Genomic DNA, 144,179 nt, shown 5'->3' with positions numbered 1-144,179 from the left:
TTTTTTGCGTTTGTTGCTGCCTTGTACTTCTGGTGGCTGTGGCGAAGGGAAACTGCCCGTGCAGCCGGTCCCACGTCTCGCCGCCGTCGTCAATGGGAGGGACTACGTCTTTTCTCATTCGTTGCTGGCAGTCGTACCGTGGAGATCGCGCCTCCACTGACCCTGGTTCCGGCATCATCCTGGCTTCGTCGTCTGGACGACACTTTTGAGGTTTTTGATGATAGCTTCCAACACGGGTTTTTGGAGGTCGAGCATCCTCCGATCGAGCGTCCCCCGCAGATGGCCGTCGTCCCTTATTCTGTTTTTCCGACCTCGCACCATGTCTTGAACGAGACTTACGTGATCGAAAACGCAGAAGACCTCGACGGTCCTCTGGGCGATCCGAAACTGAACTACTTTTTCGCTCCGTTTACCAAAGAAGACGTCTTCAACAGCACTTTTTCGGTCGATGGAGCGAATGGTACTTCACATGGTGAACCTCGGGGGGACGGCGAGAATTCTATATGCGATTGTACCGCGTGCATTTTCCGAGGCTGGCCCGACGAGCGAGAATCTTCTGAGTCGGATTCCGGAGAAACTAGTTGGACGGAGGAGAGTGAGAGTGACTCCTCCGGCTCAGACGATCCTTGCCTCGGCATAAGATTGGCACCGGTAGGTCGTCGGATTGGTGATCGCGGTGACTTCAACCCGTCTTGGCTCAAACCCACCAAGACCAGCATAATGCGCGAAGCTCTTGCTCAAAAGAGGAAGAAACAGGAAAACGCGCGATCGGTCAAAAGTGGGAAGCGAGGTTCCTGGCGGTAATGAAGTCACATCGGCGAACCTCCGACAAAACGCACGTGAAAGCGCATTGTCTACGACTGGAACGGATACTGGACGGGTCTTTTCCTATTGACTAATTGAAGTTCGAAATGCAGAAAAAAAAATACAAAAAAACCATAAAATGAAAAAAAACAAAAAATATTTTTGTTCTTTTTTTCCCCTCCTTTCATTCTCTCGGGTGTACTGGAGTGTTTGGATATGCTTTAGGGGCCAGGTTGTTGGCCCCACCTTCCTCCTCAATATGTCTAAGCCTTGTCGTGGCGAGGGGGCTTGCGTGTGCCAATGACGAAGTCAGCCGAACCGGCGGCAGCAATACGCTGCCAGCAGGGTCACCCTTGCCGGATGGGTGGCTTTGAGAGGCACCAGACGAACTAGACTTGATCAACACTTTGTATTCCCTTTGAAACTAGGAGTTCTTCCTGGGGGAATATTTTCTTCTCTTTTCTTTTTTTTTTTTTTTTTTTTTTTTTGAAACGAAACCACATCTCTGCAGTCTCAATCGTTAGACAAGGCAGAGATATCAAAATTACTTTCTTCAAATGAGAAGTGGAACTCAAACCATTTTCACCAGTGCGAAAGGATCGAAATCCGCCTCTGTTGAAAATCATTTCAGTGCCTCTCTTCTCCTCATTCGAAAAAGCATTCTAATTCCTCTTTTTCCTTCAATGAACGGATCTCCAGGGTTTTTTTTTTAGTCAGCGAAAGAAACAAAAAAAAATAAATAAATAAAATACTTCAGCATGATCATCCGAACACCTTTCTGGATTTCAGGAGCCCTTGACAAACAAAGTTTTCCACATCCACCACCAGACGTGAAGTAATAGCAATTCCAATTTGGAATCTCGTAATGTTGTTTCAGAACATTATTTTTTTTAGCAGATGCGACGAGTTAAAGAAAATAAAGCGCTTTATAAAACGTACAGCGCCATCTGGTGCTGACCGTGAACAGCTCAATCGTTTTTACGTTCAGACGCTTTTTTTTCGGAACGCTACGCATCAACGAATTGCGTATTCACCGAGCGAAGTTAGTTGGTACGAAAAACTTGAAATTTCGGTTCGTAAGACGACGGTGTCTGACGATCGGCATGTGAAGAAGGTATCGCACACTGTCTTGGGACTCTGTTTATTTCATATAGGGAGTGTGGCATGAGCCACGTCCTCGATTTGTTGCGGTCGGTAGTACGGCTAGAGCGCCGAGAAAGTCACGATGACAATTACGGATTTCTCGTAGAAACAAACTCTGTGGAAAGTTCGCTACAACAAAGTCGAGTGGGATTTTTTTTTCCCCCCTCCGTCCTTAAAAAAAAATTTTTTGGATCTCTATAATTCGCCGAATTTCGACGAAATTTTTCCAGGTATTTCCCTCGATATTCCACGAATTATTTGGAAACTTCGGCGAAATTTTTCCAGGTATTTCCCTCGATATTCCACGAATTATTTGGAAACTTCGAGGCGACGAAAGTATATAAAGGTTGCCCGAACCGTTTCTCGTCCTCGGATACGTTCCGGCTATTATAATTGGTGTATCTACGTTCCCTCTGTGCACTCGTATCAATGATGTCTGTGGTTGGTTTTTTTGCGTTTGTTGCTGCCTTGTACTTCTGGTGGCTGTGGCGAAGGGAAACTGCCCGTGCAGCCGGTCCCACGTCTCGCCGCCGTCGTCAATGGGAGGGACTACGTCTTTTCTCATTCGTTGCTGGCAGTCGTACCGTGGAGATCGCGCCTCCACTGACCCTGGTTCCGGCATCATCCTGGCTTCGTCGTCTGGACGACACTTTTGAGGTTTTTGATGATAGCTTCCAACACGGGTTTTTGGAGGTCGAGCATCCTCCGATCGAGCGTCCCCCGCAGATGGCCGTCGTCCCTTATTCTGTTTTTCCGACCTCGCACCATGTCTTGAACGAGACTTACGTGATCGAAAACGCAGAAGACCTCGACGGTCCTCTGGGCGATCCGAAACTGAACTACTTTTTCGCTCCGTTTACCAAAGAAGACGTCTTCAACAGCACTTTTTCGGTCGATGGAGCGAATGGTACTTCACATGGTGAACCTCGGGGGGACGGCGAGAATTCTATATGCGATTGTACCGCGTGCATTTTCCGAGGCTGGCCCGACGAGCGAGAATCTTCTGAGTCGGATTCCGGAGAAACTAGTTGGACGGAGGAGAGTGAGAGTGACTCCTCCGGCTCAGACGATCCTTGCCTCGGCATAAGATTGGCACCGGTAGGTCGTCGGATTGGTGATCGCGGTGACTTCAACCCGTCTTGGCTCAAACCCACCAAGACCAGCATAATGCGCGAAGCTCTTGCTCAAAAGAGGAAGAAACAGGAAAACGCGCGATCGGTCAAAAGTGGGAAGCGAGGTTCCTGGCGGTAATGAAGTCACATCGGCGAACCTCCGACAAAACGCACGTGAAAGCGCATTGTCTACGACTGGAACGGATACTGGACGGGTCTTTTCCTATTGACTAATTGAAGTTCGAAATGCAGAAAAAAAAATACAAAAAAACCATAAAATGAAAAAAAACAAAAAATATTTTTGTTCTTTTTTTCCCCTCCTTTCATTCTCTCGGGTGTACTGGAGTGTTTGGATATGCTTTAGGGGCCAGGTTGTTGGCCCCACCTTCCTCCTCAATATGTCTAAGCCTTGTCGTGGCGAGGGGGCTTGCGTGTGCCAATGACGAAGTCAGCCGAACCGGCGGCAGCAATACGCTGCCAGCAGGGTCACCCTTGCCGGATGGGTGGCTTTGAGAGGCACCAGACGAACTAGACTTGATCAACACTTTGTATTCCCTTTGAAACTAGGAGTTCTTCCTGGGGGAATATTTTCTTCTCTTTTCTTTTTTTTTTTTTTTTTTTTTTTTGAAACGAAACCACATCTCTGCAGTCTCAATCGTTAGACAAGGCAGAGATATCAAAATTACTTTCTTCAAATGAGAAGTGGAACTCAAACCATTTTCACCAGTGCGAAAGGATCGAAATCCGCCTCTGTTGAAAATCATTTCAGTGCCTCTCTTCTCCTCATTCGAAAAAGCATTCTAATTCCTCTTTTTCCTTCAATGAACGGATCTCCAGGGTTTTTTTTTTAGTCAGCGAAAGAAACAAAAAAAAATAAATAAATAAAATACTTCAGCATGATCATCCGAACACCTTTCTGGATTTCAGGAGCCCTTGACAAACAAAGTTTTCCACATCCACCACCAGACGTGAAGTAATAGCAATTCCAATTTGGAATCTCGTAATGTTGTTTCAGAACATTATTTTTTTTAGCAGATGCGACGAGTTAAAGAAAATAAAGCGCTTTATAAAACGTACAGCGCCATCTGGTGCTGACCGTGAACAGCTCAATCGTTTTTACGTTCAGACGCTTTTTTTTCGGAACGCTACGCATCAACGAATTGCGTATTCACCGAGCGAAGTTAGTTGGTACGAAAAACTTGAAATTTCGGTTCGTAAGACGACGGTGTCTGACGATCGGCATGTGAAGAAGGTATCGCACACTGTCTTGGGACTCTGTTTATTTCATATAGGGAGTGTGGCATGAGCCACGTCCTCGATTTGTTGCGGTCGGTAGTACGGCTAGAGCGCCGAGAAAGTCACGATGACAATTACGGATTTCTCGTAGAAACAAACTCTGTGGAAAGTTCGCTACAACAAAGTCGAGTGGGATTTTTTTTTCCCCCCTCCGTCCTTAAAAAAAAATTTTTTGGATCTCTACAATTCGCCGAATTTCGACGAAATTTTTCCAGGTATTTCCCTCGATATTCCACGAATTATTTGGAAACTTCGGCGAAATTTTTCCAGGTATTTCCCTCGATATTCCACGAATTATTTGGAAACTTCGAGGCGACGAAAGTATATAAAGGTTGCCCGAACCGTTTCTCGTCCTCGGATACGTTCCGGCTATTATAATTGGTGTATCTACGTTCCCTCTGTGCACTCGTATTAATGATGTCTGTGGTTGGTTTTTTTGCGTTTGTTGCTGCCTTGTACTTCTGGTGGCTGTGGCGAAGGGAAACTGCCCGTGCAGCCGGTCCCACGTCTCGCCGCCGTCGTCAATGGGAGGGACTACGTCTTTTCTCATTCGTTGCTGGCAGTCGTACCGTGGAGATCGCGCCTCCACTGACCCTGGTTCCGGCATCATCCTGGCTTCGTCGTCTGGACGACACTTTTGAGGTTTTTGATGATAGCTTCCAACACGGGTTTTTGGAGGTCGAGCATCCTCCGATCGAGCGTCCCCCGCAGATGGCCGTCGTCCCTTATTCTGTTTTTCCGACCTCGCACCATGTCTTGAACGAGACTTACGTGATCGAAAACGCAGAAGACCTCGACGGTCCTCTGGGCGATCCGAAACTGAACTACTTTTTCGCTCCGTTTACCAAAGAAGACGTCTTCAACAGCACTTTTTCGGTCGATGGAGCGAATGGTACTTCACATGGTGAACCTCGGGGGGACGGCGAGAATTCTATATGCGATTGTACCGCGTGCATTTTCCGAGGCTGGCCCGACGAGCGAGAATCTTCTGAGTCGGATTCCGGAGAAACTAGTTGGACGGAGGAGAGTGAGAGTGACTCCTCCGGCTCAGACGATCCTTGCCTCGGCATAAGATTGGCACCGGTAGGTCGTCGGATTGGTGATCGCGGTGACTTCAACCCGTCTTGGCTCAAACCCACCAAGACCAGCATAATGCGCGAAGCTCTTGCTCAAAAGAGGAAGAAACAGGAAAACGCGCGATCGGTCAAAAGTGGGAAGCGAGGTTCCTGGCGGTAATGAAGTCACATCGGTGAACCTCCGACAAAACGCACGTGAAAGCGCATTGTCTACGACTGGAACGGATACTGGACGGGTCTTTTCCTATTGACTAATTGAAGTTCGAAATGCAGAAAAAAAAATACAAAAAAACCATAAAATGAAAAAAAACAAAAAATATTTTTGTTCTTTTTTTCCCCTCCTTTCATTCTCTCGGGTGTACTGGAGTGTTTGGATATGCTTTAGGGGCCAGGTTGTTGGCCCCACCTTCCTCCTCAATATGTCTAAGCCTTGTCGTGGCGAGGGGGCTTGCGTGTGCCAATGACGAAGTCAGCCGAACCGGCGGCAGCAATACGCTGCCAGCAGGGTCACCCTTGCCGGATGGGTGGCTTTGAGAGGCACCAGACGAACTAGACTTGATCAACACTTTGTATTCCCTTTGAAACTAGGAGTTCTTCCTGGGGGAATATTTTCTTCTCTTTTCTTTTTTTTTTTTTTTTTTTTTTTTGAAACGAAACCACATCTCTGCAGTCTCAATCGTTAGACAAGGCAGAGATATCAAAATTACTTTCTTCAAATGAGAAGTGGAACTCAAACCATTTTCACCAGTGCGAAAGGATCGAAATCCGCCTCTGTTGAAAATCATTTCAGTGCCTCTCTTCTCCTCATTCGAAAAAGCATTCTAATTCCTCTTTTTCCTTCAATGAACGGATCTCCAGGGTTTTTTTTTTAGTCAGCGAAAGAAACAAAAAAAAAATAAATAAATAAAATACTTCAGCATGATCATCCGAACACCTTTCTGGATTTCAGGAGCCCTTGACAAACAAAGTTTTCCACATCCACCACCAGACGTGAAGTAATAGGAATTCCAATTTGGAATCTCGTAATGTTGTTTCAGAACATTATTTTTTTTAGCAGATGCGACGAGTTAAAGAAAATAAAGCGCTTTATAAAACGTACAGCGCCATCTGGTGCTGACCGTGAACAGCTCAATCGTTTTTACGTTCAGACGCTTTTTTTTCGGAACGCTACGCATCAACGAATTGCGTATTCACCGAGCGAAGTTAGTTGGTACGAAAAACTTGAAATTTCGGTTCGTAAGACGACGGTGTCTGACGATCGGCATGTGAAGAAGGTATCGCACACTGTCTTGGGACTCTGTTTATTTCATATAGGGAGTGTGGCATGAGCCACGTCCTCGATTTGTTGCGGTCGGTAGTACGGCTAGAGCGCCGAGAAAGTCACGATGACAATTACGGATTTCTCGTAGAAACAAACTCTGTGGAAAGTTCGCTACAACAAAGTCGAGTGGGATTTTTTTTTCCCCCCTCCGTCCTTAAAAAAAAATTTTTTGGATCTCTACAATTCGCCGAATTTCGACGAAATTTTTCCAGGTATTTCCCTCGATATTCCACGAATTATTTGGAAACTTCGGCGAAATTTTTCCAGGTATTTCCCTCGATATTCCACGAATTATTTGGAAACTTCGAGGCGACGAAAGTATATAAAGGTTGCCCGAACCGTTTCTCGTCCTCGGATACGTTCCGGCTATTATAATTGGTGTATCTACGTTCCCTCTGTGCACTCGTATTAATGATGTCTGTGGTTGGTTTTTTTGCGTTTGTTGCTGCCTTGTACTTCTGGTGGCTGTGGCGAAGGGAAACTGCCCGTGCAGCCGGTCCCACGTCTCGCCGCCGTCGTCAATGGGAGGGACTACGTCTTTTCTCATTCGTTGCTGGCAGTCGTACCGTGGAGATCGCGCCTCCACTGACCCTGGTTCCGGCATCATCCTGGCTTCGTCGTCTGGACGACACTTTTGAGGTTTTTGATGATAGCTTCCAACACGGGTTTTTGGAGGTCGAGCATCCTCCGATCGAGCGTCCCCCGCAGATGGCCGTCGTCCCTTATTCTGTTTTTCCGACCTCGCACCATGTCTTGAACGAGACTTACGTGATCGAAAACGCAGAAGACCTCGACGGTCCTCTGGGCGATCCGAAACTGAACTACTTTTTCGCTCCGTTTACCAAAGAAGACGTCTTCAACAGCACTTTTTCGGTCGATGGAGCGAATGGTACTTCACATGGTGAACCTCGGGGGGACGGCGAGAATTCTATATGCGATTGTACCGCGTGCATTTTCCGAGGCTGGCCCGACGAGCGAGAATCTTCTGAGTCGGATTCCGGAGAAACTAGTTGGACGGAGGAGAGTGAGAGTGACTCCTCCGGCTCAGACGATCCTTGCCTCGGCATAAGATTGGCACCGGTAGGTCGTCGGATTGGTGATCGCGGTGACTTCAACCCGTCTTGGCTCAAACCCACCAAGACCAGCATAATGCGCGAAGCTCTTGCTCAAAAGAGGAAGAAACAGGAAAACGCGCGATCGGTCAAAAGTGGGAAGCGAGGTTCCTGGCGGTAATGAAGTCACATCGGCGAACCTCCGACAAAACGCACGTGAAAGCGCATTGTCTACGACTGGAACGGATACTGGACGGGTCTTTTCCTATTGACTAATTGAAGTTCGAAATGCAGAAAAAAAAATACAAAAAAACCATAAAATGAAAAAAAACAAAAAATATTTTTGTTCTTTTTTTCCCCTCCTTTCATTCTCTCGGGTGTACTGGAGTGTTTGGATATGCTTTAGGGGCCAGGTTGTTGGCCCCACCTTCCTCCTCAATATGTCTAAGCCTTGTCGTGGCGAGGGGGCTTGCGTGTGCCAATGACGAAGTCAGCCGAACCGGCGGCAGCAATACGCTGCCAGCAGGGTCACCCTTGCCGGATGGGTGGCTTTGAGAGGCACCAGACGAACTAGACTTGATCAACACTTTGTATTCCCTTTGAAACTAGGAGTTCTTCCTGGGGGAATATTTTCTTCTCTTTTCTTTTTTTTTTTTTTTTTTTTTTTTGAAACGAAACCACATCTCTGCAGTCTCAATCGTTAGACAAGGCAGAGATATCAAAATTACTTTCTTCAAATGAGAAGTGGAACTCAAACCATTTTCACCAGTGCGAAAGGATCGAAATCCGCCTCTGTTGAAAATCATTTCAGTGCCTCTCTTCTCCTCATTCGAAAAAGCATTCTAATTCCTCTTTTTCCTTCAATGAACGGATCTCCAGGGTTTTTTTTTTAGTCAGCGAAAGAAACAAAAAAAAATAAATAAATAAAATACTTCAGCATGATCATCCGAACACCTTTCTGGATTTCAGGAGCCCTTGACAAACAAAGTTTTCCACATCCACCACCAGACGTGAAGTAATAGCAATTCCAATTTGGAATCTCGTAATGTTGTTTCAGAACATTATTTTTTTTAGCAGATGCGACGAGTTAAAGAAAATAAAGCGCTTTATAAAACGTACAGCGCCATCTGGTGCTGACCGTGAACAGCTCAATCGTTTTTACGTTCAGACGCTTTTTTTTCGGAACGCTACGCATCAACGAATTGCGTATTCACCGAGCGAAGTTAGTTGGTACGAAAAACTTGAAATTTCGGTTCGTAAGACGACGGTGTCTGACGATCGGCATGTGAAGAAGGTATCGCACACTGTCTTGGGACTCTGTTTATTTCATATAGGGAGTGTGGCATGAGCCACGTCCTCGATTTGTTGCGGTCGGTAGTACGGCTAGAGCGCCGAGAAAGTCACGATGACAATTACGGATTTCTCGTAGAAACAAACTCTGTGGAAAGTTCGCTACAACAAAGTCGAGTGGGATTTTTTTTTCCCCCCTCCGTCCTTAAAAAAAAATTTTTTGGATCTCTACAATTCGCCGAATTTCGACGAAATTTTTCCAGGTATTTCCCTCGATATTCCACGAATTATTTGGAAACTTCGGCGAAATTTTTCCAGGTATTTCCCTCGATATTCCACGAATTATTTGGAAACTTCGAGGCGACGAAAGTATATAAAGGTTGCCCGAACCGTTTCTCGTCCTCGGATACGTTCCGGCTATTATAATTGGTGTATCTACGTTCCCTCTGTGCACTCGTATTAATGATGTCTGTGGTTGGTTTTTTTGCGTTTGTTGCTGCCTTGTACTTCTGGTGGCTGTGGCGAAGGGAAACTGCCCGTGCAGCCGGTCCCACGTCTCGCCGCCGTCGTCAATGGGAGGGACTACGTCTTTTCTCATTCGTTGCTGGCAGTCGTACCGTGGAGATCGCGCCTCCACTGACCCTGGTTCCGGCATCATCCTGGCTTCGTCGTCTGGACGACACTTTTGAGGTTTTTGATGATAGCTTCCAACACGGGTTTTTGGAGGTCGAGCATCCTCCGATCGAGCGTCCCCCGCAGATGGCCGTCGTCCCTTATTCTGTTTTTCCGACCTCGCACCATGTCTTGAACGAGACTTACGTGATCGAAAACGCAGAAGACCTCGACGGTCCTCTGGGCGATCCGAAACTGAACTACTTTTTCGCTCCGTTTACCAAAGAAGACGTCTTCAACAGCACTTTTTCGGTCGATGGAGCGAATGGTACTTCACATGGTGAACCTCGGGGGGACGGCGAGAATTCTATATGCGATTGTACCGCGTGCATTTTCCGAGGCTGGCCCGACGAGCGAGAATCTTCTGAGTCGGATTCCGGAGAAACTAGTTGGACGGAGGAGAGTGAGAGTGACTCCTCCGGCTCAGACGATCCTTGCCTCGGCATAAGATTGGCACCGGTAGGTCGTCGGATTGGTGATCGCGGTGACTTCAACCCGTCTTGGCTCAAACCCACCAAGACCAGCATAATGCGCGAAGCTCTTGCTCAAAAGAGGAAGAAACAGGAAAACGCGCGATCGGTCAAAAGTGGGAAGCGAGGTTCCTGGCGGTAATGAAGTCACATCGGCGAACCTCCGACAAAACGCACGTGAAAGCGCATTGTCTACGACTGGAACGGATACTGGACGGGTCTTTTCCTATTGACTAATTGAAGTTCGAAATGCAGAAAAAAAAATACAAAAAAACCATAAAATGAAAAAAAACAAAAAATATTTTTGTTCTTTTTTTCCCCTCCTTTCATTCTCTCGGGTGTACTGGAGTGTTTGGATATGCTTTAGGGGCCAGGTTGTTGGCCCCACCTTCCTCCTCAATATGTCTAAGCCTTGTCGTGGCGAGGGGGCTTGCGTGTGCCAATGACGAAGTCAGCCGAACCGGCGGCAGCAATACGCTGCCAGCAGGGTCACCCTTGCCGGATGGGTGGCTTTGAGAGGCACCAGACGAACTAGACTTGATCAACACTTTGTATTCCCTTTGAAACTAGGAGTTCTTCCTGGGGGAATATTTTCTTCTCTTTTCTTTTTTTTTTTTTTTTTTTTTTTTGAAACGAAACCACATCTCTGCAGTCTCAATCGTTAGACAAGGCAGAGATATCAAAATTACTTTCTTCAAATGAGAAGTGGAACTCAAACCATTTTCACCAGTGCGAAAGGATCGAAATCCGCCTCTGTTGAAAATCATTTCAGTGCCTCTCTTCTCCTCATTCGAAAAAGCATTCTAATTCCTCTTTTTCCTTCAATGAACGGATCTCCAGGGTTTTTTTTTTAGTCAGCGAAAGAAACAAAAAAAAATAAATAAATAAAATACTTCAGCATGATCATCCGAACACCTTTCTGGATTTCAGGAGCCCTTGACAAACAAAGTTTTCCACATCCACCACCAGACGTGAAGTAATAGCAATTCCAATTTGGAATCTCGTAATGTTGTTTCAGAACATTATTTTTTTTAGCAGATGCGACGAGTTAAAGAAAATAAAGCGCTTTATAAAACGTACAGCGCCATCTGGTGCTGACCGTGAACAGCTCAATCGTTTTTACGTTCAGACGCTTTTTTTTCGGAACGCTACGCATCAACGAATTGCGTATTCACCGAGCGAAGTTAGTTGGTACGAAAAACTTGAAATTTCGGTTCGTAAGACGACGGTGTCTGACGATCGGCATGTGAAGAAGGTATCGCACACTGTCTTGGGACTCTGTTTATTTCATATAGGGAGTGTGGCATGAGCCACGTCCTCGATTTGTTGCGGTCGGTAGTACGGCTAGAGCGCCGAGAAAGTCACGATGACAATTACGGATTTCTCGTAGAAACAAACTCTGTGGAAAGTTCGCTACAACAAAGTCGAGTGGGATTTTTTTTTCCCCCCTCCGTCCTTAAAAAAAAATTTTTTGGATCTCTACAATTCGCCGAATTTCGACGAAATTTTTCCAGGTATTTCCCTCGATATTCCACGAATTATTTGGAAACTTCGGCGAAATTTTTCCAGGTATTTCCCTCGATATTCCACGAATTATTTGGAAACTTCGAGGCGACGAAAGTATATAAAGGTTGCCCGAACCGTTTCTCGTCCTCGGATACGTTCCGGCTATTATAATTGGTGTATCTACGTTCCCTCTGTGCACTCGTATTAATGATGTCTGTGGTTGGTTTTTTTGCGTTTGTTGCTGCCTTGTACTTCTGGTGGCTGTGGCGAAGGGAAACTGCCCGTGCAGCCGGTCCCACGTCTCGCCGCCGTCGTCAATGGGAGGGACTACGTCTTTTCTCATTCGTTGCTGGCAGTCGTACCGTGGAGATCGCGCCTCCACTGACCCTGGTTCCGGCATCATCCTGGCTTCGTCGTCTGGACGACACTTTTGAGGTTTTTGATGATAGCTTCCAACACGGGTTTTTGGAGGTCGAGCATCCTCCGATCGAGCGTCCCCCGCAGATGGCCGTCGTCCCTTATTCTGTTTTTCCGACCTCGCACCATGTCTTGAACGAGACTTACGTGATCGAAAACGCAGAAGACCTCGACGGTCCTCTGGGCGATCCGAAACTGAACTACTTTTTCGCTCCGTTTACCAAAGAAGACGTCTTCAACAGCACTTTTTCGGTCGATGGAGCGAATGGTACTTCACATGGTGAACCTCGGGGGGACGGCGAGAATTCTATATGCGATTGTACCGCGTGCATTTTCCGAGGCTGGCCCGACGAGCGAGAATCTTCTGAGTCGGATTCCGGAGAAACTAGTTGGACGGAGGAGAGTGAGAGTGACTCCTCCGGCTCAGACGATCCTTGCCTCGGCATAAGATTGGCACCGGTAGGTCGTCGGATTGGTGATCGCGGTGACTTCAACCCGTCTTGGCTCAAACCCACCAAGACCAGCATAATGCGCGAAGCTCTTGCTCAAAAGAGGAAGAAACAGGAAAACGCGCGATCGGTCAAAAGTGGGAAGCGAGGTTCCTGGCGGTAATGAAGTCACATCGGCGAACCTCCGACAAAACGCACGTGAAAGCGCATTGTCTACGACTGGAACGGATACTGGACGGGTCTTTTCCTATTGACTAATTGAAGTTCGAAATGCAGAAAAAAAAATACAAAAAAACCATAAAATGAAAAAAAACAAAAAATATTTTTGTTCTTTTTTTCCCCTCCTTTCATTCTCTCGGGTGTACTGGAGTGTTTGGATATGCTTTAGGGGCCAGGTTGTTGGCCCCACCTTCCTCCTCAATATGTCTAAGCCTTGTCGTGGCGAGGGGGCTTGCGTGTGCCAATGACGAAGTCAGCCGAACCGGCGGCAGCAATACGCTGCCAGCAGGGTCACCCTTGCCGGATGGGTGGCTTTGAGAGGCACCAGACGAACTAGACTTGATCAACACTTTGTATTCCCTTTGAAACTAGGAGTTCTTCCTGGGGGAATATTTTCTTCTCTTTTCTTTTTTTTTTTTTTTTTTTTTTTGAAACGAAACCACATCTCTGCAGTCTCAATCGTTAGACAAGGCAGAGATATCAAAATTACTTTCTTCAAATGAGAAGTGGAACTCAAACCATTTTCACCAGTGCGAAAGGATCGAAATCCGCCTCTGTTGAAAATCATTTCAGTGCCTCTCTTCTCCTCATTCGAAAAAGCATTCTAATTCCTCTTTTTCCTTCAATGAACGGATCTCCAGGGTTTTTTTTTTTTTGTCAGCGAAAGAAACAAAAAAAAATAAATAAATAAAATACTTCAGCATGATCATCCGAACACCTTTCTGGATTTCAGGAGCCCTTGACAAACAAAGTTTTCCACATCCACCACCAGACGTGAAGTAATAGCAATTCCAATTTGGAATCTCGTAATGTTGTTTCAGAACATTATTTTTTTTAGCAGATGCGACGAGTTAAAGAAAATAAAGCGCTTTATAAAACGTACAGCGCCATCTGGTGCTGACCGTGAACAGCTCAATCGTTTTTACGTTCAGACGCTTTTTTTTCGGAACGCTACGCATCAACGAATTGCGTATTCACCGAGCGAAGTTAGTTGGTACGAAAAACTTGAAATTTCGGTTCGTAAGACGACGGTGTCTGACGATCGGCATGTGAAGAAGGTATCGCACACTGTCTTGGGACTCTGTTTATTTCATATAGGGAGTGTGGCATGAGCCACGTCCTCGATTTGTTGCGGTCGGTAGTACGGCTAGAGCGCCGAGAAAGTCACGATGACAATTACGGATTTCTCGTAGAAACAAACTCTGTGGAAAGTTCGCTACAACAAAGTCGAGTGGGATTTTTTTTCCCCCCTCCGTCCTTAAAAAAAAATTTTTTGGATCTCTACAATTCGCCGAATTTCGACGAAATTTTTCCAGGTATTTCCCTCGATATTCCACGAATTATTTGGAAACTTCGGCGAAATTTTTCCAGGTATTTCCCTCGATATTCCACGAATTATTTGGAAACTTCGAGGCGACGAAAGTATATAAAGGTTGCCCGAACCGTTTCTCGTCCTCGGATACGTTCCGGCTATTATAATTGGTGTATCTACGTTCCCTCTGTGCACTCGTATTAATGATGTCTGTGGTTGGTTTTTTTGCGTTTGTTGCTGCCTTGTACTTCTGGTGGCTGTGGCGAAGGGAAACTGCCCGTGCAGCCGGTCCCACGTCTCGCCGCCGTCGTCAATGGGAGGGACTACGTCTTTTCTCATTCGTTGCTGGCAGTCGTACCGTGGAGATCGCGCCTCCACTGACCCTGGTTCCGGCATCATCCTGGCTTCGTCGTCTGGACGACACTTTTGAGGTTTTTGATGATAGCTTCCAACACGGGTTTTTGGAGGTCGAGCATCCTCCGATCGAGCGTCCCCCGCAGATGGCCGTCGTCCCTTATTCTGTTTTTCCGACCTCGCACCATGTCTTGAACGAGACTTACGTGATCGAAAACGCAGAAGACCTCGACGGTCCTCTGGGCGATCCGAAACTGAACTACTTTTTCGCTCCGTTTACCAAAGAAGACGTCTTCAACAGCACTTTTTCGGTCGATGGAGCGAATGGTACTTCACATGGTGAACCTCGGGGGGACGGCGAGAATTCTATATGCGATTGTACCGCGTGCATTTTCCGAGGCTGGCCCGACGAGCGAGAATCTTCTGAGTCGGATTCCGGAGAAACTAGTTGGACGGAGGAGAGTGAGAGTGACTCCTCCGGCTCAGACGATCCTTGCCTCGGCATAAGATTGGCACCGGTAGGTCGTCGGATTGGTGATCGCGGTGACTTCAACCCGTCTTGGCTCAAACCCACCAAGACCAGCATAATGCGCGAAGCTCTTGCTCAAAAGAGGAAGAAACAGGAAAACGCGCGATCGGTCAAAAGTGGGAAGCGAGGTTCCTGGCGGTAATGAAGTCACATCGGCGAACCTCCGACAAAACGCACGTGAAAGCGCATTGTCTACGACTGGAACGGATACTGGACGGGTCTTTTCCTATTGACTAATTGAAGTTCGAAATGCAGAAAAAAAAATACAAAAAAACCATAAAATGAAAAAAAACAAAAAATATTTTTGTTCTTTTTTTCCCCTCCTTTCATTCTCTCGGGTGTACTGGAGTGTTTGGATATGCTTTAGGGGCCAGGTTGTTGGCCCCACCTTCCTCCTCAATATGTCTAAGCCTTGTCGTGGCGAGGGGGCTTGCGTGTGCCAATGACGAAGTCAGCCGAACCGGCGGCAGCAATACGCTGCCAGCAGGGTCACCCTTGCCGGATGGGTGGCTTTGAGAGGCACCAGACGAACTAGACTTGATCAACACTTTGTATTCCCTTTGAAACTAGGAGTTCTTCCTGGGGGAATATTTTCTTCTCTTTTCTTTTTTTTTTTTTTTTTTTTTTTGAAACGAAACCACATCTCTGCAGTCTCAATCGTTAGACAAGGCAGAGATATCAAAATTACTTTCTTCAAATGAGAAGTGGAACTCAAACCATTTTCACCAGTGCGAAAGGATCGAAATCCGCCTCTGTTGAAAATCATTTCAGTGCCTCTCTTCTCCTCATTCGAAAAAGCATTCTAATTCCTCTTTTTCCTTCAATGAACGGATCTCCAGGGTTTTTTTTTTAGTCAGCGAAAGAAACAAAAAAAAATAAATAAATAAAATACTTCAGCATGATCATCCGAACACCTTTCTGGATTTCAGGAGCCCTTGACAAACAAAGTTTTCCACATCCACCACCAGACGTGAAGTAATAGCAATTCCAATTTGGAATCTCGTAATGTTGTTTCAGAACATTATTTTTTTTAGCAGATGCGACGAGTTAAAGAAAATAAAGCGCTTTATAAAACGTACAGCGCCATCTGGTGCTGACCGTGAACAGCTCAATCGTTTTTACGTTCAGACGCTTTTTTTTCGGAACGCTACGCATCAACGAATTGCGTATTCACCGAGCGAAGTTAGTTGGTACGAAAAACTTGAAATTTCGGTTCGTAAGACGACGGTGTCTGACGATCGGCATGTGAAGAAGGTATCGCACACTGTCTTGGGACTCTGTTTATTTCATATAGGGAGTGTGGCATGAGCCACGTCCTCGATTTGTTGCGGTCGGTAGTACGGCTAGAGCGCCGAGAAAGTCACGATGACAATTACGGATTTCTCGTAGAAACAAACTCTGTGGAAAGTTCGCTACAACAAAGTCGAGTGGGATTTTTTTTCCCCCCTCCGTCCTTAAAAAAAAATTTTTTGGATCTCTACAATTCGCCGAATTTCGACGAAATTTTTCCAGGTATTTCCCTCGATATTCCACGAATTATTTGGAAACTTCGGCGAAATTTTTCCAGGTATTTCCCTCGATATTCCACGAATTATTTGGAAACTTCGAGGCGACGAAAGTATATAAAGGTTGCCCGAACCGTTTCTCGTCCTCGGATACGTTCCGGCTATTATAATTGGTGTATCTACGTTCCCTCTGTGCACTCGTATTAATGATGTCTGTGGTTGGTTTTTTTGCGTTTGTTGCTGCCTTGTACTTCTGGTGGCTGTGGCGAAGGGAAACTGCCCGTGCAGCCGGTCCCACGTCTCGCCGCCGTCGTCAATGGGAGGGACTACGTCTTTTCTCATTCGTTGCTGGCAGTCGTACCGTGGAGATCGCGCCTCCACTGACCCTGGTTCCGGCATCATCCTGGCTTCGTCGTCTGGACGACACTTTTGAGGTTTTTGATGATAGCTTCCAACACGGGTTTTTGGAGGTCGAGCATCCTCCGATCGAGCGTCCCCCGCAGATGGCCGTCGTCCCTTATTCTGTTTTTCCGACCTCGCACCATGTCTTGAACGAGACTTACGTGATCGAAAACGCAGAAGACCTCGACGGTCCTCTGGGCGATCCGAAACTGAACTACTTTTTCGCTCCGTTTACCAAAGAAGACGTCTTCAACAGCACTTTTTCGGTCGATGGAGCGAATGGTACTTCACATGGTGAACCTCGGGGGGACGGCGAGAATTCTATATGCGATTGTACCGCGTGCATTTTCCGAGGCTGGCCCGACGAGCGAGAATCTTCTGAGTCGGATTCCGGAGAAACTAGTTGGACGGAGGAGAGTGAGAGTGACTCCTCCGGCTCAGACGATCCTTGCCTCGGCATAAGATTGGCACCGGTAGGTCGTCGGATTGGTGATCGCGGTGACTTCAACCCGTCTTGGCTCAAACCCACCAAGACCAGCATAATGCGCGAAGCTCTTGCTCAAAAGAGGAAGAAACAGGAAAACGCGCGATCGGTCAAAAGTGGGAAGCGAGGTTCCTGGCGGTAATGAAGTCACATCGGCGAACCTCCGACAAAACGCACGTGAAAGCGCATTGTCTACGACTGGAACGGATACTGGACGGGTCTTTTCCTATTGACTAATTGAAGTTCGAAATGCAGAAAAAAAAATACAAAAAAACCATAAAATGAAAAAAATCAAAAAATATTTTTGTTCTTTTTTTCCCCTCCTTTCATTCTCTCGGGTGTACTGGAGTGTTTGGATATGCTTTAGGGGCCAGGTTGTTGGCCCCACCTTCCTCCTCAATATGTCTAAGCCTTGTCGTGGCGAGGGGGCTTGCGTGTGCCAATGACGAAGTCAGCCGAACCGGCGGCAGCAATACGCTGCCAGCAGGGTCACCCTTGCCGGATGGGTGGCTTTGAGAGGCACCAGACGAACTAGACTTGATCAACACTTTGTATTCCCTTTGAAACTAGGAGTTCTTCCTGGGGGAATATTTTCTTCTCTTTTCTTTTTTTTTTTTTTTTTTTTTTTTGAAACGAAACCACATCTCTGCAGTCTCAATCGTTAGACAAGGCAGAGATATCAAAATTACTTTCTTCAAATGAGAAGTGGAACTCAAACCATTTTCACCAGTGCGAAAGGATCGAAATCCGCCTCTGTTGAAAATCATTTCAGTGCCTCTCTTCTCCTCATTCGAAAAAGCATTCTAATTCCTCTTTTTCCTTCAATGAACGGATCTCCAGGGTTTTTTTTTTAGTCAGCGAAAGAAACAAAAAAAAATAAATAAATAAAATACTTCAGCATGATCATCCGAACACCTTTCTGGATTTCAGGAGCCCTTGACAAACAAAGTTTTCCACATCCACCACCAGACGTGAAGTAATAGCAATTCCAATTTGGAATCTCGTAATGTTGTTTCAGAACATTATTTTTTTTAGCAGATGCGACGAGTTAAAGAAAATAAAGCGCTTTATAAAACGTACAGCGCCATCTGGTGCTGACCGTGAACAGCTCAATCGTTTTTACGTTCAGACGCTTTTTTTTCGGAACGCTACGCATCAACGAATTGCGTATTCACCGAGCGAAGTTAGTTGGTACGAAAAACTTGAAATTTCGGTTCGTAAGACGACGGTGTCTGACGATCGGCATGTGAAGAAGGTATCGCACACTGTCTTGGGACTCTGTTTATTTCATATAGGGAGTGTGGCATGAGCCACGTCCTCGATTTGTTGCGGTCGGTAGTACGGCTAGAGCGCCGAGAAAGTCACGATGACAATTACGGATTTCTCGTAGAAACAAACTCTGTGGAAAGTTCGCTACAACAAAGTCGAGTGGGATTTTTTTTTCCCCCCTCCGTCCTTAAAAAAAAATTTTTTGGATCTCTACAATTCGCCGAATTTCGACGAAATTTTTCCAGGTATTTCCCTCGATATTCCACGAATTATTTGGAAACTTCGGCGAAATTTTTCCAGGTATTTCCCTCGATATTCCACGAATTATTTGGAAACTTCGAGGCGACGAAAGTATATAAAGGTTGCCCGAACCGTTTCTCGTCCTCGGATACGTTCCGGCTATTATAATTGGTGTATCTACGTTCCCTCTGTGCACTCGTATTAATGATGTCTGTGGTTGGTTTTTTTGCGTTTGTTGCTGCCTTGTACTTCTGGTGGCTGTGGCGAAGGGAAACTGCCCGTGCAGCCGGTCCCACGTCTCGCCGCCGTCGTCAATGGGAGGGACTACGTCTTTTCTCATTCGTTGCTGGCAGTCGTACCGTGGAGATCGCGCCTCCACTGACCCTGGTTCCGGCATCATCCTGGCTTCGTCGTCTGGACGACACTTTTGAGGTTTTTGATGATAGCTTCCAACACGGGTTTTTGGAGGTCGAGCATCCTCCGATCGAGCGTCCCCCGCAGATGGCCGTCGTCCCTTATTCTGTTTTTCCGACCTCGCACCATGTCTTGAACGAGACTTACGTGATCGAAAACGCAGAAGACCTCGACGGTCCTCTGGGCGATCCGAAACTGAACTACTTTTTCGCTCCGTTTACCAAAGAAGACGTCTTCAACAGCACTTTTTCGGTCGATGGAGCGAATGGTACTTCACATGGTGAACCTCGGGGGGACGGCGAGAATTCTATATGCGATTGTACCGCGTGCATTTTCCGAGGCTGGCCCGACGAGCGAGAATCTTCTGAGTCGGATTCCGGAGAAACTAGTTGGACGGAGGAGAGTGAGAGTGACTCCTCCGGCTCAGACGATCCTTGCCTCGGCATAAGATTGGCACCGGTAGGTCGTCGGATTGGTGATCGCGGTGACTTCAACCCGTCTTGGCTCAAACCCACCAAGACCAGCATAATGCGCGAAGCTCTTGCTCAAAAGAGGAAGAAACAGGAAAACGCGCGATCGGTCAAAAGTGGGAAGCGAGGTTCCTGGCGGTAATGAAGTCACATCGGCGAACCTCCGACAAAACGCACGTGAAAGCGCATTGTCTACGACTGGAACGGATACTGGACGGGTCTTTTCCTATTGACTAATTGAAGTTCGAAATGCAGAAAAAAAAATACAAAAAAACCATAAAATGAAAAAAAACAAAAAATATTTTTGTTCTTTTTTTCCCCTCCTTTCATTCTCTCGGGTGTACTGGAGTGTTTGGATATGCTTTAGGGGCCAGGTTGTTGGCCCCACCTTCCTCCTCAATATGTCTAAGCCTTGTCGTGGCGAGGGGGCTTGCGTGTGCCAATGACGAAGTCAGCCGAACCGGCGGCAGCAATACGCTGCCAGCAGGGTCACCCTTGCCGGATGGGTGGCTTTGAGAGGCACCAGACGAACTAGACTTGATCAACACTTTGTATTCCCTTTGAAACTAGGAGTTCTTCCTGGGGGAATATTTTCTTCTCTTTTCTTTTTTTTTTTTTTTTTTTTTTTGAAACGAAACCACATCTCTGCAGTCTCAATCGTTAGACAAGGCAGAGATATCAAAATTACTTTCTTCAAATGAGAAGTGGAACTCAAACCATTTTCACCAGTGCGAAAGGATCGAAATCCGCCTCTGTTGAAAATCATTTCAGTGCCTCTCTTCTCCTCATTCGAAAAAGCATTCTAATTCCTCTTTTTCCTTCAATGAACGGATCTCCAGGGTTTTTTTTTTAGTCAGCGAAAGAAACAAAAAAAAAATAAATAAATAAAATACTTCAGCATGATCATCCGAACACCTTTCTGGATTTCAGGAGCCCTTGACAAACAAAGTTTTCCACATCCACCACCAGACGTGAAGTAATAGGAATTCCAATTTGGAATCTCGTAATGTTGTTTCAGAACATTATTTTTTTTAGCAGATGCGACGAGTTAAAGAAAATAAAGCGCTTTATAAAACGTACAGCGCCATCTGGTGCTGACCGTGAACAGCTCAATCGTTTTTACGTTCAGACGCTTTTTTTTCGGAACGCTACGCATCAACGAATTGCGTATTCACCGAGCGAAGTTAGTTGGTACGAAAAACTTGAAATTTCGGTTCGTAAGACGACGGTGTCTGACGATCGGCATGTGAAGAAGGTATCGCACACTGTCTTGGGACTCTGTTTATTTCATATAGGGAGTGTGGCATGAGCCACGTCCTCGATTTGTTGCGGTCGGTAGTACGGCTAGAGCGCCGAGAAAGTCACGATGACAATTACGGATTTCTCGTAGAAACAAACTCTGTGGAAAGTTCGCTACAACAAAGTCGAGTGGGATTTTTTTTTCCCCCCTCCGTCCTTAAAAAAAAATTTTTTGGATCTCTACAATTCGCCGAATTTCGACGAAATTTTTCCAGGTATTTCCCTCGATATTCCACGAATTATTTGGAAACTTCGGCGAAATTTTTCCAGGTATTTCCCTCGATATTCCACGAATTATTTGGAAACTTCGAGGCGACGAAAGTATATAAAGGTTGCCCGAACCGTTTCTCGTCCTCGGATACGTTCCGGCTATTATAATTGGTGTATCTACGTTCCCTCTGTGCACTCGTATTAATGATGTCTGTGGTTGGTTTTTTTGCGTTTGTTGCTGCCTTGTACTTCTGGTGGCTGTGGCGAAGGGAAACTGCCCGTGCAGCCGGTCCCACGTCTCGCCGCCGTCGTCAATGGGAGGGACTACGTCTTTTCTCATTCGTTGCTGGCAGTCGTACCGTGGAGATCGCGCCTCCACTGACCCTGGTTCCGGCATCATCCTGGCTTCGTCGTCTGGACGACACTTTTGAGGTTTTTGATGATAGCTTCCAGCACGGGTTTTTGGAGGTCGAGCATCCTCCGATCGAGCGTCCCCCGCAGATGGCCGTCGTCCCTTATTCTGTTTTTCCGACCTCGCACCATGTCTTGAACGAGACTTACGTGATCGAAAACGCAGAAGACCTCGACGGTCCTCTGGGCGATCCATCGCCATTAGGGTACATCACCTAAATCAACAACCGATGGTAATCTGCCCCTCCTTTTTTTTTCAAACCGAGCTCAACTCAGGTCTGTCACCATTTATAGGCGATTTACTACCCACGGAGTTGTGCCGGAAGTGTAACTGTGTGTGTACCTAACAGTCTGTGTTCGTATGCATTGTTGTGTTTGGTTTTTCACTACCGCCATCTATATTTCAGAATTGAAGTGAGTGATGTGTTATGCTTGAATTACATTTATACTGTTTTTAGGTCTGTTGCTCTCTGTGGCGAAACTTTTTAAAGGGGAGATCGGCTCGCATTCGCGTCTTGAAGTTGGGAACCACAGAAAACCAACTTTAGCCGACCACCACTATGGCGACGGTGGGGTTTGAATCCGGGTTCTCGTGATGCGAGTCCGTCACTATGACCACTCGACCACCATAGCGGCTATCTGTTTCTTCTACAAGCCGCCACGATACCGACTCGATATCCCCTTATTAAAAGCGATATTTAGAAGCAACGATAATAAGCCCATATTTGTAGCTGGCGATTTAAACTCTAAAAGCCAACTTTTCAATTGTATCACAACAAATCAGGATGGTAGGGTGCTCGCCAATTTTTGTCATTCAAATATGATTGATGTTCAGGCGTCGCAGTCATCTACACATTATTTCTACAATATTCAACATAGGTCAGACGTACTTGACTGGTTTGACAAAAGCCTATGCTCTCGGATCTGACCATAATCCGGTACTATTCGAGATTGATAGTGGTACCACGTATGAAATTCCATACACGCTTCGTACAGATTGGATCAACGTCCGTACAACACTTTAAAATGAATGAGATCAATAGTTTGACAAAAGAGAGCATTGATATAGCAGCAGAAAAAAAAATTACTGAGGCAATTCAAAATGCTGTAAATAATTCGACAAGGCGTATTAAGTCTTTTAAAAATTATGGGATCCCTGGGGAGTTGAAGTGTAAATTTAACTTCAAAAATCAACTCCGAAGATGAGTACAGCGTACGAGAGACCCCAATCTTCGTAACATGCTGAACCGTATGTCCAGAGAAATAAGAAACAGCCTCAAGGACTCTCAGAATATCACTCTCAGAAGTGGAATGATTTTCTTGACGAGGCTAATGTATCGGTTGGGTCTCTCTGGAAATTAGTTAGAATTTGTAAGCTTAGAGCCATCAACATTAACAGAATACATGGTACAAATGGTCTTGTGTACGCTGATGAAGAGATAGCGAAGTCATTCGCTAATTCTTATTATTCGAGATGAACAACATGCTTTTCGTAGTGGACATTCTTGTGTAACACAACTGGTCCGTGCTGTAGAATACATACAAGATCCTTTCATCCACAAGGATTATGTAGCATGTTTATATTCAGACGTACAGAAGGCCAGAAGGCCTTTGATAAGGTTAAGCACTCAACACTGATTGCCATTATGATACTTAAAAGGTTTCCCTTCCACTTAAAACATAGGGTTCACAGCTACCTTAGGGATAGGACATTTCAGGTTCGCATCAAAAACGCTCTCTTTACTCGACGCCCACTTAAGGCATCTATTTATCAAGGGTCAGTAATTGGCCCAATACTCTTCGATATTTTTATTAACGATTTTCCTGCTCCACAAAGAGGAATCTTAGCTTCATATACTGACGATTCGAAAATTCGTATGGCATCCAGGGACCTTCAACAAGCTCTGAGGAACTTGCAAGAAATGGTCCGAAGGGTCGAGATCTGGTGTCAGCTACATGCAGTGGTCTTAAACGAGAACAAATGCAACTTTATATGGTTTGCAAGAAGGCAACTCCCACCGAACACCAGTGCCACAGTGAGGCAGACCATATTACCACCCAAGTCTCAGACAAAATATCTTTGTGTTATTCTGGATAAAAAGCTCAATTTCAAAGTTCACATTCATGAGGCGAAAGTTCAAGCCGCTAAGGCTTCGAAACGGAGTCTGTTACACACGCTCTGCACTTAGCCTCAAAAACCAAACCATTATGTACAAGTCAGTCATTCGACCAATTATGTGCTATGCAGCACCATAGTTCTATAGCGAAACCCTCTCATATTCATCAAACAATTACAAGGGCAACAAAATAAAATACTTCGGCGTTATACCGGGGCACAATCGTATATCAGAAATCTTGGATTTGAACAATGAAATCATACATGACTATTTAGTCAAACTATGCAGAGGATATTTCGATAGGGCTGAAACATCAGAATATCATCACATAAGAGACATCTCGCCTTATCCTGCGGGAGAGATGTTGAGGTTTCTTACACCTAACAACACACATACTGTTCTTATATGGGTCAGTGAATTGGTTTAGTATTGTAAAATGTGTAGTTAAAAGTTTGTAAAAATTTAATAAAATGTGTAAATAGTTAGTAAAATGTGTAAATAGTTCTCCATAATTCCCTCTTCATTGATTGGAGGAATAGTGTTGCATATATACTGAACGCTGCTACCCATATTTATCACATTTAATCTTGTACCCACATGTAATCATATATATTGTATTTAATCACGCAATTCGTTAGAATGAACATATATATACTCTGTTGTAACCATTAGGTGCAGAATTCCACACTTTTTTTGTCAATTATTTGCTGAGATAATTGACAGTTAGATTTTGTAATTGCATATGAAACGCGTTCTTGAATTTTGATACTTCACCTCCTTTAGACATAGCTCTACAAATTCCAAATTTCTGTGATAAGTAAGCCACAACTTATCGAATTCATTTTTTCTAATATGATCTCAATTAATTTGACATTTACTGACTCTCTCTGAGTACAGCATAGCCTGTAATTTTTTTTTAAATTCTTTTATTGACACGCCTCTTATACATATACACTCACACACTCAACTATCACATACGAACAGTTTTTTAACTTCTTCATCCAGCTCGTACGGAGCAGCATCGAACAGGGAAGCTTATGGGAGTCTTAAAGAGTCGGTGCGCCCTGAAAAATGTATCTACATCAGTCAGTGTTGAAAGAAATTGTACAGAGTGACAAAATTCATAATTGGCTCATTTAACTACAAAGATTACGTCTGTGCAGCATGTCTTGACATAAGTAAGGCGTTCGACAAGACTAAATATGATACACTACTGGTCAAACTTATCGACATGGGCTTTCCGGAGCATTTTAGATTATTCTTCCATAGCTATCTTTCAGGAAGAACTTTTAAAATCAAAAATGGAAAAACATCTTTAAACGTACACCCAGGGAGAGACTCAGTTTACAAGGATCCTGTTTAAGCCTTCAGCTCTTCTTACTTTATATTAATGACATTCCTGCACCTATGGTAGGAATCATAGCTTGTTTTGCTGACGATGCCATCGTACTCACCAATCATAGGAAATATAATAAATGCCGTAAAAACCTTCCAGAATTCGTCGTGGCCATTGAGAATTGGTGTGGCATCAACGTCATTGAGCTGAACCACAGCAAGTGCCAATTTATTTAGTTCACAAGAAAAACGGACCCAGGAAACGCTTCCATCCATATCGGTGGAGCGGCCGCGGAACCAGCAAAAAAAGTAAAATACCTAGGCTGTCTTCTGGACCGGCCAATGACTTTTGATTCGCAGATTGACTATGTCAGGAACGCGGCCACCCAAACCCAAGGCATGCTCTCCAAAATGACATTTCCTCAAGCTCGTCTCTCCTTAAAGAATAAAGTCATACTATATAAATCTATACTTCGATCAATTATGACATATGCAGCTCCGGTCTGCGCAGTGGCGTATCCAGGCAGGGACGATCGACCCTCCCAAGAGCAAACATAATTCCGGTTACCTTTTTTTTTTTTTTTTTCGTTATTAATCTCTAATTTTTTCCCCCTCTCAAATATCCTTTCCATGAAATTTGTGAACCCTAGGATGTGTGACCTTGAGCTTTCTTCTTCTGGTGGTAATGTCTAAAGAGAATAGAAGAAGCAATAGCCGGAGGAAGGTCAGTTGTAACGACGATGCCCCGATTCGTCCTTTCCCGTTTCATCCTTAGGTCAAAATAGTTCAGTTTCATCCGAGGTGATAACGTGATTTTATCCGCTCTTATATCCCCTCTGTTATCAAGATTACACCTTAATGGGGGGTGGGATAACATGTCGAGTACCCGTTGTTCGTTGTAGCCATTGTATTTGATGTGTCCATTGGCTAAACATTGGCTAACTACCTAACCAAAGTGAAACAACAAATCGACACAGAGTAATTGTATTACATACAGTATACACAGTGGCTTAGATAGTGGCGAGATACATAGGTGAATCTTACATAACTCAGAAATAAGGTATTTAATTTCGAAAGTATGAATAACGCGGTGCGTAATTAAGGGGAACTATACAGTTTGCCGTGATTTGAATGTTATCTATAAACACATCAAAGTTTGCCGCCGACTGGGAAACTGTAAAATAGAAATTTGTGGAATGTTCTATTTCTCAAAGCTTCTGTCGGGGTTATAACCCTTCAACCGTCGAAGACGCGTTATAAAAATTCTTTCGAAAACGGGCAAGGACGTGTTGACGCGACCAAAAAATTCTCTCGAAAACGGACGGAAGACTGGTCAGACCAGTGCCTTCCCCTAGCTGCTTTGTCTGAGACTTGTCACCCATGCTGTTTGACGAGAGCTCCTCCCTGTTCATTCAGTAATGCTGACCTCATTGTAGGAAGCTCTTCACTGGCACATAATACAGCAAGCAGACGTGAATAAAGGACACTGTTCTCTATTATGTACTATAGTTATCTTGAATAGCGAAATCTCTCTGTGCGTGTGTGGGTGTGTTATTTGGGAATATGTTTATAACTCTGCGTTTGAGAAAACTCGTTTCTTGAAGAGCACTTTTTTATAATATTTCCAAAGAACTTAGCAACATCGTAATATAATTGATTGTACTCTTGTTAAATACAGTAATAATTCTGACAAGTTAAATTTTTTAAACTTTTAAAAATTCAACATTCTTTAGAAATTAATATCAAGATTTCTTTCTCTAAAATTAACATATCTTGAATAATTGTAATAATAATATTTATTGTAATACTTCTTTGATAATATTTCTTGAATGATTCTTGAGAGTTCGAGAATCATTCAAGAATTCAATAAATAGTTAATTCAGTCAGGGCTGCAGCCATAAACTCGGCCAGTCGACAACATCCATTTTGGCACACCTCTGGTCCATCACACCGTATTTGTTTCATCTTCCCCCCAGGTCCGTAATTAGAATTTTTTCCGGGGGTGCACTATGATGATCAATTAGCAAACAAAATGTTTTTTGCATTAAGTTGTGGGAATTTTTTTTTTTCTTTTTAATATTTTTAACCTTAAAAATTGTCTCGCTTTTCAACCCTCCGACTCCACCCGTTTTATCTTACCAGGTGAGTTGAAAATTATGACTTTTTCCAGAAAAATGGCTGATATCATAAAACCCTTGAGATTTAATTTTTGCACTAAATTTAATTTTTATCACTGCAAATTTTTCATCTTTATATACTGTAGCCTCCCAAAATTCAATGTAGTTTCATTACATATGGTGTTCTGAACGAATAAAACAACTTTTACTTGATGTTTACTTAATACATTGTACTATCTCACCATTAATCCCGAGATTATGTTTGAATATCAGAAATGTGCAACTTTCCATAGAAAATCACGCAAATCGTGGTAGCGTAAGTTGGGATATTACTGTATCATTGTAGAAATTACAATTGCATTATAATGTGTAATATTTTGATGAGGGTAGTAAATATAGGGGGGGGGAATGTTGCAGCTTGTTATAAAAAATATAATAATAGTAATGTATTCTCTCTCACGGAGGAAGTTCCCCGGTTGCCCCAGCCTAGTTAGCCAACCTGCACGATAAGTTATCTTAGCGTAAACCGCACCTTTATGATTTGTTATTAATTTGATATTTATTCTTTGTTAGTGCAGTCTTTTTTTGTGTGACGTAAGTTTGTACACGATAGGGTAATGGAGTTAAAAGAAATCCTTGAACAAAAGAAGTTTCTTAAAAACCATATTTTCGTAATTTTTCACGATTCACCGTAGTTTCATATTATGTGGTGGAAATCCATAGAAACTACGTAAATTCCATAGTAGTTGGCAAGCATACTTATAAGTAGGGCTAGGGCTCATGACCTAAAAACTGATAGAAAATGCTCTATAAAAAATTAATATGCCCCGAAAGACCGAAAATTTACCTTTGAAGTAAAAAATGATACAAAAAATTTACTTTTCTATTTAAAGTAACAATAATTTTAGCAAAATGATATGAGAATAAGGAATATTGAGATGCAATTAATTAATTTTATACACCACTGCATATAAAACGACGTTTTATGTGCAGTGCAGAAAGAAATTTGCGGATTCCAAGAATAATCCGGATAATTGGAATCCTTTTAAATTGGGGAAGGTTTTGTACAGCCGTATTTGTACGTGACTAGCCGTGTATTCAGAGAGAAAAAAAGAAAATGTCAGATAGGTGTGTACCTCTGTAGTAGATAAACCGTTTCACAGAAACCATTGAACACATTGTAAAAAACACCCCCTACAAGTACATACTGAATTCTTCTATTCCCTGACTTATCCAACAAGTCTATACAACATGTATTGAAAGTAAATGGAATTCTCTTATCAGTTGGTATGAGAACTGTGTGTTTGTTGTCAGCAGCGAAGAGTAAAAACATTCTTTCATTACTATTATAGACGTATTTTACAATATATTTTAATGTGCTACAAAAAAAAACTGAGTTAAAAATAACTTTATTCAGGTTTGGTGTGCTAGTTTTAAACCTTTTTGGGACCATGTCCCGCGTGTAATTAAAACAAATAAAATAAGTCAGGGTTCTAAACATGTGGTGTTTCACGGATCCTTTGTGCCAATAAAGTAAAGGTGACGATATAATATCGTGAATGATAAACAAAGGCCACCAGAACAGTATAAGGCCAATGGCGGTCTTAGGGCAGTGCGACCTATGCAATTGCGCAGGGCACCAAATAATAAGAGATGTCGAAACAAGTTGAAATATTTGATGTACATCAGAGTAAAAAATAACTTTTTTTTGGTATTTAAAAAAAATTACCGTTCAAAATAATGCATACATGTAAAATGACAGAGATGGGGAAAAAAAATTAAAAGGTTAATATATGCAGTTAATTTTTTAGAAAAAGAATCTATAAGCAGTACACCTATATACATGTTACTGCCAAAGCCCAAATCGCGTCCGATCTGAGACTGGGCCAGCCACTTCACGAATGGGCGAGAGTTTTGGCCAAAGTCCGTCGGAATTGTAGAAATGATTCCGGCATAGACCGACTATTTCACAAAGTCACAAAGTGGCTGGAGATCCCTTGCCAATTCTTGATGTGCTGATGTCAGGAACAGGAAATCGTTGAGATCGATATTCACAATTGATCTTGAACAATATTTGACAGTTAGTCTATGGAACATTTTGCCCAATTCATATAGTCGCTACGTAATTTTCGATTTGATTTTCAATTTAATTTTAAATATAATACATAGTATACTAATGTCTCTATATTGGTTTTTATTCCTATTTTGCCCGTCAGCAAAACTACAAATTAATTATTTCTCTCATTTATTTATTTGTCGCCGGTCCACAAATTATTTCTGTCAATTACTTTTTGTTCGCCCGAAAAATTTTCTTATTTATTTTTTGTCGGGCCACAAATTATATCTCCCATTTTTCTTTTAGCAAACACAGTATAAAACCGAACTGAGAAAAACGAGACGATGCTTATATTCTCACTAATAGGCATGTATTGTCCTCATTTACGAACGTACTTGCATAAGAAAAGAAACATCTTCTCCCCCTCTTTTTCTTCAAACTAATCACCAATACGTACTCATTTCTATGCTCGCGTTCCCCCCCTTCCCCTAAATACTTTCATCCGTATTGAACCAACACTCCCAAAAGAACCACCCCTCTTCTTTGGAGGTGTTGATTGAGCTCTTGATTCTTGAGTCCTGATAGCAGATAACTTTTGACAATGGCAAAGATAATCCGGCACTGTATTTTTTTTTTCAAGACGATCGATACACGCCTTAGCGTGAATTCTTCGCGTATCTAAACTTTGTACCAAAACTGGGTAAACGATAATCCCAGCATTGTTCTGTACTAAAGATATTTCGCTCCACAGGTGGAAACGTATAATAGTTTTCTTTGTTAATTTCGGAAATATGCGTGGAAGCATCAGATTCATTTTCCACCAAGTCCTTTCTATTCATTGAATATTAATTCAGTTGGCTCTCATACACCAAGATGTTTTGTGTGTGTGTTTCTTCTGGAACGTTTTCACCGAGTCACAATTTTTTTTTCGATAGCTAACGAATGAATGCCTGGGAGAACAATCCGTTGCCGGGCCAGATAAGCGAGATGACTACCTCTCGTGGGCACGACCTTCCCCAATCCCACACACACACAAACAATGGATACGCACTCATATAGCATTCTCCGAAGGTTCATCGCGACTCATAGCGGCATAGTGGCGAGCTCGAGATATTGATTTGTGTGCCTATTTATGCACTTTGAGGTGGTTCTTCAAAAAGTCAAAGTACAGTACCAACAAAATTATTGATGGGCAAACTACAGTCCACTTAGAGGTTTTGTACGGCCGCCACAAGTTTCAAAATAATAGTATAGAAATTTTCAGTTTCAGGGTTTTTGAAAAAAATCCATTGGGGAGGAGGAGTTGTTTCCTTTCTTGCATATGGAAAACATGTCTGTGAGAATTTGAACAGAAATTTATTTAAAAACGTTGCATGTACAAAATAATAGAACGCATATGCAAAATAAATATGCAGTAAAGTTATTAAAATAGACTTATCTGTTTTTTCACAGTTGTAAAGGATGAACCACTGTCTCTCATTTGCAACAAGACCGCGGGAGTCTTCAAAGTCTACAACACATTCCGCTACTTCATTTCTAAACATAAAAATTCCAATTATGGATCAATGTCCGAATATGTCCAGACCGTCAAATTTTTTTTCTTTTTGTTTGGTGACCCTCTCCTAAAACAGTGTACCCATCACTGTACTAAATTATTCTGGGGAGCCGCAGATGAACCATGAATTTTGGGCAAGGGTGCCGCAGGTGAAAAAAAAATTGAGAACCACTGTCATATCGAATGGGATATCTTTTGTTTCCCAGGCAAGGATTTACCAAGGCAAAACAGACTTGAGAGAGGAGGAAAAATGCTTTTAGCATTTTAAGAATAAAAAAGAAGCAGAAAACTTTCGAATTACTCAGAAATTAATTCATTTCAAATAATCATATTGTAACTATTGTTGAATAATATTCTTCTTTGCATTTAAATTTCTTCCCTAAGAAGGTAGCAGTGACGGAGAAGATGAGCGCTTTCTGTTCGGTGATCAACGGACAATAGCGTTTACAATACCGTTGAATTATTAATAGTAATGATTTAAATACAGCTTAAATACTAATACTTATACCATTTAACCAGATTTTCTATCTAAAGAGTTAATGGTCAGAAATTTGCACTTTTTTGAATAAAAAAACCTAATTTCTACAATTGGTGTCATTCAGCGATGATTTTCAACAGTAACCAACACTTACCATAGAAATCACTATCATAAAGCAGACTCACAGCTTTATGATTTTTTTTTTTTTTTGTCACTCGCAATTCCCTTGCCCCACTCATGGTTCATCGGTGGCTCCCCGGAATATTTTAGTAGGTAATGTGCATTCATAAAAGAATCACTTCGAAGCATTAATAGGCACACATATCGATACTTCCATCTTGTTGCGACGCACACTTTGAGAAGCACTGCTACAAAGGTCATTGCATATCATATATCATATTGATTTTTTTTTTGTTTCTGTTTATGGATTTGAATTTCTGCATACAAGTGAAAAATATATATATATTTCACTTTATTATCGAAAATAATGATTTGAGTGGGGAAAAAAAGAATCATCTGCTACATATTATGATCTTGATTTAAACTTCAGTAAAATGTATTGTAATTTATCTAGAATATAATCTTGTAAATATTTACTTCAATTGACGTTATTTTCGGTGAAGAACCACTTTAATATGTAAGCAGTCTCTAGGAAAATGGCCAGAAATAAAACGTTTTCGTATAAATATCGCAACCGACACACAGAAGCTTCGTATCAGCCTACTGAGATAGAAAAATTGAGTAAAACTCAATTATATGAAAAATCAACTTAACTTCTGGATGCATCCCCCCTATCTTGAAGCAGGGCCCCTAGACACGATCGCCTTAAGAGCATCGTGAGCCCTCAGGTAAAGTGATCTTTCTAGGGCCCTCTACGTGTTTACTTTCGAAAATTTTCGAGATCGATGGACTGCCGTGGAGGATGGTCATCGACACCGGAGCCAACGTGAGCATCGTCAGGACGGACCTAGCTCGGAAATTCCAACAACGACTTCTCTACGTACCACCATCGTTCTTGGCACTCTTCAGATCTTTCAACTCGCTAACGGCAGCAATGGAGGTGTTGACATCTTCTTTCACGGCTGCGCTCGTGGTCTCTATCTTGTTGATCACGACAGCGAATGATTTCTTTATCTCTTCGACGATGTCCATCTGGCCCACAAATTTTATCAACTGGTTCAGCTGTTCTCGCACCTCGTCCATGTCCATCATTCTTGTCTTCATGCAAGTCTTGAATTATCCCACTTCTGACACCAAATTGTTCCGGATAATTTTCTACAAGACTTCGGGATTGCAAAACAAGAATCGGTTCGACAGACAAACACAGATTTATTTACAGAACAGCAATTTACACGTATTTACAAGCTAATCAGAGAGCTAGCAACTTTCTCGTAAAGTTTAAACACGACTGACCGAATCTCCTTGTGTCTCCTGGAGCCTGTCTGAGCCTGCCATCTTGTGAGCGCCAGACTATTTATAACCCCGACAGAAGCTTCGAGAACATTCCACACATTTCTATTTTACAGTTTCCAAGTTGGCGGCGCTACCGTACGGAGGGGTTGAACCAATGTCTGGAGGGGCGGGACTTTCTGGAATGTTCTCACCAATAGCATCCCTATCCGATAAACCGAAACCGGCATCAACCGATTTCAATATTTCTGAGAGCCATCGAACAAATCGCGCCATCTATCGCCTACAGATCGTAACAATATCAACATCAGGGTTTCACAAATGGAAAAAAAATTTAGGCGCCAGAAAAATTTCTCTTCCGCACAGGGGTGCGTAATTAAGGGAAACATTTGAATGTTATCTATAAACACATCAAAGTTTGCCAAGCATAGTTGAATAGTTTTTGCCTCGAATTTTATTTCCAGTTACCTCAATTTGGTGTGATTTTATAAATCTCTGAACACGTAAAATATTCCAGCAGCTCTCAAAAACTGACACTAACAGAGAATCAACTCTATCTCGATAAATACGTCGTATTTTGTAAGAAAATGACACTAAAACATGTACTTTCTGAAATGGAAAAAAAAAATGAAAATAAATTGGCACAATGCACGGTTTCTCAAGCTTTCTGACAACAAGAGCCATTAAAACGTCTGCAACAATTGGATGGACCACTTGTTTCTCGTATTACGGGGCATTCTTGTACTTTTCGTTGTTCGGATATTTTTTTATCCATTTATCCCGTTTTTTTTAACAAAAAACTTATTTGAAGTTGTAGTGTTTACTAAAGAGTCATGAATACACGTATAGGAAAGTGTTTTCATAATGTAAAATAATATTGTGATAATTATTGCATGAATTATAAACAGGGGCGTCGGAAGTGTTTCGAACCTGTGGGTGCTCGTCTTGAGTTCCATATAGGAAATTTCGATTTCTGAATCAATTCTGTGGGTGCTCGGACCTGTTTTACAAATTTTCGTGGGTGCTCGAGCACCCACAGCACCCCCGGCTCCGACGCCACTGATTATAAATATTCATCTCACACTTATTAGATCCCATATCTTTGTTTCGTTCTATTTGCCAGGTTTAACGGTTAGGCCTTGATTTTTTTTTTTTTTTTTTGGAATTACAATTAGTGATTGTGTCTACTTCTGACAATGTTTTTTGTGACAATTTGCGATGTCCCGTATTTTACGGATTATTATTTAAGAGAGATCCCAGTTCACCGAATTTTATTTTTCTCAGTGTGAAAAGAATGTGGTCAGCAGATCGTTTAATATTTTTTCCGTGAAATTCCTTTTTGTTAACTGCGATTTGTAACAACCCTTTAATTTCACGCCCTTCAGCAATTTTAGCAGTAATTAGCAAATTGCACTTAAAGCAAAAAATTGAAATTTTTATCTAATACTGATATGAACACGGAACCATGGGCAGATCCAGAGCTCGCTGTTGGTAAGAGTGATTTTATCGCTCTGAATAGAGTGCCAATACGTCCCACAATTTGTCCCGTATTTTTCGGGGCTGTCCCGTTTTTCTTTCCCCCCCCCCCTCCGTCCCGACTTTTGAAAAAATGTCCCGTTTTTGCCGTTTTTTATTTGAAGTTTTCTTGAATTTGTTGTTTAATAAAAAATGTTAACGCATGTAATTTTCAACTGATTGATTGAATGCAATGTTATCATAAAGACGTTCTGAAAATTTTATGAATCATCGCATGTCGTTTGGGAGGGGGTTTGGGTGATATGATCACCCCGGCCCTTCCTCCCTAGATCCACGCCTGCACGGAAATATGAAGTTTTAATTGTGTTATGCAATGCTTATCGAAGTACGCGTTTGCAACTCATTTTCAACCATTTTTTACCAAAATAAGTAAAAGAAAGTTTTTGTTATTAAAAAAACAGTGACTATAATTGGATGCGAAAGAATTCAACTATGACATATATTTTTTCCCATCCTACAAATTTTTTCTGAATCAGTTTTGAATTATTGAATTTTCAAAAAATGGTTTTACTCTAATGGCGGTGTCAATGTGATAGTCACTAGTCGGTGTCACTACGATAGAAGTCGTTTCTACAGAGAGAGAGCAGCGTTTCTTAACATACATGTGATACGCGGGCAGATTTGGTAATTTAACTCTAACGGACCAAAAAATTACTGAATTGTTGTAATTGATAAAAGTACAGTAATACCCTTATGATTCAAAATAGAAAACTAGAACTTCGTTTTGCGGGTAAATATATCTATCTCAACGAGAAAAATACGGGGCATAATTGTAGCCAGAAACTGCAGTTTACGACGAATTTGCTAATTATTGCTGAAATTGAAGGACGGAAAAGTAGAGCTGCTACAAATCGTTGTAAAAAATTCATTTCAATAGATATGTTTTCAACAGAATTTATTTCATCAAGACTTGGGTGATCATATTTCATTCAGAAAAATACGGGAAATTGGGAGCTTAAATATGGTAGAATACGGAATATCAGCAATTTTCACCAAAAATGTAGTCATAAGACGGCAAAATCACCAGTTATTGATCATAAGGTATCACTTACGCTTTGGGGGGAGGGAATGAAGAATTTACTGGAAATCGCAATGTAGTTCACGGGGGAGAAAAACTTAGAACACAACATATAATCTGTGGTGTTTGGTCAGAACATGATAACTCCAAAATCACATTTTTGAGACATAAGCATTTTTATTGTCATTTAAGAATCAAAAATAAAGCATAGACACTAATACCAAATGAAAATAACATACATCAGCATGTTGTTTAGCCGTATGCACGTATTTGTGCATTTATCTCACTTCTAATTAGATATAATTAGCAAGACTTATTACTAAATCAAAAAGGCATTTTTTGCAGATATCATGTTCTGACCGAACATCACAGAAGATGATTATTCATACTCATGCGTAATTATCATAATACAATTTATAAGTGCCGAAAATTATCTTCATTCATAATTTCTGTAAAGATTGTCAATTGAAATATGTCTCGTTGAAAGAAAAAAATGGAGAACGACTGAAAATAAACAGGGATATCACTCAAAATACGGGACATTCCTGTATAATACTATGTATTTTACTTATGAATTTAAATGTCCTGTAAAAGGTTCAGAAACGTTGCTATTTCCAGGGTATTTCCAAAAGAGGTATTTCCAGGAGCTCTATCTACATATGTATATGAGTACTTGTTTCGTCAATCACTCCCCTTTGTCAGTGTGAAACCACGGGGTGTTTTATCTTGATTGATAGTAATCCCCTAATCACCATGGGAGAAGGGAGGGGGAAAGAAGAGATCGGATGAAACGGTATCGTGCCTGGTCAACACCCACTAGAAAACTCTCTGAAAATTCTCTAGTAGGTGTTGCCCGTGCCCCAAAGCCGCTTGAAAGGTTAACTTGAAAGGTTAATGCAGCTTTGCCGTGCCCTGACACGACCTCCTATATAACCTAGGTTATCTAGGTGGTCGTGGCCCCGAGCGGCCAAGATGGATATCGTCGTGCCCTGAGCGACCAAATCCTTCTCCATTCTTTACTTGGACAAATCCTTTCCTTTGTGATATCTTGGTGAATAGAGCAATCTTTCGATTAGATTTCATTTCTTCCTTTGTATTGAAACTTCCCTCATATCACCAATATAGGTGGAACTATAGGAATACAGTAGATACCGTTTATACGACCCTCTTTATCTCCTTTGGGATTTTCACATTTATACGACGCGTAGTGAGGTATTTTACCCGAAAACCTGACTAAAATTATTTTTACATTTTCAGTGCACTATTTTGAGCTGATATGTCGACTAATTTATCGTTAAAATACTGAAAGAAATAATTTTGCAGGATAAATTATAAAATATGAGAACATATGGAAATATATTTTGACATAAATTATATAATTCCCCCAATGATGAGGGAAATTCCTCAATAAAGAAGAAAAAATCTAATTTATGTAAATAATTGATGTATATATAAAATTGGTATAAAATGCTAATAATAAATTGGGGGAAGATATATAGTCATATCTAATTCATTTTTTATTTTAATAAAAAATAAATATTCATCTCTACACAAAATTATCCCTTAAAATTTTGGAGAGGGGTGAAATTATTCTTGAAAATTATTTTTTCCGATAACACTGGTCATAATTCCTCCCTGTAGATTTTCTTGTTAAAATTTTTCATTTATACGACAAATAACTTAAATTATGTCTACTCTGACTGCAATGCCAACATGGCTGGAGATACGGGGAGGGGGGGAAGGCGTGGAAATGTTTCAATTCCTTGAGCTACATTAATAATTTAGCGTAGTTTGATTCGTGAGGAAAAGTAAAAAATTACTAAAAATTCGGGTATGCTTTCGTGGACGCATCCGCAAATTTACATGTAAAAGAATCTATTTTAAGTCTTGATTATGTGCAAACATTATTCCTCATTGTTTGAATCCATCACTATTAACCGAGAAATTGCGTAACCAGTTCTCTGCTGAGTTTAAATTGCATTCGAGATAAAATTAAAAATTTTCACTTAAAATTCTGAATGCCACTGCTGGAGAAGTTCCACAATTTTAATAGATTGAAACATTGGAAAATCATATTTTATTATTGTCATAGATTTCAAGACAGTGCATTTATCAGTAAAAGACAGTGGATTGAAATCAATTCTTCAAGAAAAACTACGGGAAAATAGGCCCGTGATACACATGTTACAAATAGCACGAAAGCATGCCACTTTCATGCTACTTAGTAGCATGTGTATCACGAGATGAATATGCTTATATATAGTCGTAATTATCGTATTATATTTTATGAGTTAGGAAGATAGTTTTAATACTTGATTTCAATGAAGAATAAAAATTCAAGTTGGCTTGATTGAAAATCCAGAAAAACAAACGGGACATTTTTTTTCCCAAAATGTCGGGATGGTAAAAATTACGTTAAAATACGGGGATGTTCCGAGAAATACAGGAACCATAGTCATCCCACATATATCAGCATAATTGAAAAATAATTTTATTATAATAAGTGTAGAAGGCTACATGACAACCATAGAAATAGTATTAAAACTATAAATCGCTTTTTTCAACTTTACGCTAATTTATAGCATATTATCAGTAGGGTAACCACGTGTCCTTTATTTTACGGGACATTCTCTTACTTTCACGTAAATTCGACCGTTCCGAATTTCTTTATACAATTTTCCTATATATTTCCAACAATGCTAATTTGAATTTAAAATTTCTACTGAAATTGTGAATGAAGGTAATTTTCATAATTTATAAAATATTTAGATAATTATTAAAATCTCATCTCGTGTATTTTCCATACTAAACATTTTTTCGGTTAATTAGAGTACAATTCGCTGCGCTATTATCCCGTCATTGCTCAACTCTCGTTAATTTTTCAGAAATTTTAAAACAGTTGGTAGTTTTGCCAACATCTTCAGTGATGTCCCGTATTTTGTTTATGTTGTATTTTTAAGAAATGGTGAAAGGAATGAACTTGTTATAGTAGTTGATTCTTCCAATAAATGAATGCAGTTCCTAGATATTTTTAGGTTTGTGTAAGTCTTTCACTGCTGCAATATTAGAATCTGATTGTCGCACCCCATCTGCGTTGACTATGTACCCCAAGTAGGCTACTCAACTTCGGACTGGAACAATTTGCATTTTGGCTTGCTACAGCGAAGACCATTGCTTTCTAGACGATGGAAGAGTTCATCGAAAGCTTTGCAGTGTTCCTCGTCATTAGGAGCTGTGGCAATAATGTCATCCAGGTAATTAGTACAACCAGGAATACCAGCTATGAGCTGTTCAAGGAAGCACTGGAATATGGCTGGTGCACTAGCCACTACAAAGGAAGTCTTTGGCATTTGAACAATCCATAGGGTGTATTAACAACTAACAGTCTCTTTGAATCGTCATCCAACTCAAGTTGAAGATAGGCATCGGAAAGATCTATCTTGGAAAATCTTTGCCCATTTTTGAGTTTCTGCAATAATTCTTCAGGTCTTGGAATAGGGTACTGATTTACATCAATTTGAGAGTTCACTGCAACTTTGTAGTCACCGCAAATGCGAATAGAACCATTCGGTTTATTTACAACAACTATAGGAGCTGCCATTGACTTGAAGTACACGGCTTCCAAATGCCTGCAGAAGTGAGACGATCAATTTCTGCTTTGACAGCAATCTCCTGAGAAAATGGAATAGGACGTGCTTTACAGAACTTCGGTCGAGCATTTGGCTTCAGAAAAACACTAGTCTTGTAAGAATTACACTTTCCAAGTTCATCTCGAAATACATTTTCATGCCTCTGGAAAACTTGTGCAGACAATTTTTCATGAAGAGTAGTTGTTGCCAATGTAATCACTCGCTGAACAGAGTCATCAATGTGAAAATCAAACGCTTTGAACCAGGCTCGTCCAAAAATATTACATCCTTCTGCAGTATCCGTAACAAGAAGAGGAAGGTCCATGGTTTTACCCTTATATTTTACTGTGACCAGAATTTTTCCTTTTAGCGGAACTTCAACACAACCATATCCTTTCAGCTTTGTAGTAGATGGACTGCACGGTGGTGACCCAAGAGCTTTGTATCCACTGGTCCCAACTAAGGAACATGAAGCACCCGTATCTAATTGAAAACGCATCTCTTGGTTATTAACCATCAATGAAATGAGTAATTTGTTATCTGTACAGTCCACGCCAGCATTCACAGTTTCTGTAATCTGAAAAGAGATATTAGCGTGCTGATGTTTCTGATTTGGAGAATTTTTCTTTGCATTAGATTTTTTTCTTGAATAGCAAACGGCAGAAATATGGTCTACTTTTTTGCAAAAATTACAAGTGGCCTCACGAAATTTACACTCGGACCTCAGGTGTCTGCCACCACAGCCGTACCAGGTACATCACCATGTTTTTTCGAAGACTGAATTTCACTTCTCTTGGAATTCTTCGACCGCGACTTTGAGTATGAATTTTTCATTTGCAGAACTTCACACGGCGGAGGATTATTGAAAGTTGATGGACCATTAGGATTCTCTTTCAGAGTCCGCACGGTGCGCTGGGTAGCTTCAAAAGCTTCCGCAATTTTGAGGACATCTTCAAGACTGGGGTTCGTATGCTGGAGAGCCGCAGAGCGAACTTGGTCATGAGGAGTATGAAGAACTATGGCATCACGAATTAGAGAGTCCACGAAAGATTGGGAACATCCATCACGACTACATACAAATCTACAGTCCCTTGCAATTCCTCGTAAGTCAGTGACCCATTCCGCATACGTCTGGCCTGATTGCATATGACATCTGAGAAATTCACATCTAGCAGCAAGCACATGGGTTTTAGATTCGAAATAAGAAGTAAGTTTCTGTACAATGTCCGCATGCGAACGAGTTGCGACATCGGCTTCCGCGAACAGTTTCTGAAGTAATTCAAAAGTTTCAAGACCGACCCATGACAAGAAATATGCACGTTTCTGCTCGTCTTCGGTGACGCCGTGGGCTTCGAAATGTTGATTCAGGCAGCACAGGTACGTGCTTCAACGGTCGTGGATCCTATCGAAATGACGAAATGCAGAGACGCTTACCTTCGGTGATCTGGCTCGTCGTCCAAGAATTTGCTCCAGCAGTGCCTGCTGGTTTCGTTGCTGAGCTGCCAACAAATTTCCCATCCATTGCTGCTGTTGAAGTAGCACCTGATGAATATTCGCGGCACTGGGATAAGTTTTCGCCATCGTTCGGAAAGAATACCAACATTCAAACTCTCCTCGTCGCCATAACTGTTGTATTTTTAAGAAATGGTGGAGCCGAAAACGGATTTTTTTTTTATCAGCAAATTGTAGGAAAATAGCATACTTTAATGTGACAAAAAAACTATTACATAATATAATTAAATGTGGTTATACAGAGCGGATAAACATCGTGGCCCGGGAAGTAGAAAATGTAAACAACAGAAGAAGGACGGCATTGACCACAGTTTTTAGTTCGTAGTTGCTATAGTTTTCACAACAGTTTATAAAATTCAAATTTTCCATATTTTTCTAACGAAATATGATCACCCCATGCCATGATGAATGATATTTTTCTAATGAAATAATTTTTTTCTACAGTAATTTGTAGAAGCTCAAAATGTCATTTGATCATTTTTGTCGAACCACGATAATTTTCTGCACACGAGGGCTAATTAGACAAGGACCTACAATTTATTGCCGATTCTGAGAACGACAGATCTTTTTTTTTTCATACTCACCGAATAGTTGATGCACTAACCAATCGATGTGGGACTCTGCTGCAGCAATATTTTTCGGTGGTCATGTTGCCATTTCTGTTGTAGTATCCCCTGTGTCAGGAAAGTTTCTGACATGGACAAAACGGATATCGAACTCGCGACACCTCTAAACATTAGTTATAAACCGGTACTTCCCTGAAAACAGAACGTTTGGTCACCTTTTATGAATCTGTAACAAAACTGCTATTATGCACTAGATCATTTTCCCAACCTTTTTTTCGTCCCATCGCCCAATTCTTCAGAAAATCTTTTCACACTTGTTAAGTTTTCACAAAACTGTAACGACTGTTAATTGTAATGACTGATGACTGAGTTTTTCCTATGTTTTGTTATCGAATGGCCTGTAGCGAAAGTATTTGTGAAACACTGAACTAGTCATCTTCTCATCGAAATCGTCAAATATGATCATATTTTAAATATAAATGGATAATAAATTTTCGACCTACTTTTTTACTCATTTTCATCAAGTTTTTATACTATTGCAACTGTCTTTGGAGTCTAGTGAGAAAACAGCTTGTCAAATGATGCGATGGGCTGCATTTTAAACATTATGTTCTCCACAGGAACTTTTTGGTGTGCGAAAACCCTAAGTTATGAAAATAATATCTGAAGAAGTTAGCGGGCAACCCTTTCTGATCTCTTAGTACCCTAACGTGGCACGCGACACACTGTTGGAAAGAAACTGTCTTAATTGATATTACAGCCATACTTCGGTATAACGCCCCCCCCCCCCGGGGCAGAATAAAAATGACTTCATAAGCGGGGGGACATAATAACGAATGTTTTACAAATTGTACTAACAGGACCAAAAAAAAAACTGACGCTATAGGCAGGATGACGTTAAACGTGGTCAACGTTATACTGAAGTCTTACTGTATAATGTTACTCTCAAGATGGATGTTCAAGTTTTCGTCTCGATGAACTAAATTAGTTCATACGATTTGAACGGTATAAAAAAATATAAAAACGATTTTAAATAAATTAAAAAAAAGATTTTTTGCTTTCCATCACATACTCAACTAAATGTTACATAATCTCTGTAGTAGATGGATTATAGAAATAGAATAGCAATTCAATTATGATGCCACGACATGAGGGGATGGCCCCTTGTTGTGGAAGTGAACAATAGAAAAGGATTTGGTCGCACAGGACACGACGATATTTATCTTGGTCACACAGGGCACGATTTTTCCTTGGTCGCACAGAGCACGGTCGTAAAGGTCACGTAACCGATGAAACGGGACTATTTTGACCTAAGGATGAATCAATCACAGACCAGAGAAGTTGGCTTGTGTTGGCATGTGTAAACATGCAAATGATCAAAAGAGTGACCCATAAAGCAAGGGATCATTTTGGTGAGCTACCAAAAGAGTGACCAAGAGCGTGTACAAGTGACCAAGAGCGTGTACAAGTGACCAAAATAGTGTGCAGACACGTGAGTGATCAAAATAGTGTGCAAGCACGTGAGTGAGCAAAAGAGTGACAGACAGTGCGTGAGCATGGGCCCCAGGTGTACAGGGGTGTACTTGCAGGAGTGGGTTATAGCACAGGGTGGCGAATCCGAGGAAAGAGTAGTCAAGAAAATTAGACGGGATTATGGGTGAAAGGCGGCAAAACCATAAATGCGCCTCTGTATGTGTGAAGTTTAGGAGAAATTTCATTCTACAAATTTCGTCTATATACAACACTATAGTTAGACAAATATATGTGATAGACCTTAGGTTTTTTGGTTCATAACCTCGGTAATATATAGCAAAATATCATACCAAAATGACGTAATTATCTAATGAATAATTTTTTAAGAAATCGTGTTTCAAACACAAGTAAAATGTCAAAAATAGCATTCTTCGTAAAACGCGTTTGAAGCTTGCATTCACGGACTACTTTTATGTAAAAACGCAACACTAAGTGGACGTAACTTCAGTTCTGAGCGTCATATAAACAAAACAAAGCCTGTTTTGGAATCACAAAGAATGGGGCTTTCATAAAAAAATTTAAAAAAAGAAAGACCATATTTCTTTCCAAAATGACGTTTTCGACGTAGTTGGATACCCTCTTAAACAATAACTTTTTTTTTCAACAAGCGTTATTGCTTTTTTATTAAGCAAACAAGATGATCATATTAAAGATATTATTGTATATTCTGGTTGTATTACTATTTGTGTGATTATTGAAGCAGATGAAGTCCATTATTTATTTGGAGCAACGTATCAGAAACATTTTTTTGAAATAATGTTTTATTACTTTAAGGCACTTGATAAATACTTCTATAGCTATTCGAGGTTTGAATTTAATTTTTTACTAACCATTCTTCATTTGTGATGATAAATTTATAAATTTTGTACATGTAGTTCTGTCTCAGTGTCAATATGTGGCACTGAATTTTTTATGCTATCTATTGGAACATTTATTAATTTTCTTAATTTACTATAAAGATTGTCTAAATTGCGTGTGTTTTCATAATAGGCTCCTCCCCAGACACATATTCCATAATTTATATTTGATTGTTTGATTGAACACACGCATAGAAGATATCTTTTAAGAATCTAATTTGAACATCAGATAGAAAGCTCGAATCGAGTTCATAAAAGTTTGAATTATCCAAGTTTGAATTAACCAAGTTCTACATATTTGTACTTACCTAACCGTATTTATATCACATTTTACCGTAACATATTCACAGCTTTTTTTTTCAATTTCGTTGAAAGAGTTTCACGACTATATATTATTTATTTATTTCATAAGACGGTATTTTTTTATTTTACACTTTTTCTCGCATCTTTTCCTCATAATAACATGAACCAGCAAAAAAAAAGAATATCGGAGAGTTGTGCGCGCGCAATTACGTTGTCATTTATCCCAGGAACCGAGCACGTGCTTCACTCACAGTCAGTGCAAAAAGGAACGAGAGGAAGGAAGAACTGTTGGTTGTTATAGTATACAGTAAAAGGTCGTTGGTTCTGTTTTTTTCCCAAGTGCTCCAACTTAAGTTGACAATTGAATATTCCAGAACAAATCTTGTTTTCTCTTTTCAACTCTCCCGTTTGTATGCAACACCTGAAACATCATGACATGGTTCGTGACATTTCTTATTTTTCCTTTTGCAATCTAATTTAAATATTATCTCTTTACCATTGTATACAGAAACTTCTTTTCTTGAAAGATTATAATTTCAAGCAGGGCCGCTTTTACCAGACGCGAGGCCCGGTGCGAAATGAATAGCGGGACTTAGATATTTTCGGGGCTTCTTAGATCCGATTATATATGTATTGTGGGGTAAGGAACTCTCGGCATCCAAAGATTCATTGTTTCAGGATTAAGAAAAATTTAGAATTGAATTGATGAAAATTATATATTAATAATAGTTGATGAAAATTCAGAATTCGTCTGCAGAATTGATGAAAATTCAGAATTCGTCTGCAGAATTGATGAAAATTCAGAATTCGTCTGCAGAATTGATGAAAATTCAGAATTCGTTTGCAGAATTGATGAAAATTCTGAATTCGTTTGCAGAATTGATGAAAATTCAGAATTGATTTAGATTTAGAGAATTCCAGAATTGGTTTAGATTCAGAGAATTCCAGAATTGGTTTAGATTCAGAGAATTCCAGAATTGGTTTAGATTCAGAGAATTCCAGAATTGATTTAGATTCAGAGAATTCCAGAATTGATTTAGATTCAGAGAATTTCAGAATTGATTTAGATTCAGAGAATTCCAAGAATTGATAAATTTGAGCTAATTTTTTTCAGTAAAATAAGAAATGAATAATACATAAAAAATGAATGTAAAACACATTCGTTTCCCAATGAAAATTTAGTTGAAAATACTCGCTTTATACCGTATATGTATTTTATATTAATACATATTATGCACATAATAACCGGTAATTATGTTAAAAAACCGGATTTTTATCACACTTACCGAATATATGATTAGAAAGTTCTTTCTAATCATATATAATTTGTAGAGAAAATTTTAGATAGAAAATATCACACATTAGTTAAATTTATTATGAACTAAATTTGATTTAAAAAATTTGATTTTAATTAAATTTCATCGTGATGGTTATTAAATGTTAATAACATAAAAAAAATTTATTTCGAATTATATTCAATTTTTAAAAACTAATTTTCTGCTTGTTATTTGCTAAAATATTGAGAATTATTGATTATTATAAAATTAATATTGCGAAATTATTAATTGGTTGAAGTTACGAATATTGCGAAATTATTAATTGGTTGAAGCTACAAATACTGCGATATACAGTCAAACCTCGTTAATGAGTCACTCTTGAGAGAGCAAAAATATGACTTAGTAAGCGGAGTGACTCGTTAAACGGAGTAAGCCATAGCTTGCCAATTCCTGCCTGAGGACAATTGGGACTTCCAAAAAAGTGATCCGGTAGGCGGAGTGACGTGTTAACCGGGTGACGCACTAACGAGGTTTGACTGTATTTCCTATTACTGATCATTGTAAAATTTAATACAATTGGCGATAATTTCCACTGACAATAACAAAAATTGATATATGCAATCTTGAGTATACGGATAATTTTAAACAATGATGGGGATTCAAAATTGAGAATAATCTTCAAGTATTATAGTTTTATAATTCAAATATAAATTTTGTACTCGTAAGGCTGTGCCATAGATAGACACGGCCGCAAGTTTTGGCGTGAATACATTTTTTAGTGCCTTGAATCACGTGTTTGGGACTTTTCATCGGTTTTGTCTTTGGAATAGCTAACAAACGGTATATAGATACCAATATCTTCTATTTCCGTGGTGAACTGCTCGAGATATAGCGTAAAACAATTCGTTACGAATCAGGGCAGTGGGTCCAGTGCCTAGACGGGAAGAGATATTGAAATCGGAAGGACCACCAGTCGAGTGGTTATAGTGACGGACTCGCGATGCGAGGATCCGGGTTCGAACCCCACAGTGATGGTCGGCTGAAGTTGGTTTTCTGTGGTTCCCAACTTCAAGGCGCAAATGCGAGCCGATCTCCCCGTTAAAAAGTCTCGCCACAGAGAGCAACAGTCCTACAACGATAAATCATTCAATCATAACACTTCAATCATAGTTAGAAAAACTAGTGGCAGATGGCAGCACTACACATAACAAGCATTACAGAGAAACAACAAAACTTCACGTCAGGTTTCACTACACGTACACGCACATTCCTGCATGCACCGATTCGTTGGGGGGTTCCGCGGGGGGGGGGTGGTGTTGTTGTTGTAGTAGTACTAGGTAGGGCCTCCAAAAAATGGCTCGGGGATCTATGATGTTCTTAAGTCAGCCACCTCGTTGGGCAATTTGCCTGTTGTGGCGTTGTATTTGTATTTGGATATCACTGAATATCGTCTTTGCAATGTGCATATGCGAAACAATTGCTTTTGACTTGCGTTGAGTACTTTCTGAGATATGAGGAATGTGCTCCCAGTATCGAAAGATGATTCAAAAGACGTATTCACGTCAAAAAAAAGGAGAATTTTCAAACTCTTTTCTTTTGTCTTCAAAAATTTGTTTTTTTTAAACAAATATGTTGTGAAAAGCAAAGTCCGGCTTCTTGTAAAATTTTCCCGAACTAAATTTGCTTGCATAAAAATCATGATTTTTTTTTCAGCTCCAACTGTTTTATTATTATTACTAGCTATAATACCCGGCGCTGCCCGGGTTTTCTTCAATGAGGCTGTTTGGATCACGTGATATCTCTCTCTTTCTTTGAGGGACATGCAAACCGTGTCTAAGATAACCAATATGGCGACTTCCTGCGCGATTTCAAGAAATAAACAAATTTAGATTTAAAAAAACATAGAAACGAATATAATTTTTAGTATAATAATTTTAATATAATAATAATATAACAATAATAATAATATAATAAGGAACGCTAGGTATTTCGATTCCCCCTCCCTGAACTTTAAGTTATTTATCTGCCTGTTTAAGCTTTCAAAAATGCTTAATTGAAGCTGTGGAATTTCTTCGATGTACTTTACGGGCCCATAATTAATTTTAAAACATCCTAAACTATGAATTTATGCAGTTGAATATCAAAAGACAATACGGAGACATTAATTTTCATGCTTGAGAATATAAATAAAAAGTTGAAATCAATGTTATTGCATGAATGTCCAACTTCAAAGTCGGTCCAGCTAATTACTTCATATTTAATCTCCTGGGCTTCGTATAGCTCTAATCGAACTCAATATTTCAGAAATCTAGAATTCAATACAATTTTTAAAATTATTGATGTTACAGAAAACCCTACCAAATTTCCACATTTCTACAGTAAAATCGGCAATTTTAACACTGATTTCTATGAGGATCACCCTTTTCCTGACCCGCAAAGCGATGCTGATAATGATTATGACGTCTATTCAAAAAGCCTCATTACTGAGAGTATTGAAAATGTGGCCAACCATTATAAAGGCATAAACTATTGTAAATATACACGTACTAACAGGTTTAAAGAAGTGACAAACCGTTGTAAAGGCATACACACGTCTGATACGCATTGCTAGGGAGGTAAACAAAGTAAACGTTCGGAAAGTGATTGTTGAGGCCCAAAAACCATTGTTGCCCGACAGTTTTTTGCCCATTTGGGGCATTTGCCCTGCTCTGACGAAATTTTAAAGTAGCCTATCGTTCAAGTCGGGTCCCATTTGGTATATATGCAAAATTTGGCGACGATCGATCTAAAATTGTGGATTTGTATAGAGAACATACACACACACAGACAGAAAATCAATTTTATATATATAGATTTCCTCTTTTTTCCTTGTTATAATCATTCATTATTATTTCCTCCAAGAAATTCAAACTAAAAACAAGAAATGTTAACGTTAAATTAGATAGAAAACTCAAGAGGAGTTAGTTAGAGTTCGAATTATCCGAAATTCGAATTAACCAAGTTCTATAGTATTTCCTCTCTATCGACACTTTATATATTAACATCATGTTTATTACCCGTCAGTCATCGTAGATAACCTTCGAAAGTTGTCATGGCAAAGCGTAATTTAATCAGCTGATGATGATGATAGGGGTGTGTGCGCGCGTGTCGGTAAAATCGAAGAGAACAGAAACAGAGTTGTAGTAAATGGAAAGGTGAGGTGAAGTCACGTGGCCTGGACGTATGTCACGTGCGACAGCGCCCTCAGCACTTTTAGCAAAGCACGCACTTTTCGTCTTCGTCATAATAACACGAGGAAGGTGGCCGCCGTCGTAATCTGGCTGTAGTATGTGGGCCAATTTTTCACATTCGCGCGATAAGCAAAATGAAAAAAAAAAACAAATTATCTCTTTCAATCTATTCGGTAGCTTTTAACCCATTTTATTCTCGAATTTTTCCTATTGCAAAAACTGTTTCTTTTTTTCAATTTTTTCATGCACATACTGTGCATATTTTCTGTAATCTGTCGCTGTGTAATCATCGTGAGCTGATGCTGTTTGCGAACGAGAAAAACGAAACTATATAGATTTTTTCCGTGAAGTTTTAAAATTTCCCTTTGCTATGAATTTCAAAGCTTGCCATGGAGATGTCATTCAATGCTCATATTAACGATTATTCTATGATTATTATACTTTCGATTCCAAATACTGTACATTGTAATAAATCACTGACAGCCAAGTAACCCCTTAGCGATCAGGGACAAGGTATCTCGTCCGAACGCAAATGAAATAAATTCATTCCAGCACTCCCCCTTGAATTTCTTATTTTTCCTTTTGCAATCTAATTTAAATATTATCTCTTTACCATTGTATACAGAAACTTCTTTTCTTGAAAGATTATAATTTCAAGCAGGGCCGCCAGCAAATTCTTTTTACCTGTTTTCTGATTACCGTATAGCTTCACTGTAACCCTATGGACGGAAGTTGTTTTTTTTTTCTTCCCCGTTCTTTCTATACTCCTGTTTAGTGATTATCCCCTCCACATGCAATGTATTTTCCGCTATATAGTTATAGAGGGAAAGAGAGAGAGAGACAGAAAACAGATATCGGAGAGTAAGAAAGAAAGGTAGGGGTGAAGAGAAATATATATTACACTAATTTTCTTTTCCGCTTCGATTTCTAACATGCGAACAAGGAAACCATTTTTTTTTTAGTTTTATCGCCGGTACTTCAAATACAGATCATATAAATTTCTTTCCAAACTCCTGCATGTGAAGGGGTAAATCACAGTAGATTCCGCTCATAACCTCCCTGTTTGTGTATGTAGCTGTAGTATTTTATATTATGTTCCTTTTCTCTATCGCCACTAGATGGCACCGCTTACACAATTATTATCCATGTTATTTTTCCCGCCTTTTGTGGCAGATGTTCATTTGTATCGGCTCGAGTCAGTCGTACCTTTGCTTCATCTCATTAATAAACGTTTTTTTTTATTATAATTGAAACCTTTGCGTTCTCCGTATATAATGGCGCGTTCGTCGTTCGTATACACTTCCCATTTACACGTTTCCCGCTTTGTACTTCTTTTCGTGGTTTCCTAACTCTTACTAATTAATACTCATCGGGATTTCTCTTTTAACCCTTTAAACGGCATAGCAGGAATCACTAACCCCCACTTCACAGTGCCTATCTTTATTCAATGAAGTAGGCTTTCTTCCGATTTTCAACAGGTGCAAAGTAAGCAGAAGTCAGAAGAATGAGGCGTCAAAATATTGGTACGATTCATATTTTTTAGGAATAGAAAAATGCGATTTTTATCATCCTTTTAATTTTCCCAAATAACCAGTCAACATGTTTTAATTTGTTTTCCATCTCGCAACCCCGGTTTGGAACCACTGCTATTTATATAGAAGTTTCTGGCTCGCGAGTGGCAAATATACCGCGCCGGACTGTTCTAGAACACGGTATCTTAACCTTTTGTGTTCAGGGACCCTTTGTACCAATAACACGAAGGTCACGAACTCCCTTTATCAATAAGACGAAGGCCTCGGACCTCTTTTCCGAATAATAATTTGTCTATTTTTTGTGGAGGCAAGGAAGTTTTCCTCACAACACAAAACACGTGATTATATTCTGGGCTAAAAGTTGAGAATTTGTCCGTAAACACACACTTCTTCAAGTCACATGGCCGCCCGTACGCATGACCTTAATCTCGAATCTTTGATTAGAGTTGACCTTTTTTTTTATTCTCAGGCAATGACATTTTTCACCCTGCATAACCTACTATCAATGCCATTGACTGTAAGGTGAAAAATTGAAAGTGCCAGACGCATAGTTATCGGAGACATGCGAAAGTACGAAAACCATTTAGGATAGTGAAAGTGTTTTATGGTTCAAACCGCGGTATATAACCTACCTTTCGAGGTCATTACGGCAAGAAATCATCGTAGCTGAGAAAAAAAATTATGTATTTATATGCGGCCCAATGTGTTTCGTTAAAAATAAGATACAAACTGTAGCAATAATACTAAAACGGCGTTATCTGTTTGAAGGGGAAAAAGGTTCTTGCGAATTTTTGCCTAAGATCTCCACGTGCTCATCCACCATCTATGAAAGTTGATTTTGCCCGGGGAGGAAGGGGGCGCTCCGATGCTTTTAAAAAGGCCCTAAGGAAAGCCATGGCATTTATATTATTTGAAGAAAGGGTCCGTGAAATACCAAAAGGGTAAGAACTTCTGTGCTATTATAAGATGGATTTTTTTTTTTTTTTTTTTTTTTTTGAGGTATTGAAAGTCAAGCCACTGTCTGTGCAAATTATGATAGCGATAGCTCAACAAATAGCCTTAGTATTCATACATCCGTATGATGGCTTACGAAAATCGTTCAATACTTACGTTATTAAAAATTAACTTTATTTTTCCTCTGATATTTGCGCACTCTACTGGGCTTCTAAACGACACATGATTGTTACTAATCGTGATATTTTGCGTATCATCTCATATTATAGTTAACCTTGACGTATTTTCAGGAAATCACATTTTTTGTTTACCATCAAAATGAATGCAGCTGTATTTCTATTTCAAGAATTTTCCTTTCTTTCCCCCTCAAAAGTAGGAATTTTATTTTCTTACAGCAATACTGTTGCTTCACTCAAACGTCTTGAATGGGACAAAACAGTGTTCGAATACGCATCTAAATGCATGATTCACACATCAAAATTCAGTTTTATTCCAAATTTCATTGAGGAGTGAAAATGCTCCTTCACACACAAATTTTAGATCTTTTTCAACAGAGTTAGGGCCCTTTCACACGGAGCAGATGCGGATGCGGGTCCGGAAGAAGTTTTAACAATTGGTATACACGGAGCTTTTCAGACGATGCGGAATCGAATGCACATAGTGCCTTCGATTTTAAGGGGTGAACGAAAAACAACGATAGCACGGTAAGAGGTCATTCAAGTATTACGTCAGCATCGAGGGGGGGGGGGTTCCAATTTTCTGACTTTTGATGACAAGGGGGGAGGGGGGCTTTGGTTGATGCTTACGTCATCAACCACCCTTTATGAAGATATGAACTATTTATTCTTAATGGCATCTTATTCGGTGCGCTAAAAACGTAAGAAACCTTTCGATAGTTATTGGGCACCTGAACTAACATTCTCCCTATTGATAAGCCCCTTACAGAGCCACCATAGTGATCTCTAAATGTTTCACGGATCCTTCAAGTGCTCTGGAAATGTGTGTGGGCTGCTTAAGTGATCTAGAACTGTGCCAAGCATCACTCAAGTAATCCGTCATTATGCCACAGATCACTTAAGTAATCTGGGAATGTTCCGCGGGTAACTTGAACGATGTAGAACCGCACTGGGGGGCCGCTTAAGTGCTCTAAAACTGTACCACGTCACTCAATGGATCTCTAAATGTGCCACGGATCGTTTAAGTGTTCTGGAACTGCGTCGCGGGTTACTTAAGTGGTCTTCAGGGCCGTCATTTCAACTTTTTCCGGAGGGGGGGGGGCAAAGAGCATGTACTAAAGTTATGCATATATATATATATATATTTGTGTATATATATATATACATACATACACCATTTGTAGTGTATTTTCAAAAGCCGGGGGGGGGGGGGCAACGGCCCCCCTGCGCCCCCTAAATGACGGACCTGGTGGTCTTTAAATGTGAAAGCGATCTTTGAAGCCTACTTCAGTGATCTGAAAATGTGCTACGACCCACTTAAATGCTCTGGAATTGTGCCACGAGTCACTTAAGCAATTTGTAAATGTGCCGCTTAGCTCATTTTTACAGAATTAGGTTTGGGGGGGGGGGGGGAAAGCCACATCGGTTAACCTTCAGGACCACATTTGGTCCGCGGATCAAAGGTTTACCATGTATGGCTTAAAGGGTGGGTCGCAATGAATTTCTTAAAGATGCATTTTGATAAAATAAAAAAAAGAGAAATTTTGAGCTCTTACCCTTCAAATAGCATTGAAATTAACAGAAATTGATTATAATAACATATAAAGGTATTTTCTTTCGAAATTTTAAGTTTTTTTTTCAAATTTTAGCATTAAAAAATTTTTTTTTCGTTCGGGGGGGAGGGCGCACGAACCCACTATGTAAGTTTCTACCCCCCCCCCCCCCGCGTGAGTTTCTGATCCCACTAATATGCTTTAGGAGGTACGGGGCAGTGTCGACGAAATTTTGTTGACGGGGGGGGGGGGGGAGGGAGTCAAAAATGGCTAAAAATTTGCTGACGTAATACTTTAACGGCCCCAAATGACTTCAAGTGCTCGCCTAAAAAAGAAGCATCAAACAGAAGGACGAGATTTTTCTCGTCGTGCCTACGGTATCACAACGTGACTCAATACTGGGAAGAGCAACGTCGTACGTGACGACAAGTAAAGAATGAGAGAGAGAGAAAAACATCATACCAAGGCAAAAAAAGTTATTAGACGCTTTATAATCACATGCGTAAGGCAACGTGACTCCTGTGAAGAAAATGATAGAAAAGAAACGACAACAGGAAAAAAAGAGACAAAAATGCCAAGCGCAGCCGTTTTCATATACAAAAAAAAGTAGAACCCTACCGTGGCAGCCGTAATACCGATTACGAGGACTTGACATACGTTCTTCATCAGAGTGTGATCGCATCGATTTTCTTTTACGTCTGTCGTAAAAATTTCCACGCTGATTCCCTCTTTGTTCGTAAAAAGACAGCTTTTCCGGATTCTTTTCATCGCTTCTCTTGTGCATTGTATGGAGCAAATTCCGGATCCCCTGCTGGAATGGAGTACACTTTATGTCACTAGAACGCTGTTTCTCTGTTGTTCGTTATCTTTTTTTTTTTTTTTATCCATCGTAACACAACGTGTGCAAGTGTGAGTGAGACTGTATGTGTGTCTGTTTTTTTTAAGGAAGTGATATAGTGTGATACCACTTTCATGTTTTTATTATTCCAATTTAAAGCATGATAGAAACCTGAAATTTGCATTTCTACAAGATTTTGATTCTTGCGTTCGCATTTAAAAATAATCATTTTCGTGGGGTGATATGGCATGAGGGGGTTCAAAATGAATAATACTAATTCGAATTGATAAAAAGCGAGATTTAATGAGTCTATGACAATGGGATTTTTTTTTGTAGTTGATGACTCGGTGGTGCCATAGTCTATTTACAAGAGTCAGTAATGCAATCTTTCTATTTTGCCCCAGAACTGTCATGGACCCACAAAAAAGACAGCACATACATTATTTCTAGATTACTCTCTAAGAGTACTTTCTTACTAAACTTACTAAGGCCGGTATTACACTATAAAAGTTTGATAAAAGTCCTATTATAAAACTTGAAAAATGCAGCCAATAAGGTCAACGGTTACATTTTCTAGAATGTAACAAATAACCTTATTGGTTAGATTTTTCAAGTTTTATAAAAGGGATTTTATCAAACTTTTATAGTGTAATACCGGCCTTAGAGACATTCCAGCCTAACTCAGAAAATACTTATAGTATTCCATATTACCCGACACACCACTTTTGTGGCGCGCAAAATAGCGTTCCATCTAACCGGAGAGATTCGCCAGCTGTAAATTAGCACAGCACGCTGAAATGCATTTGTGGTGTACATTGTGCTTAGTTTCATATTATTGGACACCTTTCCAATGATTAATAAACACTTTGAAAACTTGCACAGAATTAATCTCTGGAAGTGGAAAAATAAATATTCTCTTATAGCAGTCTCGATGATGGTGGCAATCGCACGACAACTGACTCTATAACATAGTTTCCAAAACTTTTCTTTCCCCATCATCCCCTTTTTCAAAACTTTTTTCTTCTCCTCATTGCTTCCCAACTCAAGCCAACCCATAGTACCCTATATACCATAGTTTCACAACCTTTTTTGTCCCATCGCCCCCTTCTTCAGAAATTTTTTTCTCCCATCGCCCCCCAACGCAATATAACCCATAGCATCCTATGTTATACCCGTAGCCCCCCTGGAACATTGCATCGCCTCCAAGGGGGCGTTAACGCCCACGTTGGGAATCACTGCTATATACTAAACCCGAATCTTCTACCGTCCAAACAGACTCTTCCGTCTCCCTGATCCCCTTCAGGGACGGCGATATTTCGAGAAACACTGCTCTATACCATCACGAAGGCATTTTGAAGTAGTTTATCACTGTTCCACTTGGGGCCACACCTGAAAGCGGAGAAAACCCGGTATTACATATTGCCCGACTATTCCATAATACCCGCACATCCTAGATTCAGTCGACGCTCGTTATAACGACTCCACGTTATAGCGACCATTCTATTGCAACGACCGGTAAGATAAGTCCTAAATGTTTTAATAGAACGACTATCATATACTTTCGGTATGACGACCCTCCTAATATTACATACTTCATTTGGCGAATAAATAAAAGATCGAATTCGCAAAATCACGAGTGGCCATTTGGCCTGTTGATGGTCGAATCCGGCATTTCAAGCATGTGCAAAAATCCGGAAGTGAAATTTTTGTTAGCCAATCGCGAACAATGTTCAGTGACTTTCGGTACGGTTCCAGACGGGGTGGGGGGGGGGGGGTGACAGGGCGATCACCCTCGTCTGGAACCACGAATAAATATCCGTACCCCGAAAAGTTTACATGCAAATAACAACCTATTGTGGTAATACACAACCCTCGTGGAGTAAAGTAAACATAGTCCTTCCCTTAGTATCATGAAACCTATCAAAACACCACAGCGGAACAGAATGTGTTAAAAAAAAATACAAATAACAGTGTTTCTGATAATGACACCAGCAGGCAACAATTCGATTTCGAAAATGCTTTTGACTTGTGGGCAGCAAAATAATCTCGGTGAATTCTTGAGAATTAAAATATTTTTGTACTGAATAATTTACATTTTATGTTAAACAATTTTTATTTGTACATGATTTGCAGTTTGATTTATTTTTTCATCTTGAACAAACAAAGAGTGATGTTGTTACCCCCTCTGTTTCGGTTCTCTCTTTTGTGTGATACGTATCAAACTAAATTCCCCTATTTTTCAGCCCAGAATGATAGGCTCCAGATTCCTGTGAAATTCGGAGTCCATAGGGTCTAACTTTTTGAGTCATGCTGAATATGGAATCGATATAATCTGACTACTTGAGTCATGTCGAATTCGGAGTCGGCAGAATCTCATTTTTTCAGTCTTGTCAAACACTGAATCGATAGAATCAGACTTTTGAGTCATGCCGAGTTCAGATTGGATAGAATCTAAATTTATGAATGAAGGTGTGTGAAGGTGAATTATTCGGTGTCGACAGAATCTTACTTTTTGAATCATGTCAAATTCGGAGTCGAAAGAATCTAACTTTTCCAGTCGTGTCGAATCTGAAGTCGATGAAATCTCAACTTTTACAGTGATATCGAATTCAGAATCAGACATTTTAAGTCATGTCGAATTCGGATTCGATATAATCTCAACATTTTGAGTCATGTAGAATTAGATCCTATCAACTACAAACTTTTTGAGTCATGTTAAATCTCAACGATAGAATTGATTCTCCAATCGAATAGATTCTCTAATTGATAGAATCTGACTTTTTGGGTCATATCAGATTCGGAGTCGATAGGGTCCTAACCTTTCAAGTCATGTTGAATACGGAATTGATAGAATCCCTCTTTTTAGTCATGTCGAATCCGAAGTCGATGAATTCTCAACAACAGAGTGGTATCGAATTCGGGATAAGATTTTTTGAGTCATGTCGAATTTGGAGTTGATAAAATCGTAACTTTCATGTCATGTCAATTCAGAGTCAATGGAGTCTCAATGTTTTGGATCATGTCGAATTCGAAGTCGGCAGGGTATAACTTTCTGATCATGTCAAATTAGAAATAGCTAGAATCTAACGTTTTTAGTCATGACTGATTCGTAGCAGGTAGCATCTGACGTTTTGAGTCATGTCAAATTCACTCTGCCACGAGCTTAACTTTTTGGAAAACAGTGTAATATAACTACTAGTTCCCTCCCTATCCCAAGAATATATTTTTGTCTCTGTCATTCTCTCATTGCTTCTCCACATTCTAGAAGTTTGATAATATATTTGTTCGCAACCTACTGATTATAAAAGTAGGATTATTGTTATCATGAATGGTGCTGTTATTTGATTTTATTTTGTATAGTCTCTAATGTTCTTTTTTAATCAACTGCTTCTATGTGGATAAACATTGTCCTAAAAATAGTATTTTTTGTGTGTGTTTTGTATGTTTAGATTCTGTTATGGTAATAGATGACAGAAAGCATGGATAGTGCATGGTGAGTACAGATTTTCATCGTTCCCCCCATGAATCCTTATTTAACAATATATTTCAATGGTGCTATTCTTGTGGATCTCTAGATTATATTAAGTTATTGGGATTTTGGACATCGTTATTATTTCAGCATTTCTTCTTCTTTACTTGATCTTCAAGAATCGTATTGATACAGTTTTGTGAGTAGAATATAGGTACCAATACTGTACGAAGCAGGTAATTGTTTTGGGTCAATGGTCATACTTTCGTTTCTGGTCATTCTTTCGTCGGTCGATACTATTTGGTTTTTCTAAACAAACTTGAATTTTTTTTCTGGCATCTAATTTCTCTTGATTCACTCTGACATCTATTTCAAAGTCATAGGTAGTGCATAAGAGAGAAAAGCGTCTTGTTTGTTACAGGGATGAGGATAATCCACAATTGTGACGAAACATCGGGATGTAACGGGCTTACACTAAAAAAGTTTGATAAAAGATCTTTTAAAAAACTTAAAGAAAACAACCAAAAGGGTTTTGGCTACATTCGCTCGAATGTAACCGATATGCATATTTGTTGCATTTTCCTAGTTTTATAAAAGAACTTTCCTAAAACTTTTGTAATGTAATGACAGCCTTAGAATGGATTTATGCTTAGAGAGGCGGTCCCCTTGCTATGTTGAAGGGGAGGTTGAAGAGTGAAATTTGTGCCCCCCCCCCCTCTGTTTCGGCGACCGGGGCAACAAACCCTCCTACTCACCCTTAGTTGCGGCATGGTTTAGAGGGTCCACCATAACTAGTGAGAGTGTTTATTAAGCGAAAGTCGTTAAATCATTAAATTTTGCTTAAAATTATTCATTACACCGAGGGGCCCGTAAATTATTTTCGCTCCGGGACCAGGGTCTAGTAATTAAGAGTGGGCCTCTGTAACTCTTGCCAGACTGTGAATGTAGTGAAAAAGCTAAATATATACAGGGTGATCAGCGAATAAGTCCTTATTTAAAAATTAAATATCTCTACAACAAAGATCAATAGAATTATGCGGTAAACGGTACGTTCATTAATAAAACTAAGAATGTTGTCCAGAAATTGCAAAAATTTAGTTACAAAAACTATCAACAGATGGCGCTATAATCGGAATGATACCTATAAATAGCCTTTAAAACGTGCTTCGAAGTCTAAAGCGATCAGTACGACTGTTAGATAGTGAAAAGAGGCTAGCGTGTAGAAATTGAAATAATGTATTCCCTTGAACAACGTGTTTTTTTGGTACTGGAATATCACAGATTAGAACACAGTCCTACGGCAACAAGGCGCAGTTTTCAAAACCGATTCAATGTTCCAGTTGGACCCGATGCGAAAAACCATTCACATGCTCTTCGCCAAATTCGAACGGACTGGCAGCGTGGATGATGATCGAAAGGGAAATGTTGGGCTTAGGCAAACTGTAGTAACTCCTGAAAATGCAGCCAAAGTTTCTGGAATTGTTCAGCAAAATCCTAGGAAAAGCATCCGAAGAATTGCATCAGAGACTGGTTTGAAGTACACGAGCACGCAAAAAATATTGAGAAATAGCCTACGGATGTTTGCATACAAAATCCAAAGTCTTCAGTCCATACTCATGAAAGCTGTTCGACAAAGGGTTGACTTTGCGAACCAGATTCTCACAATGATCGACAACGAAGGATTTGATGTGGGCTGCATCTGGTTCACAGATGAAGCACATTTTCACTTGAATGGATTTGTACATAAACAAAACTGGAGATTTTGGGGTTCCGAAAATCCTCATTTGTGTGAAAAGAAACCACTGCATTCGCCTAAAGTTACTGCATGGGCTACGGTATGCGCCAGAGGCATTACTTCTTCGTGCGAGAAACGATTACTACTGAACGTTACGTTACAATTTTGGAACAATTTGTCAGCACACATCTAGCGTTGGAGGATCGACCAGGTATCGACTGGTTCATGCAAGATGGGGCTCGACCACATCGAACAGATGAAGTTTTTCGCTTTCTTCATGAATACTTTGGGAATAGAGTAATTGCGTTAGATTATCCGAAATTTACTGACACAGGAATAGATTGGCCTCCATATTCTCCCGATCTGACTCCTTGTGACGTATTTCTGTGGGGCGCATTGACAGACACTGTCTATCGAAACAATCCCGCTACTCTGGATGAGCTTGAATCGTTGATTGGTGTTGCATGTGATTCCATTTCCGTTGAGACATTGCAAGACGTGATGTCAAATTTCATTGTTCGTTTACGCCACCTCATTGTTACGGACGGTGAACATTTTGAAAAAAATGTGTTCTGATTGCAAAGACTGCTTGACTTTATTATTTTCTTTGTTTTAGACTCCTTTCAGAGAAAGAGTTTTCAGCGCAGAACGCCATCTGTCAACAGTTTTTGTTGAAATTTCTGTACAACATTCTTACAGTTTTGCTGACAAACGTACCGTTTACCGCATAATTCTATTGATCTTTGTTGTAGAGATATTTAATTTTGAAATAAGGGCTTATTCGCTGATCACCCTGTATATATATATATAAATGCAAATTAACTAATCAAGACCAAATCAGAAGCCTGAATAGTTAAGAGAGATAATAAGAGAGAATAATGAGCAGGTAATTGCAAAACCAGAATTTTTTTCTATTCCTGTTCAGGGTTAGCAGATTTCGAAACTTAGAGATGCGGACGCATGCGAATGCACATTTGACAACATCACTTACATGTCTTCCCAACAGATGGCGCCACTAGAAGAAACTAAGTAAAGACTTCTTTCCTAAATAAAACTTTGTTTTGTTTCCATTTGTTTCAAAAATCAACGACTTTTTATATATATCTACATTTTTCTTTTGGGAATGACTTTTACTGTAACGTATTTATCCAGGAATCTCGTATTCCGAGTGTTGTTCCATCCATTTCGTTTATTTCTGAATAGAAGAAGACCCCAAGAAGGTGACCCCAGTGGCATTTCAACGCATGGGCCTGCTCGGGTCACTTAGGTGCGTAGGAAGATTCAATATTAATGATATCTGGTGTTGTGATTTTGAAAGTATGAAAATTGGTAGCTGTTCGAGCACTCTCAATATTCTATAGCATGGGGGCAAACACCTCCAGAATTGATAGAAATCTAAATCCTCCACGTATAAAACTCAAGCCGAGCATCCACAGGTCTGAAACGCTTCCGAAGCCCCTGTTGTTGACCAGAGTCTTAAATGACCAACGTGACTCCCCCCCCTCCAAGGCAGTCGTGACCCACACTTTAGGAACCACCGTATTAGGGTAGTAGAGGTGTAGAAAGAAAACTCTGTTCAGACTAGTCGTATCCAAAATGCAGCAAAAAATTATTCGCCTCCGGCGGTAAAATTTCTACAACTGGCCTTGCCTGTCAGCCTGACCCTTCTGGGGGGGGGGGGTCCACAGAGCATTGGTTGTACCACAGGAGGTACATGGTGCATTGAAATTGACTATAGACGGTCCACGACGTCAAAAAAATGTTGGGAAACACTGATATAGATGATATGGTAAAGAAATAATTACGTATTACGTTACAGGTTCAAGACAATTGCACTTATAATCACTGTGGAAAATCGGTGTTCTGATGCCAATATGGCGACTTCCTGCCCGACTCATGAAACAAAAAAAATCTAGATTTAAAGAAAAGTAGAAATGAATATTTTCCCCTTTTTTAAGGGGTGCTAGGTATTTCGATTCCTTCCCCCCCCCCCCCCCCCCCCTCTTGAACTTCAAATTATCCACATCTGCCTGTTTCAGCTTCCAAAAATTTGTAGTTTAAAGCTGTGTAATTTCTTCAATGTACTTTAAGGGCCCATAATTAATTTTAAAACATCCTAAACGATATGAATTTATGCAGTTGAATATTAAAAGACAAAAAAGAGACATTAATTTTCATGCTAGAGAAGATATAAATAAAAAGTTGAAAATTAATGTTATTGCATGGATATCCAACTCAAAAGTAGGTCGGGCTTCTATTTAATTTTCTGGGCTTTGTATATATATATGTATATCTCTAAGTGAACTCAATATTTAAAAAATCGAGAATTCAATACAATTTTAAAAATTATCGATGTGGCGGAAAACCCCCACAAAATTTCCGCATTTCTACAATAAAATCGGCAATTTCAACACTGATTTCTGTATGGGATCATCCTTTGCCTGAACCTCAAAGTGATGCTGATGATGATTCTGACGTCTATTCAAAAAATCTCATTACAGGGAAGATTGAAAACGTGGCAAACCATTATATAAAGGCATTAACTATTATACATACCCACACTGGCAGCGTTGAAGAAGTGACAAACCATTGTAAACGCATATACACGCCTGAAACGCATTTCTAAGGAACCACGGTAACCAAAGTAAACGTTCCGAAAGTGATTGTTGAGGCCCAGGAACCATTGTTGCCCGACAGTTTTTCGCCCATTTCGGCCATTTGCCCTGCTCTGACGAACTTTTAAAGTTGCCTATCGTTCAAGTCGGGTGCCATTTGGTATATGTGCAAAATTTGGTGACGATCGATCTAAAATTGTAGATTTGTATAGAGAACATACACTCACAGACATACAGAAAATCAATTTTATATATATAGATAGCAACTAAAACTGCTGCTGGGAGAAAACAAAAATTCATGGGCTCCAAAAATAATAAAATAAAAAAAATTAGGCGTAAACAAAACATGTGAAAAAAAGTTTCAACATGTTATTGGCAAAAATCAACGGTTTGGAAAATGTAGAAAACTATCTCGTATTACGCAACTGACACTAAAAACTCTTTGGTCGCAAAGAAAGTTTTGGAAAAATTGACTCAAAAAAGAGAAGCTCCAACAAGTGCTTTTGTTTAACAAGTTCTATTTTGTATTCGCCAATATGCTCCTTCCCAATAATATTGTTGATGTTAAAAAAAATTATGGCATTCAATCAACGATCTCTTCTATAAACGAGGTGCTTCTATATAGAAGAATTCAACAAGAAAGAAGCACCTTGGCTCTTCTTTTTGGTGGTCCCATTTGTTTTTTAGAAACACCTAGAAATCCTTCGCGTAGCACAGTTTGGGAATCACTGGTTTCCAGAATTGCACGGGAACAACACAACCAGAACTTTTCTCCCCTCTGCTTCAAAAATTTTCCCATTCCTCCCACAGTCGGGGAAAAAAACAGCGTTAAATGTGGAAAAACAGTTTTACCCGCATTTTTAATGCTGTTTTTCCACAACTTTCCTCCGTTTTTAGAATTCGAATACCTCAGTCAACATTACACTTGAAGAAAGACGGAATTTTTCTTAGTTGGCATCAGGAAAGATAGAGCAATAACTTTCTAGTTGGGTTTTGAGGCACACGGGGACTCGTATAAAAATTATTTTTTTTTATTTCAATAACTATACATTCCCTTGAAACATGAATTTCATATCCAAGTACTACACGTTATTTGGAAATTTTTCCTAATTGGAAGTATACCTCTAGGATCAACGGTTCACCAGTAAAACGCCGTAAGCTCTGTTTGCTACGCATCGCTCTATTGTTTTTCGGATGTTCCAAGATGGTTTCGGTTCCATTCACCTCGGATTATCGAGCCAGACTGGCCTATGCATTGTGAATCGACCAATCTTAAGCAAAACCGGCTTGCGTTTGCGTAGAAGTAGAGCCTATTATATTGGAGGGGAAAAGAGCCCAGAGAGTGGAGCAGCACACGCGCCGCAGAAAATAAGTGCGCACTCCTCTGCTACCTTCCTATAGGGAAGGATTTCCCACCGCAGCACGTGCAGCCTCGTAGAAACACGTGCGTTCGGGGTATGTATAAAAAAAACATATTAATGTCATCGGTGTTAAATTCTTCATTTAATGCGATTGCTGTGAGAAACTATCCCGACGGGCATTCGAATGGGGGAGATCTTCATAGGCGCGGAGATACTGAGGAACATGGGTTGCCCCCCCCCATGGCCTCCATATCCTGGAGCAGGGCCCCTATGCAGAGCCGTCTCAAGAGGATCATGAGCCCCCGGGCCAAGTGATTTTTCGGAGGCCCTACCGGGCAGTCTCGGAAATTTCAACCAGATCTCATTTTCGTGAGGCCCCTTTTCTCTTGAGCCCCCCGAGCCGTGCCCGGGTGGGCCCATGCCTTAAGACGGCACTGCCCCTAGTCTGAGACCTTTAGCTAACCCCCAGACTAGACTTTCACGAGCACCGCTGTAGTGAATTTATAGCGTAAAAGAAACAAAAAAATTATGAGAATCGTCCCGGGCCCCAGGGTTATAGCCCCATCAGCCGCACCCCCCCCCCTGTAGGGACCATAACATCACAGATGTGTACGAGTGACCTATGTCACGGTAATTGTGATAAATTCGTCAATTACGCATAATCGCTAGTTGTTATGCATGATCACCGACCATTTTCGTAAATTTGATAAATTTTGCGAATTTAACACATTTACGAGCAGAGCCACTCTTGGGCCGGGATTACACTATAACAGTTGTATGAACGATTTTTCACTAAAATTGAAAAAAACCCCAGTAATCACATGCCAACCCCCCCCCCCCTTCCATCATGGAATATTTTGAGGGGCGCTTCATGATGAAGTTATAGCGTGAGAAAACAAAAAAAATAATGAGCACATCGTTCCTTTCCCCAAGCCGGGGGGGGGGGGGCTGTCAGCCCATCCTTGAAAGACCATGCCAATAAGACTATTGGTTAGAATGCAACCGATGAGCTCATATTAGTTGCACTTTTCAAGTTTTATCAAATTTTATAAAACTTGAAAAATGCAACCAATAAGCGCATCGGTTATATTCGAGCGAATGTAACCAATATACTTATTGGTTGCTTTTTTTTTCAAGTTTTGTAAAATATCTTTTATTAAACTTTTATAGTGTAATCCCGGCCTTAGGGGTGTGTGGTCGTAGCGCACAGGGTAAATTATAGGAGTCTTTCACCAATTCTGAAATTACTGTATTTCTCGCATTAATTCTGAATTTTCACCTATTCTGAAGTTTTTCTTCCGTTAATTCTGAATTTTCATCCCAATTTCCTGGAATTTTTTGCTTCTGTTGATTCTGAAATCATCAATTTTGGAATTTTTTCCTTCCTTTATAATTTTAAATTTTCATCGTTTGTCGAACTTTTTGGTGATTCCGTTAACCACTTTGCGATCAAGGGCGTAATATTGCGTCGAAACCCCAGTGGAATAAATTCAAACAAGTTCGATCAACCGATCTTTTTGTGAATCGCTTGTTAGCGAAGGGGTTAAAAGTGGTGCTCTTTTCTTATACGAGGGAAATTATTATTTTTCCTCAAAAAGAGGCTCACCGTATTTTTTACATTAATTTCTTTCATAAATCTAAAATTTCTGAATTTCCATCAAAGTAAAAATTCAAAACTTTCATTAATTCACATTTTATTGTGCGTTCGCATTTTTTGTACGCATATTTTTCGGTATATTACCTTATATTCTGTAATAACGTATTGATCTTTTGAAGATGATTTCTCTTCCTCACAAAATAAATGATATCGAGGCCCCGAAACATTTTTGGAGGTCCCGAAGTTTTTGAAGACGTCCCTGACATGCTATAATTTTTGCACCGAACGTCGCGTCTCTTTTAAGGGCGGCCCTGTGATAGAAGCAAACCCCAAGAAATGTTTCGACTCTGCCTCCCCCCCTCAAACTAGGGAGCATAGGCGGATACAGAGGGGAGGGGCGCGATGAATGACCCGTTTACAAAAAAAAAAAATTTATCATCGACATAGGTGTGGGAGGGTGAAAGTGCGCTCCCCGGGCCTGTTACTCGCATGTGCAAACGGGGCATGTGTCAGGGCCCACAATTTTCAGTGCCCTGAAATTGGCTGCCTTATTATTATGTCTTATAGTCTGTATATTACCCACACATCTGCCTATATAATGAACACAATAAGGTGCCCCAAAAATTCATATTTCTCCAGGGCCCGAACTTATGAGAAACTGAGGGTCTGTCCCCGTCCCCCAGTTCGAATAGCCTGTATCCGCTCATACTAGGTAGGGGCACCAGCCCTGTCAGCCTGTGCCATGGCAAATCACAATGGTGTGACTAAAAGGGATCCAGCCCGGGGGCCCGCCACAATACCTATAAATTAATTTTATTCATATATCCCTGTCTGTGTTTCTTCTCCCCACTATAAAGTTGACCTGAGTGATCACTATAGTGTTATATAGAAGCCGCTGTGGTGGTCGAGGTCATAGTCGAACCCGGTCATGGTGACCGGGTTCGAGCCCCACCGTCACCACAGTGGTGGTCGGCTGAAGTTGGTTTTCTGTGGTTCCCAACTTCAAGGCGCAAATGCGAGCCGATCTCCCCGTTAAAAAGTCTCGCCACAGAGAGCAACAGTCCTACAAACAGTACAAATATTCAGTCACTACACATCACTCACTTCACTTCTGAGATATAGATGGCAGCACTGAAAAGTCATACACAACACTAGATACGCACTCAGACTGTTAGGTACACACACACTTACACTTCCGGCACAACTCACTAGGTAGTAAATTGCCTATGGCGATAGACCTGAGTTGTGCTCGGTTTGAAAAAAAAAAAAGTGTTATATAGACAGACCCGTGAAAAGTCTGGCCGGTGCCCCGTAAAATATCCCAACCTTCGGGCATCGTCATTACTGGGGATGGGGTGATGGAGAGTTTGTTGCCACAGGCACTGGACAAGAGGAGGTGAAAATATGACCATTTAACGTCAACATTGCAAGGGGACACTGAAATGCTTGCTCGCCCCGGCGGCTGACCAAGCCTATAGTTTCAGTCCTGCTGCAGGATGTGGGGGCCATAGCCTGCGCATGTTCGGCCATCATGGTAATGATTTGACTTTTAAATTTCGGAAGATTCAAAAAATTATTGTTTCTTGCTTAAATAAATACAATACCATTTCCAATGATTACATCAAATTTTCTGAAATAAATATAACAACATTATCTACACAATATACAGATTTAAAAAAAAAATTAAAATATGACAATGCTCACCTAAACAGAAACCGTCATCATTTGGCTTGTTTCTGAATCAACAGTTTTGTTGTCCGAATTAATTTTATTACATTGTATTCACGCAATTGGTGACTTTTATTCAAAATTAATAATTAATTGTAACGAGAAATCACATTTAATTGGATTTGTTCTATTGATTGTGTTTTCTTTCCGCGTGCATCATAATTATAATTTTCAATTTCAACCAGAAATGTGATTTCATTTTGACCTTTCTACTTGTCGTCTGCCTCGTAATTTTGCAATTTTTAAACGGTCCCAGACGACATCTTACATCATAACTTTCAAGCGTCGTGATTGGCTGTCGCCTTTTAATCACAATAAAACGTCATAGGCAGTGAGTACCATTTCTGCTGTGTTTATACTTCCACCATTGGCCTCGACAATACTTGGTGACGAAACAATTCCTATTTCTATGTCTGTTGCGATAGATTTGTGTAGGTCTGTCCGTCTCTTGTCAACGCAATTAAAAACGAATACTGTGTTAATTTCAACATTATGATCTACGAAGTGCATTTCAAGGGTGAGTCTTTTCTTCTTCGCCTTTTAATGATAATTTGTTTAAATTCCTTGATCTTTTTTTTTGTGATGAAAGTTTCATCGTTATTATTATTACTTCTAACCTAAAATAATTTGTTACACGAGTTATATTGATTTCGATCCTATTACCCATTCGGCCGCACACACTGCGAATTCTCCACAAGGTGAATGAACTAATATCGAGCATTACAGAACTGTGCCTCAAGCTATTTAACTTTGCCAAGACCAATTTGAATAATTTTCAATTCTCGGAATAAATTTTTGATTAAAAAAAAAAATCTGTGCTGTAAAGTATTGTCACTTTCAAAAATTAATGAATTTTTTTTTACGTTATAAATTATAATTTACCACAAGTCTTGGGTGCTTGGCTGGAGTGTAATTTAGTTCATTGCTGGAAATTCCAAATATAGAGTGCTTTATGAACGTGAATTTGTATCAGGCCCATGGACAGAGGTGTATTTATAATAGTTGGAGTGGTGGGGGGCGCTTTGTGAGCCATAGTCCTGGGTGGCAAGTTCGGAGTGGTGAGAAATTTGGGGAATTACTGTTTAATCCTTAACTGGAGGTGTGAAAATTCTGTGTGTAACTGCCGTCGTGGTGCCATTTCGACCCCAACAGGTATTAATGCATTTTAAAAATCAAAAGAAATTTTCATAGAAGAAATGGGGTTTTTTTACACTACTTCATTCATCTATTTCACTAAATTATTTCTTTAATTTTTTCAAAAATGGTCATTTATTTAGACACATTGGAAAAAAAGGGGGATGCATGACTTTTGAAAAATTTTTAAATTATGTATTAAATATTTTGAACGCAACTTTTTTAAAAAAAATTTTCAACGTTCTAAAATTTGCTTTATAGGTCACTCTTTTGGTCATTTGCACATGCTGTAGGTCATTATTTTGGTCACTTACATGCTTGTAGACATGCTAGGTCATGGTGGTCTTTTGGTTTTTCTAAAAAAAATGGGGTTTTTTTTTTACCATTTGTGCTGTAAATTGATGGAGGGGAGAAGGGGGGAGCTGATAAAAATTAGCTTGGGCTATGAACTTTATTTCAAACACAATTGTCAGATAAGCCTTTTTATTCTGAATTTTCTTGAAATCTATTCTTATTTATTACCTTGCTGGTCTTGTGAGTTTAGTCCAGATACAGTGATATCTCTGTTAATGTTGGGAACTGAATTTTAGCATCAATCATCATCAGCATTGTAGTAACTTGGGCCCAATCAAGTTATTTCCACCTCGGAATATTTTTCTAGATGTACCTCCACTTCACTTTGAGAATTTTTGAATCATTTCATGGTTAATAGAATTGATTTGGCTGATAGGGAATGAATTGGGGAAAAAGCTCATGTTTTTAGAGCTCGCCCTTTTTTTAGTGCAAGACTCTGGGCAACAGTCTCGATACTTTAGGAGCTTATTTTTTCCATCTGCATGAGACACATAAATGAGCTGACCAAATCACAAATGAATGGAAACGACAGTTCTTCCTGTACTGGAGTATGCTGTAAGGTTTAGGAGACCATACCTATACAGAGGGACAGACTTGGTTGAGAAGGTGTAGAGAAGAGCTACGTGTGCTCTTGTTGGCACACAAGATTTGAGCTATAACGAAAGACTCGATTTCTTCAGTATGTTTACATTGGAGGAAGGCATGTGCCAGAGATATGATCGAAGTGTTTAAAATTTTCAACGGAATGGATAGCAAGGACCATGAGTTACTGATACACCGCCAATCAACTACTTTGATTAGATGACACCAACATCATTTAGTAGGGGACAATTCCAGGTTGTGTTGTTGCAGGGAGTTTTTCTCTAATAGGGTTGTCAATAAATGCAATAGCTTACCTTCAGTGGTCGTGAGTTCTAACATAATTTATACGTTCAAAAAGAAGTACAATAGTCATAGTATAATCGCGAAACTATACATACTTAGTTAGGACAACCATAATTTTTTTTAAGGGCAGTGTATTATATATTATTTCATTTCATTTTTTAATGATATGCTTTTATATTGGCTATTTTGGTTATATTTGACATCCATATCTTTTATGGGCATGATTTTTTTAGCTATCTCATTGAGCAATTTGCTTGCTGTGTTATTTGTATTTGAACACCTGCGAACTTTAGCTATGTTGTATACATAAATTCTCATTTACCCAATTTTGAAACGCTTCATTTCCATTCATCGGTCAATTTTTGTCTTTTTTATAGTGTTTCTTGTTGTATTAAAACACTTATCTTTAAATTTTGGGCAGTAGCTACCTAGAATGAGAACTGAATAGTTTTCTATAGAAAACTATACATACTTTTGATAGTTTTAGTTGATAGTTTTCTATAGAAAACTATCAACTAAGTATAGAAAACTATAGGAAATCACATTATGCCTGACGAGCATGAATCTGGAATGAATTATTTTCATTAGCTGAAGTATCTCATTCCATAGTTCTGCCTAGGTATATCCATGGGAAGAGCCCCCAGAGCAGAATTTGTCGAAAACTGTGACGTACATCACAGAACAAGCATGGAAGAATTTTAAGAAAAGTGTAAGAAAACACTATTATGGTAATTTTTACTGCAAAGCATTTCCAGTCAGGTGTACACTTGTTGCAAAACAATGCAGAACATTCTGCTTTGTGGAAAAGAGCTGATTTTACATATCTTCTTGCATTTGAATAAGGAAGTTCCCAATAACTTTCACTTGTTGATTCAGAAATTTTGTTTCATTATGAATTCCTCCAAACCAATGGGAATTTCACGGTAATAAACCACTTCTGTTCATTTTTTTCTGGGTAAGCTGTTGAAATAAGCTAAGAAGGATAACTTATGTCAGGGCTTGACAAATCCTATGACAACTAAAAAATTGGTATTGGCACCAAAAAATTTCCTATGTGTGGTTATTAAATTGAAGTCATAGCTAACCAAAAGTTTTTAGAAATTATGTCAACGTTTCTACCAAGCAGAGCTGCCCTTATCAGATGTTGGGCCCAGTGCAAAAATATTTTCGTTGCTCCTAAGACCCAAATTTATATGCATATTTTGTGAGAAGAATTGGGCCTTCACCAATTCATGCATCATCACAGATACGGGAATGCTGAAAAATATCGACTCGCCAATAAAAATTCAGAATTTACGAGTGAAAAAATCCTAGAATCTATGAAAATTTAAAATTAATGAGAGAAAAATCCAATAATCGATGCAAATTCAGAATCAATAAGGGAAAAATCCCAGCTAAGATGGGAGTGATAAGAATCAGTGGATTTGCACTGCATCGTACGGCCTGGTGTGACCACACCTGCCACACACCCCAAAGGGCAAATCTGCCACCAACATAGGATTTGGGGCCACCAAGTGAAAAGTCCAGCCAAAAAAAAAACCATTTGGACTGTGTTTCATGGAAAGAAAAATGTTTTTCTTCCAAGAAATTTTGGCTGGCGCTGATTTTTTTTCTTCTGTTTGTCAAGCCCTGTATTATGTATGAGTTTGTATATGATTCTACTCTTTTTCTCACATAGTTACATAAAGAACGACAATTGGGTAAATTGGATTCGGTAAGTTTCTTATAAATGTGATTTTTCTCATTCCGCCAGCTGCTGATTACAAAACTTCTGAGTAGAAATCGTGCAAAACCTTTCAGATCTGTCTAAACAGAAATGTAAAAAATTATATATTATACTAGCTATAACACCCTGCGCTGCCCAGGTTTTCTTTAATTGCTAGGAGGAGTGAAAAAATTACACACCATATTGTAAAGGTACAAAATATTATACGTGCTGGCGGGCTTAAAGAATTGGGAAACCATTGCAAAGACATATACATGTCTCAAACACATTGTTTGAGAACCAAAGTAAACATTTCGAAAGTGATTGTTGAAGTCCAGGAACTGTGATTGCCCAACAGTTTTTGCCTATTTCAGGCATTTGCCCAGGTCTGACGAACTTTTAAAGTAGCCTATCATTAAAGTCAGGTCCTGCTTGGTATATATGCAAAATTTGGCAACGACTGGTCTAAAATTGGATGCTGGAATGCATTGGATGCTGCTATGGAAATTTATATAGAGAACACATACACAGGCAGAGAGAGAATCAATTTTGTATATATAGATTTGGACAAAGAAGAGAAATATAATTACGTAATTTTTAGATTTGCTTCCTCATGTCTGTCTGATAGTTCAAGTAAAAAAATCGTTTAACTTTTTTTTTCAGTTAGGAAAAATATTTGAAATAGATATTTGAATAGTAAGTGTGGTTGTACTGAGTGTACGGAAAGTTTTTTGGCTGGTTTGAAGGATGATGTACAATACTGTAAAAGCAGATAAGGGTGACTCTCATGAAATTGACCTAAATTATATCCCCAGCAGTTTGCATTTAATATATTTGGCACGATTTTTTTTTCTTGACTTTCTATTTATATTCCTTGTTCTTACAAGTTGCCACTCTATTTATAATTTTTTAATCAATGGATTTTTTAAATTTGCTTGAACAAATTCCCATGTTATAAGGGAACGTCTTTCTCCTGGCTGCCTCCAGCCAATTTTTGAAATTTCCAAAAAAAAAAAATATATATATATATATATATATATATATATATTATTATTATTATTTTTTTTTTTTTTTTTTCTAATAATACTGGGTGTTCTGTTAATGGACTGACAAACTCAGAGTTGTTAGTAGGCATCAAGAGGAACAAAAATTACAATGGAACATGGTGTCTCAAACCAAGTTGAGAGGGTGAAAATCGCAAAAAACGCATTCAGGTTTTGACGTCACGCTGGAATGACAAAAAGTACAATAATAACTACAAAAAAATTTATTTGATTAATTATTACAAGAGTTGTTGAAAGTGGCAGCCACAGATGTCATTGCACAGAACAGTGTAGAAACGATTTCCGGGCAGCCTCGAAGATACTGGGTATGCTTTTGATGTCTGCCGCAGCGACGGCAATCTAAAAGATATTCAGTTTTTTTTAATATATGAATATTTACCTTATGTGTAAGATGGAAGTGTAGCGAGTTGTATGGTCCTTGATTTTTTTATATACAGGGTGATTAAGAAAGAATCATCCGATATCAAAAGGGACACACAAAACACTTGAAATTGACCATTAAAAATTGTTTTTATGAACATAAATTTTCTCCTGTATATTCACATATTTGGTACCCCCATGGTGTTAAACGTCCGAGAAGGCGTCCCTATGTAAGAGGGATTGACGAGATCAGGAAAGTGGCTGGAGTCAACTGGATGGCTAAAGCATCAGACAGAGCAGAATGGAAAAATTTAGAGGAGACCTTCATCCCGCAGTGGATTGAAAATGGTGGTTGATGATGATTCACATATTACTTATCATTCTATATTCTGTTTTTAATTTTTAAGAAAAATACAGTTTTGAAATCAGGTGATTCTCAACCACCTGTAAAAGTACTAAATTGATATCATCCTCCGCATGCCAGAAGCATGAATGTACAAATTTTCCTTTTTATTTTATCAGCTGTTTTGATACCTCAGTGTTCTGCTTGAAATACAAATGTTTATCCCTATTGAAACACACTTTACAAAACATTTTAGTAAAGTAACTTCCATAGAGTAACATGGGTAGAGTAAACATTTCTCACACTCTATTTTTTTTGTAACGACATTGCACATCAGTGATTCCAGCATGATGGTGCTGATTGTACAAGTGGAATTTGATAAAATTACATTGTCTGATACGTGATAAATAGCTCAACTGAATAAAGGCATTCTTTAGTTTTGAATATTTTTTAATAAAAATGAATTTCTCACTTGGAAGTTTTTATTTTGGAAAATCTCTCGCGACCCCCCTAGTTCATTGATGTGAGGGGTCGTGACCCACGGTGTGCGCACCACTACCCTAGCTAAACAGACACAAATTAAAAATCTTTTGTTCCCATAAAATTGACAGAAAAAGGACCAAGAAGCACAAATAAAATGAAAGACATGAAAAGGCAATTGACAATAAAATTATTCAGAGTATCAGTGCTTGTCCAAGTTGAAAATGTGAGATACCAAAATAGATGGAACATCTTGTGAGTGCCATGCATAAATATTGATTGCTGAAATAGGCAAATCTGAGGTGGGATTTTGCCTAGGCCTATCTCTTCACGTAGTTAAACTTGAATTAATTTTTGTTACCATTAATTTTGAATGAACTTTCGCTGATGACTATATTTCATTTATCAGCAGGTAAAGAAATGTCCCTAAGATTTTTTTTTGGATTTTCCAGTTGACATTTATTTTTGATAATTTCGTTGGGCATTTTGCCTGTTGGTGTTGTGGCGTTGTATTTGTATAATTTTTTTTGTCCAATTTCGTGAGAATGACCTTTCATATTAGATTTTGCCTGGACTATTTTCACTACTATGAATGCCATGATAGCATCGTATACAGTAATCTCTCACGTATACACCCTCTCATTTATAAAACGATTTTCTGCACTTCCAGTCAAAGAATTATATAAATGATGCTATTCACTTGTATGCAAGAGACTTTTACATTTTTTTTCCTTGTTCCCTTGCACCAGTGAATAAGTGAGAGATCACTGTAATTGTTGAGGTAAAGGAGCGGTTGATTAATGCTTAGCAGGATGATGAAGCGAAAGTTTGAGAACCCCCTATCCTTAGGAGACCAAGAAATATTGCAGATCATCAGTTTCACCACTTACCATGCGAGTGGTTTATGCCCTACTTGTGAACGATGGTAAATTATATTAGCAGATGAAATTCCATTCCAATGTCCTTAATTGATCAGATCCTAAACTTGCCATTAATGGAAAGAACTGGTTTACAAACATTTACAATCCTGTTCATAAAGGGCGATTCCTGTCCATCAAAAATCTACATTATAAGACCATCGTTATATCTAAATGAGTATGGAGTTCTGAAATGCAGCTGGTGTTACACTTTTTCTGTTTTATATTTCTGGTTTTAACATTGGCATTTCTTTTTCTTTTTTTGATAACAGCTCTGCATCGCAGAAGGAGCAGCAGCAGTTTGTGTGCGACACACGAAATTTTCTGAAGAAAGCAGATGCTGGTATGAAGTCAATACATACCTTAGACAATGGCAGCTCGGGGGAATTCTCCCCAATCCTCACGTGCCTGAGGAGCATACAAGGTAGTTGTTTGCTTTTCATGTTTCTTACTCAAATTATACAATATTTAACGTACATAAATTATGAAGGAAAGCATTTTTTTTCTCTGGATATTATGCCAAATTGAACTTGGGAAAAAAAGTCGACTGGTCTTCCCAGGAATCAACCCCAGTCCTCTTGTAAGCCAGGCAAACACTATCCATATACACTACAGGAGACACAACCATTCCTTCTTTATTTGTGCGCTGTGGCAGGACTCACTGAAGTAAAGGCTCTGTAACCTTCTCTACATTCAGCAAATGACCCTCAGGTGGCGGCAATAGAGTGAGGCTTTTTTCTGGATGCAATGCCAATAGGAGTTTACCTTAGCATAATATCCAGAAAAAATCTTTCCTTCATACATTAGGTTGAGAAAAATCAAAAAATCACATACTTACAATATGCTATACTTTTATAAATGTTATTTAATACTGGTTATTATACAGTGTATAATACTTGTTGCACCTGGTAATGGTAATAGTTATTTATATATCATTTATTGGGGCTCAAAAATGAACACACAGCCAAATGAATGTTTGCTTTGAGAGCATGAATTGTGGAATAGAGAGCTCAGAAGAGAGAAAAAAAGTATTTTTCTTTCCCAAAAAGGTGAAAATTAAAGTGATTATAGCACAGCTACCAGATGGCTGAAAGTAGCTGCTGTGGTGGGAGGAGTGGTCATAATGATGGACTCGCATAGCGCTAGGGGAACCATACTCGAATCCTACTGGTGCCACAGTGGTGGTTGGCTCAAATGAGTTCTCTGCTATCCTTTGGCGACAACATCCATTCCATGGGGGATGCTGTTGCCGCAGTCTCCAATTTCGAGGCTCCGATCTCCCCATTAAAAAGTCTCGCCACAGAAAGCAACTGAGAAACTGGCCTACAATGGTACAACAAATATTCAGTCATTACATTTCATTCATAGTGCAAAATATAGATGGCAGCATTACAACAAGCATCACAGAGAAACAAACTTCACAACACATATATGCTCAACTTCCAGCATGCCCAGGTCTTCTTCGACGACCTGCTTCTATCTCTTCATTGAGACAGAGTGGTGGCCCAAGGCCATAGCGAGGGGGAAGGGACTTCTGGGTCCCCCCTTAAATGTAGGAAAATGACTGAAAAAAGATGGCCAAATCTATTGTTATATTATTACTTTGGTTCACCCCCCACTGAAGAAAATTTCTGGCTACGGGCCTGGGTGGGCCCTATCATCTGGTGAGGAGTTAAGCTGAAAGCTACCTGATCTGAGTCCTTCAGCTTAGCCATGGATGCAAATAAAACAACTAGCAGATTAACAATCAATAGATCATCAAGCAAGCTTGACCTCTCACAGTTTAGTGTTGTTTGCCAACTTCACAAACTCTGAACAAGCTACAAGAGCACATGTATTCTGCATGTTTTCAGTTTACTCAAGTGTTTAGTGTCAACAGAGCTTCTCATTTATCATGCTTTACTTTGGTGTTATTGATTCATGTATGGTTTATGGAACCATCTCTAGACATTTGTTTGCATTTGTGCGAACACCATGATTACAAAATCCAACTATTCTCAAACATTCAAGTAGCTTGAGAAATAAATGAGATTGTCTCCCTTATGTTGATGGGAGTTGAAAGTTATAATTCTCCTACAGAGATATTTAAATATCTGTCTTAAAGAGTGGGTATAAGGACGTGATTCAGGACTGGAATTGGGGGTACAGGGTTGGCAGCTGCCCTGGGCAGTAAATTTTAGGTGGAAACAAAGTTATAAAATTATCAAATTTTAAATTGGGGTGGGGTGGCAAAATAACACAAAAATCCTAGTTATGGCCCTGACAAGATTATACTATTAAAGTTTGATAAAAAGTTCTTTTATGTAGCATGGGAAATGCAACCAATAAGTCTATTGCTTACATTCGAGTGAATATAAGCAATAGGCTTATTGGTTGTTTTTTTCCTTTATGAAAAGTTTTATGAAAGATCAAACTTTTTTTTATAGTGTAATACTGTTCCTGCAATTGGATTTATAAATTTGAACCATATTTTTTTTACTTCCAAATATGGAAATTGCCATAATGTTTACCCTTTCACTACCAATTTTGCAATCTGTGTGGGACATATACCATATGTTCCGGCGAGAATGAAAGGATTAAATGATGCATACAACTGTATCTAAATGCCAGTCAACCAAATAGCAAAAGAAGCCTAAATTACCAGCTGCAAGAATCAAATTACTTTCGTCTTGTAAAAAATTATCTGCAAGCTATAGAAAACTTCAGAAAACAAAAACAAAAAAACTACAGATATATCTTCTGCAAAATCATTTTTTTTCTCCAGTTATTTCTTTAAGTGTGGCTTACACTTTGCAGCAGCTATTATTTACCTAGAATAATGCTGGAAAATGCCAGTACATGCTGGGAAATAACAAACATTTAACTCTGCACCCTACAAATCTCTGACTTGTTATTGAATGCTAAAAAAAATTAATTTAATAATTAATGATTCAATGAAAAATAATTTAACATTATGTAATTTAAAAAAATTATTTTTTTCATATCATTTGAGTCATTTTTGCATCAGAATTTGGATCCCATTCAATTTATGAATGACAGATTTTAAAAACTGATTTTTTACAATTAATTTATGTTCCATGATTCTGTTTTCCTCAATTCAGAAGAATGTGGTGGTTGCTTTACTTCTGTAGTGCCTTCTTACTTAACTTTTTGCATTTAGCCTACAATTAATTTCTAATAGCTGTGCAACCAATATTAACAAATTAGTCATCAGTGATTCAAAATCATGACTTATTCACATAAAAGATTTCATGAGCTTTTGCAATATCTAACTTGTTACTTTTCTTTCAGTGACATTTTTAAAGCCTTGAATACTGTCTTATTATTCAAAGAACTTATAATAAAATTTAATTTTTTGCAGGTTCCGAAGCATTATGGGGTAGTGAAAAAATGAACTTATTCAAAAAAATATCCTTTAAGGAACTGAAGAAAGAAAGAAACATGAAATGTGAAGTAAGAAACCATGTTCTCGTGTACAAATGTTCATTGCATGCATAACAGTGCTAAAATATTCAATTTAACCTGCTCTACATAGCCAAAACATGTAGAAATGAGTTTAGGTGAGTCTTGAGATGAATATTGCAGCTGTATAACATTCTTAGAAGTATTATTCCAATAAATTTGGCATAAGGCTAGTTTTGTTAAAGTAGAACTCCACCAACGGAACTTTGATTATCGAGTCCAGATGTACCAAGGATGCTACAATATAAATTTAGACTTCGATTCTTAGACCACGATTCATCATGATTATTTTCTTGGTTATATTTCTGTAATCTGACTTGTTATTCTGTTATATAAATTTATATAGATATATACATTTACATATACTCATTTAATAAAATTCAGGATGCACCCATCTTTCAGGACAGCTTCAATATCCCCTTCAGATGGAAAGCGGGGTGTGTTCAGTCCTTCAATGTTCAATCAATGTGTTAAAGTAGGTCCTCACTATAACAGACAGCTAAAAAATTATAAAAATTGTAAAATTTTAATCTGATGAGTTTAAAACTTGTTTAAGTGTCTATATAAAAACATATTTGAAATGTATTAACTCATTTAAAAAACATTTTCAAGCAAGCAATTAAGCACCAGTACCTATACATCTTTTTCAGTTGTAACCCTGTAGTATTACACCCCTATAAGAATTATTTGTTATAAACCAAACTTTCATACTAATGAACAACCTTAAGCCTCTATTAGTCCATTATAACAAGGTTTTACTGTAAAAAGTTTAATTTGCAAGTTTTTGGAAAAGTTGTGTATGCAATAATTTTCCAATTTTTAACATACAGTCAAACCTTGCTATAGTGAACCCAGGATATAGTGAACTCTCTGTTATAGTGAACTTTTCCAGTGGTCCCAACTGAATACCTATTTAACCAACTTCAACTAATTTGGATATAGTAAACCTTGGGTTATAGTGAACTTTTTAATGGGTCCACAGACAGTTCACTATAATGGGGTTCGACTGTATTTTGTACAGCCTGCATGTGTTTATATTCATACTCAAATTCTATAAAATATCCTTCAGTATTATATATTATCAACTGTTTAAGTTATCCTGCTCAGTTCTTGACTTAAAATGTTTTACCTCTTAATTAACCAACAGTGAGAGCTACATTCATTTCCATTTGATACAGCGCAAAACTTTAAAACTTGTCTAGCTCAACATTTTAATGACTGCTCTGGGTATAATTAGATGTATGTAAAACAGTGGAGTGTCTTTTTTTTTTTTTTTGCTATAATCTTGTTCTTGATTATTTTTTGCAATTTATTTTTGTAGGATGGATTCTGTTTTGCAGTTTCATTACAGGATGGTTCAACATTGTATATATCAAGTGCTATAACAAAACATCTCGGCTATCCAAAGGTGAGCTTTCATCATATTTTCTGAAATTGATATTATGATGTCATTACAGTAAACACCTTTGAAAAGAAGTTGACAATAGGCCTAAATCAAAATTGGTTTCAGGTATCAGTCCTCATTTGAAAATAAGAGTTTCAAATCAATTGAAACCAAAAAATGGCCTCCGGAAAATTTTAAACATCTTAGTTTTTATTCATTCTAATAAAAAAGTAAATAGAAGTTTTAAAATCCCAACATATATGTTGACACACAATTCTCAGCATTGCTAAAATAATGAGAGCATAATTATGATTCTTAAGAGGGGTGTGCATTTTTTTATTGCCTAAAGCACTGAAATTTCGGCTGCCCACACTGATGATTATATCATCACACCATTTGATCATATGATTTCACTAACTTGAGGCCATAGTCAGCACTTACCTAACATTCCTCCTCAGATTTTTTGGTCAAAATGATAACATGCCTAATCAAGACAGGTGCTAAGGTAATTTTTACCTAATCCTAATCATATGGTCAATTTTTAACTATACAGTGTTCATAGCTAACTCCTGTTGCTGCAAATTACTGGTGAACTGTTGATCCTAGAAGCATACTCTTAATCAGAAAAAGTATCCAAATAACATGTATAATGTGGATGCATCATTCATATTGAGAAGGGTTGTATTATATTATATTAAATTAAAAAATAACTTTATGTGGACACCCTGTTCTCTTAGAAACCCAATTACAAAGTAGTTGTAATGTCTACTGAGGCCAACAACAAGAATTCCATGTTTCTAAGTGCTAGATTCACTGAGATATTTCTATTCAAAATCAGAGAAAAGTTGGAGAAGCATTGTCCATTAGTTTATGCTGTTCATTCCCATCTTTTCAATTTTTTTTTTGAATTCAAATATCTCGAAATATTTCACCTAGAAACATGGTTTTTTATTTTTTGACTTCATGAGAGACATGGCAACAACTTTCTAATTAGATTTTTAGGGCAGGGTATCGGTATAAAAAGCTTTTTTTTTTTTTAAATAACTATACAATCTCTTGCAATTTGAATGACTTATATGAGGTCATCTGCACATTATTTGGATATTTTTTCTAATTGGAAGTATGTCCTAAGATCAATGGTTAACCAGTAACTTGTGGCAAAAGGAGTTATGCCATGTACCCTGAATATTCCTTCCTCTGTCTGCTGTATGTTATAATCTTTGACATATTGACTATCTTTGAACTTCTATTTGCTCTTTCTGGTAGAATGATTGTGCAATTGCATAAGAATATATATCCTAAGACATAATCAGGTAATTTCTTTATGAATATTGTTCATGCCATAGATTAATTAGCTAACAATTTGATTTATGATATTTTTATTTTGAATCATGTATTAAATTATAACTTTTTTCCCTAGGACATGTTGGTTGGCCAGTGTATCATGAACTTTTTGTACCAAAAAGACCATATAACTTTTGCTAATCATCTCACACAAGGACTTAATGCATGTTTTACTCAGGGAAACATAGGTAAGATAGTTATATTTTGTTTGTTTTAGGTTTTGCAAAAGATGAAATTTGGTTTTTGAATTCTAATACAGTGAAATCTAGCTGTAAAGAATGTGGTTTATCTCAAAATTTTACTAATAACAGACAAGATTTACAATAACACAGGATGCTCTGTGTCTGCTTGAACAATTAGGATTTTCCAGGAGAAATTCAATCAGTGATAAGATAGGAAAGTCTTTTGCTACCTGGATCAGAGAAACACAAACTTGGGCAATTATTATGATGCTGAGTGAATTTTGAAGAGTTGGGGAAGAGAAAAATCCAGAATATACTTTAAGCTATTTAGTTTATATCGAACGCTTAAGTCTTTCTGATTGGACTGATTACAACATCAACTTTCAAACTGTTGTATCATTTCACACTGATATGTAGCAAGCATTTAGAAAATATGCTGCAGAAAAAAAAACAATTATAAGTAATTAACTAATAAATTACTAACCTATAAATAATAACCTTAAGTAATTACTAATCTATAATTAACCAATAGTTGTTCAATGTGAATTTATTGTCTTTAATCTTTTTTTGTCAACTAATAAGATGAAGCTCTAAAACTTGTCTCTCATTAAACCTGTCACATACTGAAATAGAATTTGTAATACAGATATTCTTAGATGTATCATAAAATTTAGGTGACAATAGTTGTCAAAAAATTTCAATAATAAATTTGCCATAATATGGAAAAGGTTGAAAATTGCTGGATTTCTGAGTAACCATAAACTGGGGAATGTTGTTTTTGTTGTTGTAATTTTTTTATCTATTATAGTACAACACTTGTCCCAGTGTGTGTGTGTGACTTTTTTTTTTCATGTACCATAACTGGGGTGACTTGAGTACAGATTTTGGACATCTTTTTGTATTATCTCACTCATTAATTAAAATTTTTTATTAAATGTTTGCACCACTAGAAAGAAGGTTTTAGTTATTTGTTTATGCAAGAATAATTGTTTTGTAACGTATTGTGATGGAGAAAGATGAATGCAAAGCATGCCTAAGTCACACTTTTCAAAGCATATGTTTCCTTCTCACCCAACTGGAAATAATTGGGGAAAAAATAAAAAGTACAAATATACGAAAATTTTGTTTTAATTACAACTATAAATACAGGGAATTATTATTTTATGTCTACAATGTAAATCTGCATAGCTGATTTGCCAAAATCTACCTGTCTCTGTTTTAATCTTTAAACGTGGTGTTAATCTCTGAAATTAATTTAAAAATTAACCCGGTCTGTGCAATTTCTATAGAGCTTGAAGCATAAAATTTTCTTATATTTTAGTGGCATCTATATAACTGTGTGTGCCCATAAAAAATATAAAATATTGCCCTAAATTCACCCTGCAAATATTAAAAATTTCATTAATAAAATAACCAGTTATTTAATCAGATTAATTACCATCCACAGTTAAAACAATAAGTATTTACCAAAGCAAACTTCTATCAAAGCTTTAAGACAATGCCATGGAGCACTGTAAACAAAATGGTTTTTTGTATTTAACAACAAAAACATGACAACTGGTACAAACTTGTACAAAAAGACAGAAACAAAAAATTCATGAATTAGGAACATTTACTCTAGGACCCCAAAAGACTAGGGTGTCCTTCCAGGAGGTCTGCAAAAAATAATCTAATATATGTTAGTTGCAATGTTTTTATGAAAACTTAACTTGATTGGTTAAGATCATAACAGGAGTTCCAAATCTTGATACCCATCCATGAATGAAAGATTTAAAGCATGGGTTATGATGGATGGGAAAAAAAAAGGTGAGATAGTTATGAGAGATTTACGTAATTTTTAGTCATGGAGGCTCATTCTGACAGCTAGACTTGGAATCACCTCTACATTTCATTTACAGTGGTTATGGCGTTATCTAAAATAAGAAAATAGAGTATTTACCTAAGTCAAACCAATTTATGATACATTATTAAGAATTATTTTTTATTCATAAGTACATTTTGTGAAAAGTAGTGACAAAGAAATAAATTTATGATTATTGTGTAATATTTGTAATATAATTGAAAATTTTGTTCATTACAGACGAATCTCATCTTGTACAGAACACATTTTTCTGTCGACTGAGGTAAGTAAAGCCATACTCAATTTCAATGAAAGTTTTATTTAATGTGAAAACTAAGTTGAGTTATACAATTTATATAAAAAATATAATGTACTATATACAGTATTTTTGTATTTAGTGTGTACATTTGCTGTATTTTTTTCCCCATCATGATTAGGGTCCATCATGGTCTTCAATTTGGATATGGGATTTCTCACAAAAAAACTCAGTATAAGCCTTTCAAAGTCACATTGCATATAAATGATTTGATATTTGACGATGTGTGTGTTGAGAAAAGTAACAGTATGCTTTGTGTGAAAGCTACAGCAACTCCACTTTCATCTGCTTATCAAGGTTTGGAATTTAAAATTCATTCATATTTTCAGTAATAAACTTGTCTCTAAATATGGTTAGACTTTTTCTGAACGATTAAAAGTTTTTCCAATCTCATGAATTATGTAATAATCACACATGTTAATTTTTATCACTAATAGTGAGCAACACTTTACACTACTCAATAAAAAATGATATATGTTTTGTAACTTTCATGTGTACAAGGTTTGCTCAAAATGTATTCAACCATAATTTTTCCTTTCCCGAACAAATGAAGCTAAGGAGGTGTGTTTTGTTGCACTTATGTAGGTAATCCTAGTAGGTATGCTTGAATTCTTTCCTGCCTGCAGAAGCTGCTAGTCACCGGCAGACTGCATGTGAGTGAGGAAATATAAGTGAGCGGCATCACATTTCTGTTTTTGACAAAATGGCAGGAAAAACTTCAATCAATTACAATGCAGGATCTCTTGGTAGTACTTCTTGATGATTGTTGGGCCGTGTGGTGTATAATTGTGATGAATCACGTCACTGGACTTAAAGAAGACTGACGGCATGACTCTTACATTGCATATGAATTCTCTAAACATGATTTGATGATCCTGTTTCACCAGAGTTCTCACTTGGTCAATAGCAATCTTATATCTGGGATGGTGAGGTTACCAGAACATGCTTCACTCTCCATTGATGTGTGGCCATTTTTGATGTGGTTGTATCACTCCTTTAATTGTGTGGTACCCATTTCTTCATCTCCAAAGGTCTATTGAACTTTGTGTATTGCTTTCACTCGGGAATCAGCAAGCTTCATACAAAACTTAATGCAATAGTGATCAAGTTTTTCCTGCCATTTTGTCAAAAATGAAAATGCAACAGCATTCACTTACACTTCCTCATTCATCAGCGGTCTGCTGGTGACTAGCACCTTCTGCAGGCAGATCAAAATTCAAGCATGCACACTTGGTCTTCCTTAAGGGGGGGGGGGAAGAAGTCCAAAAGCGATACATTCTTCTACCAAAATAAAAAATTGGATACCGTTAATTCTTATACTTACCTCGGAATTCCCTTTTCTTCCTCTGGAACATACCATCTGGCAAAAAATCACTTCCAAGCGAAGGGTATATCTGCAATACATGCATTATGGCCTATTCTTCTTGGAGCCAAACTTAATTCACCTTATAGCTGGTTTAAACTATTTAACGGTATGGTAACCTCTGTCTTGATCTATGGCTCACCAATTTGGTCAATGCATTACCTTCTACAACTCGACAAATGCTTCTCTTTTTTTATTAAGAAACTATTTAATTTGTCAAAATATACTCCAAATTACATATTGCGATTGGAACTCGGATATACCTCTTTATCTATTACATTTATAAAGTTGATTATTAAATTCTGGATACGTATTCTCAAAATGCCGGACTCTAGACTTAGTAAGAAATCATATTTACACCAATATAGCAACTCGTCCACTGAGTCAAAATTTAACTGGGCTTCAGACGTCAAACTGTTACTTGAAAAATCTGGCTTTGGGTTTGTTTGGTTTGCTCAGGATCCCAACACAGCTGTTAAGTTTCTGCCACAGATTCTGCAAACACTTGTAGACCAAAATCTCCAAATTGACATGAGTGCTATGGAAAATAGTAATAACCACCCTCATTATAAGTTTCTCAAATCGCATACATTTGTTGAGGATTGATTACATGACATCAAAAATTGATATCACAGTGAAAAGAGTCCTTTTTCAACTTAGAATAAAACATAATTCAATCTTTTTTCATGGAAAAATCTTTGCAATATCTCCCCACAATTTCTGCAATATGTGTAATCTGAACGAACTCGAAACCTGGCACCATGTTTTTTTCAAGTGTTCAATCTATCGTTCATATAGACGGAAATATCTGTCTAACCTCATAAGTCATTTTGATTTGAATGGTCTCTTAAAATTATCTCATAAACAATATCACTCAATTTTCAATTTCATTGTAGCTGCTCAAAGACAAAAAATAAAAAATTTTATTCTCACAGAAAGCGAGTATGCAAATGAATCCGAGACATAAATATATTTTGATGCACTCTTTGATATATATGTGTTTTTTTTTTTTTTCCTATTCAATGCGTTTTTGTTTTAAATATTTTTATGCATTTTTTTCTTGCTTTATTCAATATATTGTTTGTAACGTTTGTCACGAATGTAACTAACTCAGTGCAATCCTAATCCCCAATCTCAAATTGATGTATTGTCTCTCTCCCTTCAGCGTATGATATATATTCAAATGTCACCACCATTGTAATAGGCTCACGGCCTAACAATACAAATTCTGTCTGTCTGTCATATTAATTGTTCTACTTGGCTTTTATTGGTACAAATTAGGCTTCACAGTCGAAGTTAATTTTCATTTAATATTCACTTCGAAATCTACCAATACATAGGAATGAATCAAGTTTGTTTTTGCCTATTAATAAGCTGCAGCAAGTGGACTAGAGATAAATTTTGGAAACAACCATATTTTTCAAGTTTTAGTTAATTTGTTTTGAAGCCCTTGTCATTTATTACGATGAAATTTTACTGGGAAAAATAAGTTACAAAAATTGTGGTTAATTACACGCACATGCACACATTTTTTCTTCCTCCCCCAAAGAAAATATTATGTTTAAGATCTCTTATTCTTCTCAAGATAATTTATTTATCTGGTTTGATTTATTTATTTGGTTTGTGTAGTTCCAGAAGAAATACCTGCAATGACTTCATTTTCCACAAGACATACCGCTTCCTGCCATTTCAGCCATGTTGATGCAAGGTAGGTTGACCCATTTTCCCTTCTGGGTTAAACAGTATTATCTGTCTGTTTTGTTAAGATTTGCATGCAAAATCTTGACCAATACAAAAAGTGAAACATTTTTAGCAACTAGTGATTGTTAACAGTTCTTTTCAATTTTCTTGTTTCAAATGAATTTAAATTTTTCCTTTACTCTTTTGATATGACTAAAGTGAATGACGATGAATCAGAATGTAATCATATTGCACTACATAATTATTTAATGTTATTTATTTCCAGTGCCATTCCGTATATAGGGTATTTACCCCAAGACTTGATTGGGTATTCAATTTTTGACTTTTATCATGCTGATGATCTACCTCAACTGAAAGATACTTATGAAATAGGTAAGTCAATCATGCTTGTCTTTGAAAAATGTGAATTTTTTTTATACAGCTTAATTTTTCAACCTTCATTGATATCCATATGTTTTATGGGCAAATTTTTTCAGCCACCTTGTTGGGAAATTTGTCTGTTGTGGCCCTTGTATTTGCATCAATCTTTGTGATATTTCCGGGGTTCTTAACCTTTTGTGTTCTATGGACCCTTTATGTCAATAAGATGAAGGCCCATGGACTCCTTCACATTTATATTTTCATCTTAAAGCCCGGAAGTTTAGGCACTAAAAATAGTTAAAATAGGCAGGCAAAAGGCACTACAAAAACATAATTAACGGAATAAAGAAAAAATGACTAAAAGCCTAGATATTAAGTGTTCGAAAACTGGCTAAAGTTATTTGTACTCTCACTGCCTCTACTGTTTCAATTATAGCTCATAATAACTGCATTATTTTTGATTACATTAAAAATTAAATTGATTTTTTGCCGAAATAAAGTGTTTGTAGCCCCTCAAGATTACGTTAATTTCAGAGCTGCATTACTTGATGCGGAACTCATAGAGAAAATGATTATAGGGCTCTTTTGAGTTACGAATGATTATCATTTATTTGTTGCATTATTTGGAAAACTCATAATCATTTTTGTGGTTAAAACACAGCCGCCAAGTTATACTGTTGTAAAAAAATAATAAAAAATATTCATATTACCACATATGTGGACATATACTTTAAGGGTAGGGCATGATGTGGCCGCGACTATCGCACATCCCTTAGGGCATCTCTGGTCAATTAAATAGAATACTAAATATCTAAAATAACTTGTCATGTTTGTTTTCAGTACATTTATGGTGTAAAAAAAAATTAAAATTAAATCTGCCCCAATATATAACATTGGCCTAGAGCCCTCTCAACTCCTGCATGGCCTGGGAGAGCCAAGACAACTGATGATCGTTTGGGACAGTGATCGGTCAGCTGTACATGCATGTACATTGCAGTCTGATGCATGAGCAAATATGATCAGCTTCTATCATACATAGCTGCTTTTATCTGAAATAAAATCATTCATGTTTAGCACCATCTGGCCAAAGCAAAATTAATGCAGTGCAAACCAAATTTTCTATCTCAGGCACTTGCACCTACTTGGAAAAAAACGCCTTTGGTTAATATAAACTGTCACATCACAAATCTCAAATATTACACTTTGAAAAAAGAGATTGTCAATAAAAATACTTATATTCAATGCATAAAATGTGTAAAGTGATAACATTATAGGGATAATGTGTACCAAATGAAATTATTATAAATAATTTCCTATTCTGTGTGTGTTCAGAATTATTTCAAGCTATATAATATGTAAAATTATCTCGCTTATGTGTTGGAACAAGGAAAAATAAAGTCATGAGTGGAGACGCGTATAAGTGTGGAATAGCATTATATTTACTTACATCTTTAAATAGAAGTGCAGAAAGTTGTCCTAATACTGAGAGAAACTTACAAGTGAGAGATCGCTGTGTATACCAATAGAATTGTGTACCAATAAAATGAAGGTTGTCACAGAACCCCCTTACAATTACAAAATAATATTAAGTATAGGCTATAGTAATATAAAAACAATGAGTTAATTCTTTCCTTGAGCTCATTTGAACCCCTGAAATCTTCCCACTACCCTTGGACTAATGTGCAAAATAATCTTTTGGAAATTGATAAAAGAATTAGATGCTAGCCAGTGTGTGATCACATGAGGAGCTATAGGAACTCACCTCATCTTTCCTTTTTCATTTTTTAGTGCATCAAGAACAATGCATAATCATATGATTATACTTTTCAATTAATGCTATACATCAAGTTGCTGAACTAACAAAAGAGAAATGCTGTGGCTAATGTGTCTTACCAGCTCACCTTCAATTGGGGGGAGGGGGGGTATTTCAAAACTTGGGATTTGTATGTTTTTATTATAAAATCATATAGGTGAGAATAAATGAATAAAATTAGTTACATGTTATTGGATGCTGTGCAGTAATTTGATTTTTCTACCAAATAGGATCTTGTGCAAACCCAAATACTTGGATTATTGAGATATTTTGTATTTAACACATTTTGATACTCGTACGTAAATGTTCCAAAAAAAAAAAATTGTGATCACTTTAGTTTAAATAACACCTTAGAAATGAAAAGAAACATTTTATTGTCCTACAGTACCATCACTTTAGACCAGAGCTGGACAAATCCCAGGTACCAGGTGGCCATAGCAACTAAAAAATTGGTATTGACACCTAACATTTTTTTGTTGTTGTTGTTACGAAACTGCAGGCTAAAATGTTAGGAATTTATAGCAGCATATCTGCCAACATGAAAGAGGATCACTCTATTCCCTGAAAAAGTCAAAAGAAGCATTATTTTAGATCTTTTTCTTCTGTAAAATGTTTTTGGCACCTAAAAAATTGTTCTCTCATCTAGATTTTTTTGTCATATTAGGTTAGGATTATTTTCACATGTGCTCGTAATTTAAAAGTTTTTATTAATTCCTCTTTCAGTCATGAAGAGACCAGGTCTATCTTTCAGAAGTAAACCATATCGATTCAAAGTTTTCAATGGCTGCTATATAACATTGGAAACGGAATGGTCTTGTTACATCAACCCTTGGAGCAAGAAGCTTGAGTTTATAGTTGGCCAACACAGAGTTATAAAGTGATTATTTACCTATATTACTTCATAAAAATTTTAAACAAATTATGTGTAAAAAAGTGGAGAGATATTTTCCTAAAGTTGTTTATTGTTTTATTTGTATCATTTTATTTTGCAAGATCTGAAACTCTTTTCTAAAAAAAGTTTAGATGGCAAGGCGTTGCATTTTTTTTTTTTTTTTTTTTTTTGCCATATAAGTAAATTCTAAAATCTTATTTAATTTTATTCTATACAATATTGTTTTATGAAATTATTAAATGGGATTTTTTAGGGTTCTTTGAATGTAATTTATTTTCAGGTATGGGGGTGGGGTGAATAGCACCACACAAATTTTACATTAATATTTTATATTTGTTATTTTTTATATTTTTTAAAATTTTAATTGCAGAGGTCCAACTGACATCAAAATTTTCAATCCTTGTGAAATGAAAGTGTTCTCTGAAGAAGTTCAAAATGAAAACCAGGGTATCCAAAACGATATTAAAAATATGCTTGCTCAGGTAAATTCAGAATATGTATTCCTGCTTAGTTCTGTGTGTACTGCTTTGTTTTTTATGATAAAAAAAATATTTCCCATAATTTCCTATTGTATATATTGCTCGATTTTCACTCGAACATATTTTACTGCACTTGTTCAACAATTTTGCACCCAGTGCCATCTTATGGCATGGTCTGAGACTTCAAGTGCATGGAAAGTGGAGGGTGGGGGGGGCTCGTGATAATGAGAGATCTGGTTACATTTTTTGAAAGTAAGTATGTAAAGGGAGGCTCAGAAAAATAGATTTGCCTTGGGGAGGTCCTATGATGCTCATAATGCAGCCCTGTTTGCACCTCATTATTTGAATGCTGCTCAGCTGATAAATTAGAACATTATTATAAATTTACATTATTTCATGAACTTTTTATTGTAAATATCAAAAATGCTCAACATATTATGAAAAACTTTTGCAATTTGATTTGTAAATGTAATTAATTGAAGAAAAAACCATTTTTATAGCCTATCAACAAAGATTACACTGGTGATAAAATCAACCATCTTACTAACAAAAGAAAACGTGAAATTGCATCATTTGTTCATGATTTCATTGAAGATGGCTGCAGGTCTAAAAAAGTTGAAGGGGGTGAGTAATAAAATTTTGATTCGAGTTCATAGATATATTTTTTGAATGATGAAGATAAGCCGGTCTGTTTTTTTTATTGGGGTGGGGGGAATAAAAATTCACATAGATAGAATTAAACTATTTGTAGCTTCACTATTCTTCAGAAGCATTCAATTTTCGACCATTTTGCTTGAGAAATATATGATTTTGGAGATTAGGGAATTTTTTTTTTTTAATAACGTGATCTTCACGTATTCCCAAGGGATCAGCATGATCCGTCCAGGGAATTCTCAAACTTGTTGCATTAATGGATTGGAGGGTAAGATACTCTTTGCTACCTTAACTGATAAGGACTTTGATTCTTAACTTTTCAAAACTTAATTGATTTATGGAAGTTTCCATGTCCCCTCGAATTACTTTGCATTTATAGTGGAAAAAAATTAGCTTGTATTTCCATATTTTGGAGGGAAAAAATCAGCTGTATTCCCTGTACCTTAGTTCTTACAGATTTACCTGAATATGTTTAATACCTAAGCAATAACTCATGAAGTTATGTAGCTGGAGATAACACTTCTCTTAGAAGAAATGTTCATGAGTAAAAAAAATAGTGTCTTGATTTTGAGTATAAATGAAAAAAGATTAATTTTCCTGTTATGGCCTTTAAAGGCACTCAAAAGTTTGCATATGTGGATTATGGTATGTCTTTTCTCTCAAAGTAGCAAAATTTGCATGTGCAAATCAGGCCATTGCGAATTACAGGCAGAAAATTATATTTTATAAGTAGCTTCATATTTATACAATTTTACTTATTCTTTTACAGTAAGTTTACACATAGTTTCACCTATTTCTGTTCCAATTTATTCTATATGCTTCATTATTATTTTTTTTTTAATCATTTTTCACATTATCATTCATATTATCTTTAAGTTTTTTCAGTTTATTTCATTTCGTTTACTAAAAATTTTATATTTTACTACTTTGAATTTCTGGTGATTCTTTTTTTATTTTGTACCTATGCATTTAAATTCAAAACTTATTTTATTATGTAAGAATGAATACAGACAGAACCTGTATTGTTATTTCCTTCGAAGCAACCAACTACCCTATGCAATTATGCATTTTTGCCATTGTTCATACAAAGATGCAAATGCTGATTTTTTTTTTTTTTGTCACATCCTCCAGTACCTTCGCTGCTGCTCGTTACACTTTGAACCAGAGAATCATTGACCCTCAAGCAAATTCTTTATCCATCACTTGGCCTTCCTAAGATTTGGTCGCTTTGGTCTAATCAAATTATCCATATGTTTAAAGACTCCCAGGTCCTGCTTGGTGTCAGACTATGACCGGTTCAGTTGCTATCATGTGTAATTAAGTAAATAACGCACACAATTTTTGGTCATAATATGAATCACTTGTTAACCAAGTTATTCAACTTTTACATAATCTTCTTTTACATAAATTCCATTGTATATTAAAGCAAACTTCCCTGTAAGAAATAATTGAAGCTCAAACGATTAGTTCGGCGTAAATCTCTATGTACCATCCTTTTTGAAAATAAAGTTCAGGTTAATTTGTTTGATATTATTGTATTACTTATTTTATATTGAAATCCTGAGAATTCTCATAATGATGCAAGAGAGCGGGGGGGGGGGGGGGGGGGTTCACTTTTAAATCCTTACTTGCATAAACACAAAACTTATAGGGGTGAGACAGTTTTCCATTGGCTTATGTTTCCAATTGGCTCGTGGAGCTTGGAGAGGGGCCTAAGTCAAACAATGGGCCTTTAAAACCTCTTATAGATTAGTTCTTATCTAGGGTGCTTTGGTACTTTTATTGTGAGATATCACTAGTTCATCTAGTCGAAATTAGTTTAAAATGTTTCTCATCTTGCAAAACACTAGTAAACCAAAGTTTTATTGCATTTAAAATTTTTAAATCCTGATTCTCTGATTTTGAATGGGAGAATCAATTCTTTTGGATACTATGTACATGTGGATGGGGATTGGAAGTTCAGTTCATGCTATCAATTATTCATACTGAGTTTGTTCTAGTGATTTTTGGCTATATTCTTGTGGTTATGGTTTCATTGTCTAGCTATTGAGCATTAATTTTTTTTCTAATTTTTTCTAGCTGAAAATATTCATGGAATTCAAAATTCTGTAAGTTATTATATATTTTTCAATTTAATTTTGCATTTTTCTGTGTAATGCAAATTTTTTCTTCCTGTACAATTGTATGCAGTGGACATATCTCATCTTACTTGATTTAACTTAATCACCACTTACAAAAATGAGATAGTTAAAGCAACAAAACTACGGTGGTTAAAAAATACCGATATGTATGACGTTATTTCCAAAATGTTTTAGGTTTCATGAATGTTCCAGAATTTGGGTTTGCATGAATGTTCCAGAATTTGGGTTTGCATGAATGTTCTCGAGTTTCAGAATGATCGAATTTTAAATTTATCCAATTTCTTGTTTTAATTTGTTTCATGGGTTTTTGATGTTAAACTGCTACATGCTCATCTTGAAACTTAGTAATTTGAGAAACGTATTGGAACTCATAAATTGTGCAGTTTAACATCAAAAATAAAACAATAATAAAAACCATGATTAATATAGCTCTGATTAATAATATATTAATATTTTAGCTCTGATGGATACACTGTAACTTGTAACATCGCTTATGTGAGGAAGCAAAGAAAAGAAATTTAATTGTCTGATTTATATAAAAACCCCAATATCTCTGAATGGGCATTATAACAAGGCACAGGCAGCATTAGAAGCAGCTACTGTACCAGGCCTATCAACAGATTTGAAGGTAAACTTTTAGGCTAGTGGTTCCCAACCTTTCTTAGCCCATACCACACCAAAGCATCTCTAAAATTCTGATGTTCCCGTCCCCATGACTATAATTTTTTGACAGTTGGGGTATTCTCTCCCCCAACCTTTTCCCTGAAACAGTTCCATAACCAGTGGTTTTGTTATGCAAAGCCATTATTTTTTGCTTTGCATCCTTAAATTTTAAAACTTTCCATCGGTTTTCCCATCCCCACCCTAGTTCTGTCTCTTTCTCCTGTTGCTTGTGTAATTCTTGTCATTCAAAAAGTAAACTCCTATTCACATCGAGGTAGCCGAAAAGGTCATTTACTTAGTCAAAAGCAGTGATTCTTAACCAGGGGTCCTTGGAAAGACTTCAGAGGGTCTGTGGTCTTGGATGAGAAAACGATTAACTCATTGTTTTTATATTGCTGTAGACAGAACATAATTTTGTAAATGGTTCTGTGTATCCTTCATTTTTCGTCATTTTATTGGAACAGAGGGTCTGTGGACTTCATCTTACTCACAAGTTTTCTGTTGAACACCTAAGTGCACATTAAGTACATTTAATCAAATCCCCTTCCAAAGAGAAACATAAAGGCCACATCAAGCAAAGTGTTCAATGAGATGTCTGAAAAAGCCCATAAAAAATATGAATGTCAAATACTGTATAAATTATATACAGTAACTGAAAAAAGAAAGCACCAAGAAACGGTTTAAAAAATATAAATTTGATCTGATAATAAAACTGGGAAAATTTCCACACACACAAACAAGTTTTAATAGAAAATCCTTTTTTTTTTTCAAATTCACCCTTTCCCCTTAAAAATCGAATTCTCTCTTCCCCCCCCCCCCCCACCCCTTCATGTTGGGAATCACCGGTTTAGACCCTTGCCTGTTACAACAATTTTCGTTTCCACATTTTCGTTTTTGTGTCACTCTAAGACGGAGGTCTTCAACCTTTTTCCAGTCGCAAGCACTGCCTGTACCCATCATCAAAAGAAGGGCACCTTTATGTAATTTTAACATACGAATGCATGAAATGATGATGATTCTAATCTTTCAATGTGATTCCTCCAATGTGTTTAATTGGAACGTTGATCAAGTGCTCGCAAGCATGAAATCGGACACAAGGATCAAACACTCTAGGTACTTCAGGGAGCAATGGGTTGGAGATGTCTGCTCTAAGACATCTATAACTTGGACTTTGGTTCAAGTTTTGAGCTTACTTTTTGAAAGAAAAAAAAAATGTCCCCTTACATATATATGGATACTAAACTGTTAAAATTATAAATAAATGCAATAAAAAACATTTAAGACAGGGCAAATAACCACAGTAACAAGCTACTGCATTTCAGCACTTCTGTGAGTGCTGTTATCAAAGGCAAAAACAAGAATAATGTGATCACAAATGGAGAGCAACAAAAAAGGCATATACTCTGAAAAATACATATTTTTTCGTGTATTTGCCTTTTTCATTGTTCTTCATTTGTGATTATATTAGGCAAAGCATTATTTCTTCCAAGAGTAATGCGTCTATAACCACAAACTTCTATTGTTATGTCATATGTATTTAGCTATTCTCTTCAATCATCGGATTGGTCTGTCTGGATTTGGCTATGTAATTGTCTAATTTGCAGTTTTTGTAGACGTTTCTTTCAAATAAAATTAGCTGTAAAAATTTGAGTTTAGTTAGAGTTGATTTTGTATCATTTACTTTTATTTCAATTTTTATATCGCTTTCCCTTTGAGTCAAAACCGCTTTCAGATTTCTGTGAAGATATGTATATAAAGTTTTCAAGGGGTTTTAGTGAATAAATAATATGAAATCAATGCCAACAGTTCCATTTCATTTTCTCAGGAACATCTACACCAACTAGAAAGTAAAAAATTATATAGCCAAATATATATCAAGATAGACCATTCAGATCAAGACCACAGCAAAATATGACATAACATAAGACCTTCCACCCATTAATATTGGGGGTTAACAGACACATTATTCTTGTTTTTACCTTTGCTAACAGCACCCAGGAGTGTCCAAACCCATCAGGTTCTTGGATTTTACTGTGATTATTTGCCTTAAACATTCTTTCTAGTTTTTAATTTCATTCATTTAGATTCATATGCACATTACAAAATTTTTCTTCAATTATTAAAATCATAATAATCAACTAAAAGTATAATTTATCATTATATTTGTTCCCAGGATCTTGACAGTGTTGTCATGGGTGACATATCTCCTCATCGGGATTCAAGTACATCTTCAGAATCTCCATCTACATTCCAAAAATCTCATTTAGAAGACACTATGGAAAGGTAAGTGCAATTTAGATGTGCTAGGTGAGGTGTGAAAAATCTCTCTATATATATATATTTATTTATTTATTTAATATTCTGTGTGTGTGTTCTCTATAAAAAACTACAATTTTAGACTAGTCTTCATCAAATTTAGCATATGTATTGAATGGGAATACTTTAAAAGTTTGTCAGAGCTGTAGGTAAATGCCTGAAATGTGCAAAAAAAAAGTCTAGTAGCAATGGCTCCATACGCTTCAGCAATCACTTCTGGATTGTTAACCACAGTGTTTCCCGAACAATGCCTTTCAGACATGTTTACTTCTTTACAATGGTTTGTCACTTCTTCAATTCTCTCACTATAGACCACTGTTTCCCAAAGTGGGCAATATCGCCCCCTGATGGGCGATGGAATGGTCCAGGGGGGGAGGAGGGAAGCTACGGGTATAACATAGGATCCTATGGATTTGCTTGAGTCAGGGGGCGATGAGGGGAAAAAAATTTCTAAAGAAGGGGGTGATGGAACAAAAAGTTTGGGAAACTATGCTATAGAGGGAAAAACCCGGGCAGCGCTGGGTATTATAGCTAGTTATCTATGTTTTTCTTAATTGAAGTTGTCCTTTCTAATTTTTTTTTCGGTCGGTGAAAAAAACCACTAAATATATAATTGAAACAGTTTGCTGTGTAATCAGCATGGCTGCAGTACTTACTCCCTAACAAGCACAATTCTGACATCATAAATATGTTAGAGGTCACACATATATCAAGCACGTACTGATTCATTAGAAATTCTGCAGAGAAATATGTATGAGGTGTATGTATGTTAAATAGTAATAGTACTTACTCTCTCCATTTTCAGTTCCACTATCAATTGCCCACCATCATTTAACAATTATCTCTACTGTAGTCCCACATAAATAAATCCTGGGACAAAGGAGATATATGACTTGTCATGGTGCCCCGCAACCACTATCAGTGGCAATGTGACTTGATGAAACTGGTTAAATTATATGCTACTTTTCAAAACAACCACCTTTTTTCCTCTGTTCACCAATCTCCCTACCTCTAATCAGCAGTCATTTCTGCAGACAGCCGCATTATCAGGTGATGCTGTGTCCACCATGGAGTTTTTACAGCAGTATTTATCAATATGTATTAAACTTCTAATACAAAGGAAAATGCTTCATTTTAAACTTATTTTTTTCTTTTAATCAAGCTATGTTATTTTAAGCACAAGATGAAATCACATTCTATTGTTATATTATAAGCTACAGATTTTTTTCCTTGGTTATTTTTTTATTAGTTTGTACACAGACTGAGATTACAGAAATTAAGACTAGTTTTTGTAAAATTTTTTTTTCTTTTCGTAGATTTTTTGCTAGTCAGGAAAAGCTTCCTTTTTCAAACAGTTCAGAAGAATCAAAAAGTGATGGGAAGCTCTCAAACTCAGATGAATCTGGAGGTCAGTGTTCTGATTTTCATATATTCCTTACATGTGCCTGTCAGTGTGTATAAACATGTCTTTGGCCCCTTGCATAACATTAAGGTTAATAATGAACCAAAATAATTTACTAGGCTGCCTAGTGAATGGAATTAAATTATAAAGTGTGTAAAAAAAAAATAATGCTAGAGAAGATAAAGGTAATTTAAATTTCTCATTTTCTTTTTCTCTAATTTTTTAAGCATCGTGGCACATTCATATATATGTCAGTCCGACCACAGTGGTGATCGGTCGAAGGTGGTCTTCTGCGGTTCTTAATTTTGAGGTGCAAATGCAAGCCGACCTTTTCAGGTCTCACCAAAGAGAGCAACAGACCCACAACGGTACAATTATTTAATCATTACACTTCACTCATGGTTAAAAAATTGATGGCAGCATTACACATAACAAGCATTACACTATAACAAACTTCACACATTAGGTTCACAACATGTACCCATTCATTAGAAGTTCCGCAGAGGAATATGGATGAGATGCATGTGCGGTTTAGCAATAGTAGTGGCAAGTTGTGGATAAAGTCTTGGAAAAAACATCTATATTGACAATAAAACAAAGTTAACCAATTTAAATCACCTTTATTTAAAAAAACAGAAAATAAGTATAAAGGGCAATAAAAAGTATACGTAAAAAAGTAATTAGCATTGCCTGACTGACTTGGTGGGCCCTGGGCGAGAGAGGTATTTGGGGGATCCTTGAATGTGGTTCAAGAGGTTTGGTACATTCGCAGATAAAGTACATGTTTGTAAACATATAAAATAAAGGATATGTGTACTATTTTAAAGGAAAAATGTGATGTAAAATCATCCATGAAATATCATGCAATAAATGTTATTTTCGTTCTCTCATTTGAGTAAAATCATTGATAATGTCATCAAAACCTAATTTTTGAGTTATCTCAGTTTCAATGCACAATAAATCTAAAGATGACTATTTTTTTCTTGTGAAAGAATTGAGCGAACTGATGATTTTATCCTTTTTAATAAAAAGAATGACCTTTCTCTGGAACAGTTTGATATTGGTGATGTTGTCAATGACGATTCAATGCTATTCCAACATTTGGAAACATCTTTTCTAAACCTCTAGTTCTATTTAATGTGTGTGGTATTGTATCGACAGCCTGAACCAAGGATGAAAATTGTCGCAGCTCATCTGAAAAAATGCTTGCAAGATCAGATGTATGAAGTTTTTCATTGCAAATGTGCATAATCTTCATGAAGATTTGAGGATTTTATGTTGATCAAACATGCAAACTTTCTTGTCATCATTTAATAAATCATTTTATGGTCAAAAAGATGTGAAACTAAGGAATCATCTGGGACACATTGAAACACATTTTTGTCAATGAGTTAATATTACAATAGGTGCATTGTATATGTCGTATAAACTCCATTACTGATTGGTAGGTATTAAAATTGATATTTAATTGCTATAAATCAGCAGTTTGGAAGTAATATGATGTGATTTAGGGAAAATTCTTTGATTTTCCAAAATTCTACTGAATAAAATACATACTATTATTTTTATTTGGGAACAGGGCCCCTTTAAAACATGGGGTTCTGGTCATTAGTCACCCTGTATATAAATCAAAACTATGAGCTCCCGAAATTCTACAAATGTCTCCTGAATGTATGGTGAATTATTTTTCTTCACCACTCAAATTTGTGTCTTTCATTCTAATTTCGATTTCATTTGCCATGTTTACAATAGTATTTCTGTTGTCTCCTCATTATAGGAATGGCTTCAGAAAGAAATTTCAGAAGCAAATTCTACGTTTTTGCTTCATCATCATTGTTACAATTTATTACAAATATTATAAACTATTAGTGTTCATCTTCACTAGTTCTGAAACATCTTTCCAAAACCTACCCACCTCTCCAACCAGCACCAAACAGTTTACATGTTTTACAATACTTCCTGTGTATTACAATTTTATAATTTTTCATTCATTATATAGGTACTGTAAAAAAACAGAAATGAATATTTATCTAAGGCCATGAAAGTTTTTGATGTATCTGACCTTCATATAAATTTGTTTGACTACATCTGTATAATAATCAGCAAATGTGCATAAAGTTTAGATTTGTTAGATCAAGTGAGATTGATTTTTTTTTTAATTAGTATGGGTGGGGAAAATGTATGATTGTGCATCTGTTTAGCTGAATTTAAACAAAGGGTTCATAACCTTTTATTTTCCATGGACCCTTTGTACTAATAAGACAAAGGTCATGGACTTTCTTTTTTCAATAAGACAAAGGCCCATAGGCAGAGACAATTGAAATGCTGGGAGGGAAATTATGATGGAGATGATATCAATTCATATACATGAATATACAGGGTGATTATAATTAAAGTTCCTGTACTCTGAATGGTTTTCTCAAAAACTACTCGTCCGAACACAGCCAAATTTTCATGACACCTTAATGAGACCATAGGAGATAGATTTATGCAATAAAAAACATAGTCCAATTTTTTATCGTCACGTTAAAAAGTGGCTCTTTTTCTGTTGCATTTTATTTCCTTCCATGATCCATATAGCGTATATACAGAGTTTCAATGGAATACGTCCTCCTGAATGGGCGCTATATAGGTCTGGATAATGTCAGTATGCTGATGGGCGCTACATTGGTCTGCGCATTGTCAGTATACTGATGGGCATTACATTGGTCTGAGCAGTGTCAGTATACTGAAACTATTCACACCTCTGTTGTCTATTTTGGTGGGAATAGCCATTTAAAATAAAAAAATGTGATAAAAAAGCACCACTTTTTCACCTAGTGGTCAAAAATTTAACTTTTTTATTGCATAAATATCTCTCCCATGGTCTCATTAAGGTATCCTGAAAATTTGGCTGTGTTCGGATGAGTAGTTTTGAAAAAAGACTATTCAGATCATGGAAATTCCCCCTCCTCCCTGTATCTCCACCCATGCAAAAGCCATGAACTTTGAACCCCTATTTGTCAATGGGATGAAAGCCATGGACCCCTTTGCAAATTGCTTGTTCAGCGTATGTAAAAACAATAACTTAATTGCTTTCTCATCCAAGATCACAAATTCTTGATACCTCTCCAAGGACCCCTGGGGGGTCTGTGAGTCCCTGATTAAAAATCACTGATTTAACCAGTTTAAACATGAATAAAAATGGCTTATAATACAGCACAATCAAACTTGGCTATGTTAAAATCTAACAAATTTAATAACACCTAATATTTGAAAATAGTAATGTTTAACATGAGATTCTATCATGAACTACTGCTGCTAAATGATACATGCACCTTTTATACATTCCTCTGAGGAATTGCTGAAGAAATAGTGTATGCCAAGAAATGTCCATGCATCCGTGATACATATTCATGATGTCTGAAGTGTGTTACATGTTTGATGTTCTGCCATCTACCTTTTGAATTAAAGGTCAGAGCCCCAGAAATCTAAATTTTCACATTTTGCAATTATTGTGTAGTGTATGTAAGAAGAAATATTCTATCTGCTTTTATAATAGCTTAGTAAGAGCGCACTTATCTGGCATATGAGAAACCAGGGTTGGAGTCCACATGTGAAGGCAGAAAAAAAATTTCTTTCCAAAAATCAGCATCTCTCCATACAGCCAGTTTTCCTGTATATGTAGTGTGTAGTGGATCTGCATGCCATCTTCTGTAGAAAGATTTGCATAAAAGAGACCAGCTTTTCCTCATATATATAGGTTGAACTTAGTCAGGTGACCATGAGGTACAGGAGTGCATAATTGAGACTAACTACAAAAACAATTGTCTTGTTTTACCCCTCACATACACGAGGGGAAAAAAAAGTGGCACTCAACAAGGTGCAGGATTCGAACGAAAATGTTTGTTTTTACCTTGATAGGGGGGGAACTTTGCTATCTGCTGATTGACTGTTTATCTCCTTTTTTTCTTTTCCTCTTCTGCAGAGGCATCATCACACCCTTTTACATTGCAGAACCCCTCCGGTTATTTTCTGTATCATTTTCTCTTTCACTATGTGCAGACTTCTCTTCTTCCACTCTTACGCATTTTTCTTTCCTGGTCTCCCTCTTATCTCTTTGCTCCAGTATAACTGCAACCTTATTCACCTCTTTATAACCAACCTCTAGCAACCATCACTTTACTGGGTTTGTCTTCTGGCGTTTTAGGCAAAGTCCTTATGATAGATGCAGACGTAGAGGTAAGTGGTTCCATTTTAACCCATGACTGAAACCAGGGGCAGCTGTAGCTCACTTGCTGCAAAACCTTGTGTGCTCTTCCTAAAGACGTCCCTATGGAAGGCTGAAAGGGCTTTAGCCAAGGGGACTCTGAGATAAACCTGATCTTTGATCTGTCCAAACCTGCACACTATTGGTTAACCAACAAAATATATTTGACAATACGTCCCGCTGTTAAAGAAATTTTCTTATTTTTTGGTACAGAATTATTTCAGTGTTTTTAATTATACCAGCCAGAGGTGAACCTTGCTAACGCCAAAATACCTACTCCAAGTTTCCCAAGGCGGAAATTAGGAAAGTGCGAGGGGTTTTTTGTGCTTCACTGAAACATGGACAAGTGAGAATCCAAATTCCTTCTTTGCTTTTATTTGACTGGTCCCGAAAAATTACTGGGTGGGGCTGACGAGGCTCCAGTCTGGGATGATTCTCGTCATCTTTTGATTTTTTTTCGAAGACTAAATTTACTATAGAGCATCCATGAAAAATCTGACCTGAGGGCCTGCCAAAGATCCCAGCGTAGAAGTCCCTGCTGCAAGGGGGGGGGGGGTACTGCTGAACCAAAATGCACACTTACCCCATATAATAGTCCATTCTTATTTCTGGGATTGCAGGCCTGGTCTCTGTTTTCCACTATGCACAAACTGGTTGCAACCTCATTGCTACGGCCTTCCACTATTCATGATTCATAATATCTAAGAATTATGCCCCCTCCCCCACAAGGGTAGGGTTGACAGGGCCTGAGATGATTCTTATCATTTTTTGTTTTTTCACGTTATAAATTACAATATAGAGGAGCCTGTGAAAAGTCTGACCTGCAGGAGCCTCAGCCAAAGATCCCAGTTTAGGGGCCCTGCTCAACGATATGGGAGTCATGATAAGAGTATACTGTTAAAATTTGGAAGTCCAAACTGGGTTAAAAGAATACTGATTGTTATAACACACAATTACATTCATTGCCGAACAAGTGATATTCAGGTTATTCATCCATCTACATCCTCCCTCTGAATTAGCCAACTGTTTCATATAATCACATTGATAAAGGGTTTGGGATTTTAAATGCCGTACAAGTTAATGGTTCAATTAACAGTTGTCAAATTATTCAGCTGTTGATGATAAGGAGTGTGTATAATTGTCTCTCTTCTGAGTGAAAATAGAATCTGCTTGTTTTTCTTAAAAATATATTTCAGTTGAGCCTAAGAAATTAAATGAAAAATAATTAAAATAAAGATTAATAAGTAAAAATCTTGGCATGATTCAATGATATACATACCTGAGCTAAAATTTTGAGTTTTTTTCAAATGTATCCATAACGGGCTCTTGATCTTATGTTCTGCGGACCTTTTGTGCCAATGAGACGAAGGCCAGGGACCCCGCTCCGTCAGTAAGGTGCAGGTCATGGATCCTTTCACGGAATAGTATTTCAGTACATAACAATATAAAAACAGGTTAAAAACTAATGATCTATAAAAAGGGTGGAAAAGCTCAGATAAATTAGTTGGTAGTGCTTCAACTCTTTAAGAAGCTCAGCAAAAATCACTAAGCCCCCTTGAAAATATGTCTTTTCAATGAAATAGGCTTTCTTCTGATTTTCAGAAAATGCAAACTAAGCCCTGGATTACACTATAAAAGTTTAATAAAATTTCTTTTATAAGAAAAAAAATATCTTTTATCATGTAATCCCAGCTTAAGGGAGATAGACAAAAGTGTTCTATTGAAAAATTATTTTCATAAAATATCTGGGTTTGTCAATGCTGAAATAAGAGGCTTTTAAGGAGGTGAGATATTTTGTCAGTGCCTCTTAAAGGGTTGACCAATGCTAATTTTGATGTGTGTAATGTAATTGACAATTTACTTGAGTCTGTTTTGAGTAGGGAAATAGATTTTACTCTTTAAAACATACAACATTATAGTATAGTAATTCAAAGACATTTTTATTGGAAGTATAAAATTCAAGGACTCATAAACTTTTATTAGAAATTTTGCAGTTTTTGTGTAATATGTGCCTTAGATGCCTCTCTGCATCCATATGATACACATGCATTAAAATCTTAAACCTCAGACTCTAATCAAGGTTTAAGGTGAACTTTCCTACATATTCAAGGATTTTGGGAGAGTCAGTTTGCCAGTAGTAACAACTTTATACCCAGATCTTTAAAGGTAGTTTTGTCTGAGGCGACTATACAACCAAGCGGACTCCTTTCATCATCCTCCGTCTTGGAGCAGCAAAACTAATTTTTGTTAAAATTTATCTAATTGTGTTTTAAAAAAACAAGATAGGGAACAGTGATTAGCTGTAGCAATAATACTGATGTCACACTTTACTTAAAGATGGGAGATAAGTCAGCTTGGGGTGTGAAGGATCCATATATATATAGTTCTGTAAAACAGACACTCTCTTTTCTCTCTTATATATGTCACTGCCAAAGCCTAAAATCAGCAATTTGAGAATTAGCTAATTTTTTTATAAATTGATCTGCCAATGTCTGAATTTTGGGCATTTGCCAGCCATTTTGTGAACTGGATGGAGATCCCTGGCCACAAAGTCCAAAAATAGAATGCATGATTTGGAGTCATTGCCATTTGGTATATTTTTTCTTCATTACTATGTCCATGTTAGCAACCCATCATAATGCAGTCATGATGCAGTGATCTTTTCTCCCCTTCAAAAATTTGACAGAAAAAATTATGTTTATATTATATATAAATAGTTTTTTCTCATAAATTTTCTTTTTTTTTTTTCTCTTGTCACATGTAACTAATTAAATTCTGCTACTATATATAGCCATTCCATCAGTGATGGGGGAAAAAAAGTGTATTTGGGGCCTTGCAGACCGTCTTACATCAGCAGTACATCGAAAATTGGCTAGGGATCTCCAGCCACATTGTCAATTGCCTGGCCAAAGCCCGAGTCATTTCTGCAAATTAAACTTTGGCAAACGAATTGGCTGCACTTCAAGCTTCGGCAGTATCATATGTATAAACAAACATCGCCAGTTAATCCCCCATACATTGTAAAAACTAATTCAAAATGACAGACTTTAATTGATCTGACTGCATTAGGATTTTTGACATGTGTTAATGAAAAGAACTTAGGATAAATGAATATGATTCAGGGTAAAGGAAGTTTATGAATTGGGTACTGACATTTATCAATATTATTAACATGCTACCATTATATGGAAACATAAATTTAGATTATATAAAGGTAGGCTTAGGCTAAGTTCTTTTTTCTGATAGGGTGATAAATTGCATTAATGGTGGACTCAGAATCATTATAAATAGACTTTGAAATGAACACAAAAAGAAATCAATAACAGGAAATAATTAGTTTCTTTAAATGTTGCTTATATTGGCCTTTTTGGCAGGCTGTGTTGTATTTTAATTATGGTGGTGAATTCAGAAAGTTGTCATTTATGCAAAGAAAATTGGAAATCTATTATTTTTTTTAATTGAATTTAGAATTATTGGATTTTCAATCAGCTTATCAAGGCAGCCCCATTTGAAACTTAGTGATCATAAGACATAAAACATAAAGAAAGGTATTCAAATGCAGAGTTGTAATGCTTTAATTACATAAAACGTGAATGAAACTGAAATAAATTTCATTATCTTCATTCAGATTCATTTTGCTAAATGCAATGAATATTCCTCAATCGTATATTTCTAGTGTACTAAATGAATGAAGCTGTGAGAACTTGATTTCTTGGATTTTTGGAAAAAGATGGAGAGCCGCGCACATTTTTTTCACACTATAAGTCAGTGGCTCTCAAAGTGGGTGTCACCAACTTCTGTCAGGAAAGTATCACAAAAAGTTAGTGTATTGGTGTATTGCCCATTCAGTGTTGTCAAACATTGTCTCATATGGCTCAATAGGGAATATTCTTTCTTTTGAGATGAGTGAGAAATGAACATGTGATGAATACATGTGAGTCGCGTTGAAATTTTAACAGACTTTGGAAGCGTGTAGAGTGACACAAAAATTTTAAATTATTAATCAAAGAGTTCAATGTTATATGCACTTATTTTGGAAAGCTGTGAAGCTGTTAATAACTGTGGAGAGAATTTTTGATACTAAGCCATCTAGTATTTGTGCTAGAAAATTACAGAAAAGTCAACCGTCAGCATTAAAATATGAATGATATTGAAAAAGGTTTTCTGAAATAATTTGTGAACGGACCATACTGGAGGTAATACTTGAAACATTTGCAATATTTATATTGTTGGTGGAAATATACATTCCTCGGAGGAACAGTAGGCCTTTAACCCCTTAACTGTGGCATATATTTTAGAAAAATGTATCGAAAATAATATTTTTTTCCTTGCTTATCATATAAAATACAGACATCCCTTGCTTTTCATGATTAACTGCTTTCACAAAGTAATCGAGTAAGATGAAATAGCATAAAGTGAGGTAAATTTAGCAGGGGTAAGAGATAGCAATTAGGGGGGTGTGCTTCAGTACAATAAAAAATAAATTTAACAAATTATTGACAAATATTGGGTTTATTACCAAATTTACATCATCTTTAGTGGATGAATGAATTTAATATTGTAGTGCTATCCACAAGTTAACCAGACAAACCTAATGAAATGTCTTTATTTTACTGTATGCCTCCTAAAAACACAACCTTCCATGGCGGAAACCATAGTCCAACTCGCGCTTTGTCCACTCTCAGAAGATAGTTTTTCCCTTGCCTTTCTTTATCAACTCCTAAACAAAACAAATCACACTATGTGGCATAAAGCCACAAACAGTTAGTAAAAATATCCATACTCAAAAAAAAAATAGTTATTTTATACAACACTATTTTATAAACACTAATATAGCGTATCTATAGACCCCTGGCTGAAAGAGTCCGTATTTCTGACAATCTTCAATCAGATGATGAATGTGTTAGTTCTGGTCAGTATGGGTGCACTCTCCTGGAATTCTTGGGATGATAGGCTCATAAATGTTTTTTTAAGAAATAGTCAAGGTTCATGTTGGGGGCAGCATTTTTCGTCTTATAATTGATTTATAAATACCTCCTACGAATGTTAAAGTTCTGTTCTCATTGGAATGGTTTTCTTTGCAGTTCTGACAGCTTAGTCAAAGTATAAAAATAATCAAATTTGTTTACTTTTACAACTTTGTTTACTGTACATCAAAGGGTTTCTGACTTTCATCAATCATGTTGTTTTACATTTTCAGTTTTAGTCAGCTATAAACGATATTGATAAGTGAGTCGATCGATATGTTATTAGCTTGTTCTGATGAGTGGGGCTTGAGTGTTTTTTATACACTTATTTCATCAAATCCAACAGATTTGATCATTATAACTATGCCATGAACGAGCTCATTTTCAAATTTAGCATCATTACAATCAAACTTCGGACTGAATTTTGCAGATTTGTGATGTTTTAAACCAGATTTTCAAAATTGTGTTATAGCAAAAAATGAGATCGCGTAAAACAAGGGATACTGGTATATCAACAATACAAAGGTTAAAAAAACTTGATGCAGATTTCATGGGAAGGAAAAAAAAATTTTGTCATCACACAAATAGTCGTCTAATCAAAAATATTGCATTTTTCAGTATCCTGTGAGCTGGTTTCAGGGTTAAAAACACTTCAGTTGTGCTGCAAACTATTTTAAAAAGTTTTGATTCCCGATGTTATTTACTCTACTCTTGCGTCTGAAACTATATGCAATTAGATCTTACACCTGATTATCTGTATTCTATTACACAAAAACCAGATTGTATCATTTAAAAAAATGAAATGTTATATTTTGAAATAGCCTAAGAGAAAAAAAAAGAAGTTATTTTTGCGTGATCAAATTCAAAGGGAATGTTTAGCCTATGCTATAAAGGGATTCAATCAAGCAAACATGTTAATAAAAGTATTCAGTCACTGTAAAAACATTTATTTGAAGATCATTTTTCTCAGGGGATAATACACAGAGGAGAGACTTTCCTCTATGAAAAGATGTGTTTCTATAGTATCATAATTATTTGTATTGGCTGAAATTGTGAGTGGAGTGAAGCTGAAATACAGTTTTCAGCTAAAGCTTCAGGTCAAATTTTTTTAGTCAAATTCCCTCAAATGTTCAATTTCTTTGCTTCTGGATATTGTTTTCTTTTCTAATAATTTACTATTTTTCATAATGTTGAAATTTCAAGCTCATACTGATAGTTATATGGGTTTTTTTTAATTAATTGCAAACATGACTGCAACTTGATTGGTGTTTTAATGTTTGCTTCTTCATTATGGTGTAGTCTTGATAATCTGAAGTGAACAGGAGCAAGACCATCTGATTCCCAGAAAATTAATTGAAAATGACTTTTTTAGGGGGGGGGGGGGGTAATACCTATTCCTACCTGTTTTACCTAACCCAAATGGCTTAATTCATTACACAACTGCCAATACCCATAGACTCTGGTTAAGGGAGGCTGACAGAGGATTCAGACCCTAGGGAAGACTGATATTAATTTATTTTTTTGCACTATATATTTACTACAGAGGTGTCGAGAGATCCACCAGACAATCCTGTCTGGGAATCAAGACCTCTACCAACTAAATTTTATCACATTTAAGAGACAAGTAGGACAAAATGAAAAAAATAAACCTTGTTTGGCAAGAAAACATATGTTTTGAAAAATTTTAGTACCTCGGATTATCCAGAACCTCAAAGTTTTGAAACTGAAATTATCAGAACTCTACTGTACCAGTGAACAGCACTTAACAAATTTTCTTACTGCGTCTTTCTATGAAGAAGGCATAAGGTTCTTGATCTACTATTCTGTTGGTCACTGCAGTGAAGATTGAGTTTAGTAATCCTGGAACTTGAGATGTTTGGGTCATGCTTTTTTTCAATGAGAAATAAGAAAAATACATTAAAGACTGTGTAAAAATAAATCATTATGCAGTAGAACTTCCCCTAACAGACGCTTTTTCCAATCCCTGGTTCTGTGGAATAGGGCTATAATGTATTTCACTTCCCACTAGCAGACAGTAAAATCAGGTAAACTAATTTTTTTCCAAATCTAATTTATAAACTTCTGGTCAAACACAGAGAATTCATCATATTCAGCTAAGATTATGTTTAATCCCAAGCTTGTGTTGGTAAATATGGTAAATCGTCAATTAATTGCAAAATTTGCTGTCCAGGACGGTGAGTTGGAATGCTAACGTTGGCTTTGTTGATGTCTGAAGAAAGTCAACATTGCAAGACTGATAATGTTGTCATGAATGTTTTATCTTCATAATTATTTTAACTTAATTTTTATTGAAAAATATGTGCAGTGCACGTATCATGTACGGGTAAAAATAATTAAATGACTCACAATGAGGAAAAGAAAGGTTATACATTTTTCCACATTTTATTTGAGAATCATGCATAATCCTTGGTAAAAGTGGTAAATTTGGTGAAATTGAATCAAACTTTCTTTATCAAGACAATTGGTGATTATGCATAACCACCTGTGTATCACTTTCACAGTAACACATATACATTTTAACGATAAAATGTATGGGAACCAATTACAACCAAAGCCAAACATTGTATAAATGAGGTTTCATTATACCACACCTCCCCAGCAGCAGACAAAATTTTTGGTCCCACGGGTGTCCGTTATTGAGAGGTTCTATTATATCTACCATTAAAAAAACAAATACTCTATATTAGGGGTCAACATAGATTTGTGTCATCTTTATTTCTTATGCTTTATTTTTATTTTTTTTAGGGAATGGAAGCAAACAACAAGAAAGTGTTCAATCCACATCAGGGTCTAATGAAGCTTTTCCTAACAAGAATCAGGAATCCAGCAGCACCTCATCCAAAGGAGATTTGTCTTATTTAAATAGTGACTCTGGGTACAAGAGTATTGATAAGAACATGACTCCATCAATTACTGTCAATGATACAGGCAAAGCTGATGTGTGGGACAAAAATGAAAGTGCTAGTGACACTGAAAAATTTTTACCTTGCATTGGCCTGACAGAGGAAATGCTATCTCAGCATAACAGACTAAACCATAAGCACACAAAACATAGAAAATGCAAAGGAAACGTTTATCACACAACTCATAAAGATTGTTGCAAAATCAAGCATAATGAAAGTCCACTTTCCAATGCACCTTCAAGCCTTCATAAACCCAAGAAATATGCTCGTATCCAGGAGACGACTGCAGTCACTCAGGCTGGACATCTCAGGGTCACTGCATCGCAGGAAAGACAACCTACACCAAGCCTTAATAATTCATTTTCCTATGGCACATTTGCTATTCCAGTGTCACCATTCTCAAGTGTGTCAATGCCTTCTGCCTCTGTGAATCCAGCTTTTGCTGTACCTTCTATTCCATATGTACCTCCCAGTCCTACGCCAGGCTCACCATCTACTCCTGTTTTTATACCTGGTATGTATCTTTCGCATATTTTTTTTGTAATGTTTCTATTAGAATCATATTTTTTTGTCTTAGTTGTGACAATGGTATCACAAGTTCCATTTGAAAATGCTTGATGTAGGAAGAACACAAATTGCCCGATGTTTCAAATTCGAGACTTTCTAAAATTTTGCATCCTAAAGTAGATCTAAGCCGATGTACCCAATCCTGATCCATGGACCTCTTGGGGGGAGGGGGGAATTTCCCAAGGTATTTAGGAGGTATCATTATTGATGGAATACATTGACACTAAGGAAACTGCATTGGGACCAGATATTAATATTATATATCATACACAACATCCCTGCCTTCCTTATTTCATGCACTGAGGCATGACATGTTGTGTTAGAGGCAATAGTAGCCTCCCTTGACTTCAGAGAAGGGGGGGGGGCCAGGGATGGGGTGGTAGAAAAAGTGGGACAGAACTTTTTCTTAGCCCAATATTTGGTCTTACTAAGGGAAAAGACTACTATTACCTCTACTGAAGCGCCTCACACCACAGTGCTTGAAATAAGGAAGGCAGGGTCGTGTCTCCAGTGGTGTATATGGTAGCTCACTTGCCTAGTTTGCAAAAGGACCTGGGTTCAATTATCGTCAGAGACCAGATGACTTTTCTTTCCGAGTTCAACTCGGCATGATATCCAGAAAAGGACTATTTCCTTGATGTATTGATCTGAGAAAAAATTGTTTCACTATTGCTTATTTTGCTCATTAATATTTTTATCACAATTCTATATTTCATGTGGCTATTTTTAAGCTTTTAGTATTTATTATGAACATAATATGTATGTGATGGTTTGACTAGAAATGAGACTTTGTAAGATGTGATGCTTTGAGATTTTTCAAGTCTAGCAAATATGTAGATTGCTCTTACTCATATGGTGAGAATGCCAAATATGTGGTGAAGAGCATCTCAAGTAAAAGGCAATACAGTATTAAAGCCAGATAATCTTGAAGGCATTGCCTTGTCGTTGCTCATAGCACTGTAAAGCAGGTATTAAAGCTGGCTGAAAATTATGGTCACATTGAAAAGTTTGGCTTCCTAACTTATACTTGTGAGCCCAGTTTATAAAATGTTTATTAGATGTTCTAATTTAAAAAAAAAATTAGTGATATAATTATATATGAAATACATAAAATATATATAAAATCGTTCAGTCGCATTCACTTTTTTCTACACTTGTGGTTCTTTTCAGTTATGTATATGGGACCGTGTTTATCTCCTCTAACAAATGTTATTCCACAAAGTGCAATGTCTCTGTGGCCATACCCACCAGTAACACCGTTTAGTACACCCGCAATGTTTCCTGCTCCTATGATACCCACTGGAGGAGCACTACCTTTACCTATCATTCCGACTCCGCATGCTACAACTGCTGCAAGCGCATGCACGGTACAATCTTCTGGGGTCACAGCTACCACCACAGTGTCTAAAACCACCACAACCATAGCACCGGGTTTGCTTCTGGGAAATCAGGTAAAAAAATATTTTTTTGATGTAATTAAAAGTAAAATCAGAGTAGCAAAATTTTTTTATCTATGCTGCTTTGACTTCATGATATTTGCGGTATTGATTTCACAGAATAACAATCTTGATAGCAAGTGATTGTGAAGTATAGCTATTCTTGATGTCACAAGTAATTAAAAAATATGTAGTTCACATTAACTACATATGTACAGACAAAGGCATGTATGGGGTGGGGGTGGGGGTGGGTTATAGGGTTGCCAAGCTGACCAATAATTAGAAAAACATTTTTATATTTCAGTAGAAAAAAAAATATCAAAAGAATATACCCTCTGTGCTATTTTAACCAATTTCTGTTAATTTAAATGATTTTTGAAGGGTCGTAAAAAAATTTTTCTGGAAGAAAATTTCCCTGAAAATGTTGCCTCCCCCTCCAAAGATCAGTTTTGCATGCAGATTTTCCTGAAAAGTCTTCAATCAAATATTATATTACAAAACTCTGCATACAGGAATTGTAGTGGTGGTCGAGTGGTCATAGTGATAGACTCGCACTGTCAGAACCCAGGTTCAAACTCCACTGATGGCACAGTGGTGGTTGTCAGAAGTTCGTTTTTTGTGGTTCTCAACTTTGAGGCTTGAATGCGATATGATCTTCCCGTTAGAAATTTCATCGCAGAGAGCAACAGGCCTACAACAATCAATATATCAATCATCATACTTCACTCATAGTTTGCAAAATTGATAGCAGATGGCCGCACTATAACAAGCAATACACAGAAACAAACTTCATATTAGGACAACACATATGCGCACACACATTTTTCAGCATGGCCCAGATCTTCTGCAATCATCTGCTTATATATCTTCGGTGAGACAGAGGTGCAGATCATGACATGGTCAGGAGGAGGTCCTGTAATATTTTACTTAGGGTTTAGTTTCCCCCGAGTAGTCTCAGCAGACATCCAAATAATGGTTGATATTCAGAAATATAGCTTTGCTATACATCACTGTTTTTCCATTGTCAGCATTTTTTTTCCATGGGGAGGGCGGAGCTGAAATGAGCTGGATCCAGTTGTTAGAGGTTACAGCTATGCGTATAATGTAGGTTGTAGTGGGTTCGCTTAACACTGCTCCTCCTATCGCTGAGAGTCTCATCACATTACGATACTAATGTTGCTTGGACATATTGTTTGGACTTGGTATCCATATAATTTTTGCTGTGCCACTAAGAAAGGAATGCCAGGGTATTGGTGACAAGAAAATCTGTTCTACCTCAAGGTGGAGTGTCTGGTTTTTTCCCCCCAAAAAAAGGGAGATAGGAGTAGTATGATAGATTTTGATAACTCCAGTGAAGAGATAATCTTCGGGGAACTGCTCATTATATATATATATATGTATGTATGTATGTCAAAAAAACAAATGGGGTAGATAATATGGGAATGTATTAGGTTTCTTCAAAATGTATGTGATCATAATTTTTGTGTGTAAACCAATGAAGCTAGAAAGGTGTGGTTTGTTGCGCTTATGCAGATGATCCTAGTGTTCATACTCAAATTTTTTATTGCCTGCAGAAGCTGCCAGTCACTGGCACACCACTGATGAGAGAGGAAGTGTACATAATTGCCATCACATTTTCGTTTTTGACAAAGTGGCGGAAAAACTTGAGCAGTACTACTGCATTGAATTTTTGTGTAGCTTGATGATTCCCAAGCGGAAACAAGCCACAAATTTCAATAGGCCTTCTGAGACAAAGCAATGGGTACCACACATATATAGCAGTTATACAAATGCTTCAAAGGCTGCACATCAGGGAAGAGTGGAGCACGTTTTGATAGGCCCTGAACATCCAGGAATGAGGTCGTTATTGATCAAGTGAAGACTCTAGTGATGTAGGTTTGTCAAATTATTATCAGAGAAATTGCAGACGAGGCATACATTACTATTGGATCTGCTCATTCAATTTGGTATGACAATTCAGGCTTTAGAAGATGCAAAGCCATGCTGTCTGTCTGTCTTTGACTCCAGTGGCATATTTCATCACGAGTATGCACAGCAAGGCACAACCATCCACAAAAAGTACCGCCTAGGGGTTCTGTTTCACAGTTGGCAGCTTTTTCACGATTAATGCAGTAGGTATGCTCAAGTTTTCCCTGCCAGTTTGTCAAAAATGGAAAAGTGATGACTCTAGCTTACACTTCCTCACGCATGGATGGTCTGCTAGTGACTGGCAGCTTCGGTATGCAGGAAAAAATTCAAGCATCTAGCATGTCTGAATTGAAAAAATTCAGACATGCTAGATGAGCACTAGGATCATCTGCATAAGTGCACCAAACCACACCTCCCTAGCTTAATTGGTTTATGCATGGAAAATTATGGTTGGATACTTTTTAAAGAAAACTTGTATTCTCCTTTTTTTTTAAATTTGTAGTTTTTTTCCTCATTATAATAGTGATTATAATTGATTGAACAATCTTGAAATATATTGATTTATCATGTTACAATGGTGTTTAGTTCAATAGCAGAAACTGGTGGTGAGATGATTTGATTGAAAAGTGTTATGCACATGTGTAACATTTGAAAGCTGTTGCTGTGGAAATCACTTAAACACATTGAAATACTTTTTTTTTTCTCAAATCACTCGCAGAAGTCGCCTCGTAAAAATCGAAAGGTTGAATCGCTGCTGCAAATAGATGATAACAGTATTTTCTTTGATGAATCGAAGGATAACGATGACTTTAGTTTTTCCTTCATTTCATCACCCACAAAAACAGAAAATTGGTTCAAAAATGAGGTTAGTGGGTTTGCTTGTTACAAAAACTGCATAGGAATAAGTATAAAAGCCCACAGTTCTTGGTAAAATGTTTCACTTTTTTATATTATCCCCCCTTATTTTTTGGCAACAAATTTAGATAATGCTGAATTGAAGTACTAGCAAGATATCGCCAAAACTTGCATCTTTGTTAAAATTCAAGAAATAAAGTTGGGAGGGGGGGGCGGGGGAGAAGTGAGGTAGATTTTCTCTTTGCTATAAACATATCCATCACCTTTCTCCAATATTATATAATATACATTATTTTTTTTACCCTTCAAATGCATTCCCTCTCTCTCTCCTGCACATCATTTTCACTACAGAAAAATTATATGCATCTTCTATGTGCTGAAGAGAAGAGAGTGAGAGAGAAAAAGAAATATAAATAATTCCAAGTTAAACAAAAATATATATTTCATTCATAGGGTCAAAATATCAAAATGTAATAATGATGAGAAATCTTCTCTCTCTAGGATGAGGTATCTAGCCCTCGTAAAGGAAGCAGTTAATTGGAGACTCCTCATAGAAAACTAACATCTAACAAACAGCTCTAAATGCAGGAAAACTGTTTTACCCACATTTAGAGCTGCTTTTTCCCAAATTTCCTCCATATTTCAAATTTGAATATCTCTGTGTATATTGCACTTAGAGACAGATTTTTTTTTTACATTGGAAGATGTAGGGTAACATAATGTACAACAGTAATTAAATTATTACCAAATTATCAATTATAAATTGCTTTTGAAATTTTTTTCTGTATTTAACTCTGTTACCATTTTTTTCTTTATTAATTTTTTAAATTTTAAATTTACTAAAATTCAAGAATTTAATTTTTTTGAATTAAAACATTTAATTTACTTCACAATTTACAATCGCACAATCTTCAAGTACATCTTTTAAAAAATGCCAACACAAAGCAGAGCTCACTCAGGTGTGAATAATACCAGCTCATATATAAACTGAAGAGCCAAAAAAACTGGTACAGGCATGTGTATGGAAATAAAGAGATATATGGAACCAATCAGAGTATGGCGCTGCGGTCGGCAACGTCTATATAACACAACAAGTGTCTGGCATAGTTGTTAGATCGGTTACTGCTGCTACAGTGGCAGGTTATCGAGATTTAAGTGAGTTTGAACGTGGTGTTATAGTCGTGGTGTATAGTAATTTTTATGGTTGATAAAAACGTAAATTAAATATTTCTGATAGCAATATTTGATTGGCAAGTCTCTGATTTTCTGGCTTTAAGGATCATGTACTAATGAATTTTGTTCCTTTTTGTCTATGTAGGAGATGGAGTTTGATTCAGGATCAGAGAACAGGTTTCAAAGACCAGTTCGTCAAGATCCATCATGGTTAGCAGGTGTTGAACTAACTTCTGATGTTGTATATCGATACAAGATTGAACCTCAGAATGTGGAGGATGTGCTAATGAAAGACATGGAAGCTTTAAAGGGTATGCCTCAGCCAGATTTAGTGAACAAACAGTTGGGAATGCTGCACGAAGACTACAAAGAAGAACTAAAAGATGAACAAAATTGTGAGGAGGATGAAAGTGATTTCAACATGACTGATACAGCGTTGCTGGGTCTCACCACAGCAGAGAACAGTGAAAGCCAGGTTGGAAAGTTTTATTTTTTTTTGTTTGCAGTATTCGTATATAAAATGTGCTTTAATATCTTGCATTCTAATAAGTATATTTTGCTTATATATTCTCACTGATAGTGAGATTTATTTTCATAATATAAAATATATGGACATTTGTTTTGTTTTTGTTCCTTGTACTAAACAGTGGCTTAATTTTCAATTTTCAAAGTTTTTTCGCGAGTTGATTGTGCTTTGTGAACTAATACATGCACTAATCTTACTTCGTACTCAGAAGACTCATCAATAAAATGCACCTGGTATCAAAAGTGAACAGTTAAACTGTGCCAAGGAATCCAGCTTCAAAGTGTGCACCTAAACTGAACCATTTATTCATCTTCACTATAGGAAGCACAGAGGATTACTGCATGGACGAAATTCTCTTATAGGTGATATTCCATTTGCTTGCTTCAGTTATCACAAGTGGATGGTGAGATTGACATTTGCGAAAAAAAGAATAGAGTTTTTCTGCCTCTAAGCTAATAGATGTGCATTGGTGTTCTAAACAATTCCAAGATTTAAAAAAAAAGTCTCTTGCATGTTAAGTGTTTGACTTAAACTTTAGTATTTCACTTCTGAACAGGACATCATAGTTTTTATCCGATTGGAAGAAGCAGTTCTTATTTTTTTCATATGCCAATACAGTATTGTCGTTTTGTGTGAGTGAGAAAAATCTCTACAAGACATCTATCTCATTGACTCTTTGAGAACTGTCATGGTGTAAGTAATCAGTGTTTTCTGTGTAAAAAAAAAATTTTTTTTTTCTCTTCAAAACTTCACTTTTATTATTATTTAATTGGACCGCAGAGATATCAAAACTAAAATTAAATGCAAATACTTATTGAAAATACTTCTGAAATATTAAGTTGAAGTTCTGCAGTTTAATTTCAGTTACTGAAGCATTCAAACAATTATCAAACACTCGATTTAAAAAATAGTTGGCCATATGTTCGAGCATGTTTCACATTAATTAAAGAAAATATTCATATACCCTACACACACACACCAACTATTATTCATCAACGTCCTCCTTTGCAGCCTGGAGTCGGGTCTAATGGCATTTATAACTACATTTTTATTCTTAAATGTAACCCCGCCTTGAAAATTGCAATCACTTCAAGAGCTTCCTAACTTGAGTAATAACATGCATCAATCACAAATTTTGACGAAGGATATGTTACTTTTTTACTATGGATATGTTACCAGAATATGTTACTAAAATTTGCATCTGTTATGGCTTTTAGGTCCCTTGGAATCATTTTTATCAAACTACAATTTTTTCTGCCTGTTTTGGCAATTATTCCTATATAAACTAAGTTGTTGCCATGTCTGTATCAATTTTTACCAAATGAATACCAAAGTTGTGAGTAGAGATGTGATAGTGAAAGTGGATTTGTCTTTTGTGTTAAAAGAATTCACATCACCAACTACTTCAATCCTATACATTAGATCCTTTATAAACACTTTATATCGGTCAAACATCTGTCTATCATGGCCATTGTGAACAATATGCAAGTTTACTTCGTAGGCGTTTGTTAGAATATAAGCTTAGAATCTAAAGCTTCACTTTGCTCACATGGGAGGCATCTTCATGACTGACTCTTGAACATACCCACCTGATTGAGCAGAAATTTGAGTAAAAACTCTAAAGCATAACAAACAGTCATCAAGATTTCAAAATGTCTTAATAATTGAGTTGATAATTATGGAATGTATATATAATTTTTTTTTGATATATTTCATGGAATATTTCAATATTCTTTTGATATAAGCAATGCAATTTCAATGGGTTAACGTGTGTAAATTTTTCAATGTATGATTGTTCATTGAAATTATAAATTGCCACTTACACAAATGTTTTTAAAAACATTGAAGTAGAGAAACAAATTTTTCTAGCACTATCATTTCTTAGATTTCTCACTTTTTCTGATTCTGCCGTAACCTTTAAGTATGCTTAATCTTATATTTTTCTTTTAATTGAATCAAAGCCATAATAAGTTAAAATTTCCTTCAGTGATTCAATAGAATAAGTAAAAATGAAACATTTTGAAAGTGGACATGTTTCAATATTCAAACTTCTTCCATATTTCCCAAAAATTTGACATTTGATGTTTATCCTATGTTGGCAGGTAAAATTTCAAAGTCTCACAAACTGGCTTTAAACTATATGCTAGAAACAAACTAGGTAAGGCTCAAAAAAAGTAATGTTATGAATGTTATTTTTTGTGTGTACGAGTGTATTGTTTGTTTCATATATATCTTTTTTGCTCATTTTATTAATGTTTTTAAAAATATTAATCTCATATAAAACTGCAAGTTCTTTCTCGCATGTGAAGAGACTATTCCCCTTTATTGTCAAAATAATGCACGAATGTATTCAATTGGTTTTTTTTAAATCAATGATTGTCATTTGTACATAATTTCTTTTCTTATAATATGTACGTAATTAAGGTATAAAGATCCCTTGTTTTAATTTGACATACTTTGTTCTGTTTTATATATAAAGGTATTTATCCACAACATAATGATAGTATTAATTGAATAGCTCTTAAGTTTCAACTAGACTTTTTCAAGATCTGCAAGTTTTAGTTGTCTAAATATTGACTATAGATTTATCTAATCGTTCCTGCCCTGATGAAAACATTCATTTTCTTCCTTGCGTTTGACAAAAGCCTCTAAACATACCCATACCCCATTAATTATGTCATCTTTTGCTGTCTTTAAAAGTGTTTCCTTTAATTCATAGTCTTCCCCGATTCTAACATTCTCTATATATGGAGGACTCACTGCACAACTGAACCAAATCGATTCTTTTTCCACTTTGTAGAATAATAGAATGTGTCTTTCAGTGCTACAGTGAACCAAATTCTGAATTCACACTAATGCCGCGGAATGCAGCATTAGAATGAATGGTGCACTATTGGAATGATTGTGCAAAATGAATCTTTAAGTCAATTTCTTGAAATCAAATACTTGTGCTCTGAACCCTCCGTATGCTATCTTGTGGTGTTACTTTTTTAATCTTTTTTTTTAATTGAAGGCCAACATATATAGCAATGAGTCTTAAGAAGTATGGTGAAAAGGGATTTGCTTTTTTTTTAAACAAATGCAAACTGCTTCTGTGTTTGTTGAAAAATTTTAACATCTGCACTTTTAAACATGCAAACTTTCTTCTTTTGTTTATGCAGGGTAGCACAAGTATGTTGGCTCAATAACATTGTCTGCGTATTAAATGAAGGCTGGAATCATGCATCTCACACATGCGTTGCAGCAGATATTTTGGACTGACACGAGCTTGGCACAAATTTACTTTTAATGGTTCTTTTTTTAAGTACCAAACAAATTTTCCAAATGTCTCAGGGTTTTCGATTTCCTCTCAAATTCTTTGCTGTGCGATCATTCAAGAGAAAGATTGCACTATATATATATATTGAATCCACTTCTAGTCATTTTTTTTAAAGATATTTTTTGTGCGTTTTATGTGCATTTTCTTTCTTTATTTTTTTTTTATACTTTGGTGTCCTTGCATTATAGTTTTTATTTATTCATTTTTTTGTTTAATTTTATATTAAAACCAAAGCCTCCACAAGTTCCATGTATATACATTTGTATATATTTTTAAAAAATTCAAGTCCTTACCGATGTAAATTTTCTTTCTGTTCCTTTTTTCTCTCTGTAATTGAAGGTGATTTGTGTTTTCTCTTTCTTTTTTTTTTTTTTTTTCGTTCAGTATTAGTGCAGTTGGGGGTGTATTGAATACAGGTGCTGAACTCGTGAAAGAATTGTCTATTTCTTTTATGTCTGTTCAGTTCATTTACTGAAGTATTTTGAGGTAACAAAAGAGGTAACTCATTCATTTTTTTTAAATTGCCAATAGTGGAAAAATTCACAAAAAAATGTTATAGTACATTAGTTAGCTGATAAAGTGCTTGAATTCAGGCTTCATTTTACCTGAACAAAATTAATGTTTTCTGGCATTCCTTTAAAATGATAAAATCACAATTAAAAATTTATTTGAATATGACTAATTTTTTTTTGGGAAACAAATATCAAGTTGATAAATGTCAAGAACATTTCTATTGGCTTATTTTTCAGAGACCGATATGTATGTCATTTGCTTACATTGTGGAGGGGGAAAATATCTTCTTTTTTTCTCACTGTTTTTCATTTTTAAACTTCAACCATATACCATGTTTCACATGAAATTATTCATTGAAAAGTGATTGAGTAATTAGGCATCACATACATTTTAACTACAATTAGTAGATTTTGCTCTATAAGAATTGAGAGCCCATATAGCTCTTCTCTACACCCCCTTAACCAAGTCTATGCCTCTCTGTATGCATGGCCCTCAAAACTGGTGGTCGGGACAAATTTTCTCAAAAGCAAAAAAGTGAATTAAGAACACGAGTCCTTTTTAAGTATGAAACCAAACACTGTTTGCTTTTTTGACCACCACAGAACAATATACAGAAAACCTGAGCCGTTCCTCAATGAAAATTTCAAAATTGTCAAGTCCAATTCCATCTGAAATAATTTTCCCATCAAACTTGTAAATGAAACGTGATTTGATCCAAAGTGAGCAATGATGCACTTTTAAAGGCTGAACATCATGCTCCATTGCACATGCTGTAATCACATTCAAATTGGTCAGCAGCAACTCTTTATCACTAGGATTCCAGACTAAATTCATTAGTTTAACATCATCTGCAAATTTGCTAACAACCCCACTGATACTTTGATCGTGTTTGTCATTTTAAAAAAAAAATTGATCGGGACACTTCCTTGAACTCCAATTTTTAATACCCGTACAATTAGATCATTCTCCATTCACCATGGTGTGAACTATCCCTCAACCAAAAATACATCCAATTCAACATGCTTCCCTCAGTCTCATGTTAGGTCATGTTTAGGTCATAATTGAAAGTCTTTTGAAAGTTACATATGACACCCATATTCTTGCATTTGCCTAAAATTCTTGTTTATCTATATAAATGAACATGTTTGGCAAAGCATGACTTAATAAATTGTTTTCATGCAATTAGAAGCAAAATGCCAACCTAATAATGAATGAAATCAATTTTATACATGCGGATGTTTGTGAGAGAGTTTTAGGTCATAATCCTTGATGCTGGAGTGCGGGTTGGTGGAAGGCAATCCATGTCTATCCACCATGTGTTAGACATGGCTATTTACGAGCAAAACAGTACAAAGACCGCAATGTATGTGCTAGGCCTCACAAAGAGAAATATAAAATTAGCCACTTAGATAAGAAGCCAAAGAAATTTATATGATGCCAAAGATAGAATTAAACATTTTAAATAGGAATGAACTAGACAAATTGCAAGAAGACCAGGGAATAGATGGACTACGGGTGTTTTGAGTTAAGTACCCCTGTAGTCACCCGAGTAGTGTGGTGGTAAGATGCTCATCTGCCACTGTGAAGGTTGCTGTCAAAGTCCCAGGTTCAAATCCGAGGGAGGATATAGATGTGAAATTTTCCCTAATGAGCTTGAGGCGACCACTGATAGACAGCACTCCAGCATTTCCAACCTATCTTGTTAATGGCTTTAAATTGTAATATAGCGATATGGCCATAGTTGGTGTTTGGTGAAACAGTGCCCCTGGAGTGTTATACCTCCAAGGGGGGCTCCCCCAAATAAGATGAGATAAGAAATATATTAGAAGTCAACTTGATCATAAATATCATAATCCAGCAGTAGATTGTAAATGGTTGATAGTGACGTGTGTATATATCTCATACAAATCTATACGATTGTTGACAGATCTTGATCAAACTTCACATACATAGTATTCCAAACAACACTCTATCTAAATGATAGGTCACTTCAAAATTTGGCTTCAACAATTAGTTTTAGAACCTAGATATACTTTGACTACCATGATTCACAAGCTATACGTTTTTCAATTATGAGAGACATGTTTATGATGCCCATTACTTTTTTTGATGCCTCTTAATTTTATAATTATCAGACTAACCGCCATGCTGATGTATTTTTCTTACTCTCGTAGAATCATAGAATATGCCCCCCCCCCCACTAAGTTTTGCAAATGACAATGTGGGGTCATTCAAGTATTACATCAGCATTGATGGGGGGAGGGGTTTCTGATTTGCTCACTTTTGATGGTGGGGGGAGTTGGATGCTGCTTATGTCATCAACCACCCTTTATGAAGATATGAAATATTCTTAATGGCATCTTATTTGGTGTGCCAAAAACGTAGAAAATTTTTCGATAGTTATTGGGCATCTGAACTAACATTCTCCCTATTGATTAGTCCCCCTACAGAGCCACACTTTAGTGATCTCTAAATGTTTCACGGATCCTTCAAGTGCTCTGGAAATGTGTCTGGGCTGTTTAAATGCTCTGGAACTGTGCCACGCATCACTCAAGTGATCAGTAATTATGCCATGGATCACTTAAGTAATCTGAAAATGTTCCACGGGTAACTTGAGTGATGTAGAACCATACTGGGGGCCACTTAAGTGCTCTAAAACTGTGCCACGTGTCACTCGAGATCTCTAAATGTGCCATGGATTGTTTAAGTGTTCTGTGACTGTGTCGCGGGTTACTTAAGTGATCTGGAATTGTGCCACGAGTCATTTAAGCAATTTGCAAATGTGCCGCTCAGTTCATTTTTACAGAATTAGGTTGACGGGGGGGGGGGGGGGGGGGGGCAAGCCACATCAGATAACCTTCAGGACCATATTTGGTCCGCGGGTCAAGGGTGTACCATATACGACTTAAATGGTGGGTTGCAATAAATTTCTTAGAGAAATTTTGAGTTCTTAGCCTTCATATAGCATTGAAATTTACAGAAATTGATTATAATAACACATATAAAGGTATTTTCTTTCGAAATTTTAATTTTTAAAAAAATATTTTTTGCATTTAAAAAAATTTTTTTTTTCTTCTGGGGGTAGGCACACGAGTCCCTCCCGTATACGTTTCAGATCCCACCAATATTGTTAGGAGGTGGGGGGGCAGTGCTGACAAAGTTTTGCTTACAGGGGAAGAGGTCAAAAATGGCTAAAGATTTGCTGACATAATACTTGAACGGTCCCTATAATCATTAAGTATTTAAATTGTTCAATAAAAAAATGTGTTCTCTTCATTTACAACAAGCTGGATTTTGGAAATTTGAGTATTATATAAAAAAATATTAATTACCCCCCAGCATTTTTTAACTCGTATTACACGAGATGCTGCTACAAATTATGAAATCAGTCTATTTTTATTTTCGTCATTTGATTAATAATTATGGGAGAAAAATAAAGACCTACTCACGTATGCACGTAGAAAATGGTTTTGAGCATACTACTTGAAAATTTTATGTGTATTGCTTTTTTTTTTTTTTTTTGCAGTTTGCATTCGAATAATTTTTATATATTTCAACATGTTTTCAATCGTACCACTTTGGGCGAAAATGCCTGTAATTTCAACCAAGCTGTGTAAAACTGTCAACTATTGTAATAATTGAACAGCATAAATCCAGCGCAGAATTCATGATTAAAATACCCAACGATATATATTATTTATACCCAACAACCAACAATCATTATAACATTTTTGAATGATGAATCTGCGGTAAAAAGAAAAATGTTTCTAAGGTTTTTTTTTGTTTTGAGTTTCTTTTTTATTGACAAGCGTATTGGGGGAAAAAAGTTTCCTGTCAATTGGCGTTTTTTCCAAGTCATATTGTCATAAAAACTTTGTTTTTGTAAAAGTAAGTTGTGGAATTATTTTTTTTATTTTTCTTAATATTATTTCAGTAACGATAAGTTAATTTGAAATTTTTGAAGCTTGTTTATCGATACATATATAGTTTTGGCGATGAGCTGTTGGAAAGAGCAATTAATTATTAATGTGACAAATCCAAAATATATTCAAAGTTATGAGTTTTGTTTGTGCTTGTGGTTTTTCTAATGATTATCAGTTTTTTTTTGCACTTTATCTACCGCAGTGGCTCCCAATTAATTGTGCCTTGACTCCCAAGGGTCCGCAACCTTTTCACTTACCCAATGGTAGAATTTTCAAAAAATAAAATGTTCAATTTTCTCTAGTTACGGCCCTGCATTACGTAGTGTAAGCATTTATAATTGGGTATTTGTGTATGGTGTTGTGAATAACAAACTAATCTTTCTTGAGCCGTTCAAACCAGACCACTAGGAGACAGTTTTTTCAATGAACGCAAAGGAAGTTTATGTATCCAAGAACAAATATAAACTGCTCCAGGAGGTTTAACATGTTCTGCTAGCTAGAAACTCTGACATGAAACATATCTCAATGTGACATGCACGTATTGCACAAGAGTGGGTGCTCCTTTGTCTGCCCTCCCCCTCCCATGGCTCAGGCATCCCTGAATAGAACGCTCCCAAGATTTTATGAATTACTATTAAATAGTTTTGGCTGTAGAAAACTTCAAACAGTATTACACGTTATTCATAGGTATCTCAAAACTGCACAATCTTCAAGATACACTCCTGACCCGTCCCTAGAGGCATACGGGTTATTATATAATTGAAGCCGCCATCCTGCTCAGCACAAACTCTGACGGGGCGAGACAATAAATAAATCCCTGAATTGAGTGTCAGTGGAGCCAAATTCACGGGGGGGGGGGGAATGGTACTACCCCTCTTGCTTTATCTCATTCAGATTTTTGTGATGGATACTTATACACCTGTAACTAGACATCTGCTTTAGCCTTGGATGAGCCTACTTCAACATCCGAGAGAGGTACCCTCATACACACCCGCCGATCAAGTTACCACGGGTATCACGAGTAGTAGTAGTGACCTCCAGTGTATAGCATCATATAGTGTACACCCCCTCCATATAATTACAGAGTACCATATCTAGATTTCATCGTTCTATTTACGGGATACTTCAAATCATTGGCAATTGAGTTCGGTTTGGCTTATTTCTCCTTGTATACTAAAAATATTCTTGTGTGTGCTGAAGTTAATGTATTAGATGCTGACTGAAGCTCGTATTCAGTTATCGGTGCAAATTTATCTCATAGTTTATTTTGTGATTTCAGGTGTTTGAAGATTGCGAGGACAACCTCTTTCATACAGGGATTGAAAGCATGTGAGGAAAAAAACCTGAACAATTCAAGTTGTAGGGTATATAGTGGAAATCGACTATATGTGTGACATTGTATATAACAACAAAGCTCTTGGTTCTCCCCCTTGCTGATGATTGTGTTCCTTATTGCTTATATGTGTGTATGCATACATACATGCCAAAACTATTAGGTATGATCATGAAGCAGTGCAAAAACAACTACAATGAATGTATACATTGTACATAGCAATAATTTTTAAATATATGTATTTGTGATGCACAAATAAGTTGTTTTTTTTCCACCTTGGAATCATTTTACATGGTATTAAATTATATTATTGGTTTACATTGTCATTTCTTTCATTAGTGAGTGCCAGTTAAGTTTCATTATATTTCTGAACTACGACCATATCGAGCGCTTGAATCAGATCAGTGATGGGTAAACTTTTTTTGAGAGCAGGCCAAAAAATTGAAACATTTTTGGCTAGGGGCTGGACATATTCGGTCACCACGTTCCTTTTATATCCCCTAGGGCAGTGGTTATCAACCGGTGCTCTGTGTGCACTTCCCAGGGGCTCCGCGATGACTCAAGTGAAATAAAATAAGTAAGTTTGACAGATAAATGAAAAAAAGAGGCCTACTAGATTCCGCCATAAAAATTACATATTAAAAAAAGGGCTCCCTGAGTCAAGTAGGGCCCAGATATAAAAATTATATACTGAAAAGGGCTCCGTGAGTCAAAAAAGGTTGAGAACTGCTGGGGGACAGAGCAGGGGCCATGGTTGGTCTGTAGGTCACCACGTTCATAATAGAATTTTTATGCTTAGAAATGAAGTGGCAGAATGTGTTGTGCATATATTGGAGATGGTCAGTTTCATTGCAAATGAGACGATAGTTTATTACAATTGTGAAAAAAGACGAATGCATTTTACTAACTTAATGTGCATATTATTTGTGTTCTATTTTTACATATGCTAAAGTTTATAAATCAATTCTATTTGAGTTCTCGTAGTTATATTTTCTCATATGCGTTAAAAAACACTACCTTAAATTTTGAAACACTTGAAATTGAGAATTTCTATACTGTTATTTTGAACGGGTTGTAGTTTGACTATCATTACCAATAAAAAGAATTGTTACATTTTGGAACTCTGTATACAGGATGATTCAGTAAAGATGGGGAAAACTTCGAGATAATAGTACACACCAATACAAACAGTTGTCGTCAAAGAATGATGTCTTACATGCAAAATCTAAGAATTGCGTCATGAAATGCAAACACGGTAGCGCGTTTCGAAAGAGCCGCAAATGAGAAACTCTTGAAATTAATTGGGAGAAAAAACACCATGCACGCAAATGTAACCTGGGGAAGAAGAAAGAGTATGTAAATCTGCATCAGTGAATAAAAGGCGTGGACGTTAGCCCTGTGAAGTTCATGCAACTGTTCTCTTAACGCATGGTCTGGGGGTCTCACAGGCCCGTCATTTAAGGGGCCGTTGCCCGCCCCTGGCTTTTGAAAATATGCTAAAAATGATATATATACATACTTTGAGTACATGTGCTTTGCTACCCACCCCCCCCCCCTGAAAAAGTTTAAATGGCGGCCCTGGGGCCTCAGGAAAACGAGTAGTTTAATGTTTGGAGAATTTTCCAGATAGGGCCTCAGAAAAATCACTTGGCCTGGGGCCCATGATATTCTTAAGACAGTCCTGACATACAAGATAATGGTGCATTTTAATAACACTCACCGTACTACTTCCTGTGGTACTTCAGCTCCATCAATGAAATGCATGTCTACTTTTATTGCATTGTCTGTACTATTACTAAAGTGTGCCATTATCCCGTATGTTAGAACAGTTGCACGCAGGGCAGTCATTTCAACTTTTTCCAGGGGGGGGGGGGGCAAAGCACATGTACTCAATGTATGTATATAGAACCTCTGACAATAAAGTTCGGTGAATGAAGTCAGAACGGCCGATCTGGCAACACTGGCGAAACAAAACGCTGCACATGCGTAGCGGCAGGTGTTGACCATCTGCCGCCACCGTTGTTCAGTTGAGCGTTGTTTGTGTTCTGTGAAAGACTTGTTTTACAAAGTGCTTGTTTAGTGCGTTGGTTCTTAACTGAGAACAGGAAAATGAACGAACAAACGATCACTGAGGATGAGTCCTGATGTCTCAGGTACGACCCTGAAACGAAACGGCAAAGCATGGAATGGCGTTTTCACCTCGTCGGAAAAATGTCAGAGCAAAAAAATCACGCATGAAAATGATGCTAATTACCTTTTTTGATAGTCAAAGCATTATCCACAATTTCTACCTGAGGGAACGACGATGAATGCTGCAAGGTACATTGAAATTTTTACCCGTTTCATAAAACGTCTATGCAGGATACGACCTCAGTACGCACAACAAGGTTCATGGTTTCTTGTTCATGACAATGCTCGCCCTCACACAGCCAATATCGTCAAACAGTTCCTGGCAAAAAAAGGGTGGTGCAAACTGAACATTCACCATACTCGCCAGACCTCAATCCTCCAGACTTCTTCCCATTCCCACGACTCAAACTCGCTTTGAAAGAAAAGAGATTTGACGATATTCCTGACATCCAACGAAACGTGACGAGACTTTTGAACTCCATCCAAAAAGAGGACTTCTTGCAAAGTTTCCAGGACATGTATAGGAGATCTCAGCGGTGCATAGTAATGAGAGGTGACTATTTCGAAGGACAGTAAGGTAACTTTCATTAACATTTCATCTACGTTAATGTTACAGGACTATTCACCGAACTTTATTGTCAGAGGTTATATATATTTGTATGTATATACCATTTTTAGTGCATTTTCAAAAGCCGGGGGGGGGGCCCTAAATGACGGGCCTGGTTGCACGCTGGAATAACACCACAGGGCTGAAAGGCCGGTCGTGGTCCAGGCTCTGTCCCTAGTGGGACACTAGAAAAGTGATGCCAACAGCACGCGGTGTTCCCAGGTGGTCACCCTCCCAAGTACTAACCGCTCCCGATGCTGCTTAACTTCGGTGATCGGACGAGAACCAGTGTTTTCAGCATGGTATGGCTGTTGGCATACACCACAGGGCTGACGTCCGTGCCTTTTATGCACTAGGTTGAGAAACACCGATTTAGAGCATATGGATTGACTAGCAAATTCTTCAGATTCATATCCATTCCCTCATATTTGCATCGCATCCACATTTTAAAAAATGCACCAAATGGGTACATACGACATATTTATTAAATACCCATTTAACCCAACACATCATGCAGATAGTTCAATTATACAAATTCAGCTATTGCGGTGGCACATGCATAACTAATGCCATACAATTCACAGAAAAACAGGCATATTGACAGAATCACTACGAATATCTAACATTGAAATGCCAAATGTGTTTAGAAAAAAGGCAGCACAAACAGCTATTTTAATTAGACTGATTTAACACATTGTTCTATACGGCTTTGAAGACACAGCGAAAATTTTATCAGCCATTACAGTTAAAAAACTTCATTAACAGCATGAATAGACATAAATTTACAGCTCTTGCCAATTAAAAGAAATATTTTTATGCAGGACTTTTGAGGGTGAAAATACAGTATTTTCCGGAATGACACGAAGTTAGTCAGATTCTGGAAAATTATTAAATATCTGGGCTCTCAAAAAATTGATTGAATTGCGTGATTTGAACTTCAAAGTTGCCAGATTGGTAGTTTTCCTGCAGTTATTGACAGAGGGGGAGGGCCAACTGAACAGTTTACATCTTGCAATGTGGCCAGCTACTTCCTCATGTTATTTCAGACACCGGCCACTTTGTGAAGACACTAGACTTCACACATGAAAACATACACAGCCAGAACTGGGGAATACCCCAGCCAGCAAATTTAAGGAAAGAACAAAAAATATGATTATAAAATCAAATTTTACGAGGGCAGAAAACTCATGTTTGCCCCTTCCACACAAGAAACCTGAGAAGCCTATACTACGGCCAGCCCTGCATATATATACAAACATTTTCATCATTGTACTCTCCCTCAGCACTTGAAGTACTGGGTGGTCACAAACTAACTTTGCTTATACACAAGCCCCTAAGAGCCACAAAAACCAACAAATGTGAATGAAATTTGAGATGTAGGTGGTTCAAAGTATGTGCTTGAAAATGAAGAGAAAGAAACCCCTAGCTCTCGTTGTTTTGGTCACAGCGACAAAATTAAAAAAAAATTCAAACACCACTCACTTTTGTGCATTGCAAAGTGACACCATGGCACCTACAAGGATGGAGACTGACTGAGCTCAAGCCCTGGGGCAATTACCACCATTTATTGATTTTTCATGCTATAAATTCACCATAGAGGGGGGTACGTGAAAAGTCTGGCGTGGAACCCCACCAAAGTTCCCAGCCTAGAGGCAATATTGCCACCCTGGTGGTGCCGTGGTAAGATGCTAGTCTTCCACTATAAAGGTTACCAACACGTTCCATGGGTTAAAATCCTGGCATAGAATGTCAGAAGCAAGTTCTTTACCTACTGAACCTGGGGCGATCACAGATAGATGGAGCCTTCATTTCCCACCCATAGGCGGAGATAGATTTGGAAATCTGGGGCACGGTCAGTATTGCTGGGGGGTACGATGATGATGTCAATACATATATACATTAGATCAGTTGACTCCACCTTTGACGCCCCCCCCCCCATATATCCGCCCATGTTTCCATCCAACTCCACTGGTTGGAAATTACTGTTTAGCGATATATGACCAGAGTTTGTGTGTGGTAAAGTAGCCTAGGGTCTATGACACACAAGCAACAAAATACCATAAATAGTGTTGGAACTGTATTTGTAACACCATAAAAGCTGTGCTAAACGCAGACAATGAAACAAGTCGAAACCACCAATGCACATAACATTTCTGCCGCCAGAAATTTCATTCTGACAGGTTAGCAGGCTAAGTTTCCATAAGCGGGGTTGTGAAAAATTTCCAATTTCGTCAAAGTTTTTGCTCAATGGTGACTTAAAATTGTTTTGCTTGCTAAACATCTTCAACACTGAAAATTAAGATGGTATCATGGGATTCATCGACCCAATATATTTGGATTTTGTACTACTTCGTCAACCTGACACCAACCAAATTTCTTGGGGGGGGGGGGGTGCGACCACTGTTCAAAACCCTGCTGACATCATGCAAAGGGTGCATGATGATGAACAGGGCTTCAACCTATTGCTCAATAAATTTCAATGATGATGAACATGACAATGAAATAGACAAGGGTAACCAGTTGGCTCGAAAACATTGACGTCGCCAATAAAAAAAAAAATTGGAAAAAGGTAATCAGTTGGGGACAAAAATAATAGCCAAGTTTGGGGCGACCCATGGAAGTTTAGCCAGTTAGCACACCAACCTCATAACAAGATCTTTTTTTGCCTGTATTCCGTTCTGGCATTTAGGGGTCATTCAAGTATTATGTCAGCATCGAGGGGGGGGGGGAGGGGTTTCGGATTTGCTGACTTTTGATGACAAGGGGGGTTTGAAGGTTGCTTACGTCATCAACAACCCCTTTTGAAGATATGAAATATTCTAAGCTCCTGACGAAACTTTGCTGGGGAGGGATTCAAAAATGGCTGAAAATCTGCTTACGTAATACTTGAATGGCCCTTATATCAAGGGCGTAGCCGGGGGGGGGACTTGGGGGTCTGGTCCCCCCCCCGAAATGTGAGAAAATGACCGAAAAAAGGGAAAAGGATGGCCAAATCCATTGTTCTGTCACTTTGGTCCCCCCCACCCCCGAACGAAATTTCTGGCTACACCCCTGGCCCTTATGATGCCACAGATGTTATTCCAATGCTATTCATGGTTTTTCACTGCACCAATAGTTAATTTTCAATAAAAGTGGTCACCGCCAACATGTTGACTTTTTGACACACCAAACAATAGCCACTGTTGCAGCAGTCAATTCAGAGTAACCAAATTAGAAGCGAGTGAAAATGCCCCAATGGCACCGATCACACTAATGGAAAATTGACTACTAAGATCACTTGATAGCACATAAAAGTGAGTGTTACCATTTCAATTATTTTGAAATTTTGTCGCTGTGGCCGTAACAATGAGATTGAAGAGAAAAATGAAACCCTTTCTTGAGCACATATACTTTGAAACACCTACATCTTGAATTTCATTAGCATTTAGTTGATTTTTGTGGCCACTAGAGGCTCGTGTATCAACAAATTTATTTTATGCTCTCTTGGTTACTTAATTTCATCCTCACTTTGTCACTCGATCTCTCACACTGTTGGTCACGAACTCAGTCACTCAAAAATATATGGCGATATATTTCTGTCAGTTAATTTTTTTTCAATGCATTCTTTATGAGCGAGTGTTTATTACTGGAACAGACACAAATTCATATTCGGTCTGGCTGACCAAGTTCATTTGAGAATCTAGTTGAAGCTCCAATACATACAATTGTGGCGATAATTACACTGATAAATATATGATAACTATGTTACAGTTTCGTTAATAGTCTCCTCAGACACAAACGTCACTTTTTCTTGCCTTCCACTTGCACTGGTATTTCCTTGGCGGCTTGGGTGCTCTGCTCGAGCTTCGGAAGCGGCGCTTCGATCTTCAGAACGCCCTTCTCGAAGAACGACCTCACGGCATCCGGATCCACTTCGGACGGCACGGTGTACTGGTAGCTGTACTCCCTGTGGTGATGCGACCCGTCCTCCTTGACGACCTCTTTCTTGCCGCGGATCGTCAGTACGCTGTCCTTCAGGGTGACCTGGATATCTTCGGGTTCTAGTCCCTGGAGGTCGACGTCGATGCGGTAGACGCGGCCGCCGGCATCATCGGCGCGGATGACCGGGATGTTCCTCGTCCCGCTTCCGGACATGTCGAACAGACGAGGCACGAAGCTGGACATCTGCTGCAGATCGTCGAAGACCCTGCTCATCTCTCGGTCGATCTGCCTCATGCGGTTCTCGACGATGTCTCTCGCAGAGAACCATTCCGGCACGAGACCCCTTCTGCTGGAGAAATGCCGATGACTCCATTGTCCGGACGCGTAGTTGTTAGGACGTCGCGTGGACAGGAAACGTCTAAAAACCGGCACCATCTTCATTCCTCTGAATGCCATAATTACTAATTTTCAGTGATTAATAATTACAGAACGAGAGATTACTAATTAATAAAGAGAAAAAACGTATTTAGCGTTGGACTGCACTCAACGAGCGTAACGTCAGTGTCAACTGTGTTTGACATGAAGCGCACCTTTCTATTTAAACCACATGATGACGAAAGCGATGTAAACATTGCGTCATGTCGTCTGGAAATCTGGTAATTTCTAGAATTTTCGGGACCAACTAGATATAGATTTCCTCCAAAATTAAAGTGACCATACGTCCCGTATTTTTTGTTTTTTTTTGGCCGTCCCGACTTTTTGGCAATAGTGTCCTGGTTTTTCCCATATTTTACACGAAGCTCACTTGAATTTTTATTCTTCAATGAAGTCAGATGGAAATTGTTATTTTTCAACTCATAAATTATATTATGATAATTACAACTATAAATAAGAATATTAATCTCCCCACATTTGTCTTGGTGAACGTGTTTTTATATCGTGGAATTCATTTTAATTCGCTGCAATTTGCAGTAATGCTTCATTTACTGCCATTGTGATTTTTCCGTGATTTCAGCAATATTTGGCAACTTTGTATCGGTTTTGGCGATAATTGGTGATGTCCCGCATTTTCCCGTATTTGAAATCCCAATCTCCCATATTTCTCTCGAAGGAATATGGTCAGCCTATCTAAAATGTATATTTCTGAAAAACAAATCGTGGAAGATTTTTATGAGATAATTGAGAAATTTCGTGAACATTCATGGTTTTGAATGGGTAGAGAGTTTTTTTCTTTAAAATTTTCTCGAAGATTTGGGTATGAGTTGCGTTGATCCATAAAAGTTTGAAAAGAGATGTTGGATTCATGACCATACGTCATGTTTCAAATACTGTAGTTCGTGGTTTCGGTTTTCCTCGAGGTGACCACATTTCCTGGAGAAAAATAGGGAAAATCGAAATCCCAAATACGAGAAAATGCGGGAAATCTCCAATTGTCGCCAAAAATGATATCAATGGTAATAGTTAATCAATAATTTTCATTACTCTGGACGTCATAATTATCGATATAATTATGATACATTATAATATATCATACCTGCCGCAGTATGTGGGTGCCCATAAACGAAAGTTAGTAGAGTTGACCATCGAAAAGAAAAATGAAATTATTGAATACTTGATATGACTGAATAAACCAAGAAATAATTGAAATGTTGTTTGGATCACGACGTAAAATTGAAAGTGAATGGACATTTTCAACCTTCGATTGAACAAAACCAGCACCATCTCAACGCATGGCCCGGAGGCCTCGAAAGAAAAGGGGCCTCATAAAAATGAGATCCGGTTGAAATTTTATGGAATTTACCAGGTAGGGCCTCAGAAAAAACACTTAGCCCGGGTGCCCATAATGCTCTTAAGACGGTCCCGAACAAAACAAAATGTTTTTTAACCGATTCTTTCCATAAGCACTGATTTTATATAAGTGGAAAAAAATATGTGAAATTGTTAATATATACACTCAAAAATACATATTTAAAAAATGTTGTTAGTAATTAAAGCGATATACAGGGTGATTATAAAAAAACTATCCCGACATATGGGCCCCTAACTATCATACCATTCACAGAAACTGAATGAAATTTTGGCATAAGGTATTTTGATGTATGCGCTCAAGAATGATATGGAAAACAACAGTGTCACTCTAACAGTTACGGTTACAGTGAGAAAATTTCGAAAATATCAAATGGCAACACCAAGTTTTTTGTATTGGAATGTGATCTCCATTGTGAAAAACCCTAAATAGCGTTCGAACGGCAACTGTAGCATGAAAATCACCGGCGGTAGATAGGCTAAAAGTGAGGACAACCAATAAGGACAGAGAAGCAGCATAAAATAAAGCATTTTATTGTGTTTCACAAATTTTCCACATGACCTTGTGGAGGACTAATCAGGCTGGGATCTCAGCCGAAGAAACGGTGTGACGAATGAAACGAACATTAATGCTCTGGTGCACGGCAAAGTCCTTTTTCCTTGCCTAGCTCCGGGGATTTTCGTTGCCATTCCAACGCTATTTAGTGTTTTTCAGTATGGAGATCGCATTCCAATACAAAAAACTTGGTGTTGCCATTTGATATTTTCGAAATTTTCTCACTGTAACCGTAACTGTTAGAGTGACACTGTTGTTTTCCATATCATTCTTGAGCGCATACCTCAAAATACCTTATGCCAAAATTTCATTCAGTTTCTGTGAATGGTATGATAGTTAAGGGCCCATATGTCGGGATAGTTTTTTTATAATCACCCCGTATTTTGTGTGCACTTATTTTCCAACAGCCATTCAAAAGGTTAATGCTTATAGCTAATACTAAGTATGCATATGTTACTGCCAAAGCCCGAAGTTGGTCCCATCGCGAAATGGCCGGTCCAGTTGATCCGGTCAATGGCCAAATTTCGGGCTTTCGCTGGGCTTTGGCCGTGTATGTCGATCTCTTTATAACTCTATATATGGATCACCAAAATATCGATAGTCAGATTCCTTTGATCATTAGGGGTTGCCATAGCTAACTATAACAACTATGGTTAGCTATGGCTAATTTTATACGACAATAATTATCACACAAAAAAATACTCCAACTTGCAGCTATGACCCCAAATCACCGGGATCGATATATGGGGGAATGGTGAAAGTCCGAATTTCGGACATGGGCCGGATCAACTGTGCCAGCCAGTTCGCCAACTGGCCAACTTCGGACTTTGGCAGTAACATACACAGTTGGTTTTTTTTTTTGTCATATTCTACAAGTTAATGCCTTTCAAATGGTGCCTTAAAATATTTCTTTGCTCACCTCTATATCTTGTACACTTCTTTAACTTGGACAGATTTTAATTGAACCGTAGATGTCCACCTTGGACAGGTTTTACTGTTATAACTAAATTTAAGAGCTGATGCAAATTAGAATGAATAATTTGTTGCAAAAAGAGAAACAGAAACTACAATATTCATGATCTTGTTTATTGATTAATTTTTTCCCGGACAGTTGGCAACCCTTTTGACAAATCTGTTCTTCAAATAGACCCAAACTCGGACATATCGATAGCTCGAAATTTACATTTTGAATTGTGTTTCGTATCGCTTCCTGATAACACTAAACATTTTCATGGAGTTTCGCTCCTTGGGATGCTTCGGTGCGGAGGATGGTGACTGGCTCGGTTCACGGGAATGCTGTAGTTCAGAGTGTGGTGATAGCTTTGAGTGAGATTTAGACAAAATTGGTTCTTCTTCTGACGTGTCTGGTGGTGGTATCGGAAGTTGCGATGTGTGAGCCGGGAACATTGCTGTCGGTAGATGAATGTCCGGTGGTGCATTTGGTAGCAGTCGCGGAAACGGCTGGATGGCAGATGCAGGCAAATGCGGCTGTCTTGTATCGGGCGGAAACATTAGTGGTTGTGGACGGAATTGTTGCGAATATGGCAGATGATTGATCGGTGGCTGCAAATATGGCAATGGATAAATTGGCATTTTAGAATGTGGCGGCTGATGCATTGCCATAAGAATATTTGTAAGTGGATTCATTTGTCCGTGAACATTCGGCAACGTACCAATTGGCACTTGATTATTTGTTGGTGAATTCATTAGTATTTGAAAATTTCGTAGCGGACTGGTTGACATTGGAATATGTGATGGTGGATTCATTTGTCCGTGAATGTTCAATGATGAGCTCATTGGCACTTGAATATTCGGTGATGGATGCATGTGTCCATCCGCATTCGTTGACACTTTAATATTCGATGATGGATTCATATGCCCATCAGCATTCGGAGGTGCATTAATTGGTACTTGCATATTCTGAGGCACACCCATAGGTGCTTGAATATTCGGAGTCATATGCATCGGTACTTGAAAATTATTGGTTGATGGACTCAGATTCATCGGTGTTAGAATATTCGATGGCGGAATCATTGACCATGGAATATTGGATGATGGGCTGATTGGCACCTGAATATTCGGTGATGGACAAATATTCCCATCAGTATTCATTGGTGCAAAAATTGGCAGTTGAGGCACTTCAATATTCAGTGGCACATCGAACGGTACTTGAAAATTTGTTGATGGAAGCAGATTTATAGGGGTTTGAATATTGAATGGTGGACTCATCGATCTTTGGAAATTAGGTGATGGATTCACTGGATCCAGAATATGGGGTGATGGATTCATTGGAGCCAGAATATTGGGTGATGGACTCATTGGAGCCAAAATATTGGGTGATAAATACATATGCCCATCAATATCTGTTTTCGTATAAGTTGGCACTTGAATATTCTGGGGCATATCTACTGGTGATTGAAAATTTTTTGATGGACTCAGATTCATTGGCATACCTGATAGTGAACTTATTAGCATTTGAATATTTGATAGCGGACTCATTGGCGCTTGAATATTTGGTAGCAGACTTATTGGCCCTTGGATATTTGGTAGCAGACTTACTGGCCCTTGAATATTGGGTGATGGATTCATTGGTGCCAGAATATTGGGTGATGGATTCATTGGAGCCAGAATATTGGATGATGGACTCATTGGAGCCATAATATTGGGTGATTGATTCATTGGAGCCAGAATATTCGGTGATGGACTCATTGGAGCCAAAATATTGGGTGATGGATTCATTGGAGCCAGAATATTGGGTGATGGATTCATTGGAGCTAGAATATCGGGTGATAGATTCATTGAAGATAGACTATTGGGTAATAAATACATATGCCCATCAATATCTGTTTTCGTATAAGTTGGCACTTGAATATTCTGGGGCATATTTACTGGTGATTGAAAATTTTTTGATGGACTCAGATTCATTGGCATACTTGATAGCGAACTTATTAGCATTTGAATATTTGATAGCGGACTCATTGGCGCTTGAATATTTGGTAGCAGACTTACTGGCCCTTGAATATTGGGTGATGGATTCATTGGAGCCAGAATATTCGGTGATGGACTCATTGGAGCCAAAATATTGGGTGATGGATTCATTTGAGCCAGAATATTGGGTGATGGATTCATTGGAGCCAGAATATTGGGTGATGGATTCATTGGAGCTAGAATATCGGGTGATAGATTCATTGAAGATAGACTATTGGGTAATAAATACATATGCCCATCAATATCTGTTTTCGTATAAGTTGGCACTTGAATATTCTGGGGCATATTTACTGGTGATTGAAAATTTTCTGACGGACTCAGATTCATTGGCATACTTGATAGCGAACTTATTAGCATTTGAATATTTGATAGCGGACTCATTGGCGCTTGAATATTTGGTAGCAGACTTACTGGCCCTTGAATATTGGGTGATGGATTCATTGGTGCCAGAATGTTTGGCAATGAACTCATCCACACTTGATCATCTGGTGATAGATTCAGATGCCTATCAGCATTCGTTAACAGATTAATTGGCATTTGAATATTATGTGGCATACCTATCGGCACTTGATGATTTTGGAGCATATCCTTCTGCACTTGAATGTTTGGTAAAATATCCATCAACCCTTGATGATTCAATGGTGAACTTATTGAATCTGGAATATTAGGTGATAGATTCATTGGCGCCAGAATATTCGGTGAATGACTCAGTGAATCCGTTTGTAGATTCCGTGGCAAATCTCGAAGCGGAATATTGAAATCCGACGATAGACTTTGCAAAAAAGCACTTCGTAGATTCAGTGGCAAGATTTCAGGTGGGAAGTAAGGAAATGCTTGTCTTTGAGGGAATGGATCTTGTGAATTGTGTGGCAATACTCCAAAGGGAGCGAAAGGATATGGTGCCGGGCTTTCTGCAGGTATCTGTAGAGGTGGCACGACTAGTTGGGGAATGATAGGATATGGTGGCAAACTGTCTGTAATTGGATTCTGTAGAAGCACCTGTAGATGCGACGGCACGATTTCGTGCGGTGCTGGGACTTCTGATAAAGGCTCCTCTGAAGATTTCACTAAGTTTCGTGCTTCGATCACGCTGGGTAATCTGTGATGTTCCAGTGGGTCTAAGGAGGGTTTGTCATCCGAAAGGCATTCTTCCAGTTTAATGGGATCATGAATATCCCGAGAAGGTTGCCCCGAACAATTCAGAACACACTTAGGAGGAATATCCCGTCGTTTTAAAACACGAGCATGGTCTGCTTTGTCTTGTACAGGATATTTTGATGATATAGTTTCGATTATGTTCATCTTACAGTCGAAATTACTCTCTCGAATCCATTCGCCAGTTTCTTTATTGCATTTGAAAATTGGTTGACTAGAGTCATCCTCTCCACTGCATGTAACTTTGCACAATCTACAAAGAGAAGAGACGTTGTTTTTAATTGAAGTGATACATAACGCCTACTTGTGTCTTGTGGCGACAGCGTCCACCACTGGATAGCGCTGTCCGAGTAATAGGAAAAGAGCGCGCCTGAGCGATGGAGGAACTTGATTTACGTCTGGTTTGAGCACTGAGCTTTTTTTTTTTTTCAAACCGAGCACAACTCAGGTCTATTGCCATAGGCAATTTACTACCTAGTGAGTTGTGCCGGAATCGTGAGTGTGTGTACCTAACAGTCTGAGTGCGTATCTAGTGTTGTGTATGATTTTTCAGTGCTGCCATCTATATCTCAGAAGTGAAGTGAGTGATGTGTAGTGACTGAATATTTGTACTGTTTGTAGGCCTGTTGCTCTCTGCGGCGAGACTTTGAGCACTGAGCTATACGGAAACCTGTAAACTCAGTGGGTTATAAGTCATCTATAAGTGGCCTCAGTCACCTATAAGAAACCTATCCCTTTCCCTATAGCTCAGTGGGTTTGAGCAGCAAAACGTAAATCAAGTTCCTCCATTGCGCAGGCGCGCACTTTTTCTATTACGCTGACAGCGCAGTTCCTCCATGACGCAGGCGCGTTCTTTCCTATTAAAGCCGGGTTTTCCTAGGAGCAGGTTTCTACAGCGCACACGCCGCAGAAATTCTACTCTAGGAAAACCCGGCTTAAGCAGGCAGCGCCATCCAGTTGTCGACGCTGTCGCCACAGTCTACAATGTCTTATTGACATTGTAAAATTTTATGGAGAAAAATATTTTTTTTATTGAAAAATACCACACTCACGTAAAAATTACGATAATACTGGGCAATAACAAACAAAAAGAAAAACAAAGACACATATACATAACACGTGATACGCACTATGTGGCTCCAAGGGACATTCAGAAAACATTTATATTATTTATTTAGCCGCTGTTATGTTCCAAGTATCGAGTTATGTAAAAACAACGTATAACATATACGAAAAATTCCAGATGCGGTATAACAGTTCAGAGTATGTGACATCCGATCTAGTGATTCTAAGCAAATGATGTACTCGTATGTGTATTAACAGGCTTCGATTAAAAATTGCAACTGGCTAATCAAATTTAACTGATTAATCGAATATTTTCATATGCTCACCATTTACAAAAAAAATCATGTTGTAAAACTATACAGAGTGTCCTGCAGCTGATCTCCCCAGTCTCGCCACAGAGAGCGACAGACCTACAACGGCACAAATATTCAACTACCACAATTCGCTTCTGAAATATAGATAGCAGCACTGAAAAAAATCAGACACAACACTGTATATACTTTTGACAGTTAGGTACACACACTTACACCACAACTCAATCGGTAGTAAATTGCTCATGGCGATATACCGGAGTTGTGCTCGGTTGGAAAGAAAATAAAACGAGGGCAGGGATGGGAAGAATGACGAAGTCCATTTCGGTGCAGCTTTGGAGCAGCAAAATTCAGGATTCGGAGCAGATTAGGAGCAGCAAATTCAGGATTTGGAGCAGCAAAATATAGCATTCGGCTCAGATATTTATAAATTGGAGCAGTGAAATTAACTTTCAAGAATATTTTTGTTAACCCCCAGCCCTTTTCAAAATAAAACAACTGCACTATCTTTTGTTATCAAACATCTTTTCATCAGCTTGTTTTCTATTTTTGGTGTTTCAGGCTTTTGACACCTTGTTTGAAAAAGCGGCTATCATAAAATTTTTCTCATCAGTCTATTTAAGATGGTTTTTGCTTACTGAGGGCACTATTTGCTGTGTGGAACAGCCGCACTTCAAATGGGCTGAAATTTCCTTTAAGTTTTCAACTTTTTTATACTCGGAAAGAAATTGTTGCAAAATGGGGAGAGAATTTTGGAAGAATGAACACGATGTTTGGCGGATCAGCACTCATTATTTGGCGAGATTGGCGATCTGACACTTGTTATTTGGCGATCTAACACTCGTTAGGCGGATATACGCTTTTTACTCTCGGAATGAAAATTTTTTTCACGAAACATCGAGATTTGACGCAATGACGATCGACTACAGTAATTTGGACTCACATTTGCGCTTTAAAGCTTAAAGATCATTACAAACGATCTTCAGTTGCACGATCACGGATATAATCGGGGTTTCTCGATGGAAAGCCCTATGAGGGACCGATAGTTTAAGTACAGAGGAATAAAACACTCTTTTCTCGGAAAGAATCGTTTCGCGGCAAGCAAAACAAAAACGTTTTGGCGTTCTTTCCGAAATCCCGAGCATACTGAAGCAGAATTCGCTATTTGGCGCAGAAAGATACGAAAATACACTATTGGAGCAGGATGGCGCAAGATATTAATTTTGGCGCAGTGCGGCGCTATTTGACGTCAGGCGACTAGTTGGGCAACCATTGGATTATAAGCATGATCAGGGCGTAACTGATCAATGTCAGCAAGATATTTCTCACTTCCGAAGTTAACAATTCATATCTTGCTTCTCTTGGGTCTACCAAAGTTCCATGACTCCATTGATGATTCTCACTGGATCGAACAAAAACTTTCTGATTAGGGTGAAAATACCTTTTTTTGCATTATTATTACGGCCATAATACATTATCTATGAATCTTGTCGTTTTTTACCCTTTTTTTTTAACACTGGAATGCAGCCTACAAGAGACAATGATGTTCTGAGTTGTCTGGACAAAAACAATTCAGCATTTGATAAACCCGTTGTAGAATGAGTTGTAGAACGATATGTCATCAGGAATTGAGAAATTTTCTTACTCTCTCTCTCTCTCAATGATCTGTGATCATTTGGATTAATTTGCATTTTTGATAGCGCATGCTTGAAAGTCTGTACCGACCTTTCTGCTAGTCCATTAGATTAGGATGATATGTTGGGACCAGAGTATGAATAACTGCATTCGATTTTAAAAAAGATCTGTATTCCTCCGAAACCAATTGAGGACCATTGTCAGAAACCTACTCTGATGGTACATAATATCTAGAAAATAACTGTTGCAAAGCATCAATGGTACTAACAGAAGTAATAGAAGTCATTTGTATCACCACCAACCAGTTAGAGTGGCTATCAACAGCCAGAAGACAATTCTTTTGATATTTTTGTGCAAAGTCAATATGCACCCTATCCCATGGAAATTTTGACCACACCCACAGCTGAAGTGGGATTTATGGTAAAGCATTACTTACTTTCTGACATGCAGAACAATGTTGAACAAAATGTTCAATTTGTTTATCCAACTCTGACCACTAAATATGACTTATAGCAATAGCTTTCATCCAAGACATTTTAGAATGTGTATCATGCAGTAAATCTAATAAACGTGTTCTAAATTTTTCTGGAATGCTCCCACGCATTCTCCATAGAAGACAACCTCTGTCCAAAATTATTCCCTACGTATGAAAAATGGTTTTAAAGCCTCATTATCGAGTCTTTCAGGCCAACCATTCTGAACATACTTCAAGGCCATTCCCAGAATCGGGGCATTGCGAGTTGCCTTGGCAATATCTGAACTGGTTATCTGCAAATCCTCACAATATGTAATCTTAAATATATCAAATTGTGCATCCATCTCAGATTCTACTGGAGAACGAGATAATCCATCAGCATTGCCATGATCAGATCCCTTTTTGTAGTCAATAGAGAATACTTGAATAAAGATAACAACAAAGCCCATTACTGCAGCCTAGCTGCTGCAACTTTTGTCTGATGCAAAAATGCTTGATAAAAGGGCAAAAGGTTTACCAAATAAATACTGCTGAAATTTTTTTACAACAAAAATGATAGCTTTAGCGTCTTTTTCAATTTGAGAATAATTTTGTTTAGCTTTAGTCAATGTCCTAGAGGCATATGCTATGAGACGTTCCTTATTGTCTATGACGTGATAAAACAGCTCCCAAACCAAATGGAAAACCATTACTTGATACTCTTAATAGCTATGTTTCATCGTAATGGACAAGTACTGCATATGACGATAGAATATTTTTACACTTCCGAAAAGTTTCTTCACACTGATACGACCATTTCCATGGCGTGTCCTTATATAGCAATTCATATAGAGGACTTAATAGAATAGCAGAATTTTTAATGAACTTTGAGTAATAGTTCAAGAGATCTCAGAATGACTTGAGTTCAGTAGTAGGAACTTTCATTTGCTTGATGCACTTTCATCAGTAGGATGAATACCTTGATTGTGAATTATATGGCCAAGAGAGAAATTTAAGACATTCTTGAGAACGTTGATCAAGTTTGATTTGTTGATAAGAATGACTCAAATCCAACTTTGAAAAATGCTTTTGTGGCGTCGCCGCCGACACGTGTGGGAAAAGAAAGCCTCTTCTTCAGAGCGAGGATTGATGTACGCGCTCACAGCGCCATCAGGTGATTATTCTAGTTATTGCGCAGTTCGTTTCTCGTCCTGTATACAGTATGTCGTGTAAAATAAAGTCCGTCCCTTGTGTAAGATATAAATGCATGTCTCTGTCTTGTAACTACACGCAACCGATGCCTCTCATAATTCCCGATACTTTCCACCGTTGAGAGTCGAAAACAAATCCTGCTGTGCAAGCAGTGGATATTGCTTTTGATCAAGATACTCGTTCACAGTGACCTTAAAATCACCACGGAGTCGAACATCACCATTCTTTTTCTGCATGATCACAAGAGGTGTTGCCCAACTGAAATGTTCCACAAATTTCCGAACTCTACGTTGTACGGATTTGTGAATTTCTTCGGCAACTTTCACCTTCAATGAGGCACTGGACGTGATTTGCAAAACACTGGTTGAACATCCTCCTTCATTGTCAATGTTGCCTTCATATAATAATAATAATAATAACGTGATCCACACGTATTCCCAAGGGATCAGCATGATCCGTCCAGGGAGTTTGTTATTGTTAGTAAACATCCATGCCCGAACCGGGATTCGAACCCATACCTGCACAGTGAGAAGCTAGTTCCCTAACCACTCGACTGCCAGGCGGCTATATGTCTAATTGGTTCACAACTTTCCTCGGAAAGCTTGTATTATTTATCAGTCAACCTCTTGGCAGGATCACCAAAGCATTCACTTTGTATATAGAAAAATTTTTAGAGCAATTCAACTTGGAAAACCTAATCCAGTCACTTCCAAACAATGCTGGTCGATCGCCTTTGACAATTAGAGCACGACACTTGGAAGTCTGAGTCTCATAAGCGACATCTACAATCACCTCCCCGGAAACATCAATAGGATTTTGATTGTAATCCTTAAGAAATACATTCGTAAATCTGAGAACAACATGAGATAAATATTACTTCAGCCAACACTCGGATATAATGGCTACATCTGCCGCAGTGTCTAACTCCATTTCTACTTCTTTACCACAGATCTGTACATTAACCAAGAAACGGGATTCCTCATTTTCAATTGATTTTTCAATTGAATTCACTGAAAACAAATTATACACTTCAGCGTCCAATTTATCTGCAGTAGTTATCATTTTAGCAGAGAAATTTTTCTGGTTTGACTTGCATACTGGAGAAATATGTCCAATTTTATTGCAGGCATGACACCTAGCATTTTTGTACTTACACTTTTGGGCACTATACGACGCACCATATCGATAGTATTTCTGAGAACATGCCTTGTTACCTTGAACACCTTTACTCCATCTTGTCTAATTTTGATGAAAAGTCGATTTTCCCAATTTGTTTACATTCGATGAGAGGCCAGCCGCTGTAACCTTGATGTTACTGGAACCTTGCTCAGCGAGTTCCATTGTTATAACTATATCAACGGCATCAGCACGTTTCAATTTTTTTTCTTGTCAATAGACGTTTTTGAGTTGCCTTGCAGCGAATACTGCTAACGAATCTATCTCTCGCAGAGCCTCGTCCAAAAATTTGCCTAAAACGCAAGTCGATGCAAGCCGTTTCAATTCCACCAAATATTCGGCTATGCTTTCAGCATCATTCTGATTTCGTCGGTGAAACTTGGATCTTCCGGTAATGGTAATCGGTGAAGGACGAAAATGTTTTTGAAGCAATATTTGACGAGTTCTTCACACTCACAGTCCTTGGGTAGACGCGGCGTTAGCAAGTTTCGAAGCATTTTATAGGTTTTCGTACCTAGCACGGAATAATCAAGATATTGCCAGTATCAATACTAGCATTAGTTTTTCCTCTTCCAATTTGTTAACTAGCAAATACTGTTCGAGCCTTTCGATGTGCAAGTCAAAATCTTCATTGGCATCATCATAAATCGACAATTGACCAACTAACTGTCGATTATGATGATGATGATTATGCCTATAGTCCTAATTTCGCCATTGTAACTATAATATAAGTTTCTTTTTCTAGCTCGTACTTCAGGTTCGATTTATTTACCGTTACTGGAACATTGTCTTGTCACCATTATTATAAATAGGACCTCAGGAACTGGTCTTTAATTGCAGATTATTTAAGACTCTTAAAGTAGGAGATACATAATACTATCTGAAGCGGACACACAAAACAGATTGCTTGCTGAATACAAAATACGATGTGAACAAACAGAACTGTTGCCACAACATGATAGCAAAATTACACATATTACACATATCAATTCTAGCCTTTAAAACAGCTAATTATGTTACAGTTTCAGTTTACAGAAGTGATTTATGAAAATTAAAAATAACGCGGGACCCAAAACAGATCCCCGAGAAACCCCCCTATTGAACTTGGAGCTAATTACTTGCTTTCTAATTTTTAATAACTGCATGTTGTCTGTTAAAGTGATATGTTTTGAACCACTCTAGTATTTGTCCTCGTTCACCAACTCTTTGCAATTTACCTGTTAACGTGTTCTTCCTTTTCTTTTGCAACGTTTCAAGTATCGAAATGCTATATAAGGATGGACTCACTTGGTCCTTCCATCATCACTTATCCAACATGTCTTTTCTTTAGCTTTTAGATCGGCCTCGGAACAGTTTTTCTTCAAATCACCAAAAAGGATATGGTTCTGCTTTTCTGTGTTTTTGCCTGGAAAATAAACGGGTGACCTGATATTCAGTTTGCTGTATTCGATGCTGTGGGGATTTTTTTCACTCAGGATAGGGCTTGAAATAACATTAGAAACTCACCATCGGTGGTGAATGCGGTGGCTTCTAAGTCGCAGTACTTCCCGTAACGTCCTTGAGGACACGTAATGCATTCATCGACTCCATCATAGCATAATGCGCAGTTGATGTATTTCGCGCATATCCCTTTGCCGTTGGAAGCTGACAAATCAGAAACGTCGCAGGGATGACATGATGGATTCCCTCTGGCGAGATTCGTGCTCAAGCATCTATAACAACAAAAGAAAGAGTTGTCAGGATCGTATTGAATGAGAACCAAACAAAAATGCATTTTTTTGAAAACTGTGGCAAGAAAAAGACAGATTTCTAGTATTCGATTTAGCAACTATCTTTTGCAGCTAGCTCTCTCTATACGAGCTAATTTTTGGTGGGAATAGAATTAATTCACTTCTCTATACAGGTTTTTGACAACAAATTCGAACATCGCGTAGTGGGGTATTTGAACAAAATGAGCCCCCAGGCATGAAAAAAAAAATTATTCTTTCTGAATAGATGGTGCATTTTTTGGCAGTCTTGGGGTTTCTTCTATCCGACGGGGGTTTGACCACATGGAAACGTTTTGGCTCCTTCCGTTGGTGT

At 37.8% G+C, this 144,179-nt stretch overlaps 1 protein-coding gene and 1 non-coding gene across 18 annotated transcripts; one reads left to right on the top strand and one right to left on the bottom strand.

Annotated features, from left to right (window-relative positions):
* The first annotated feature begins 43,997 nt into the window (after positions 1 to 43,997).
* On the top strand, positions 43,998 to 123,399 carry per (period circadian regulator). 17 transcript variants are annotated; one of them, XM_089232069.1, is made up of 22 exons: positions 43,998 to 44,187; positions 56,758 to 56,801; positions 69,865 to 69,900; positions 73,328 to 73,482; positions 76,417 to 76,508; positions 77,839 to 77,925; positions 79,322 to 79,433; positions 81,508 to 81,550; positions 81,705 to 81,880; positions 84,576 to 84,654; positions 84,913 to 85,019; positions 87,544 to 87,697; positions 88,083 to 88,194; positions 88,692 to 88,815; positions 90,925 to 90,953; positions 93,823 to 93,932; positions 95,282 to 95,373; positions 107,350 to 108,021; positions 109,245 to 109,525; positions 112,158 to 112,304; positions 113,613 to 113,942; positions 123,028 to 123,399. In XM_089232069.1, the coding sequence occupies exons 2-22, from the start codon at positions 56,776 to 56,778 to the stop codon at positions 123,079 to 123,081; spliced, it is 3,018 nt and encodes a 1,005-aa protein (XP_089088195.1). In that variant the 5' UTR covers positions 43,998 to 44,187; positions 56,758 to 56,775; the 3' UTR covers positions 123,082 to 123,399. The 17 variants fall into 17 exon arrangements, with proteins under 17 accessions (XP_089088195.1, XP_089088205.1, XP_089088196.1 ...); XM_089232070.1 differs by lacking the exon at positions 123,028 to 123,399 and adding an exon at positions 117,155 to 117,742 and having other exon boundaries at positions 44,096 to 44,187; XM_089232068.1 differs by having other exon boundaries at positions 44,097 to 44,187; positions 73,328 to 73,479.
* Positions 123,400 to 126,015: 2,616 nt separating this feature from the next.
* On the bottom strand, positions 126,016 to 126,134 carry LOC149085704 (5S ribosomal RNA). The gene has a single exon (XR_016192731.1). It is a non-coding gene; the product is annotated as a 5S ribosomal RNA (ribosomal RNA).
* Between the last annotated feature and the right edge of the window lie 18,045 nt (positions 126,135 to 144,179).

The sequence above is a fragment of the Pholcus phalangioides genome, unplaced genomic scaffold (assembly GCF_987345545.1).
Source record: "Pholcus phalangioides strain wild (caught in Gottingen) unplaced genomic scaffold, Ppha-v1.0 ptg000005l_1, whole genome shotgun sequence".
Taxonomy (NCBI): domain Eukaryota; kingdom Metazoa; phylum Arthropoda; class Arachnida; order Araneae; family Pholcidae; genus Pholcus; species Pholcus phalangioides.
The sequence above is the reverse complement of the archived record's forward strand: the minus strand, read 5'-3'. Positions and strand labels throughout refer to the sequence as shown.

Bases quoted from the DNA above. Each gene is read 5' to 3' on its own strand.
- per (XM_089232069.1), top strand. From the start codon at position 56,776: ATGACAGAAAGCATGGATAGTGCATG. The intron at 93,933-95,281 runs GTAAGTGCAATT...TTCTTTTCGTAG, and splicing joins TTAGAAGACACTATGGAAAG to ATTTTTTGCTAGTCAGGAAA. The intron at 109,526-112,157 runs GTAAAAAAATAT...AATCACTCGCAG, and splicing joins GTTTGCTTCTGGGAAATCAG to AAGTCGCCTCGTAAAAATCG.